This window comes from Meles meles, chromosome 3 (genome assembly GCF_922984935.1).
Source record: "Meles meles chromosome 3, mMelMel3.1 paternal haplotype, whole genome shotgun sequence".
Lineage (NCBI taxonomy): Eukaryota > Metazoa > Chordata > Mammalia > Carnivora > Mustelidae > Meles > Meles meles.
In genome coordinates this window covers 44,519,080-44,640,975 of record NC_060068.1, presented here as the reverse complement: position 1 = coordinate 44,640,975, position 121,896 = coordinate 44,519,080, and the positions used below count along the sequence as shown (strand labels likewise).

Below are 121,896 nucleotides of genomic sequence, written 5' to 3'. Positions count from 1 at the left end.
ACTTGGAAACACACACTATGTCCCATGGAGAAATACACATTTCCAGACTAAGAAACAGGATATGAAAATGCCTGCACAGTTCCCAAGCCAGTGAATGGATTTTTTACACGTGTTCTCTTTCCTCCTTACTACCTTGAAAACAAGAAGACTTTTGCTCAGCCTACCAGTAGTTACTATTACTGTATTTCCGCTGTCCATCCTTGACTCTTCTGAGTCACGGACTACCCAAACAGGGAGACAAAACAAGGAAAGTGAAGTAGCCACCAGCTTTATAACTAGTCAAATGCATTAAGACAGAAAAATGGAAGTCTTCATTAATTCCCTTAGACATTAAGAAACATTTTTTAAGAGAATATACTCTTCTCTATTCATCTGACTCCACTCCTCCAGAAAAACCTGATTTTGTTAAAAGGCTTCTTAAAAAACCATTCATGAAACAACTTGTACAAGGAACTTGTAAAACTTTACTAGAGCCAGATAATAAAATTAAAAAGTTTAAAGAAAAGCAACAATGAAACAAGAGTATTTTGAGGTTACTATAAATATATATGCATGTATAAAACCAGCTGGATAGTTGAAAATAGCTTGTCAAAATACCATGAGGAAAACATCCTTTTCGGTTTTAGAAATCTTATTTTTGACATATTTTTGTTCTAGCCTTGTTTTATTAATAGGTGATTTTAATTAAAATTTGATTTCCTAATAGAATAACATTGACACTGAAGTTTGGTACTTTAAGCAAACTATTTTAAAGTGGAAAGGCACTTCAGGAAAATCAGTCTTATACCCTTGCTTTCTAGGTGAGTTTTATGTGATAAAGCCAAAATCACGTAGCTACGAAGTGACAGAAGACTGTACACATGTATGTTGACTCCAGGTTCAGTTTGTCCCACTGTAACAGGTTTAGTCCTTCTTTATCTGGCTTAAGAAAAAAAAAAAAAGTCAGACCTATACTGAAGACTATGTTATCAGCAATATTAATGCTCTTGTTCTATTTACTGAAGTAAAAGTATTTTAGTCACATGAATGGATGTGGAATTGATAGGTGGAGGTGGGCTGAGTGTTGAAGATACTAAAAAGGTTGGTAACTACCAGAGGATAGTATCATTTACTTGATGTTTCCAACAGACTCCTTTTTTTGGCGGGGGCTGTTAAGAGAAATGAAGTCTGGAACGGGGTTCAGGGTCTGTTACTCTCTTCGGCTTGATCAGGAATGAAAATATTATTTTATTTGGAGATACTGAATATTCTAATGAACATACCACAGAGGAATGGAAGATCTTGATGGGAATAACTAAGTTATTAACCTCCTATGTAAACTGTACCTTTGGAAGTAATGTGAGGGTGGATGCAATCACTGTAGATTTTGCTCGTATTAATGGTACAACAAGAAGATCCTGTGATATAGATTATGATGAACTGCTCATTTCTCAAAAGTTTCTAAGTTATTTGTAACAGAAGCAACAGAAGACCTATTTCTGCTTCAGTTTCTTCTTCTTAAGAGAGCATGTATTATTTTGCATCTTCCAGGATTTTCTTTTCCTGTTCATCAAGTCTTTCTTATTAACATATTATGTGTTAGATACTCTTCTGAGTTCCAGGAAGTCTAAAAATCAGTTATGTCTACAGCAGGGTTCAAACTTCAGCTGTAACAGGTGGAAGTATCCTGAGGACACTCTGATATACGTATCCAGTAAAGTGCTAGAGAGGGCTCAGTTCCACATACCATACTTGACTGAGCTGGGAGATAGAGCTGGTAAACTTAAGAGGGGCATCTTTAAGAACACTCTAAAAAATGAAAACTCTGATGCCAGTCACAAGTTAAAACTTTCCCTAGCATCAAGGATTAGGTAACAGCCATCTGAACAAAGGATACAGAATCACTAAGAAGGGTGCCAGAGACAAATTTCATTTTACTTCAAATGTACTTTACGTTATCCTTGTTTTTTCAACAAATCATGGGGAATTTCAGCATGGTACCATTCTTTGTCAAGTACGACCACAGATGATCCTACCTACTTTAAAATGGAAAACAAAGAAAAGGCAAAGAATAAATCACATACACGCAAAGTCTAGGACTTTGACGATAAGAAATAGAGCAAAATCACAGGACTTGTAACAGAAGCAGAGAAATACATTTTTTTCCTAATTCCTAACCTGGACACTGGTAATAGGGATGGGAGTAAAACAAGCAAACAAAGTATTCATTCTCTCCTTTACTCAAGACAAGAGCATTCCCCAGAGTAGAATCAAAAGATAAATGTTCTTTGGTTTATGATGATTTCAGAAGAGAACTTAACCCTCATTTCATCATTTATAATGAAAGAGTTAGCTTTTTCTGTCAACTAGAAAAACTTAATGGATCACAGCATCACCTATGTACATCTAGAAGCAAAAATTTCTTCCGATTAAAAATGCTTTTAAAAGCTCTCTAACGTATTTACATATCCAAATAATTTGTTACTAATACTTCACAAGGAATATCATTTTATTACTGTAATCACAAAATCATAATTTCTGTACAGGAATGTATAAGTGAACATTAATCAATGCATTGATAATTCACTTCATAAAGAGGGTAACACACTACAGAATGTAAAGAAAAAATATTGTAAAATTTTCTGGCCTTGCAGTGCACTTTTTAGTGCAAGTATTTAAGACACAATAGTGTTCAATTCAGCAAAGTATTGCAGAATGTCATGCCACAGTCCGCTTAATTCCAAGAGGGTCAGGACATGCAGCTTGTAATAAAATGTCAGGGTATATATATATATACATATATATGTATATAAAAAAACCACATGTAATTCATAAAATATAGAGTGGTTTATTTAGATGGTTTTAAATGATTTCACTGCAGAATTCAGCATAACTGGAACAAACATCCAAGATCTTCGTAACAGAAATCTTCTTGCTAGGCAATGGCTTTGGCTTCAGGCAGGAATGCCTCCCAGTATTTTATCAGCTGCGGATCATAACCAAAGATATTCTAATTATCTTTTTGTCACTTACATGCATATATACCATACAGCATTTTTTAAAAAACCAAGTAGCTAACAATGATTAACATTTACTAAAGTCTAGTTGTATGAGGGATCATTTAAATTTCCCATTCTGAAGTCTGTCAATGTAATTCAAGTATAAATTATTTAAAATGTTAATTACTACTGGCTAAATTGTTTTTGATGTAAATGATAAAATTTTTTTAAAAACCTCACAACTTAAGATCTTCTTTATTTATGTAAAACTCTATAAGCAGACTGTTATTGTAAATTAAGTAAGAATACCTTAAATAATAAAACTGCAATGAACTTTTCCAACTTAAAGTGATAACATATTCTAAAATTCAGAGGATATTCACATTTTATGTTACTCTAGCAAAAAACAATGGCAAAAAGGTGGAAGAAAAAAGTATTGGGCAAGAAAGGGACATGTGTTTGAGAGTAAAAGGAATCTGCTGCCAGTTTCTTTCGTAGTTCACAGAATTAATCAAAGTATAAAGTTATATTTAAAACAATTCCTTTAAAAACAAATTCACATAAATGATCTTATGAAGTATTTAAAGACTAAATATAATTTAAAGGTATAATGTCATCTTTCAATTAAAAATCAATTATATATTATATAAGCAACTTCCTAATCCACATATTTTAAAGCTGGATAAAGAAATTCTTCAATTCATGACATCAAATAATCTGATCATTCAAATTTGTATTATCTTGTTACAGATTTTAATTAAAACCTGTGGTCTTCTATTCTCTAGTTAAGGAAACAAATACCATCTGTGGCATACCATCACCACTTACTACACACAAAATAAAATAAAAATCACAACAAAAACCCCGCCCCCAAGCTTTAAAAAAGCCAGCTTTTAAGATTAGGATTATTCCCTGCATATTTTCAGACCACAATGCTCTGAAGCTAGAACTCAATCACAAGAGGAAAGCTGGAAAGAACCCAAATACATGGAGACTAAACAGCATCCTTCTAAAGAATGAATGGGTTAACCAGGAAATTAAAGAAGAATTGAAAAAATTCATGGAAACAAATGATAATGAAAACACAACAGTTCAAAATCTGTGGGACACAGCAAAGGCAGTCCTGAGAGGAAAATATATAGCGGTACAAGCCTTTCTCAAGGAACAAGAAAGGTCCCAAGTACACAACCTAACCCTACGCGTAAAGGAGCTGGAGAAAGAACAAGAAAGAAACCCTAAACCCAGCAGGAGAAGAGAAATCATAAAGATCAGAGCAGAAATCAATGAAATAGAAACCAAAAAAACAATAGAAAAAAATCAATGAAACTAGGAGCTGGTTCTTTGAAAGAATCAATAAGATTGATAAACCCCTGGCCAGACTCATCCAAAAGAAAAGAGAAAGGACCCAAATAAATAAAATCATGAATGAAAGAGGAGAGATCACAACTAACACCAAAGAAATACAGACAATTATAAGAACATACTATGAGCAACTCTACGCCAACAAATTGGACAATCTGGAAGAAATGGATGCATTCCTAGAGACATATAAACTACCACAACTGAACCAGGAAGAAATAGAAAACCTGAACAGGCCCATAACCAGTAAGGAGATTGAAACAGTCATCAAAAATCTCCAAACAAACAAAAGCCCAGGGCCAGACGGCTTCCCAGGGGAATTCTACCAAACATTTAAAGAAGAACTCATTCCTATTCTCCTGAAACTGTTCCAAAAAATAGAAATGGAAGGAAAACTTCCAAACTCATTTTATTTTTTTATTTTTTTTTAAAGATTTTATTTATTTACTTGACAGATAGAGATCACAAATAGGGAGAGAGGCAGGCAGAGAGAGAGAGAGAGGAGGAAGCAGGCTCCCTGCCAAGCAGAGAGCTCGACGCGGGGCTCGATCCCAGGACCCCGGGATCATGACCTGAGCGAAAGGCAGAGGCTTTAACCCACTGAGCCACCCAGGCGCCCCTCCAAACTCATTTTATGAGGCCAGCATCACCTTGATCCCAAAACCAGACAAGGATCCCACCAAAAAAGAGAACTACAGACCAATATCCTTGATGAACACAGACGCAAAAATTCTCGCCAAAATACTAGCCAATAGGATTCAACAGTACATTAAAAGGCTTATTCACCACGATCAAGTGGGATTTATTCCAGGGCTGCAGGGTTGGTTCAACATCCGCAAATCAATCAATGTGATAGAACACATTAATAAAAGAAAGAACAAGAACCATATGATACTCTCAATAGATGCTGAAAAAGCATTTGACAAAGTACAGCATCCCTTCCTGATCAAAACTCTTCAAAGTGTGGGGATAGAGGGCACATACCTCAATATTATCAAAGCCATCTATGAAAAACCCACCGCAAATATCATTCTCAATGGAGAAAAACTGAAAGCTTTTCCGTTAAGGTCAGGAACACGGCAGGGATGTCCATGATCACCACTGCTATTCAACATAGTATTAGAAGTCCTAGCCTCAGCAATCAGACAACAAAAAGAAATTAAAGGCATCCAAATTGGTAAAGAAGAAGTCAAACTATCACTCAAACTATCACTCTTCGCAGATGATATGATACTATATGTGGAAAACCCAAAAGTCTCCACTCCAAAACTGCTAGAACTTGTACAGGAATTCAGTAAAGTGTCAGGATATAAAATCAATGCACAGAAATCAGTTGCATTTCTGTACACCAACAACAAGACTGAAGAAAGAGAAATTAAGGAGTCAATCCCATTTACAATTGTACCCAAAACTATAAGATACCTAGGAATAAACCTAACCAAAGAGACTAAGAATCTATACACAGAAAATTATAAAGTACTCATGAAAGAAATTGAGGAAGACACAAAGAAATGGAAAAATGTTCCATGCTCCTGGATTGGAAGAATAAATATTGTGAAAATGTCTATGCTACCTAAAGCAATCTACACATTTAATGCAATCCCTATCAAAATACCATCCATTTTTTTCAAAGAAATGGAACAAATAATCCGCAAATTTATATGGAACCAGAAAAGACCTCGAATAGCCAAAGGAATATTGAAGAACAAAGCCAAAGTTGGTGGCATCACAATTCCGGACTTCAAGCTCTATTACAAAGCTGTCATCATCAAGACAGCATGGTACTGGCACAAAAACAGACACATAGATCAGTGGAACAGAATAGAGAGCCCAGAAATCGACCCTCAACTCTATGGTCAACTAATCTTCGACAAAGCAGGAAAGAATGTCCAATGGAAAAAAGACAGCCTCTTCAATAAATGGTGCTGGGAAAATTGGACAGCCACATGCAGAAAAATGAAATTGGACCACTTCCTTACACCACACACGAAAATAGACTCCAAATGGATGAAGGACCTCAATGTGAGAAAGGAATCCATCAAAATCCTTGAGAATGCAGGCAGCAACCTCTTCGACCTCAGCCATAGCAACATCTTCCTAGGAACAACGGCAAAGGCAAGGGAAGCAAGGGCAAAAATGAACTATTGGGATTTCATCAAGATCAAAAGCTTTTGCACAGCAAAGGAAACAGTTAACAAAACCAAAAGACAACTGACAGAATGGGAGAAGATATTTGCAAATGACATATCAGATAAACGGCTAGTATCCAAAATCTATAAGGAACTTAGCAAACTCAACACCCAAAGAACAAACAATCCAATCAAGAAATGGGCAGAGGACATGAACAGACATTTCTGCAAAGAAGACATCCAGATGGCCAACAGACACATGAAAAAGTGCTCCACGTCACTCGGCATCAGGGAAATACAAATCAAAACCACGATGAGATATCACCTCACACCAGTCAGAATGGCTAAAATTAACAAGTCAGGAAATGACAGATGCTGGAGAGGATGTGGAGAAAGGGGAACCCTCCTCCACTGTTGGTGGGAATGCAAGCTGGTGCAACCACTCTGGAAAACAACATGGAGGTTCCTCAAAATGTTGAAAATAGAACTACCCTATGACCCAGCAATTGCACTACTGGGTATTTACCCTAAAGATACAAACATAGTGATCCGAAGGGGCACGTGTACCCGAATGTTTATAGCAGCAATGTCTACAATAGCCAGACTATGGAAAGAACCTAGATGTCCATCAACAGATGAATGGATCAAGAAGATGTGGTATATATACACAATGGAATACTATGCAGCCATCAAAAGAAATGAAATCTTGCCATTTGCGACGACGTGGATGGAACTAGAGCGTATCATGCTTAGTGAAATAAGTCAATCGGAGAAAGACAACTATCATATGATCTCCCTGATATGAGGACATGGAGAAGCAACATGGGGGGGTAGGGGGATAGGAGAAGAATAAATGAAACAAGATGGGATTGGGAGGGAGACAAACCATAAATGACTCTTAATCTCACAAAACAAACTGGGGGTTCCTGGGGGGAGGTGGGATTGGGAGAGGGGGAGCGGGCTATGGACATTGGGGAGGGGAGACGAACCATAAGAGACTATGGACTCTGAAAAACAACCTGAGGGTTTTGAAGGGTCAGGGGTGGGAGGTTGGGGCAACCTGAGGGTTTTGAAGGGTCAAGGGTGGGAGGCTGGGGGAACAGGTGGTGGGTAATGGGGAGGGCACGTTTTGCATGGAGCACTGGGTGTTGTGCAAAAAGAATGAATACTGTTACGCTGAAAAAATAAATAAAATGAAAAAAGAAAAATAAAAAAAAAAGCCAGCTTTTAAGTTCTGTTATGGAAGAGAACTTATTATAAGAATTTACTCAAACAGGTGTGATCACCGGGAAAATAAAACTAGGAAGACTGAAAAAGGGAAACGCTGTTCAGCAAGTTTCTCCTCGCCTTAATCTGGGAAAAATGTATCTCAACTGGAGTTTAGGAGTAAAGGCAAAAAGGACCTGAGAGTATCCAATTTAACTACCATGTTTTCCTCTGTGGTCATCAGTTTTTTTCTACTCCGTTTCTTATTCCTCCATTAAATTTAAAAACTCTCTTTCACTGACATTTTTTTTTTTTTTTTTTTTTTAAAGATTTTATTCATTTATTTGACAGAGAGAGATCATAAGTAGGCAGAGAGGCAGACAGAGAGAGTGAGAGGGAAGCAGGCTCACCGCTGAGCAGAGAGCCCGATGTGGGACTCGATCCCAGGACCCTGAGATCATGACCTGAGCCGAAGGCAGCAGCTTAAACCACTGAGCCACCCAGGCGCCCCTCACTGACATCTTTAAAAGGAAAAAGTATACCAAAAGTAAGTTCTAGAAGAAGTCTGTACGTTATAAAATAATTTATAAAAAAAATTAGCTTACCTGTTGTTGTGTTTGTACTAATGATTCTAAGTACTTGATAATAACAGTTTTAAAATCTCTCACCCGTTCTTTCTGTAGTACAATAAAGAAGAAAGTCCATCAGTACAAAACTAAGTTTGATTTTACTACAAAATCATAGCAAACAAGGACGACGTCATTATACTCGCCTCAAATCTTCCCACTTCTTTTCGAATTGTTTTAGAGATCTGTTCAAAATCTCTTTCTCCTTGTTGTACTTTTGCCTCCCACTGATAGAAACAAACAAAAATGCACAGATTTTTAATTCTTGTAAGGAAAATAGTATAGAACTAGATGTCACAATCACTCACTTAATTTAATTTCTGTAAATCCTAAGGAAGCTCCATAATGGCAAAGCCCAATTCAGGATCATTCAAGCTTTTATCTAAATTTTCAATACTAGAAATGCCTATCAGCTTAATTTTCATTAATATTTCACTGTCAGACACATACTCAAGATTAGGATATTCAGTACTTAATGAATTACAGTCCTCACAGCTTAATTAAATACGACTAAGACAGATGAAAAGATTTTTGAATATAAAATTCACTATTAACTTAGCAGTGCTGGGGTAGTTTTATCATTTCTTTCTGATATTATTAATTGTTTCATAATGTATCAACAACATTCTGCCAAGTTCAAGAATACATGTTCACCACAATTTATATGCCTATGGAAATACTTTAAATTAAGAAAACTGTACAACAAACATTTAAAAACAATTTTTATATTAAATGCTCGGATTAAAAAAAAATAGTGGAATTATGGTCTACTGAAGTCCTACTGGTAAACATTAAGTTCAGTACAGAAACAACAAAATATGATTAGTGACCAATGGAGTAGCTAAAATAAAATAACTGAAGACTTAAAGCAATGAAATGATATTTTCCCACTATGTAACCAAAACAGTGGTACATACTCTTCAAAGGGCAGGTACATTTACTTTTAGTAATATAAAGGTTGTCCTACCTCTTCAATTTCCTTATTGAAGCATGGCAAAAAAAGTGTATAAATTATAATAAACTTATATAAATTTACTAAAATACCATATATAGTACATATATATGGGGGATAATGTTGCTTGGAAAGCTAAATGTGGGGTAAGTCTATGCTCTAAAGCTATTCTTAGACAAAAAATAAGTAACTGAAATCAAACTGACCATCTCAAAACAAATTATTAAAGGTTAATTTAATCTTTTCCTGTGTGCTTCTTTATCCAATCCATAATCATGTGGAAATACCAAAGGGCTCTGGAGATTTTAACGATGATCAAAATGTTAAAGTAATTCTAACACAGTTCATAAAATTGTGGAATAATGGCTAGTGTTGAATGGTTCAGAAAAAAATTTATGAAAAATTATGCATATATGAATGACTCATGAAAAATTTGAGTAAAGTGGTAAGTAAAGCATTTTATATTAATCACCTCTCTTATTTCATTTTTAGCTTGCTGTATTTTATCTGGTTTGTTAGCAACCATCATTTTTGCCTCAGTTTCACGTTTTTTGAGCAAAGTAATTTGAGCGTCTTCCCATTTCTGCCAGCACTTCATTCGATGGTCAAACACACCCTGCAAGCGAATGACATAATGTTAGTAAGTGACAGTAACACTGTAATACTTTCAAAATACGAGAACTGCTGTGATACTGAAAACAAACACAAAAAAGCAAGTACTTAACACACTAATCCCAGATATTGGGATAATGAAAATAAACATGCTGATATAAAAGAAACATCCATTTTCATTTGCTTAAAAACAAAAAAATTAAAATAGGCTCCTATGACTGGATGAAACAGAACAGCTCTGAATAAAACAAAAACCACATACAAGGGGCGCCTGGGTGGCTCAGATGGTTGGGCGTCTGCCTTCAGCTCGGGTCATGATCCTGGGGTCCTGGGATCAAGTCGCACACTGGGCTCCTTGTTCTTGGGGAGCCTGCTTTTCCCTCTCCCTTTATTGCTCCCCTTGCTTATTATGCTCTTTCACTCACTCACTCTCAAATAAATAAATAAAATCTTTAAAAACAAAAAACAAAACCCACATACAAGATGCATTTCACTAGCCTTTTGGGTTTTATATTTGACATAATAATAAGATTTCTAACAGAGTTTTATGCTTTCCACAAAGATTTCTTTAATAAGAAAAAGCCAGTATCATACCTACATTCTAAATTTTCCTACTAAGTAATACTAAAAGCAGATTTAAATGTTGGAAATAAGTCATTAGAAATTAGTAAGAAATTATTAAAATGAGAAAAACCTATAAACAACAGGAAGTGAAGACCAACAGCAAATAAAACAAAGGCAAAGTAATTAAAAAGTTAACAGTATAACACAATTCAACAAAAAAAAAAAAAAAGAAAGAAAGAAAAGAAAAAAGGAGAGGTAGTCCTATACAAAATAAATAGGGCAAATGAGCAGGGGTATTTGTGCGTGCCTTTATTGTGTGTACACACACACACACACACACACACACACACACACACACACACCTATCTAGTAGGCAGGACCAAATGAAGAACTGGACAAAAAAACCATAACAGGGGCACCTGGGTGGCTCAGTGGGTTAATTTAAGCCTCTGCCTTCAGCTCGGGTCATGATCTCAGGGTTCTGGGATTGAGCCCTGCATCGGGCTCTCTGCTCAGCGGGGAGCCTGGTTCCCTCCCTTTCCCTGCCTGCCTCTCTGCCTACTTGTGATCTCTCTCTCTGTCAAATAAATAAAATCTTAAAAAAAAAAAAAAAAATACCGTATCAGACCAAGTCAACCAAATCCATAGGTGCTTTCAAGGGGTTAGGCAGAACAAGAGGAAGTTGATGGAAGCCAAGAAATGAATTATGACTATTAGAGTAATTCAAATCTCAGGAGAAAAGGGGATGGACAGGATGGGAGAAACTCAATAGTAATTCCTTTCCTAATTTGATGCTGGGGATACATGTGTGTTCTGTCAGCATTTGCTAACTGAACACATGAAGCAAGTGTTAATAAACTGGGTGAAGCAGAAAACACTACACCAGAGTTATTTTCATTATTCCAAAAAGAACTTTTTCAATCAAAAACAGTAAATAAATACATGTCCTAATAAGAGAAAAGCATGCAGATAATTTATTTTTAAAACGTAGGCTTTTGGGGCACCTGGGTGGCTCCGTAGGTTAAGCAATCTGCCTTTGGCTCGGGTCACGATCTCAGGGTCCTGGGATGCACACATTGGGCTCCCTGCTCAGCAGGGGTTCTGCTTTTCCCTCTCCCTCCCCCAACTCATGCTCTCGCTCTCTCTTCCTTGCTTGCTCACTCTCTCATATAAAACAAATAAAATCTTTAAAGACAATGTAGACTTTGGAACAGATCCAATTTGGATTCAAATCCTGGCTTCGTTACTCTATGAGCATGGATAAATTAATTTCTATAAGCCCCAGTTTTCCCATATAAAAGGAAGAAAATGAGATCTATTATTAGTGGACATGAAATAAAATGAAAAAAATGTAGCACAGTGACTGAACCTAGTGGATGTTTAATAATTAGCAGGTACTATTAGAGATGACTTCTAAACACACACATATCAATTAGAGTTGATTAACTCAAGATTTCTATTAAAAGTACAAATAATAACAGTTTAGTAACATGGAAAAAAAACAGTATCAGACTGCATTTATATCATATTGCATATTTTAAAAATGTAGGCAACCGCACTGAAAACTTCAAATCCACCACAAACAAAAGTATTCTTTTCCAAAGACTGTGCATATTTCATATTAACCATGATAAAAGATATACTGGGCAAACTGATAAATCAAAGCACCTTATCTACCAGTACTTAAATCCACTTTGTTAGTTTTCATTTGTTGTCTCATATAACTTCTCTTCTCACATTACTAAATACATCTTTCTGTCCCCTTTGTCGGTTTTCTTATAGTCATGAGACAGCATTTTCCTCAAGACATTTCTTATTACAAGTTAATTTTGCTTCAGCCAAGTTAATTTGGGACAAAATCACAAATGTAACAAAAACAGCTACCATAACTAGATTCTGAAAGTCACTCGCATTTAGAATAAATTCTCACTCCTCGCCCCTTCCACACACACATATAGAACACCAAAAAATAATTTAAATTCCTAGTCTTTAGGGGAAGAGGGCCGTATCAGTTCCTCATTTATAAAACTCCCCTGTAATAACAATTTGATTACTTAAAATATGTACCAGTACAGGGCAAAAGGTAACCATAATACCCTCTAATTTTAATATTTGCCTAAGTTCTCAATATATATAAACTGGCTTTTTTGGTGATACACTAATTTAAACTGATTTGCTCCTTGTGCAATTTAGTAACTCCTAAGATTCCAGAATCATCACGTGTTTATTACGGCAAAGATGTAGGAGTTATAAAATAAAGATAAAACTACTAAAGTCACCAAAAAAAAAAAAACAACAACAACAACAAAAAAAACTAAAGTCACGTTATTTCAGAAAGAAAAAATTAATCTTAGCTCTGTAAGAAGTAACTTTCTCATTTGTTTTCCTACCCTTGGAACACATAAACACACACACAAAAGAATCAAAAGCATACTTTATCTAAAAATGCTACCTTAAAGATCAATAAAACATAACTGTATTTCAAGATGCTGGTCTGCTCTAAGAGAACCCAGCCACTCCTCTAAGAGGGACAAACTTACACTGAAGACACACTTTGGACCTCCACCCCTCTGCCAATTTATGTTATACATTTGTATACAAACTGGTCTAGCTTAGACAAGGCTGCAGTTGTGAAACATTTTTCCTGGCCTATCAGACACTGCAATTTTTTTAAACATTTTTTTTTTTTAAGATTTTATTTATTTATTTGACAGACAGAAATCACAAGCAGGCAGAGAGGCAGGCAAAGAGAGAGGAAGGGAAGCAGGCTCCCCGCTAAGCAGAGAGCCCGATGCGAGGCTCGATCCCAGGACCCTGAGACCATGACCTGAGCCGAAGGCAGCGGCTCAACCCACTGAGCCACCCAGGCGCCCCTGCAATTTTAATTTTAATTAATATCACACTGCAATTCAGTGAATCTGAAAGTATGTTGCTCAGACTCCTGGAGTCCCGAAAGGATGCTGATTACTTACAGCTGAACAATGAGGTCTTTCAACTCCCTGGGAAACCCATCTACTGGGTTGGTTTAAAAATTTATTTGGTATATTTTATAAATTCAGATTCCCTGCGAGAACTCTTTTTATCAAGAGTTCTAGTGCTAAACACACTGAAAACCATGACTGTCAACCCCTGTCCCTACTCTAGTGATTCACAGAAGGCCAATACATGAGAATGCAGACAACGAGTTTACTATTTAATAGTGCTAGTCAAAAAATGGAGTCCTGGACATGAGAGGCCATGTTCTGTACAAAGAGGAAAATAGGTGTTTCATGGATGTAAGGCCAGGCCTAGGTAATACTGTAAATGGCTAAAATTTATCTTTCTTCAGGGTCCAAATTTCAAAGGGTCTTAGTTCCTTCCCCACTTTGGCCCCATACTCTATTCTCAAAGTACTCTAAGTTTCAAATTTATCATCAGAAAAGTGTTTTTGGATACGTGAGTGATGCAGATAGCTGAGCATCCGACTGGATTTCAGCTCAGTCATCTCCTCAAGGTTGTGAGATCCAGCCTCGCATCAGACTCTAGACTCAATGACTAGTCTGCTTGAGTTTCTCTCCCTCTTCCTCTGCAACCCCCTCCCACCCCATGCTTTGGGCATATGCTTGCTCTTGCAAATAAATATTTTTTTTAAAAAGTAAAGTATGTTTGGTATGATTAAAACAAAGGGCTAAGTAGTATTAAAGAGCTTTTACAAATATGAAGACAAAACACAAGAGAAAACTGGACAAAGGACGTCAAGAGTTCACATACACACACACACACACAAAATACAAATGGCTTACCATCTACACAGATGCTTAAATTCAAACTAACCAAAGAAATTTAAGCACCTTCATCATTGGGTGAGAGAAGAAGGAACATGTATGCTGATGGGAGTAGAAAGAAGTATAATCTCTTTGGACAGTAATATGAGAGTATCTATTGAAATTTAAAATTCATATACCCTTCAGTCAAGTGACTCCACTTCTAGGTATTTTTATGCCCAAAGAGTTATTTTCAAAGAACAGTATTTACAACTAGACTGATTAAATAATGCAGGTACTTTAATATGCTATCTAAAACCAAGGAAACAAAAAGAATTTAACATTTCAACATATCCCAACATGGACACCTCTAAAATGTAACGGATGAAAAAAGTAGGCAAAGAATAGTGCATATAGTATGTTCCTTCTTCAAGAAGGAAGAGATGGAGGGAGGGAGGGAGGAAGAAAGAGAGAGAGAGAAATGGGAAGGAAAAAAGAGCCTTCATACGTGCATAGCTAATTCTGTAAAGACACACAAGCATGTAACAGCATCTGACTAAGGAAAGGGAGACTAGCAGTCTTTGGTGGAGAACTTGACCTTTTTGGGCTGTTGGATTTATTATGTCCACATATCACTTTTTCAAACACAAATGAATCAGTTTAAAACAAAAACCAAACCAAATGTAAAGAGCACAAAAATTCCCTGTCACACTATTCTGCAACTTCTCAACTCCTTGGTGGTGACCTGGGTTGGTGTCAGCAGAAAACACAAAGTCAACATGAAAAGAGCTCAGTCAACCTCAAGGTATAGCTTGAGCACAGCTCTTTAACTTTTTTTAGTCAATGAATCACTAGTTCAGTTCTTTCCAAACTCTGTTCCATGCATGTAAAAAGATATTAAATGGAAAACAACTCCTGTTCGTATGAATTTGGAAGTCTCTGGATTAAACAAAGTTAAATGTTTTATTTTTTACTGAGAGACAGTTCTGAGCATTTTAATGCTCTGTGAATCAGTAAGACAGGGATACTGTACATTATCTCCCCAACTCAGTTGATTGTGGTACCTCTTTTAGTGTCACTGTTACTCTGGGAAACATAAATCCAAGGGTAATTTCAGAAAATGTAAAAATACACAGGAAGATTTAGGCAGCATGAGGCCTGCCCAGGTGGGGGCTCACCACCCAGGACACTAGCAGGCCATTCCCACCAAGGAGTGTCCTCCTAGGTTAGCTCTTCTCAGCCGGCACTTCTCACAGACGCTGCCCAGCTTGCCTCTGTGGACCCAGTTATTTTGAAAGGCACTCGAACTTTTTTACAGCAGCCCTCATGATAGTGCGAATTCTCGAATGAGGCTGAGAGTGGGTAGGAGAGAAGCATGAACCATTATTTGTGAACTGGAGCTGATGATATATAAAAGTACAATCTAGTAACTGTTATCTATATTAACTTCTTCCTTTACAATATTTTATTTACTTGACACAGAGAGAGAAGCACAAGCAGGGGGAGCAACAGAGGGAGAGGGAGAAGCAGGCTCCCCACTAGCCAGATGTGGGACTAGACCCTAGGACCCTGGGATCATGATCTTAGCAGAAGGCAGAGGCTTAACTGACTGAGCCACCCAGGTACCTCTATATTCTTCAAATAACTGAAAAGTTAACCACCAGGAATATAAAGAGTAACATCTAAGAATAAATACAGGCAAAACTGGTAATCTACCAAACCCAAGGTATCACCATTCTGAAGTGCTAAGAACCCTCTAGCAGTAATTGTTACAATTAGCTTGAGAAAAGGATCATAAATAAATATGCAGTGTATCAATGTTCTGACCATAGATGAATACTAACTTGATCACAGACTTTAGCTGAAAAAATTTTGCATAAGAAAGCAAGAACAAGGTCTCATTAACTTTCAATAAAAATTGGTGAATTCCCAATTCCTCCACCCCATGATAACTAATGCTCATAACAATAATTAAAAGATGCAACAAGACCTTAAAGTACCTTCTGAAACACAGAATAAAGTAATACTCGGTTTAACTGTCTGATTGTTGGAGATACTTATAGAGTACAAATTTTTACTAGTTAACTCAATTACTCTCCCAATTACTCAGAAACTGAACTGTTTATTCTTAAACATTACCACTAGAGAACACAATTTATTATCTAATCTAGTCCCACTCCATCTATAAATACACACTAACTACACCCTTTAGTGTACGCACAGATTGTCTGCTTATAGTCCAAATGCATGCTAAAAGCCACCATTAAACATACTTGTGCACCAATCACCTCTGGTTTTGTTTTGCTTCCTATTACACCTTTACTAAAAGCCCACGGCTAGTTTCAGTTCATGCTACAATGAACAATAAATAAATGGTACCACCTAGTTGTAAACTTATATATGTAAATATGAAAGTAAATGTTACCGGTTTTATCTTATTTGGCATTTCTTAGATCTCTTAAAAACATCAATTATATCTACTGTACTGTCCAAGTCATAGTAGAAAACATCTGGCTATGAATCATCATTCTGAACCCATTATATGTACTATAGAATACGGAACTTAAACACTTATATATATGCCTTACAGCTAACCAAATTGTTCCAAACCAAACCACAGGAAGTGAGAAGAACTCAAGGGAAGATTGCAAATAAAGCTTACTTTCACTGCAGCAATTAGACGAATGTAGTCACTAAGTAGTTCTGAAAACATGTAAAAGTCAGCAAAAGCTTGTTCTTGATGTAACTGGTCTATCTTCTCCTCTACCTCTGCAAGCTGAGACAAAGCTCTAGATAAAGCAGTGTGGTCCTCAGAGTTACCTAACATGGCAGCACTTTTCGCAAAGGCAGCTGTGTTGGCTGAAAGTTCTGAAACAAGAAAGTATTCACTTTTAGTGTTCTCTAGTAAAGTTTTTAAATATTGCTATGGTTCTTCCACCTTCCCTCTAAATTTTATCAGCTCCTGTATCATTCAAATAATTATTTTAAAATAATTAATGTAAAACAACCAGTCATTAAAATGCCTTTGGCATAAATGCCAAGTGCTCAGAGCTCTACTGAGAGTTAAGAACTACTGCCTATATTCCCAGGGACGGAACGATGTTTAGTAATTTAATATAACAATCTGCCTCCCCTTTCTTTCTAAAGGGCTCACTGCTTTTATGTATTCTTGCAAAAGACAAGATTTGTTTTTAATATGGAATGCAATCAATTACATAAATTACAATCAATTTATACTACATTTTTTGGCCTTTAAACATTTATTTGAAATTGAAAATGTCTGTAATTTTTAATGAAAATATCATTTAGCTAACAAGACAAAAGCCAGGTAAGTTATACATACAATTCATGGAAATCTTATTCTTTTTTTGTGTACAACAATGCTCAAACAATGCTCAGAAGAAATACTAAAAATTTCTAAAAGATTTTTGAACATTATCATTTCAGGTACTTTGAATAAAGAAAAACAGATGTTTACAGAATACATAATGTCAATGACTAATAATACATTGCTTAGAAACTGACATTGCCTAGAAATTGCTCTGCATTACATAAAATTCTCTAAGAACCATAAAGCAATTCCCTAAGAGACAGATACAAATGGCAAAAGCTGTTATAAACTACTCTCAATAATGAGTGCACTGATGTATTTCTGTAATTGTTTTTACGAAAATGGATTACTGGTAATGGCAGTAAATTACTTATTAAGTATCTTAGAAACCTAACATTAAGATCCTTATATTCTTAAAAAAACAATAAGCATTTCATGGTAGAATTTAAAAAATCACACCTTAAATTTTCTATCAGTTTTTTACAAACTTCCTCTCCCTAGACTTTCCAATATAGTTGTTCAAAAATGAAGAAAATAATTCAGAGTATTCTATGAAATACAGGTACACAAAAAAATTTTAAAGATAAATTTCAAATATCAATTTTTTAATCTGAAATTTTTAATTATATCAGTTACTAATAAGACATCTTCATTAAACTCTAAGTATGTTTAACAGAGTTAATCAAATGAACAACAGTTTTAACCTGAAATTCAAAATATATTTTTACAAGGTCAAGATTTTTCTATTTCTCAACTACAAGTGAGGCTAAAGTAGAACAAAAAAATAAATGAACAAGATTCAAATAGAAAACCTTCTCTTAAACTTCTGCTCTCCCTCTTCTATAGAAACCTTGGAATGTTCATTTTAGTGAAATTTAAATAAAATATCTGAATTAACTCACGGTGTTAAACACATAAAAAAACAAGGCAAACACACCTTTTCTATGACAGACCAAGGCTTCAACACTAGCATGAAGTTTCCTAAGTTGCTGATCCAGATTTTCAAATTGTTGCTGCTTTTCTTCAAACCACTAAGAAAAAAAAATGAAAAATGGAGCTAATTTAGCAAGAACAAACCACTGTAAATTAGGTTACCAATAGCAAGGCACATTCCTTGTTTTAAAGCAACAAATTAACCATGTATAACCATGGTAGTCAACTGATGTGGCTGAGAACTAAACTCAATAAGCAAATTAATATCCTATTTTCTACTTGTACAGCTTTAAAATGCAATTGTTGGGCTCATTAATTCATCTCATTATTCAAGTCGAAAAATCAGCTCTTACTGCATCCGATTCATTCATCTTGATTGTCATTTTGTTGACAGCGTCGGCAGCCTTGTTCACCATCCTCAATATTCCTGCTCCACTCAGAGCCTGTGTGTTAACTGCTCTAGGCAGCTGGAATTGAATGACAAATAAGGGCAAACAAACCGGTTAAAAGCCTGGAGGTTTAACTGGGCACAAAAGGGACTGCACACCCCCACCAAAAAAAAAAAAAAAAAAAAAAAGAAAGAAAAGAAAAAGGAAAAAAGGAGGTTGTATTTTCTTCACTCTCATACATTTCAATAGTAAGATCTAATTTCTCAAATACAAACTTGTACACTCTCAAAGGAAAACTTAAAAAATAGACTTTCCATTTGCTTTTCTTCTGCACGTTTACATTTAGATGGAACAACACTCTGTTTGTCAAAATATATTAAGAAATTGCCAACTACCTTAACATTGGCCACCTGTTTGCTTGCAGAAATAAACTTGTTTATAAGGAAAGAAGAAAGTCTTGAGAAAAATCTACTTAGGCTCAGTTAGGACAGTGTGATTCTGTATTTTTCAAAAATTCTGGGATTCAAATAAATTTTTTTAAATTCAAAGGGTAGTAATTAAAATTCTAAACTGTGACAAGCCCCAAATGTACCAAACATCTCAAATATAAGGGGAAGCACAGTGATAATTTAAGCTCTTTTAAGTCACAAATCTCCATTTCAGAACCTCAATAAGAATATTAGAATGTAGACAAATGAACGCACTCAAATGTCTCTAAAAGAAGGCCCGAATAAACTTATTTCAACTTAATGCCTAAAGCAACAACTTGGGCACTGAGAATTAGACTACTTATAAGTCATTCTTCTTTGAAAAAGAAACTGATTATCCTACAATTATCAATGCAAAGAATATATTTTGGTAGTAATTTAAATAATTAAAGCTAATTAAAATACTAAGCCAAAAAAATCATTTTATTCCATTTACTAATCCAACTATTTACTGGACATATATTTTTACAAAAGTTAATAACAAACACAAATAATGAGAACATTCATATCATATAAAAATTTAAAGTAGAAATAATACCTCTGAACTTTCCAGGAACTGCCTTAAATCAGGATCCTGTAGTAAAGTTGGATGCTTTACTGTTCTTTGAAGATACCTAGATTTAAGAATAAACATAAATAATAATAAAAATCAGTCTGCCTTCAAATTAATTTATTTTTAGACTCTTAAAAGCAATTTAAGGATTAAAAAGCTTTTTATCTTTTCCAAATTCATAATTATGTCAAAAGAGACACAGTAGGTCGTGGAGGTGGGGGACATAGGAGGGTGATTAACTTAAAACTTCACGCTGTGAAGTATTAGAGTTGTAAAAGGGTACATGAATTTGTACCCTTTTAAGGTACAAAAGATAATTTTATCTTTGAGTAGCATCACCATGTTCCCAGCTATTATTTCAGAGTCCCAACACACATATCACTATATATATTTCAATCAACTATTTTTGATTATTCCTATTATTACCAAAACAGAGAAAAGACTACCAGTTTTTTTCTTTGTCAGGAGATTTAAATTATCAAATCAGCTTTGATCCTTTTTTGACAGTGGCTAAATTTTCTTTAAAATTCTACTTTTAAGAGGGTTTTGCTAAAAGTTTGATTCCTTTTTTCTTTTTGACACCACATAAAATAAAAATGGTAAGGGAAACATCATTATTAATCACTATTAGCCCAACTTTAGTAGTTTTCCTATAGTAGAAAATGGAAAAGGCCAAATTTCCATCATCCATAAAAAATTAACATTCTTTCATAAAAAGAAAAAAGGTCCACCATTTAATGATTCTTGATTACTTATCTAATCCCATTTTTCAAAAAAACCCATTCTTTCCTTAATGACTACATTTCAATTACAGTATTTTACTTCATTTAATGTATCTTTTTTCCTGTGGAACAAATGTAAGCAGTAATTTCTTCAATCTCATTATAAGATTATGAAATATGCCTAAAGTTTCTGAAAAACATTGGTAACCTTCTATGAAGTCAAATTCTATACAATGGCTAAGATGAATATTTTATTCTGGCTTACACGTTAACTTCTGTTTTTATATATTTAAACAAATTAAACTTCAAGTCATTAGTCCACACATGAAAACATTACCACAGAAATAGATATTTAATAGATATGTGCAAGACAACTACACTGTGGCTAAAAAAAAACAACTACCTATATTATCAGGCTAAAAATGAGATGCAACAGGAACACTAATTTTGTGTTAAAGAAATGTTGGTATCTTCCCACCGGAACTTTACTTACAATTTTAAGACCCAAGCTCTCTAATACTATTATTTACTTGTGTAGACTGCACACGGCTAAGAGCAGCTTGTGTAAGCTATCTGTCGTAGGAGATAAAGCATGTCATACCCAAACATGGAACATCCCAGTATTTCAAACCTAAATGTAATTACCTAAAATGACTTATATTCTAGAACAGCTTTCCAAAGTGAGTTCTGTGGAATACTAGTCTCATGCAGTATTTCAGGAAAAAGAATGTTTCTACAATTAAGACAGTTTGGAATATACTAAATACATATTCCTCTGAGCTATAATGGACAGTAGCATGTTTTGTTTTGTTTTAAGATTTTATTTATTTATTTGACAGGCAGAGAGAGAGGAAGGGAAGCAGGCTCCCTGCCAAGCAGAGAGCCCGACGCAGGGCTCAATCCCAGGACTCTGGGATCATGACCTAAGCTGAAGGCAGAGGCTTTAAACCCACTGAGCCACCCAGGTGCCCCCGGACAGTAGCATGTTAAGTACTGTGAGAAGTCCTGCAGGAAATAAACCTGGTTTAACTTTGTTAAACCATATGTTAACAAGACTTAATAGTCTACAGTGTTTCCTTTTTTCACCCTACCACATACTAGTATTCTGAGGAATCATTCTGGAAAATAGTATTCTAGAAAAAAGACAGAAAATTTTACTTCTTGAGGGTTACACAGAACAAACAGCAAATAACCATTTCTTTAAAAGTACTAAATTTACATCAAAATTAAGAACAGAAACATAGAAGATTTTTTGTTCCAGAGATAATTACCTTTTAATGTTTTTTTCTAGGAGTGTGAGTATCTACACACACAAACTCAGGTACTTTGATTTTCACAAAAATATTACACTGTTATGCTTGTAGTTGTATATGTACCCTTTAACACAAAACAGTACGTTGTAGGTACCTTTCTTTAGCATTAAATATTGTTCTCTAATGCCATTTTCATTTACCACATGAAATTGTATTATATAAATGTACTATAATGTCATTTTTAAAATATTATTACTTATTTATTTTGACAGAGAGAGAGATTACACGTAGGCAGAGAAACAGGCAGAGAGAGAGAGAGAGGAGGAAGAAGGCTCCCTGCCGAGCAGAGAGCCCGATGCGGTACTCAATCCCAGGACCCTGAGATCATGACCTGAGCTGAAGGCAGAGGCAAAATGTGACAGTAATCACATTCAATGGAACTTTAGTCTTCAAAGTGGTTGTACCTAATGTGTCTACTTTGCTTTCCTCAACTGCAAATTTTAAATGAAAATTCCCTTTTTTAGGGTGCCTCGGTGGCTGAGTCATTAAGCATCTGCCTTCGTCTCAGGTCCTGGGATCGAGTCCCACATTAGGCTCCCTGCTCTGCGGGGAGCCTGCTTCTCCCTCTCCTACTCCCCCTGCTTGTGTTCCCTCCCTTGCTGTGTCTCTCTCTGCCAAATAAATAATAAATAAAATCTTTAAAAAAAAAAAAAAGAAAATTCACTTCTTTAGAAAGTGGTGTGTGTTTTAAAATCTGACAATTAAAGGAAGAGATTTGCATTTTTTTTCTTCCTTAACATCAATCTTAGTATCATTATCAATTTCTGCATTTCTTACAGGCCATGAAACTATCCTTTATCTTCATACTTATGTTCATATATTATGACATATGTGTATTTTTTCACTTATGTGTATCTTTTCACTTTTTTCATTAAGTTAATTCTAATTCCATTATAGTCTACTTACAGTGTTACAATACTTGCAGGTATACAATACAATGATTCGACAATTCTCTACATTACTCAGTGTTCATCATAGTTAAGTGTCCTCTGTAATTTCCATCACCTACTTCATCCATTCCCCTACCTACCAGCTCACTCTGCTAACTATCAGTTAACACAGAGTGCAACAGTCTCAGGTATACAATTCAGTGATTCAGTACTTCCATACTCATCAGGACTAGTGCACTGCCTGATTCCCATCACCTATTTAATCCATCAGCCCACCCACACCCCCTCTGGTATCCATCAGTTTGTTCTCTACAGAGTCTGTTTCTTGGTTTGTTCTCTCTTCTTCCTCCCCTGTTTGTTTCTTAAGTTCCACATAAAGTGAAATCATATGGTATTTGTCTTTCTCTGACTGACTTATTTTGCTTAGCAAAATACTCTCTGGTTCAATCCATATCACTGCAAATGGCAGATTTCATTCTTTTTAATAGCTGAGGATTATTCCATTTTACACACACACACACACACACACATATCCCTTCTTTATCCATTCATCTATCCATGGTTACTTGGGCTAATTCCATAATGTGGCTATTGTAAATAATGCTGCAATAAACATAGGGGTGCATGCATCCCTCTGAATTAGTGTTTTTGTATTCTTTGGGTCAACACCCAACAGTGCAATTCCTAGATCATAGGGTAGTTCTATTTTTAACTCTTTGAGGAAACTCTGTTAACTCTTTTGAGGAAACAGTGTGAAGTTTCCCAGAGTGGTTGTACCAGTTTGCATTCCCACCAACAGTGTAAGAGTGTTCCTTTTTCTTCACATTCTTGTCCACACTTGTTCCTTGTGTTTTTTATTTAAGCCATTCTAACAGGTTTGAGGTGGTATCTCACTATAGTTTTAATCTGCAATTCCCTGATGATGAGTGATACTGCACATCATAAGATACATTTTCAAATTAATGAGTATTTGTAAATACTCGTCAATTCAGTATTAAGGTCAGAGAGGTTACAGATATATAAAGGATGGATGCAGAACAGAGAGAGGAAAATATAGGAAGAACACATGAAAAGAGGCATGGGGTGAAAGAGGAAGAAAGAAATGGAAGACATAAAGGAAATGATGAAACGTTAGTATTACATTCAACAAGAGGTAACCAGTTGTAGTTGTTTTTCATATTTGCTCCAAGGAAAGGTACTGATAAATTTAGAAGAATCACTGAGGGTTTTAAACTCCTATTTACTCACTGAAAATAAGACCAAATAAAGCAGGTTATACAAAATTCAGAGGAAAAAAGTTAAAAATATTTCTCCTGCTTGAAACATGTGCTAACAATGAGAGAACAAAAAGGCAGAAAGAGTCTGATCTTTGACGACATTCATTTGTTCATTCACCAAATATTAAGCATTTACTAAGCATCTACTACATGTCACTTTCTGTTCTGAACACTCAATGTATCAGCAGAAACTATTTTAGTAAGAGAAGACTGATTATAAACTATAAATACAATAAACACATAAATTATATACTATGTGACAAGTTGGCAAATGCTGTGGAAAAAGAAAGGATAGAACAAAAGAGCAAATGTGATCAAGTATACAAGGTATGGTTGGTGGCAAGTGAAAGAGAAGAGGTTAAGAATGGAGCCAATCATCAGAAAAGACTTCACTGCTAAGAGGATACTTGAGCACCTGAACACCTGAACTTAAACGAGATAAGGGAATCAGTCATGCAGATACCTGGAACACAAGTTTTTCTGGCAGTGGGAGAGGCCAGTGAAAAAACTAAAAAGGTGGGAAAATGCCTAGGATCTTTGAGGAGCTGCAAAACATCAGCATGGCCTGGAGCAGAGTGATCAAGGAGGTAACAGAGCGAGCAATGCATGTCACATGTCACGTAAAGTTCTGTAGGCAATTATAAGGACTCTGGCTTTTACAGAATGAAATGGGAAGGGTGATATATTATCTGATTTGTATTTCAAAAGGATGACTCTGACTGCTGTATTAAAAGAATAGAGGTTCAAGGACAGAAACAAAGAGGCCAATTAGGAGCCCACTGAAGTTAATTCCAGCATTTGGACTAGTACCGTATTGGTTGAGAAATGGTTGTAATACAGATAGTGTAAAGAAGCAACAAGACTTCCTGATGAACTGGCTAATACTAAATATTTCCTGATATGAAAGAGTAGACTAATTAACCTATGCTAACTGTTTAAGCCAAGCCAGTTGCATTTTTCCCTGCTTGGAGTGAACACAATCCTGATACATTGTAAGACAAGTAAAAACATATTCAAGTTCAGTAACTTGCCCCAAGTCACAACATAGTGAATAGCGTGTAGTGGAGCACAGACATCAACAAAAAAAGGATTCTACCAACTCTTTCATGCCACTCTATACTTCTCTGCGTGTATCTGTAGAACTGGGTCCTCACGTATGAAATAAACTCAATATGGTCTTAAGGTAAAACGTGAAGCACTCTCAAGAAAACCAAGAGGGATCTCAGGGACACTCTTCCTAGAAGTAGTTTCTGGTAACTTCAGTAAGTCTAACTTTCTTAACCATTCCCCTTCTCTTCCTGTATTTTAATATTAGATGGTCATCCTTTCACTCAAGACAGTCATCTAGATTTTCTGAGTGAAACAAACAAATGAATACGTAAACTGTTATAGAATACACGAAGAGAAATACTTCCCAGACCCACAAGATTCGACTAGGTTGGTATTCCACAGATGAGCCTGTTTTCTAATTTTGAAATTTTAAGAAATGCCACAGAAAACTGCCTTTAGAAGAAGCAATCCAATCCTCTGCTTCTAGACCTTTACACTTGTATTTTAAGTCATAATTTTTAATGCAAAATAAATTTCTCCCTCGTATTACACCGTTCCCGTTATTATTTTTTTTAACCTGCAAAGTCAACTACAGTGGCATTTAACAAGTAACACTTATCACTGAAGAAACTACTCAAATATCCAGCAGGTCAAGTCTCAGTATTTCCTTACGACTCTCCTCAATGTTTCCTACTACATGATGTTATGGTAAGTACTACGCAATGCATTCAAGTCGCAAGAAAGGTGAATGTAGAACCAAATTATATGTCCTTGGTACAATAAATCTTCATTAAGTTCCTTATCAAGCATGCCATCTGAAATATTTCAAATTTACTCATAGAAAAATGGGACTTGAAAGGTTTCTCAAAGGGTCATGGTTACACTTTCAGAAGAACTAAGCAAAATCAAAATGCAACATTATCTACCCTTTACTCTTAAAAACATTCACTCTATCACAACATAAACAATTTTAATGCCTAACCTAAACTTCTCTTGATACAATTTAAGTCCTTTTCCTGAGTAACTGCAATCCTCACAGACATAATCTCATCTTTTAAGTCCTCTCTAATAATAAGTTGCATATTTAGCTTTCTTATTGTAAACTGTTCAAACCTGATTTTTCTGTGGCATTTTCTTAAAATGTATACAAATCATAACTAAAGCCCAGAAATAAGATGCCTTAAAGAGTTGAAAAAATAGTGTGTATCCTGGACATAAATACACTATTCCTTAAAATCTGTCTGACCTTACCACACCCACTGATATTAAGCAGAAAGAGAACATAAAGAATGAGCAAATTCAATTAAGATAAACAAATTCGACTAAAATAAGAAACAAAAAAACCCTGTGAAGTTAGAAAATTTGTATGTCTAGGTGACTACCAACTTATGTTCTAAAAGCTGAGCTTTAAGAGTGTTTCAAATTTATATTCTCAGCATAGTAATTAAGGAGTAAATGTTAAGATTCTGGGTTTAGGTTCCCCCTATTCATTCCTCTTTTTAGTCTGTGACACCCAAGTCTTCAAAACTACAGGAAATGTGCCAAGTACTCTAAAGGAAGGTAGAGCAAATATATCAGATTTTAAGTATACAGTCAACTCAATAGATGACTAATACTACTACGCACTCAAGTCAAACAATTATACAAAATTAAAGGAGGGAGCACAAACCCAGTTTTTCATTGTGTTTAATAATGTTCATGAAGTAATAATTCAAAGGAAAAATTACTTTAGATTACCTATAATTAGCCAAATTATCCAAGGTAGAACTTGAATACAAGCAGAATTTCCTAAGAACCTACTAATACTAAATATTAAAAATCCAAATATCTTATCACTCTTTTCTTCCATTCACAGGTTTCATGGTATCTTTTTACAAGCTTGGCAGTTTCTTACTTCTCATGTGGATGACAACTATAATACGTTAATTCTTTTCTTTCCTTTTTTAAAAAAAGATTCTAAGTAATCGCTACACCCAACATGGGGCTCGAACGGACAATCCCAAAATCAAGAGTTTCGCATTCTACTGAGCCAGCCAGGCATCCCATGATACCTCTATCTCCGACTAACTCATGCATTTATATTACTGCTTAAATCACAGCATACAAAAATAGGTATGATTTTATTAGATAAAACTACTGCTAAATATTAATCCACTATGAGGATTCATAAAAGCAGAGCATAGTATTGTGTTGTTAAAAGAATTTTCTTAAAAGTTTAAAGCACTCTTAGAAAACAGTCATGAAATGGTACTGTGAAAAAAATTAATCATTAAAATACAGTGTGCCATATAATGGAATTAGACTCCTATTATTGAAGAAAAAACATGAGTAATAATGCACAGCTGATCACAATTACCTTTCAAGAGCTGCTCTCCGTTTCTCTACAAATTCAGTGGATGAAGAATCTTCTTTACCCACTTTGACCTTGGTCATGCCTTTGAAAAGAATTGAATGAGACTCATGATAATTTTATATTATTGCAAACATCTTTTATAGTCATTTCGGCATAATTGAAAATATATTTAAAATTTGAACTTGACCAAAAAAATGCTCCTAAATTTATCGCTAATATCCATACTTCAAGGAATTAAAACTCATGATACACTAACATCTCAACTTGGTAAGCACTTACAACACAAAACTAGATAAAGCGGAGGGTGAGCTGTGGCTGCAGTCTTCACACCCCTGGTTTGGGTTCCGCACCTGTCTGTCTGCTACACTCTTGGTAAATTAAAATGTGTTTGCATTTCAGTATGCACAGAGATTCACATTAGCAAATTTAAGTTCAATTAATATTTTTAAAAATATTTTATTTATCTGACAGACACAGAGAGAGCACAAACAGGGGGACAGGCAGAGGTACAGAGAGAAGGCTCCCGCTGAGCAAGGAGCCTTATACGGGGCTCAATCCTGGGATCCCAGAACTCTGAGACCATGATCCGAGCCAAAGGCAGATAGATGCTTAACCAAATGAGCCACCCAGGCATCCCTGTATTAACATCTTCGTTTCTTACAAGCAATAATTAAGGTTCTTTCATTTGGGGACTAGAAAAGTTAAGTGTAATCCATGAATTTGGTAAATGTTACACCAATGCAGAGTCTGAGAACAAGTTGTTAATCACTGCTGGTTCTGTGATACTTGAAAGAACAAATGCTTTCATATTTTAAAAAATAAAAATCATGTTAATCATTTCTGTAATGCAGATTTTTTTTTCCTTGTTTGCTCTTTCAACATCAATTCTGTAGAAATGAAGTACTGACATAGGCTACATGAATGAACCTCAAAATTATGCTAAAATGAGGTGTGCCTGGGTGGCTCAGTCAGCTAAGTGTCTGCCTTCAGCTCAGGTCATGATCTCAGGGTCCTGGGATAAAGCCCTGCGTCTCTCTGCTCAATGGTGTCTCCTCCCTTTCCCTCTGCCCCTCCCTGTGCTCATGCCCTCTCTATTTCAAGTAAATAAAATCTTTAAAAAACGCAAATGACATTATAGGCAAAGGGCTGATATCCAAGATCTATAAAGAACTTCTCAAACTCAACACACACATAACAGATAATTATGTCAAAAAATGGGCAGAAGACATGAACAGACACTTCTCCAAAGAAGACATACAAATGGCTAACAGACCCATGAAAAAAACGTTCATCATCATTAGCCATCAGGGAGATTTCAAATCAAAACCACACTGAGGGGGCGCCTGGGTGGCTCAGTGGGTTAAAGCCTCTGCCTTTGGCTCAGGTCATGATCCCAGGGTCCTGGGATCCAGCATCGGGCTCTCTGCTCAGCGGGGAGCCTGCTTCCTCCTCTCTCCCTCTGCCTGCCTCTCTGCCTACTTGTGATGTCTGTCTGTCAAATAAATAAATAAAAATCTTAAAAAAAAAAAAAAAAGCACACTGAGATACCACCTTACACCAGTCAGAATGGCCAAAATTAACAAGACAGTAAACAACAAGTGTTGGAGAGGATGTGAAGAAAGGGGAACCCTCTTACACTGTGGGTGGGAATGCAAGTTGGTGCTGCCACTTTGGAAAATAGTGTGGAGATTCCTTAAGAAATTAAACATAGAGCTACCCTATGGCCCTGCAATTGCACTACTGGGTACTGATCCCAAAGATACAGATGTAGTGAAAAAGGCCGATTTGCTCCCCAGTGTTCATAGCAGCAATGGCCACAGTCGTGAAACTGTGGAAAGAACCAAGATGCCCTTCAATGGATGAATGGATAAAGATACGGTCCATATACACTATGGAGTATTATGCCTCCATCAGAAAGGATGAATATCCAACTTCTGTATCAACATGGATGGGGCTGGAGGAGATTATGCTGAGTGAAATAAGTCAAGCAGAAAACCAATCATTATATGGTTTCACTTACTTGTGGAGCATAAGGAACAACACAGAGGACACTGGGAGATGGGAAGGAGAAATGAGTTGGGAGAAATTGGAGGGGGAGATGAACCATGAGAGACTATGGACTCTGAGAAACAAACTGAAGGTTTTGGAGGGGAGGGAGTTGGAGGATTGGGTGAGCCTGGTGGTGGGTATGGAGCACTGGTGTGGCACATAAACAATGAATTTTAGAACACTGGGAAAAAATTAAAATTTAAAAAAATCTTTAAAAAATATGCTAAGTGAAAGAAGCTTGTCACAAAGGCCCATTCATTGTCTAATTCCATTTATATGAAATGTTCAGGACAGGCACAACAACAGAGAAAGAAAGTAAATTAGTGATTGCATGGAGCTGGGGGTTTGGGGAAATCAGAGGATGATGGCTAAGAGGTAATAAAAGTATTCTAAAACCAACTGTGGTGGTGTGTACACAGCTCTGAATATACTAAAACCCTTATATATGACACTGAATTATATACACTTTTTTTTTTTTTAAGAAAGCTCTACACCCAACATAGGGCTTAAACTCACAACCCTGAGATAAAGAGTCACATGCTCTACCAACTGAGCCAACCAGATGCCTCGAATTACATACACTGTAAATGAATAAATTATATGGCATATGGATTATATCTCAACAAAGCCATTAAAAATAAGATTATGGGGGCGCCTGGGTGGCTCAGTGGATTAAGCCGCTGCCTTCGGCTCAGGTCATGATCTCAGGGTTCTGGGATCGAGCCCCGCATCGGGCTCTCTGCTCTGCAGGGAGCCTGCTTCCTCCTCTCTCTCTGCCTGCCTCTCTGCCTACTTGTGATCTCTCTGTCAAATAAATAAAAAAAATCTTTAAAAAAAAAATAAGATTATGTATTTTATTCTTATTCAGGCTGGTACATCTGATAAATAAATGTATCAATCAATTATGTTTTGTTTAACATAGTTCTTCTGAAATACAACTTTGAAAAAGAAAATCCAAGCACCTAAAATTATCTACTCTGAATGGACCAAAAGAAGTGGGGCGTTAATTATTACACATATTGTTTCCCTGAAGATATCTTACCACGATACAGTTCTTTGCGTTTTTCCCTTTAAGGATCTTGTGCTCATGGTACTTTTCCCCCAGGTAACCAATACAGGCCAAAGCAGCAAATAAAAAACACTCTAATCAGTTAACTCTTAAAACTTTTCAACTTTGTTGTTGCTCTTTTCTAAAAACTTAGTGAAATGGTGTTTTTTACATTAACTAAACTTATAAAGGGGTAACAACTGAGAGCTAATGAAGAGAGTCCTCTTCCTTTAGGGGTAGTTAAAACTTTTCAGCAACAAAGGCAAGTTACTATTTTACTATTCCTTTTTCACTATCCCACTTTAAATGTTCGTCACCTGAAAACCACATAATCAAAAAGGCCTCCCATGTTTCAACAGTTTCTTAGACAACCTATTCATTTTGATTTAAAAAACAAATCTGATGGTCAGTATAAAAAAAAAGACTGCTTCTCTATTTGGTTGGCTGCCAGGAAGTTCACAAATCAATTTTTTAATCCACGTTTAGTAATTGTTCAGACTGCATACATACACTGAAAAAGGAAATGTTTAACTTGACTTCATCTTATTATTGGATTATGTTTATCTTTCCTGCTAACTTCTTTATTTTGATCTCTTTTTTCTTTTCTTTTTTAAACTGCATTATATGTAGTTGCCTCAAGTCCTTTCTGGAATAAAGTGGTGTATCAAAAATAATTTTCAAACAACTCAATCCACCTTAAATGTACATTAGACAGATCTACAATAACACAGCATTAGATTATTTTTTTAAAATTGGAAAGTTTTCTATTTGGGATAAAAAATAAAAGCAAACCATAACTATATTTTTGAAAATATCAAAATCAGAGGAGGAACAAAATAGTGATTAAAGCTGTTAAGTTCTAGAGTAAGATGGCCTGCATTCAAAGTTCAGGCTCTATCTCTTAGTAGGTGAATGGAATGGGACATGTTATGTAACCTTGATGAATCTTAGCTTCCTGACACCTATTAAATAAAGACAACAATAAGTTAACTTCATAAAGTTGCTATGAGGATTAAATGAGAGAATGCATATAATTATTTAGTATACACCATAGTACAGTAAACTCTCAATAAATGTTAATTATTCCTATAATTTAATTGATAGCCTTACAATGTAATGGGATATCTTGGCCATGTATGTGAGTAATTCAAACAAAATTGTGTGACTGGGCACCTGGGTGGCTCAGTGGGTTAAGCCTCTGCCTTCAGCTCAGGTCATGATCTCAGGGTCCTGGGATCAAGGCCCACATCTGGCTCTCTGCTCGGCGGGGAGCCTGCTTCCCCCTCTCTCTCTGCCTGCCTCTCTGCCTACTTGTGATCTCTCTCTCTCTCTCTGTCAAATAAATAAATAAAATCTTAAAAAAAAACCAAAAAGAATTGTGTGACTGTCCCTATTAAAAAGGACGTGCTTAGGATTTAGTTTCTCACTTCTACTTTAACTTTACACATGCTACTTATTATATTGTAGCAATTTGTGAAAGGTTGACTAAGGCAAAATATTAGTCTGAAATATAATAAACATGGGCATTAAAATTTACTTTTTTCAATTTTCTGTTTTGGGGGGGTGTTCACTGTTTAAGGACTAGGTTAGATTGTTAACAAAATGAGAAAAATATTTCTTCCCTCCCATATATAGAAATAGTTATAAAACTAAAGTCAAAGGAAAAAAGATAATCATTTGTGATACATGAAACTTAAGTTCCCTACACAGACAGAAGGATACCAAAAGATACCACCGTAAAAGTTTAGAAGAGAGGGGGCTCCTGGGTGGCTCAGTGGGTTAAGCCTTTGCCTTCAGCTCAGGTCATGATCTCAGGGTTCTGGGATTGAGCCCCACATTATGCTCTCTGCTCAGCAGGGAGCCTGCTTCTTTCCTCTCTCTGCCTGCCTCTCTGGCCTGCTTGTGATCTCTCTTTCTTTCTCTCTCTGTGTCAAATAAATAAATCTTAAAAAAAAAAAAAAGTTTAGAAGAGAGAAGATTATTAAGTAGGTCAGCAGTTCTCAAAGTACAGTCAGAATACCAGAAAGGTTTCTGCGACCTTTTTTGTACAGGTGTGAGGAAGTGTTCACCAAAGGCTATTTTCAAAATAATATTAAACTACTGTCTTTTATACTCTCTTTCATGAGAACTCAGTGGACATTTACCAACATGTGTACTATATCACAACAGAATGAATGTAGAAACACACATAAGAACATAGCTATTTTCTATCAAGCTGGAAATTAGAGATTTGGAAGACTATAAAAACTAAAACAAAAAGCAAGCCACTCCTATACTTATTTTGTCTTACCAATATTGAGTTTATTATTATTTCACATATTTAAAAAGTTTTTTAAAAATTTAATTAATTTAAGGAAACGACCACCAACGTGGGGCTTGAGGTCACAACTGAGATTGAGTCATATACTCTACCAACTGAGTCAGCCAGTTCCTCTATATAAAGTTTTTGATAATTAAAAAAATAAATCACAGAGAATATAACAAATGCATTTAAATGATCAGCAGAATTCATTTTTATATTTTCTGAATACTCTTACATATAAAGACAAAGTATAGTAAATAAAAACTTGCAACAGAAAACACTGGGAAAGAAACTACAAAATTTTAAGAGATGACAGATGTCTTTTAATGGGACAATGAAAGTCACCCTCTTGTAATTTTCTGCACATTCTTTTTAAAAATTTTAGAAGATTTCTTTCTTTATTTTTAGAGAGAGACTGTGCATGAGCACACATATGCACACACAAGCTTGGGGGAGGGGCAGAAGGAGAGGGAGGGAATCTCAAGCAGACTTCCCAATGAGAACACAGACTGACTAGGGGTTCGTTCCATTTCATGACCTTGAGATCATGACCTGAGTTGAAACCAAGAATAGGAGCTTAAGCGACTGAGCCACCCAGGGGTACCATCACCCAGCACCCTTTTAAAAAATAAGCTCTATACCTAATGTGGGCTTGAACTCACGACCCTGAGATCAAGAATCGCCTGCTCTACCAAATGAGCCAACCAGGTGCTCCCTTCTGCAAATTCTTAACTAAGCCTTTATTACTTGTGCAGGTAGATTTTTTTGTTGTTGTTGAGATTTTCTTTTTTTAGGAATCTTTACACCCAATGTGGGTTCTAACTTACAACCCCAAGGTCAAGAGCTGCATGCTCAAACTGACTGAGCCAGCCAGGCACTGCACAAGTAGAAATGTTTTTAAACATTAAATTAACTATGAAATATACTAACATGATAGGTCTTAGAAGATCCAGACTGGATGGAATCTCCTTTTTGGACAATGAATAGCTGAAAGTCAAATACCTCCAACCCTTGGACATTAATATGGTACTGTCTTTTGAGTGCTACTCAGTAATATGACCCTAAAATGTTAGGGTGTTCAATTGCTTTCAACTTGATAAATTCTGACCCAATATTTAACATCATCAGATTATATAAATCAAATCCTAAATTGATCCTATATAAATCAAAATCCTAAGATGTTAGAAAATAAAACTATTAGTTTACACATTCCTTAGTTGATGAACGATGATCATAAATAGAATATTTATTAAACTCAGTATCGCTAGACATTATGAGTTATCACAATAATGAAAGATCATGATATTCTAATCTGTAGAGTTAAACTATAGTAAAACTTGAACTAAGTAACAAGTTTTTTTTAGTCATTCATACTTACCTACTATACTCTTTTCTGGAGCTGGTGGCACAATATAACCAACATGTAAATACTTGCTTGCTAACTTGCTATGCAAACCAAGAAAGTCACTGAATCTTCTTTTCACTGAAAATTCACTCTTACTGAACATGGAAAGAGAGGTCTACAAGTGAAGAAGAGGTATTTCAGATTCTGAATACTAAGTCATTTTTTAGAAGTTAATATCACACATAACCGTGAACATACATATATATACACACACACACACACTCTGGTTTACTTTGCAAAAGAATGCACAGTAGCTCACTAATGTGGTTGATATATTTCTAACTGAAAAATACCTGCATTACCCATGGTTTTTTTTTTTTTTTTAAACAGAAGCTTAAAAGGACAAAATGTTTGCTTGATTCTATCCTTGACTCTCTCATCAACTCTAATTACATTTATGTTAATGACTCTTAAATCTTTTCCTCTGGTCCAGATCTCCTCTGGACTTTAGTCCAAGTTATCAAAATGCCCAAGGTACACTTGCACTTAAATCTTGCTGCCACCTCAAACTCAACCACATCTCTTGCTGGAACATAACCTCCAGGCAGGAAAGGCACTTGTCTACACTGCTTCCTACTAAGCCTTGGTGCTTGGAACAGAGCTGGACCCCATGGTTAAGTGTTTAATAATTATCTGTTCAATGAATTAACAAATCTCATGTCCATCCAAACTGTGCTGCTTTATCTCTGAGATCCCTCTGACAACCACAGAGATCCTCTAATCAGTGACTCAGGCATCTCTGCTCCACTCCTTACATCCAAGCCCTACTGATTCTACCTCCTCCTACACAACTCAAGAAGCCATTATTCATTCATTCCTCAGTATAAAACATTACTTCTCGCAGCTTGGACTGCTGTAGATCACTCTCTTGCTTTAAGATCTAAGTCCTACAATCTTTTAGGAATTGCAAAGGAATTACATGGAAATCCTGACCTCTAATTTGCATTCCCAACTTAGTAGTCAGAAAGATCTCTTTAAAACAAAAATCCAATTGTGCCACACTCTTGTTTGAATCTCCTCAAACACTCTCCATTATATTTAGGATAAAGCCCAAATTCCTTAATGTGGCTATTCATAATACAGAGGCTACCGCCAAACAATTTTTAGTAGGCACCACTTCCTGCAGATCCTAGAAAGCACAATGATTTCTTGACTCCTGGCCTTTGAAAAAGCAAACCCCTTTGCCTGGAAGTAGCATTCTTCTCCTTTCTCCATGTCCCACCCCTCATGACTTTCACCCACCTTTGTCTGTATTTAGTCCCTTCCTGCATACAGTCACAGAACACTTTACCTCTACTTTAGAGAATATTACTGTAACTGACCGTAACTACTTATGTGAAATCTCACTGGATGGTAACCTTTGTAAAGATAGGAAATCCTTAAACCTTAATCACTATTGTAAGCTCATACTACACACAGTGAGGGCCCACTATTTTTTTAAAGGAGCAAAGACTCACCTTTGTTGTTACTCTATACGCCATGTAAGCATTCATGCCATCACCTATAAGAAAAGTCAAACAATACTACTAAAAATAATAAGCTTAACCACACACTCAAAAAGGTGACTATGTGAAGTAATATGCTGACTGACTTGTGGTTATCAATTCATAATGTGTACATATATTAAATCATCACACTGTGCATCTTACATATATAAAATTATTTAATTATAAACTCAATAAAAGAAAACAAAAGAAAATGAGAAGCAAAAAAGCCCCACACGCTTGAAAACAGAAGTACTATTTCAATATTTAACACTGCACTTGATAAAGAAAAACAGTATACTAACCAACAAGGTACTTATCAAAAAGAAGCAAATTTAAAATACAGTAAATATTGACCCACCAACTTTCTCTGGATCTGATACACCAATTTCTATATCAAAAACATCTCCATTTGCTTCTTCTTCAATCTAGAAAAGGTAATTTTTTTATGTTAAAGATTCCAATTTACATAATTGTTATAACACTAATAATTTTAATTTTACCACCTATCTTTTATTAGGGTCGCTGTCATAACAATTTAAAAAGACACTCAGCACTCGGTTTCTGAAAAACAATAAAGCTTCCGTATTTCCTTGACAATATTTAAACAAAACAAAACACACACAGACAGAGACAACAGGAAAAGGATCATCTGGAGAAGTTACAGAAAATCTTGTGTTCTCACAACTCCTCAGATTTAGTTTTCTGTAGGAATATTGAGGATTTTTTCTGTTGTTGCTACTGTTCTCTAAACTGAGTCTTCATATTCAGATCATTAAACTAACACCTCAATTAATTTTAATATTAACATTTCAAAATTGTATCTCTACTCTTTAATGACCAGGAAGTAGCCATTATTTTTGCTGGTAGAACCCTATATATCTGTAGAAATAACTACGCTTAGGATCTTTAGCACCATGAGTTCTCCAATAACCTAATAAACACATGCTGTTTTTTGAAGCCAATGAAAGCATTATAAAGTTCACTGAAAAAAGCAGTAAGAAGAAAAAATGATAATCCTATGAGACTGCAGAGAAGCACTTTTTAATGCCATTATAAATAAGCAATCCTAGGAGCAGCTCTGCAGGAAAGTCTTGTTATTGTCAAGAAGAGAGCACAGAAATTGTTAGAACTTGGAACTATTTTAGCGTAATATTAATAGCCTAGGACTGTCTAAAAGAAAATGAGTTTTTCCAACCATAATCTTTTCTTTGTAAATAATCTTTTTCTTGTATGGATTTTTAAGAAACTAAACCATATTTGAATTATAACATAAACTATATAAATCCTAAGTACACAGCTTAGTAACTTTCACAAACACCATCATTATTCACAGGAAGGCCCTCTTGTGCTGCCTCTCCGTTCACAACCCATCCTATACGCTGCCAACATAACCACTAATATTTACTGCATGATTCATCAAAAAAAAATTATTCAAAATGTCACTTTATTAAAGTTTTTAAGGCACTTTCATACGTTTTTCTCATTTGACTAACAGAAATATTGAGAATCATAAATAAGCATCATGAGATCACAAATGATAAAATCCTCGATTTAAGGAGAAAAGTAATGTGCTGAAGTCACTGAGTTAAAATGTGATGAAGATAAAATTAGAAACCAAATAAGCTGACTTCTTAGTCCAATACCTTTCCCCCAAGTGTCTAAAGGCTTTGATTAGAGATGACTAATAGGAGAGTGATGCTGGGTGGGGGAACAAAACGCTTACTATTTACATATCAATTTAGAACAAACATTTTCCCATACCTCCTCCCTGGATCTATCGAAGATAACAGGAGCAGACATACTCTTGGATTCAATTCTGGGAGCAATGATTGTGGTAGGGGTCACAGGTGTGACTGCAGGAGAAGGTTCTGAAGACAGGATAGGATCCCTTTCTGGACTATCCAGAGAAACTTCTTCTGTGGCTTCTAGATACAAATTAAACAAGTTAGTTAAGGGTACTGATAACAAACCCCAATAGTCTACCTGCAGTTAATGAGTTATGAAAAATATTTTTAGACTGCCCACAAAAAATATCAAAATAATGTTATTTAAAAATAGTTGTTATAAATAATTTAATGAATCCTTCCTTAGTTGTTCATCAATACTTTAAAACCAACAGTGAGGACTATTGATTTTAGGAAGAATTATAGAAAGTCAGCTTAATTATCTATACTAGTTGTCACGATAAAGCTAGTAGGAAGGCAATGATGTGGGTAATTCCACATTCATTTGTGCTGGGTTTGTAATATATCTTATGCTTGGGGTAACTTACCTTTCAGAATTGTTTATTCAGGCTAATATTTTGATTATTTTATACATACAAACACAAATTTTATGGCAATAGGCTGTCCAGAACTATCCCAGTTGGGATTAAAAATCTGTTATGGAAAATCCACAAAGTTAGTAATCTAAAGCAATTAACTGCTAAAGATTACTTTATATTAGTTGAATACAGGAGTATGACACAAAGCAAATAGCTGCTTAAGTTTTAATTTAAAATGCTCATCCACTTAAAAATTTAGTATTTAACATATTTAAAACAAAATCAAATCAATAAACTGTCTACAAGCTATGTAACATTGTGCTAAATGCAATGGAGAAACACAAAGAAACAAAATATCATACCTGCCCTCAGGGAGTTTATAATCTAGTTGGGAAAATAAGACACAAGCATGTGGAATGTTAAATAATAATAAAAGACAAATAATAGCCAAGAGAACAATAAAAAGAAATGTTACAAGACATTTAACTGCTTTATGAACTACAGAACAAACAGTACAATTTGAGATGGGAGACAATACTCTGGGCTGGGGGAAATCAGCAATATTTTATGAAACTGATCTGAGAGGATCTGAATAGGTAGACAAAAAATGGAGGAAGAATTCTAGAAAAATGAAACAAGGGCACAAACAAAAAGCAAAACCAGAAAAATAAAAATTACATTCAGTGGCCATAAAGAAAACCACAGTTCTGCAGGATTATAAAACCGATAACAGGAAAAGAAAGGCAGGGCTATAAGGGAAACAGAATCAGACCAGTGGTTTCTAACCTGAGGTTCTTAGATTCCCAGAGGTTTGGGAAGGTAGTAATGGCAGTCAGTGATCCATATTAATACCTCAAAAAGTATAGCAGTAACAACATATTTACCTGAAATAAGGTAAATAATGTTAACATTTACATTTAAATGTAAACAGGTCAACATTTTATCAATCTACGCTCTTACTGGTTTTCTCATGATAATGAGATCTCCTTACTTGACATAGGTCTCTTTATATTTTTATATTAAACCAGAAATCTTTCCAACTGTGGTAACCAGAGAAGAAAAACAGGTGATAGATATAAAATAGACAATTACACAATAAATGACCCTAATATAAAAAACTAAAAGCTTTCAGGCTGTTAAGATGGCTAGTATTTATTTGTTTTTTAAAGAAATGGCATTAATGAGCAACATAAAATAAGAAAGAGGCCTATTGGAGCTAGGAGGTATGAGAGCTATTATCTACAAACAAGCAAAACAACAAGGAGCAAACACAAAGGAATCTAAAGTCCTCTAAAAGAGGTACGGTTACTGGCAACAGACCCAGAGACAAAGGGAAAGGCATATTAACTTGATTGATGTTTCAGGACAGATAACGTAACTTTTAAGTTTTCAATGCCATTTTACTTCAGATACCAGATTTTGTGTTCTTTGCGAGGACTCTGATAGGCTGTTTCATAAATAGTAGGAAACCTCAAAATAAGAAAAGCTAAATATGAACTAAGCTACTCTGGAGAAAAAAACGAAAATGGATATTAAGATTTAGCATACTAATATACAGTCTGCCTTAAAGTCTTCTCATAACTTTTAGTTAAGTAAACATACTACAGATTCAGAAATCTTAATTTAAACCAGACCTGAAAGTTCCAGGAGATGCCCCACAGGTTTAAGTATAAAGATGAACTTTTCCTGGGAAAAGATACTTGGAGGACAAGTATAAATTGATGATGTCAATGCCAGGGAAGAAATATTTCACTCATAACATAGATACCAAAGAATTTTTTTTAAACAAAGGACTATTCATTAAACTTACTTTGCATTGTTTGCTGAAATGTGTAAGTGAAATAAGCTAAGGACCTGGCAGAAACAAGTTTAAAAGTACAGAACAATTTCAACACTGGCAATCTACTCACCCTCACTTATTCTTCTATGATCGTTTCTTGGTGTTCGGTAAAGCCTGGTGTGAAGGATGTAACAAATAGTGGAGGGGCTGTGTAGTCAAGCTTATGTGGTGAAGGCTCTCCAAGTAAACTACTAACAGTAACATGTCACACGCCAACTCTTTCTGATAATGATGCCTGGCAGAAGAGTTCTGAAATGCTACCCAAAATGTACCATCTCTTGATGGTTTTAAAATCAAAATGGCTCGATTCTTAGAGCAATATTGATTTTCTCCCCTCTAATACAGGGGAAATAAATTAGGTAAACGTTCTCATTACCTAAAAAAAATAGTCCTCACCATCCTGATAACATATGCTACTCTTTATTATGGTTTCTAAGAATCCTACTCCTCCACAGGAGGATGAATGATAACCTGCTTAAAGGCATTAAAATAAGAGGCAAGTGTAGTATTAATCCATTCACATACAAGTGACCAGATTAGGTCTTAGAACTACTACAGATGTCATTTTGAAATGCACCTGAGTTTAAGATAAAAGATGAAGCATAAAAGGTGCTTGGGTAGCTCAGTCGGTTAAGCATCTGACTCTTGATTTCAGCTCAGGTCATGATCTCAGGGTTGTAAGATGGAGTCCTCCCTCCACCCAACAAGTTTCTTTGTTTGTAGACAGCAAAGGAAACTGAAACAGATGACTATGTTTATTTTTTAATAATTTTACTTTTTTCTCTTGTTTTTTTAAAGATTTTATTTATTTGTGAGAGAGAGAACGTGAACTTGAGTGGGAGGAACAGCAGAGAGAGGGAGAAAATCTTCAAGCAGACTGCCCGCTGAGTGTAGAGTCTGATGCGGGGTTCAATCTCATGACCCTGAAATCATGACCATGACCTGAATCAAAACCAAGAGCTTGATGCTTAACTGACTGAGTCACCCAGGCAAACCCCCACCTTTTTTTTTAGATTTTATTTATTTATTGGACAGACAGAGATCACAAGCAGGCAGAGAGGCAGACAGAGTGAGAGGGGGAAGCAGGCTCCTCGCTGAGCAGAGAGCCCAATGTGGGACTTGATCCCAGAACCCTGGGATCATGACCTGAGCCAAAGGCAGAGGCTTTAAGCCACTGAGCCACCCAGGCGCACCACCCCCCCCCCAACTTTTTTTTTTTTCTTTTTTACAGATTGAGAGAGAGAGATTACAAGTAGGCAGAGCAGCAGCCAGAGAGGGGAGGAAGCAGGCTCCCTGCCAAGCAGAGAGCCCGATACGGGGCTCGATCCCAGGACCCTGAGATCATGACCTGAGCTGACCCACTGAGCCACCCAGGCGCCCCCCCCCCCCAACTTTTTAAAGCAAATACTAACACTGGTGACCACAACTGAATGACAGTATTTAGTATAGATTGCTAGGTAGAGTAAAACATGAAGACTTTTCTAATCAAGCCAAGTAGGCAAGTATCTTTGTTTAGTACTCACTTGGCAAACCGAACACTTGTGCATGCTACTAAAAACAACAACAAAACACTCACAACATTCTGTTGTTAGCTTCAGGATACTCCTTATGTATTAATTCTGAGACTTCAAGGTAAGAGGGTCTTTTATGAAATGGATAATCTGAAACTTCTATGTATGACTCTATACTATTATAGGATTGTACACAATTTTAGATTAGTACCCACTCAGGAGAGAAAGGACTCAGGTCGTCTTTTAGTTTAACACATAAATGCCATAAAAAAACTTTTAAGGGCTGCCTGGGAAAAAGTCCATAAAAGAAAACAAAAATGAATTTTATAACTTTGGTTAAACTATAAGTCGTTAGGTAACTACTAACTAAAAAATAAATGGGAAATACAATTAGTATTTGTATGGTATTTTAATTTTTCTGACAAGGTGAAATACATGAATTCATCTGAAGTAAAAACTTCTCATAAAACGAATCAAGCAGGAACTCACATGGACCTCTGTGATAGAGAATCGTTACCTTCAAACACATTTATACAAAAAATAGAGAATGGTTCAAATATGCAACTACCATAAAAGCTGAGGACGCATTACTGAATTTTAACGCAGTGAAAACCAGTTCCGGTAAATTAAGTTGTTAAGCAGACAAAGATTTACTACTTTAATTTATTGAGTCATTAATTCTAAAAAGATTTGTTTCAATACCCAAACACTAACTTTTACCTACGTTTTAATGTTAAAGTAGATGTAATTGTCTTGAAGAGAATGCTTTTTTAAAAAAGGTAGGACTACACCAAGTCCTTCCCAGGAAAATAAATTCCTCAACCATCAATTTACTCACACAAAAGTAAGTCAAATACAACAGGTCGTAAATACTGAAGTATTTTATTAAAACAAAGACATTTTAACTGATTTTAAAATCCAGAGCTTAATTTTGCTTGTGATACCTGTAAGGAATAAGATTACAATCATTCAAAGTATGAATGCCACCACCGCTAGTTTTTTGAATGTAAGTACTGATCAAAACAGGGAATTATAATATGTGATTTATTTTCAAATGCTTAAAACCAGAAAGGATCACGGTTTTCCTTCTTTCAACGGTTTATATTTTTCACAGTGATCTACCTGGAAATCTCCTGCCTTCCAAGTTGCTAAGAAGAGCTACCACTCACACCTTACGCAAAATTTCAGTTTTGCTTTAGAAAATATCCTGAAACAGGATAGAGTGGACTATTCCTAAAAAAATAAAGATATTCACAATTACCTGCAAAAAGGTCTTCTCTGTCGTCATCTAGTACCACTGCTGCAGGTTTCGGGCCATTAGAGTTGGTACTAACATCTTCTGCATTAAGACTGGCTGGTTCTGGAGATGATGGACTCGACTGTTAAAAAAACAATAACAGATGATGGATTAGTATGTTTAACTATTATAATTACATAATTATACATAATTTCTATACATTATAGAAATAGAACATTCTCTTAATAAAAAGGGAAAGAAGAACAAGAACAGCCAGCCACTCATAGTACCTCCTCTAAGGGTAAGAATAAACCAAAACCACATTTTTATTCATTTTCCTTCTTAACAAAAGTCACTTAAGAGTAAAAAATCTTTTTCAGTCATCTCTTTAAAGATAATAATTTGTCATGTTATTATAATTAACAAAAATTTAATGCTTTACAGCCATATAAAAGAACACTGATTATTTTATAAAAGTAAAAAAAAAAATCAGATCTTGAAAACATGTTGCAGGTATAAGAAGTTCAGAGTATTCCTTTACTGTAACTGAAAAGTTTAACAGTAGTTGAATTAAGACTACAACTATTATAAAATTTCCATGGTTTAAAACTAAAAAAAGTGCCCTTCTCCCTGATATTTACATTTCAACTAAACTTACGGGCTGTTTTTTGTACTTCTTAACCTTAAAGTGTAATAACCAACGTAAGAGAACAAGACTATGAATCTTTTAGCTTTATTACAGTTTTCTTTTAATAGTTAAAACCAGTGCTTAAAAAAAAAAAATCACATAAAAATGACAGTGTGTATGTCAAAAGCATACAGCTAGGGATTTTTCGGAAACCAAACATGCCTGTGTAACCAGCATCCAGATCCAGAAAAAATATTATCATCAACCCCAGAAACTCTACTCTAATTCCTTATCCTCTCTCCACCGAAGCTTCTATCAGCATGCATCAGTTTTCCCTGTTTTTGTTCTTCATAAAAGTAGAATCACACAGAATATATTTTGTTTTTGTTCTTAATGTTATATTTTCAAGATACTTCCATACTGTTGTGTGTAGTAATGTATCACGTATTCTTGTGGCTGCATAATATTCCATTGTGTAAATATACTTCAATCGATCCATTCTATTATTGATGGCTATGTGAGTTTCGTACCACTATCAACAACACTGTATACACTTCCCACTATATGTATCTTTTAATAAGCATGTGAACAAATTTGTGTTTGGTATGTATGAGCAGAAAAACTAGATGACAGGGCAGGTGAACATTTTTGCTTTAGAAGCTATCACTAAACAATCTTCTAAAGTGGCTGCATATTTACACTCCTACCAGCAACATATGAAAATACCACATCCTTGTCAAAATTTTGATAATATTCCATCTTTTCCATTTCAGACATTATGGAGGTATACTTCAGAGTATCTAGTGGTTTCAATCTGTATTTCCCTGCCAAACAATGATGCTCAGCAATTTCTCATGGTAAATGGCCGAAAGATTAACTACCCCTTTTTAAAAAAAGGTTTTATTAATTTATTTAGAGAGAGATCACACACGCAATATAGATAGAGGGAGCAAGGGAGAGAGGATCTCAAGCAGACTCCACGCAGCACAGAGCCTGATGCAGGGCTCAATGCCACAGCCCTGAGATCACGAACTGAGCCAAAACTAAAAGTCAGACACTTCACCAGCTGAGTCACCCAGGCACCCCTTGATAAGCCTCTTTTGTGAAAAGTCTGATCAAGTATTTTGCCCATTTTGCTATAGTTCTCAGTGACTTGTACAAATTATTTATGTATTCTGGAGACAAGTTCTTTGCCAGATATGTAATTTCTCCCAATCAGTGGCTTGTGTTTCAACTTTTTTTTTTTTATTTATTTGACAGAGAAAGAGAGATCACAAGTAGGTGGAGAGGCAGGCAGAGAGAGAGAGGAGGAAGCAGGCTCCCTGCCGAACAGAGAGTCCGATGTGGTACTTGATCCCAGGATCCTGGGATCATGACCTGAGCAGAAGGCACAGGCTTTATTTAACCCACCGAGCCACCCAGGTGCCCCTCAACTTTTTTTTTTTAAATTAAAACTTTTATTTTTAAGTAATCTCTACGCCCAATGTGGGGCTTGAATCTACAATCCTGAGATTAAGAGTCCCATGCTCCACTCACTAAGGCAGCCAACTGCCCACCCCCAACCCACTGTCTTAATAGTGGACTTAGATGAACAGAAATTCTTAATTTTACTAAAGATAAATAATCAATTTTTCTTCTTATGATTAGTAAACTTTTTGCAGGATACTCTTTTGAAGTCATTCCTAATTCTTAAGATTTTCTCATTAGCTTTTTTTTTTTTTAAAGATTTTATTTATTTATTTGAGAGAGAGAGAGAAAGATGACAAGTAGGCAGGGAGGCATGCAGAGAGAGAGGAAGAAGTAGGTTCCCCGTTGAGCAGAGTGCCCAATGCGGGGCTCGGTCCCAGGACCCTGAGATAATGACCTGAGCTGAAGGCAGAGGCTTAACCCACCGAGCCGCCCAGGTGCCCCCATAAGGACATTTCTTTTTTTTCTTTTTTTTTTTCAAAGATTTTATTTATTTATTTGACAGAGAGAGATCACAAGTAGGCAGAGAGGCAGGCAGAGAGAGTGAGAGGGAAACAGGCTCCCTTCAGAGCAGAGAGCCCGATGTGGGACTCGATCCCAGGACCCTGAGATCATGACCCGAGCCGAAGGCAGCGGCTTAAACCACTGAGCCACCCAGGCGCCCCTAGGACATTTCTTAATAGTTCTCTCTCTCTTTTTAAAAAGATTTTATTTATTTATTTGACAGGCAGGGGGAGTGGGAGCTGGAGAAGCGGGCTTCCCGGCAAGCAGGGTGCCCAATGCAGGGCTCAATCCCAGGACATCATAACCTGAGCTGAAGGCAGACGCTTAACCCACTAAAACACCCAGGTGCCCCTCTCAACACCTTTCAAAAAGTTTCAATTCTTTTTTTTTTTTTTTTAATAAAAAGATTTTATCTATTTATTTGGGAGAGAGATAAGAGTATGAGTGGGAGAGAGAATTTGAAGCAGATTTCACACTGAGCACAGAGCCCAATGTGGGGCTCAATCCCACAATTGGGAGATCACACCCGAGCTGAAACCAAGTCCAACGCTCAACCACCTGAGTCACCCAAGCACCCCCAGTTTCAATTCTTTATAGAATTTAAAGGGAAGGTGTTTGTTTTTTCTCTTTGGAGCTTCATTCTTACAGTCTCCAACTCTCACAAAGGTGGGCCTCCTAATTTACTGTAGCAATTTCACTTGAAGGAATTTAAAAATAACTAAGCTTATACATTTTTCTTCTGGAGAATCTTCCTGACAACCTCAACCTCAACTCTAGCTGAGTCTGGTTAGGGGAATGGCCTACATGCTTCCACAGAATAGCTACTTCCCCTATCATAATTTCTCTTACCACACTATAATTATTAACTGTTTATAAACTATAAACTCTATAAGGAAAGGAGACTATCTTCTTTTGTTTACTAATTTTTCACTCCGTTCTGGGCCACAAACGTTCCATGACTATCTGTTCACTGAATTCCAAGAAAATAATTATGAATATGCCTAAGAACTGTTCCCAAGTTTGTCAATGAGATTATCTATAATACTGAAAAATTTGAAATAGCCTACAACACATCTACATAAAAATGGAGCAAAGGAGTTTCAACAACCATGCATGATAAAAACTCTAACGAAACTAAAAATACAGGGGAACTTTATCAAGTTAAGAAAGAATAGCTATAAAAACCTCTATCAACTTTTTTTTTTTTCTAAGTATGCTCCACAGGATGTCTGGGTGGCTCAGTGGGTTAAGTGACTGCCTTTGGCTCAGGTCATGATCCCAGAGTCCTCAGGCTGAGTCCTGCATCAGGCTCCTTACTCAGCAGGGAGCCTGCCACCTCCCCTGCTTGTGTGTACATGATCTCTCTCTCTGATAAAGAAAGAAATATATCTCTGGGGAAAAAAAAAAAAAAGTTCCATGCTCAGTGTGGGGCCTGAACTCACAACCCTGAGATCAAGAGTCACATGCTCTATGTACTGAACCAGTCAGGCATCCCCTACATCAAAGTTAATGGTTAGAAACTAGAAGCTTTCCCACTAAGATCAGGAATAAAACAGGGACATCAACCCTCACCACTGCTTTTCAACACTGTACTGAAGTTCTACCCAATGTGGTAAGACAAGAAATGGAAAATAAAGGTATACAAATTGGGAAGGAAAAAATAAAACTGCCTTTGTTCAGAAATTACATCAGTGTCTAAGTAGAAAATCCAAACAAAAAACCTCCCAGAACTACTAAGCACTTAAAGCAATGTAGGAGCATACAAGGTTAGTACATAGAAGTTAATCACTTTCCTACACAGCATCAATGAAAATAGAATTTCAAGTTTGAAACAGTAACATTTACACGCACTCCCAAAAATGAAATACTTAGGTATAATCTAAGAAAATATATACAATATCTACATGAGAAAAAATCCAAAACTCTGATGAATGAACTCAATGAGCTAAATAAATGGAGAGATACTGCATGTTCACAAATAGAAAGACTAAATACTTTCAAGATGTCAGTTCTTCCCAACTTGATATAGAGATCTGATGCATCTGATGATGGAATTTTGATAATTCCAGAAAATTATTTTGTGGATATCAATAAAATTCTAAAGTTTATGCAGAGAGGCAAAAGACCCAGAACAGCCAAAAGAATACTGAGGAAAAAGAATAAAATTGGAGGGTGCCTGGGTGGCTCAGTGGGTTAAGCCGCTGCCTTCGGCTCAGGTCATGATCTCGGGGTCCTGGGATCGAGTCCCGCATCGGGCTCTCTGCTCAGCAGCAAGCCTGCTTCCCTCTCTCTGCCTGCCTCTCTGTCTGCTTGTGATCTCTCTCTGTCAAGTAAATAAATAAAATCTTTAAAAAAAAAAAAAAAAAAAAAAAAAAGAATAAAATTGGAGGACTGAAGCTACTTGACTTCAGGCTTACAGTAATCAACATAATGTGGTACTGGTGAAAATATAGATGAATGGAACACAAAAGCCCCCAAAAAGACCCATATAAATACAGTCAACAGATCTCTGACAAATAAACAAAGAGCACAATAGAGAAAAAGTGTCTCTTCAGCAAAAAGTGTTGGCCTAACTAGACATTTACATGCAAAAATATGAATCTGCACAGAGACTTTATATCCTTCACAGAAATCAACTCAAAATGGATTACATACCTAAAAATTGAACACAAAAGTATAAAATCCCTAGATGGTAACAGGAGAAAAATCTAGATGACCCTGGATTTGGTAGTTTTTAGATACATTAACAAAGGCACACTCCATTGAAGAAAGAATTGATAAACTTCATTAAAATTAAAATTTTCTGTGAAAAATACTGTCAAGAAAATAAAAAAGCCACAGACTGGAAGAAAAGTGAAAAGATGCCCCACAGCATTTATCATCAGGGAAAATGCAAATTAAAAAGCTTCCACAACACCTCATGATGTATATCTATACACCTAATAGAACGCTCAAATATCCCTTATTGCCAACTTCCTCCACCTGAGTTACGGTATGGTACATTTGTTACAATATATGAATCTACAATGACATATTGTAATTACCGAAGTTTATAGTACATGGTGTTTTACGCGCTGTGGGTTTGGACACGTGTGTAATAACATGATGTGTATCCACCCTCATGCTATTACACAGGGTAATTTCACTGTCCAGAAATCATGTGTGCTCTGCTAACTCATCCCTCCTTCCCTTCTAACTTATTGAATTTTTTTACTGTCTTCACAGTTTTGCATTTTCCCGAATATCATATAGTTGGAATCATATGATAAGTAATCTTTTTAGACTGGGTGCTTTAACAAGTAATACGCATTTGAGTTTTCTCTGTGTCTTTTCATGGCTAGATAACACATTTCATTTTTTAGTGCTGAATAACATTCCACTGACTCGAAGCACTGGTTTACTTACCCATTAACCTACTGAAGGACATCTTGGTTGCTTCCAAGTTTTGGTAGTTATGAATAAAGCTGCTGTAAACATCGTGTGCTGTTTTTTGTGTGTACATGAAATTTCAGCTTCTCTGGATAAATACTAAAGAGAGTTAGTGATTACCAGACTATGTAAGAGTAAGTTATAAGGAACTGCCGATCTGTCTGCCAAACTAGCTGTACCATTTTGCATTCCCACCAGCAGTGAATGAGAGTTCCTTCTGCCAGCATTTGGTAGTGGTGTAAAAATACCTTTCTCTCCCACTGATTAGCACTAAAAGCTCTGAACAGAATACAAAAAACAAAGACTTAAATTAAATAACAGCAGATAGATTGTGTAAGGAGACAAAATGTGAGGGTTAATTTTATGATGTTCCCCCCTTCTTTAATCTCTTTTAACGTTTCCTGAGAATGGCTCCAATTGTAGAACTATATTAGTAGTGTGTGCAGCAATCACTCTGAGAAAAATCTTTATCTTTTAATTATAACACAGGGCCCCTGCTACCAAGAGAATGTTAGTGGAAAAATTTCTTTTCTTCCTCTTTCTACCCCATTTTCTTTCCTGGCTCTGCCCTGAGGCCAAATTCAGTGGCTAGATGCATGAAACCTGCAATGATGACAGCACTGACAGCTAAAATCCCCACCAGGAAAAGAGGACCTACAAATGTGAAGAAGGGGGACAGAAATCCTCATTAGTATTTTCTCTCCTTTCTTTCACTGCTTTTCCCTAAGAGTGACCTCAAGCTGAGCAAAAGTATGTGCCCGGTGCAGGTAGCTACAACTCTGAGAGAAGGCCACGTTTCTAGGAAATAGCCTTAGAAAACAGAGGTCAATGTCTCTTTCCCAAAGACTGGATTTGTTGGGTGTCCATTCTAACACAATGTTTCCTCTGGAGCAAAGAATAGGCACACTTATTGCCTCTTATAATGATCTGGATTCCTTAAACTCAGATTCTACAGCTGTGACACAAACCAAAGGCAGATGCAGTATTAATCTCCCCCCTCTAACTCTCATCACACCACCCCATCAAGAGAGAGATAGGGGAAATTATCACAAACACGATACTCATGCTGCTTGCTATGTTTTGAGTAAAAGTGCTTAATCAAGTCTTCCAAGTTAATTTGTTAGCTTAGAAGGAACATACAATTTCAGACTCTTTACAATTCCTGACAGAAAAAGTCAGTGAACTTGAAGAAAAATCATTAGAAAATATCCAATCTGAATATTGAAAAATATTCCAATAAATGATAGCTAAAAGTCCCTTGGGCGCCTGGGTGCCTGGTTAACCCTCTGCCTTCAGCTCAGGTTATGATCCAGGGGTCCTGGGATCTAGCCCTGCATCCCATTGAGCCCTGGAGCCCTGCATCCCATCAGGCTCTCTGCTCAGCAGGAAGCCTGCTTCTCCCTCGCTGTCTGACTGCCCCTCGGCCCATTTGTGATCTCTCTGTTAAATAAAATTTTAAACAAGTCCCAAATTTGTTGAAACACCTAAATTTACAGATTTGAGACAACTTCAAAGAAAATTCTATCCAGCCACATCATAAAAAGCAGCTGAAAAAACAAAGAGTAAAAATAAAAACCTTAAAGTAGCTAAAAAAACAACAACAACAACATTACATTCAGGGAAACAATTACAAAGACTGCATATTTCTCATGAGAAATTAGAGATGACAACAGTGGCACAATATCTCTACAATGTTTAACAAAAAAAAAAAAGTCAACATAATTCCCATACCCAGCAAAAATATCTTCCAGGAACAAAGATGGAATAAAGATATTCTCAAATGAAAGAATACTACAGGAAGCTATCATCACTAGGCTAGTTCTTTAAAAACAAATAAACAAACAAAAAGTGTAGGGGGGACCAAAAGCAATCTTAGCCTGAAGACACATGATAAGAGTTAACATAAATGTGGATCTTCAGGAATACTGCATTTTATTGGTAGAGTATAATTTTAACTCTAATTAGATGGCAAATTATTAGGTATGAATTTTATAATCCCTACAGCAACCACATACATATATAAATATACATTAAAATATAGTTTTATGTTATAAACAAAGATACGTAAGTATATATATATTTACAAGAGGAAGGTAAGATAAAGCAAAAAATCCAGTAGATAAATTAAAATTAAATACTTACAGACATTAATACAAAAGAAGGAAGAAAAGGGGAAACAGGAAAAACAGAAAACAAATAAAATGGTAGATCTAATCCAGTTACACCAATAACTACATTAAACACACCAATTAGAAGGCAGAGGTAGCTAGACTTGATATAAAGATAGCAATACAGAACAGTATGCTGCCTACAAAATACACACTTTAAACACAGATAGTTAACAGTAAAAGAACGGAAAAACTATGTCATGTAATCAAATAAGAGATGGAGTGCTACAAAAATATCAGATAAACTTCCAATAATGACTATTATCAGCAATGAAGAGAGACGTCATATGATAAAAGCATCACCAATTTATGAAGAAATCATAACAATGTTAAGTCTGTGTCTAACAGAGCTTCAATATGAAGATGAAACTGAACTGAAAGTATAAATAACAAATTAAAAATAAACAATTATATTTGGAGACTTCATCACTCTTCTCTCAGTAATTGATAGAATAGACAGGTAACGGGATGCCTGGGTGGCTCAGTCGGTTAAGCCACTGTCTTAGGCTCAGATCATGATTCCAGAGTCCTGGGATTGAATCCCACATTGGGCTCCTTGCTTGGCAGGGAGCCTGCTTCTCTCTCTGCCTCTGCCTGCCACCCTGCCTGCTTGTGTGTTCTCTCTCTCAATCTGACAAATAAATAAAATCTTAAAAAAAAAAAAAAAAAAAAAAAGAATAGACAGGTAGCAAGGCAAGATAGAGCAGACCTGGAAAAACTTTTAACCAACTTGACTTAACATTTATACAACACTTCAAAAATAACAACAGATTATATACATTCATTTCAAGCACATACAAAATATTCACCATAAGAGACCATATTTTGGGCCATGAGACAAATGTTAACACATTTAAAAGTACTAAAATCACAAAACATTTTCTAACCATAATCAAATTAAAGTAGAAATAACAGAGATATATTGAGAAAATCCCCAAATTTTGGAAATTAACACATTTCTAAATAACCCACAAGTCAAACAGTACGTCAGAAGGGAAACTAGAGTGTACTTTAAATTGAATGAAAACAAAATACAGCATTAAAATTTGTGGGATACAGCAGCTAACGCTGTGCTTACAAAGAAAAATATAGCTAATATTCAAAAACAAAACAAAAACAAGCAAACAAAAAACCAAGTTTCAAATCAATGATTTAAGCCTCCATGAACAAGAGAAAAAAATCAAGCAAAAGCTTGATTCTTTGAAAAGATTCCAAGATATTCTCTAGAGAGACTAAAATAAACGAATAAATAAGTAAACAGAAGACATAAATTGTCAATGCCAGGAGTGAAAAGGCAGGGGCAACACCTACAGACCCCACAGGTCACAGGATAAAAAAGAGTATTATGAAAAACTTTATGCCCATAAATTTCACAACTTAGAATGAATGGGCAAATTACTTGAAAAACCCATACTACAGAAGTTCAACAAGAAATCACCTTGTTATCTACTAAAGATAATGAATTTGAAGTTAAAAGTCTTCCAAAAACAAAACTACATGCTCGGATGATTTCACTAGTGAGTCCTATCAACCCTTAAAGAAGGCAGTAAGACTAATTCCATTCAACCTCTTCCAGAACACAGAAGAGGAATGAACACTCTCCAATTCCCTTAATGAAACCAGCATTTCCAGTACCAAAATCAAAGATATTACACATAAAAGAAAATACTACACAAATATCTACTGTAACAGACATAGCAGCCTAAACAAAATACTATCAAACTGAATGCATCAACATATAAAAATGAAATAAGTACATTTATGACTGTGATGGGCTTATCCCAGAAAGGCAAGGTTTATTTAGTGCTTTCAAATCAAGCAATATAATCCATGTTATCATTAACCTAAGAAGAAAACTACGCAATCATCTTAATAAACAGAAAAAGAACCTACTATCTACCAGCCTCCATTCATGAATACCAAAAACCAGAAAACTAAGAATAGAACTTTCTTAACCTGGTAGAGGACATCTACAAAAACAAAAACAAAAACAAAACCCAAACCAAACCAAACCAAAAAAACCTAAGGGATACCTTGCTGTCTCACAGTCAGTAGAACATGCGACAGTGAATCTTGGAGTTTTGAGTTCAAGTTCCATGTTGGGTGGAGAGATTATTTAAAAATAAAACCTTTAAAAATAAAAAAAAACTTAGCAGATAACATCGTATGTAGAGAGAAAGAACATTTCCCTAAGTTCTCAAAAAAAGGAAAATGGAACCACTTCTACCACTCCTATCCAATATTATATTGATGGTCTTAGCTACTACATTAAGGCATACAGACTAGAAACAAAGAAATAAAACTCCAATTCACAAACAGGAGGATTGTAATATATATTTTTTTTATTTTTTTAAATTTATTTGGCAGAGAGAGATCAGAAGTAGGCCGAGAGGCAGGCAGAGAGAGAGAGAGTAGGAAGCAGGCTCCCTGCTGAGCAAGAGAGCCCCATGCGGGACTTGATCCCAGGACCCTGAGATCATGACCTGAGCTGGAGGCAGAGGCTTAACCCACTGAGCCACCCAGGTGCCCCAATAGGAGGATTATATACAAGAAAATCCCATGGACTCTCCAAAAAACCTACTAGAACTAATGAGTGTTTAGTACAATTGCTGGATAGAGGGTCAATATACCACCAACAAACAAATACAAAAAAGAAACCATGAAGTAAGTATGAACTAAGTATGTGCTAGATTGGTATGCTGAAACACCAATGAAAAAAATCAAGTAAACAAGAAAAAAATGGAAACCAATAGTAAACCTATGGCTTAGGGGCACCTGGGTGGCTCAGTTGTTAGGCCTGTGCCTTCGGCTCAGGTCATGATCCGAGTGGGGTCGAACCCTGCATCAGGCTCCCTGCTCTGTGGGATACCTGCTTCTCTCTCTCCCTCTGCCCCCTGCTTGTGTTCCCTCTCTGGCTGTGTGTCTCCCTCTGTCAAATAAAAAAAAATTTTTTTTTTAAAATAGTAAACCTATGACGTAAAGGCTCAATACTGTTAATATGTTATTTCTCCACAGACTAATCTATGGACTCATCACAATACCAAATCAAAATCTGAGGTGGAAGTTTTGGTAGAAATCAATAAACTGATTCTAGACTTATATGGAAAGGCAAAAGAAGTAGAAATGGGAAAGCAATTTTGAAAAGAAAAAAAGTGAATGGACTCACTACTAATTTCAAGATTCAGTTACAGTAAGATAGCATACAAATGGTAAAGAGTCAGTAGATCAGTGAAATAGAATGGAATCCAGAAACAGATGTATACACATACATATGCTCAACTGATCTTTAAAAAAGATCAAAACCTTTAAAAAAGTTTCAAAGACAACTCATCAAGAAACTTTTCAAGTCTAGTGTAACTTGGCATAAAGCATATGAAATTCATTGACAATACTGTAAAAATTGAAAAATACAACCAAACAACTTGAAATAACATTTACAGAACACTCCACCCATCCACATCTGACTCTATATAACCTTCTGAAGTGCAAACATAATATTTACCACAAAGACCAGATTTTGATCCATAAAACAAACCTTATCGGGTGATTATTTTTCAATAATTGGGCTGGAACAACTGGATATCTATATGCAAAAAAACCCGTAACTTGAATGTGCATGTAAATTAACTGAATCCTAGGCCTAAATGTAAAAGCTAAAATTAATAAAACTTCTATAAGAAAACATAAAACCTCTGTAACCTTGGGTTAACATTAAGAAAGAATTTCGCAAGTGAAATCTAATATACGATCAACAACAACAAAAGCGTAACTTGCACTTCATCTAGTAACAAACTTTCGGTCTGTAAAAGGTAATGTTAACAGCATAAAAAGACAAGCCACAGTTTGGGTAAGCATACCTGCAAAACATACATCTGGCAAAGGATCTGTACTGAGAATACATGAGGAATTCTCAAAACTCAGTAAGAAGATCCAGCTTTCTAAATAGGCAATAGATGTGAAAAGACATCACCAAAGATGATTTTCAGACAGTGAATATGCACATGAAGACCTCAACATCACTAATCATTACAGAACATATATTAAAACTATAATGAGTTAACACTACAAACCTATGAGAGGGCTAAAAATCATGGGTGTGCTGGTAAATGTTCAGCAACCACGTCTTTGAGAGAGAAGACTTCATCAACGTTATTTACTTAGAGAGTGTGAGCCAGTGAGTGAAGGGAGGGGCAGAAGCAGAGAGAATCCTGAAGTCGACTCCCCACTGAGTTCAGAGCCTGACACTGAGCTTGATCCAGGACCCTGGATATCTCGACCTGAGCCAAAATCAAGAATCAGCTGTTTAACTAACTGAGCCACTCAGGCGACCCACCTTCATTTTTAATATAATTCATTTAAATATGTTTGTGGAACTTAATTTTAACAACAGCTGTGTTTAATAACCGGTTCCAAATTCTTGACAATTTAATAATCACTTCTTTCAAGACAATATAATCCCCCCTAAAGCTTACCACGACCTAAAATCAAAACTGACACTAACAAGTGCAGACAGGATGTCAAACAACTAGTATTCTCATTCATTGCTATGAGAATGTAATAATACATCTGATTTGGAAGAGTCTGGCAGTTTCTTTCTTTGCTTTCTTCCCCTTCCTTCCTTTGGATCTTTTATAATTTCATTAGATTTCAAAGATGGAATGGATAGAAACCTGACCAGAGACTAAAACAAATCTAGCTGCACAAAAGGTTCCCTGGGACGAGCTTTCAATATTCAAACATTCAATAATACAGACCAAGTGTGACTCTGAATGAAGGTAAAATTTCTGTATTAAAATAACTTTTACGATACCAGGAAACAGAGTGACATGCTTTTGTATTGAAGCATCATACTTTCTAGAAAATAAAACCATAGATTAACGATTCTCAGACTTGGACAAGTGTCCTAATGGATATGTTCTTGAGTCGTATTATTACTACAGCCATTAACTCATGGGACTAAAAGCAAGCAACTTCACCTCTTGCAAATCATTCTGGCACAAGTACAGCAGTTTCTTACAATTTCAAACATACTTACCATACAACCCAACAATCCAACTTCCAAGTATTCACCCACAAGAAATGAAAACTGTGTTCATACAAAAACCTGCACATAATGTTTATACTGGCTTTACTCATTAATGCTTGAAGCTGGAAACAACAGGAACAGTCTTTCAACAACAAACAACTGTGATACAGACTTACAATGGAATACTAAACTCAGCAATAAAAAGTAATGAACTAGGGGGGCACCTGGGTAGCTCAGTGGGTTAAGCCTCTGCCTTCGACTCAGGTCATGATCTCAGGATCGAGTCCTGCATCGGGCTCCCTGCTCCGTGGGGAGACTGCTTCCCCCCCTCTCTCTGCCTACTTGTGATCTGTCTCTCTGTCAAATAAATAAATAAAATCTTAAAAAAAAAAAAAAAAGTAATGAACTACGATAATAGGAAACATCAGCTGAGTCTCAGATACTTTACCCTAAATTAAAGAAGCTAGACTCAAAAAAGTTCACACTGTATGATTCCATCAAACTGAACAGTGGTTGCCAGGGATTAGGAACGGGAAGTGTTAACTATGTGAGAGAATTTTTTTAGGTGATGAAAGTATTTTGTATCTTGATTAAGGTGGTAGTAAATTTTACTAAATTGAGGTTAATTTTGCCCCAAGTAAAAACTACCATCACAGGGGCACCTGGGTGGCAAAGTGGGTTAAAGCCTCTGCCTTCAGCTCAGGTCATGATCTCAGGGTCCTGGGATACAGTCCCACATCAGGCTCTCTGCTCAGCACGGAGCCTGCTTCCTCCTCTCTCTCTGCCTGCCTCTCTGCCTACTTGTGATCTCTGTCTGTCAAATAAATAAATAAAATCTTAAAAAAAAAAAACTACCATCACAGAAGGGAAAAAAACAAAAAACAAAACCAAAAAACACAATTCCATTTCGTAGGAAAGTGGGTACTTGTAAAATTACACTAAAGGCCAATTTTATTCTTTTTAAGAAAAAAGTCTGCAGAAAAGTAACTCTATCTCAAACAACTTCATTTAATAACATTTTTTAGAGGCACAAAATTAGTTCATTCTAAAATCCTCAAATTTAATGGTTTTTAAGGGGAAGTGGTCAACTAGAGTGCTACTGCTTCAAAAAATTTTTAGTAATTTTCAGTGCTCACCTCCTTTAAACACTTGATCATAAAATGTTTCTCTGAAACGAAGGTAACTCACATTGGAATTTTCAGAAAAATTAGTACATTTAAAGTTGGAGGCCTACCCAGAGATCAGAAAACAGAATTAAGAAAACAACTTATACACTATTACTACCTGTTGCAAAAGCACAACACATACTAATTTAGTAGCTTTTCATCAACAGTCCCTTGTCTTACTCTACTTATTCTCTCCTCATAATTTCACCCACTTTCAGGATATCAAAGATCGTTTCTATGTAATTAAGTCACTCCAGTCTTCCATACCATCTCTGTGACATGTGCGCATTTCAATTACACATGTATCACCTGGTATTGCAGGTGTCTGTTCACACAGCTATGTTTATTATACTGACTCCTTTCCTATACTCCGTAGGGCAGGGACTAGATGTCCACAATCTGATTTAATGTAATCATCCAACAAATTTATGAGATTCCTAAATCAACATTTCTAGCCCACCCAGAATTTCTAACTGCTTGGCGTTCTCCTCACTGGTTTAATATATAACTCTCCGTGAAATGAAACTTAAAACTCCTTTGTCTAAGAATCGCCTCAAGAGAGGGAGACATAAATGATGTCTTTAGATGTCTAACTTTTTAGCTACTGTTTCATCAATTTCCTTTTCTCCTTTATTATTTGTGCTTTCCTTATTGAGGTCTTTAACTTCAGGTTTAAAATAGCCTCCAACTCACCAACCTACCAGTAATACCTTCCACTCAAATTCACCTCTCAGACTGCTAGCACATTTATCTTCCCAGGTGATCATGTCAACAGCCATCAAAATCGTTCATAGATCTCACCCACATACGTAACAAATTCCAAAGCCCTTCACAATCTCACTCATAGTAAACAGATAATGTCCCATATTCAGCCACTCACACAATTTTTTATGGTTTCCTAGAAAATGGACTGACCCTCGAGTGAGACTTGCTATTCTCCCACTTTGAAACTACATCACCCCTTCAAAGACTCTCTTAAATACTACCTCTTCAGTGAGCTTCTCCCAGCCAAGAGATGCATTTACTGTTCATCTACTATGTATCAGGAACACTGAAAAGAATTAGAATCTCCCCAATGTTTCACTGGTACTTCCACTGAAAACAAATGCATTTTCAGACCATATAATCACAACCTGTATGAGTTTTCCGTACACCTCTTTCTTCTCCACTGGAGATTTTTTTGTCCTCCAAGATTTGCAATAGTTCACTGATATTTGCACTACAATTATCATCTAAATGGTACCGCAGAGGGTAAATAAATACCAAAGTATTTGCTAGAGTCAATGAAGTAAGATGTCTTCTGAGCATAGGGATAGAGAAAAGGAATTTTAAGACCATCTAGATATTGAATATGAAATGCTCTATAATTTCTATCATATGATACAATTGACCAAACTATGGTCCTCATCTTAACTTCAGCTGACCCTTGTATGTGAGGTTAGTACGAGAACCAGGTATCAACATCATTGGTAAAGCAATTTTCAACAATGGTGCCAAAACCACTTAAATGGGGAAAGGATAGTTTTTTCAACAAATGGTGCTCAGACAACTGAACTGCCATGTGCAAAAGAATAAAGGTGGACCCTACTTCATGCCATACACAAAAACTAACTCAAATGATCAAAGACCCAAAAGTAAGAGCCAAAAATCAAAAAATTCTTATTAGAAAACATACACGTAAATCTTCATGACCTTGGATTTGGCAGGGGATTCTTAGACATGACAGTGAAAGCATGAGAAATAAAATTTTAAAAATAATCTGGACCTTGCTAAATGATTTTTAAAATTGTTAAGGGCACCATCAAGAACATGAAAAGACAACCCAGAGAATGGGAGAAAATATCTACGAATCATGCATGTAGTAAGGAACTTGTATCTAGAATATATAAAGAATTCTTGTAACTCAGTAATAAACCACTCAAGTAAAAAATGAACAAAGAATCTGAATAGACATACCTCCAAAGAAGATATACAAATGGCCAAAAAGCATATGAAAAGACGTGCATATATATCTTTAGTTACCAAGAAAATGCAATCAAGACTACACTAAGATACCATTTCATATTCATTAAGATGAACAGAACCCAAAAAAGTCGTATTAACAAGTGTTGGTGAGGGTATGAAGAAACTGGTACCCTCACACATGGCTGGGGGAAATGTAAAATGGTGTGGCCACTTCTTTGGGAAACAGTCTGTCTGGCTATTATTCAAATGATTAAATGTAGTACAGTTACCATAGGACCCAGTAATTCTAACTATACACAAACGTTTACTGCAGCATTACTCACAGCAGCCAAAACGTAGAAACAATCCACATGTCCATCAACTGACGAACTGATAACAAAATGTGGTACAGCCACACGATGAAATATTATTCCATCCCATTCTATAAAAAGGACTTTGAAAACATTATGCTAAGTGAAAGAAGCCAGTCATGAAAAACCACATATATGATTTCATTCATACAAAGTCCAGAACGGGGAAGTCCACAGAGACATAAGTTAGTTGGTGGTTGTTGAAGGTTGGAGACAGAGAGGCTTGGGGAATGGGGACAGGGGGTCATAGTTAAAAAGTACGGGGTTTCGGGGCACCTGGGTGGCTCAGTGGGTTAAAGCCTCTGCCTTCGGCTCAGGTCACGATCCCAGGATCCTGGGATCGAGCCCCACGTCAGGCTCTCTGCTCAGCGGGGAGCCTGCTTCCTCCTCTCTCTCTGCCTGCTTCTCTGCCTACTTGTGATCTCTGTCAAATAAATAAATAAATAAAATCTTAAAAAAAAGTATGGGGTTTCATTTTGAGGTGACGAAAATGTTCTAAAACTAACTGTAGTGATGGGTGCATGTATCTGTGACTGTACTAGAAAACCATTAAATTGTACACATTAAATGAATGAGTTGCATGGTATGTAGATTATAGCTCAATAAAGCTGTTTAAGTTAGAGAACAAGGCATATCATATAAATTTCCCAACTTTATTTTTTTATTAAAGATTTTATTTATTTGAGAGAGCACGCATGAGAAAGAATGTGCATGCTCTAGGAGGGGAGGAAGTGCAGAGGGAGAGACAGACTCCCCGCTGAGCAGGGCTACCCAGGACCCAAGACCTGAGCCAAAGGAAGACACTTAAGTAACTGAGCCACCCAGGCACCCCTTTATTATTTTCTTTAGGGTGTGATCTTACTATTCCATACTGCTCTAGGGCAAGCACCTTTTAAGCTTAGGGCTGTATCACTTAAGGAAAAAGCAGTATTCTTAAACATTTAAAGCCTTGCCTCTCAGGTACCAAAAAGAACAAGTTTCACTAGATTCTTTCTCCTTCTCTTTCTCTTCCCCCTATGTCAGCTGCTGCCTATTTCTTGTTTCATAGTGACAACAATAACAAACACTAAGAGTTTTAAATATGCTTCATTCACTGAATTTGGCTTTATGTGGCTGCTCTTAATTATGAAATGAAAGAAGTCTAATATTATGTTAAAAATATACACTAAGTTGTACAGTCATTACAAGCCTAACAATGATGACACTGAAAATGTCTATTATCTTATTTCACCTATACGGATTTCAATTGATTTTTTTCCTCCACATGCCCTCAAAGGAAAAAGTTTCTACATAAATGTGTAATTTTTAAAACTCGTACTTTTTCTTTAATTAAAGACATTAATTTATATGTCTTTCAATTTACAGCTTAGATAATAACTATCAAAGCAGATGATCTACATCAGAATTATCTGGGGCTTGGGAACTTATTATTGTCTGTGGACCAGAAGCAATGTCATGAGGAGTCTGTTAGAAATGCATAACAGACTTTTCCCAGCCCTACAGAATCATAATTTGCACTTTAACAAGATCCCTAGGTAACTTATGTATAAACTCTGAAAAGCACTGATCTAGGGGTATCTGCATTTCAAACAAGAATCCCCTGCTTTCTCCAACACAGGAGGTTTGAGAAGCACTTCTAAAACGAAAGTGGAGTTACTGAAAAAGAAAATTCCCTTACAGCACTTTTGGTATACTAAAAAAACACTGCTATATATCCTTCCTGTAAGAGTTTGGAAAGCAAAAAACATTCTGAATTTATAATTCTCAGTTATACTACCTTAAAGTTAATAACCTGAATGAATCTGTAACAAAAAGGGTTTAGATAAACAATCAAAATCAACTTTATTTACAACTTTCACCGTGTACTAACCAAGATAAATTGATTCATACTCAAAAGTTCTGTAGACTTTTATTGGGAAAAAAAGGGCAAAGACCCTATTAAAAAGACCCAACCAGATTATAATATAACCAGATTATAAATATATATATATTTATATATAAATATAATATAACCAGATTATAATTCCTTTTACTCAACTCCTAAAAGCCTCAATTAAACAGAATGCTTAGTGTTCAGTGTCAAGTTTACTCTAGGTCAATAGTTTGTTTTGATCCTAGCTGGTGGAAAACCTCTGCAGCCCTCAAGAAAATACAGGTCTTAGAATCCTACACAGACACTAACTCTCATTACATTTTAAGATAGTTATACAATAAGTATAAAGGGCTAAAAAGATACTAAACCCAAAAGGTTAATCTGTTACGCAAGACAATTTTTACTAATTGTTAAGAGATGATGTTTTGACAATGAATCCAGCAAACATTTACCAAATGGAAATATTCAGGACTGGAAGGAACACAAAGATGATCAAGGCACTATCCCCAGCCCCAAGAAGCATATAATCTGAGGGGAGGTGGGGTTTGACTGAGAATCTGTATACACAATTTGCAGTGTATGGTCACTGTGGAAAGCGGTTCCCGGAAGTTCCCAGTAAATGACTTTCAAATAAAAGGTCTTTTACTGTAATTTCCAACTGATTCGGTGTCTAGCTGCACAAGCCCCCCCCCCCCCAAAAAAGCATACTAAAAAGCACTTTATAAGGAAATACAGCCCAAGGTAAACAATCTTCTGGGCAATTTGCATACATTTTAATATACATACATGCATAAAACTGGGCTATGAGGTGCGGGCGCCCTCACCAAATGCAAAGCAATTCAAACCCGAAATAGATCTAGGAGGCCAATACAGTTAACAGTGTTTCCTTTGACAAAAACAGGAACACTCAACTTCAGAGACCGCTGACCAAGCGAGAAAAGAGGAAAAAGGGAGTGAGGATCTGTTTTTACTTCTCCGAGATAACTTTAACACAAAATAAAACAAACAAAAACCCAACAACCAACCAGCACTTTCCTGGACTACACCCTCCCTTCAACTTAATATTTTATAAACACTCATTCTTTTTTTTTTTTTTTCTTTTTTAAACACTCTCATTCTTAAAAAGTCTAGCAACTAAAGAAGGCAAACCGGTTAAATGCATTTAACAGTCAAATGCTGAGGCACCTCCCTCAAGGGGAACCGGCAGTCCATGAAGGGTCATAACTGGGAAAAGTGCATCCACACGCTCCCTGGACAGCCAGGGCCACTCAACACCCAGTTCACTGCTCTCTCCTTTCAGGGGCACACCCTCCCTTGGGAAGGAAAAAGCAAGCACCTCTTCAAAGCGGGTGCGGAGATCGTCGGGAGGGTGGTGAGGTTTACGAGGACTCAGGGCAAGCCCTTTTCTGGTCTGAAGAAGAGATGCAAGTGACACAGAGGAAGGCCAGCTGAGCCGGCAAAGGGCGCTGAGATGCTCGGGCCGGTCCCTGCCCCCCCAGAGAGGATCAGGTCAGCCCCCGGCCCGAGGGCTGGTCTCCCGAGGAAGCCTAGCCGTCCAGGCCAAGCTCCAGCCCGCTGACAGGTACCTGAGGTGGGACTCGCGTCACAGGTGTCGCCCCGAGCAGGTCCCTGCAAACCCGGGGGGGTGGGGAGGGACAAGTCCCGGCAGGGGAAAGGCACCTAAAGGTGAGACGCGCGGCAGTAGCGGAGCGCAGCACCCACGGCGACGCGGTCTCACCTCGAGGGTGGACACAGTGCTGGTGAACAGGTCTTCTCCGTCCTCCAGCTCCTCAAAGTCAGTGGGCTTCGCGTCCCCCAGAGGAGGAGGCTCCCTCTCGGCCGCCATCTTCGCTCGTCCAGACGACTGCGCGAGCGGGGCCTCGCGGACCTGTCACGTGAGCACGCACGGCAGTGCTGGCGCGCCGGCCGCCCTGCTCCCCTCTCCACCCACGGGCCCGCCTCTCGTGGTCCCGCCCCCGGCCTCGTGACGGCGCCCCCCCCCCCCCCCCCAGCGCGCTGCGCTCGGCTCCGCCCCTTTGCCTCTCCTTCCTCTTCTACGTCTGGGTGGGTTGTCTTTCACCGCCCATTTGCTGGCCGGACTTGGGTGGAAGGCTTTGGGGCTTTTATTTCCCGTTCCTTCGTAGCGCGTCTAGGTCAAACGATTTCTCGGTGTTACCAGTTGTAAAACTGGGAATACCACTTTGCAAATCTGCTGTAGGAAGTGGAAGAGTTTGGGCTTGGATTATGCACACACTGAGGGCAAGACTGAGGATTGGTGAGAGACACCTTTAGGTTGTCCAACAGAACTCTCCGACGTGATGGAAGTGTTCTGTATCAGTAGAGTAACCGCTGGCCAAGTGTAACCACTGACCCCTTCACGTGACTACGAGAAGCTGAGTTTTAAATTTAATTTAAATCTAAATGGCCGCATGCGGCTAGAGGCTACCTACTGGCCAGAGCAGCTCTAGATAACAAAAATGCCCTGAATAATTTGTTGTGTGAGGTTTACTCCAGTTTCATCATGAGCCACAACATATTTTTTCCTGCATAAAAGAAGAAAGGCTGAGCAAATACCAGGAAAATCAGATGATTGGCAAGAGCGTGATACTCAAGTCCCTCTGCCAATTACTAGTGCTTCATCATGGGAAGATCTCTTGAAGACTTAGAGCTTCAACTTCCCCAGCAGCAAAACGGAAATGTTACTAATTCTCCACTCACACTTCACTGCCCAGGATTATTCTGAGGATCATATGAAAAAATATGTTAAAATATTCTGAAAGCTAAAAAGTGCTATGTTAATGCAAAGTATGCCCATGGAAAATTAAAAGAGGGCATCACAAATAGCAACCTGAGGTTATAATTTTGCCAAAGGAATAAAAAGCTTCGATGGGATTCTTTACAAATTAAGCACAAATTCTCAGCCCTCACTGGCCTGGGAATTACATCTGGCTTCTACCGGCTATCCCCAAAACTTACTTAGCATTGCTGGCCTTATTTTTAAAACTGCATTACAACAGTTTTTTTCTGCTTGGCTAAGAATTCTTTCGCTCCTGCATTTCTAAATTTCCATGATGATTATCAAGAAGCATTAGCCCAAACCATGATTTATTTAAGTAAGTATACCAAGGCTCCAAAGTTGCTTGCGTCATTTTACTACCATAATCACTGCTTTACCTAGAACCATTGCTGTGTCCCTTTCTGGAAGAATCATGCTGTTGAGGCATATTCCTTGGCCTGCACTCCACCAACCTACAGGCAGTCTAGAGTTTGTCACTGATCAGACCCTTCAACCTCTCCTGAAAGGTCACAGCCCGGAGTGAGGTGATGCTTCTCTGCACCCCTACTTTTTGCCTCTGCCTCTGTTTATTGCTTACTACTTTCTGTTTTCTGCTATGGTCATTTCTATTCCCAGCTTATTTTTTCTACTGCATATCTGAATTACTTGAAGTATAGGCCCAGCCACTTGTGACAGAGAACCACATCAAAAGTGGTGGTTTTGTAAAAGGAAGGTATATGCAGAACAATCTGCAAAGGCTGAAGGGGCCATAAGACCAAATAAAAAGGCCGGACAAGTCCAGCTTACAAGAAATGGTTTTTTATTAAGGGGACTTACAGACAGAAGCGTGTCTTCGTGTCTTCTGTGGCAGCAAGGCCTGTAGATCTCCGCAACCCCACCTCCCAGAAGACTGCTTTTATAGCCTTAGAGGCTGGGAAATACTTGCTGGGGGACTACCCAGGAGGAGAATGTTTGAAAATTGTCATGTGTCATATTCATATCTCCGAAGCCGATCAGGGACATATGCCCTGAGGGTATACTTAAGGGTGTGGCTAAACAAAAAGAAAGAATGTGTTGGGGGTGGGTGTTCGTGGGGCTGTGCTCAAGGAGGCTTCAGGTCACAGAGGGGTCATCATGGCAGATCTATCCAAGATGGCATTAGTCTGGTTCACATAGCAGCTTCAAAAATGTAGCTTAGGGGCGCCTGGGTGGCTCAGTGGGTTAAAGCCTCTGCCTTCAGCTCAGGTCATGATCTCAGGGTCCTGGAATCGAGCCCCACATCCGCCTCTCTGCTCAGCAGGGAGCCTGCTTCCTCATCTCTCTCTGCCTGCCTCTCTGCCTGCTTGTGATCTCTGTCAAAAAAATAAATAAAATCTTTTAAAAAAAATGTAGCTTAATTGTCCCTCATATAGGACCATGAAGGCTCCATGATATCATCCAGGGATTATAGCTTCATTCTGTTGTCCTGTCCTCCCTAGGATGTAATCTCTTCCTCCTGGTCCAAGTTGGCTCACCACAACCACTTTCCAGCTGGCGGAAGAGGAATAAAAGGGAAATGGAACGCTATCCCCTTCCCTTTAAGGGCCGAGTCCAGAAGCTGTATACATACTTCTGTCCACATCCCTTTGAGCAGCGAGTTGTTACATGGCTATCCCTAGCCACAGGAGGAAAGGCAGTTGTTACTCCACTTTCTAAAAACTAGAGGTTCTCATACTCTGGAAGAAATGGAAATTTTGGTAGGGAACCAGGAGTCTCTGTTATAAAACATTGATTCAATCTTCATGGTAGCATAACAGCATTTCCTTCTGGTAACCATTCCTTTCCCACACTCTGCTGGAAGTCTCCTCCAACTCCAAAATGGAGGGCGTGACCCGGGCTTAAACCCATTAGCACTCACTCCCTTAGTCCTAGGGATTGGTAGGAGGTCAGAATCGGCTGTGTTTCCCACAGACTCTCAGCAGCTTTGATTGTCTCTCTTTCCTTATTCAACCTGAATTCCATGAGCCAGAACTCTAAGAATTGTCTGTTTTTCTCAGCTGTTTCTCTTCATTGGCTTTTTGGCTCTTCTGTATAATCTTCTCTGAAGTCCCAAATTCAACCACCAGCCTCTCTAGTCTTATTGCTAAGACCATTTGATACATAAACCCAATCTTTTTTTTTTTAAAGATTTTATTTATTTATTTATTTGACAGAGATCACAGGTAGGCAAAGAGGCAGACAGAGAGAGAGAGGAGGAAGCAGGCTCGCTGCTGAGCAGAGAGCCCGATGCGGGGCTCGATCCCAGGACTGGTGATCATGACCCCGGCTGAAGGCAGAGGCTTTAACCCACTGAGCCACCCAGGCGCCCCCATAAACCCAATCTTGACGGAAGGTCCTGAAGTCCATGATCTTCGACCCCAACTCCACACTGCCTGGATACCATTATTTGTTTCTTTGTCAAATCCTTCAACAATTCTTCCCAGAAGAGGTTCTAAACCTTTCCTTTCTCTAAGTGTCCTATCATCTTTTTTCCTCATTTTTATCAGATCGCTTAACATCCTCATTCAGGGACAAAGTAGGATCTGCCAAGGGAATCCTTTAGTATCAAGCACAATTAAAATTCTCTGTGTTCTGCCACCACTCGCTGTGTATGTTTCTTTAAAAATTTAGTTGATTTATTTAAGGGGAGTTAGGGGCAAAGGGAGAGAGAGAGAGAGTCATTAACAGACTCCACACTGAGCATGGAGCCCAATCTCCATGCTCAATCTCACAACCCTGAGATCATGACCTGAACCAAAACCAGGAATCAGACATGTAACCCACTGCACCACCCAGGCATCCTGCGGTGTATATTTCTATAACATCTAGCATGTTGTACTGTGATCGTGACCTCTTTTCTATCACCCTTAATAGTCTAGAGGATTATTGCATCTAGGGGCTATATCTGAATTGACTTTGGACACTGGGTAGCCCTGTATTAGGTATCTACCCCTGTAAAACAAATTACACCAAACTTAACAACTTAAAAACACAGATGTATATTTTCTCACAATTTCTGTGGGTCAGAAATCCAAGTGCATCTCAGCCAAGTGCCTCTGACTTTGGGTGTCTCACAAGTCTGCGATAAAGGCAACTACCAGAGCTGTGTGCAAGCACCTCAACACTCAACTGGAAGAGGATCTCTTTCCAAGCTCCCTTTCCAGGCCTCCCTTGGCAGGCCTCAAGTTCTTACTGGCTGTTGCCTGGACATGTGAATTCACTGTCACACAAGCCCCTCTGTAAGGCCTCCTACACTGGATATCTCAACATCCTTCCCCCAGAGCAAGGACTCTAGGAAAGAGAGTGGGGAAGCACCAAGAAAGGCAAGGGTGGGCAAGCGAGTCAGAAGCCAGAGTCTATTTATAACCGAATCTCAGAAATGGCATCTCCTTGCTTTTGCTGTATTCTGTTTATTGCGAGTTCACACTTAAGGGGAGGGGCGAAACAAGGGTGTGAATAACAGGATGGAGGGATCTTGGCGGCCATTTTAGAGGTTGCCATAAACCGCCATAGTGTTTAGTACCCAAAATAGATAACTCCGATGAATAAATGAATGAGCATGTGACTCAAAACAGAGAGCTAAGTGGAAGATATAACATATAGTAGGTAAAGCAACTAGCATGGCAAGGATCCAGACAGTCAGGGCAGCACAACCCTAAAGATCATTTAAGAAGCAAGCAAAGGAAGAAGCGCTATGAAGAAAACAGGAAAGCAGTAGTCTAGGATTACAGTCTAGGAGAAAGGGTTACAAAGGAAGTAAAAGAACAAAAAGTGTGTGGTTGTATCAAATGCCTTCAGTATATTAATAAGGTGTTAACTGAAAAGAGTGAATCATTGCTGAGTAAAAAAAAAAAGGGATATAGCAAGTTGTGATGGTTAATTTTATGTGTCAACTTGCCCAGACCATGGGTACCCAGATACTTGGTCAAACATTCTTCTGGGTTTTCCCCAGATGTAGTTGGGATGAATTTAACATTTAAATCACTAGACTGTCAGTAAAGCAGATTATCCTGTATAATATGGGTGGGCCTCATCCAATCAGTTGAAGGCTTAGCAGAACAAAGACTGACCTCCCTAAGCAAGAAGGAATTCTGCCACTAGACCGTCTTTGAACTTGAACTGCAACTTTTCCCTGGGTCTCCAGCTTGCTGGTCTACCCATTTTATATGTATATATATATATATATATATACACACACACACACACACACACACACGTGTGTGTGTATTTCTTTTTGGACTTACCAAGTCTTCACAATTGCATGAGTCAATTCCTTAAAATAAATCTCTTTCTGTATATATAGTACATCCTGTTGGTTATGTTTCTCTGGAGAACCCAGACAACTATACAAGGATAGACTATTCTTTCAAGACATATAAATAGAAGGAATGCCAGAATAGGTCAGTAACTTGCTGAAGATACAGGTTTACTTTTTCATACGTGTTTGTTTTATTTTAGAGAGATTTATACATGCTTACATATTAGGGAAAGTGAGAGCAGAGCAAGAGGTTCACAATATGGAGAGAGACAATCAGAAAGGAAGAGATCTGAAAGTATAGGGGCAGGAATGAGATAAACAGCAAGAAGTAGAATTTGCCTTAAAAAAGGAAGGTATAGGGGCGCCTGGGTGGCTCAGTGGTTAAAGCCTCTGCCTTCGGCTCAGGTCATGATCTCAGGGTCCTGAGATCGAGCCCCGCATCAGGCTCTCTGCTCAGCGGGGAGCCTGCTTCCTCCCTTCTCTCTCTCTGCCTGCCTCTCTGCCTACTTGTGATCTGTCAAATAAATAAATAAAATCTTAAAAAAAAAAAAAGAAGGTATACTTCTTCCTCTGAGAACAGAGAAAGGTGGGGTCAGAGTTTGTATTTGCTATTGTGCATCATAAACCACTCAAAACTTGGTCAATGAAAACAAACCCATTTATTATTTCTTTTTTTTGTAAAAGATTTTATTTATTTATTTGACAGAGAGAGACCTCAAGTAGGCAGAGCGGCAGGCGGAGAGAAAGGGGGAAGCAGGCTCCCTGCTGAGCAGAGAGCCTACTGTGGGGCTCGATCCCAGAACCCTGAGATCATGACCTGAGCTGAAGGCAGAGGCTTAACCCACTGAGCCCATTTATTATTTCTAATAATAGTGCCCCCCAGGAGCCCCCCCCACTTATTATTTCTAATGGGTCTGCAGGTCCACAAGGTGGTTCTGCTGACGAGATTTGGCAAATCTCGTCAAAGGGGTTGTTTGTATTTTATCTGCGGTCGGCTGAGGGCTTGGCAAGGGGCTGACAGCACAAGGCTGGTCCTGACTAGGACATTACAGTTCTGTTGCATGTCCCCTCAGCCTTCTAGACTGGTCAACTTTTCACGGCTGTGTGGCAGGCTTCCAAAAAATAGAAGGTGGAGACACACAAGAACTTCTTCAATCCTTCGCAGAAGTCCCACAGCCAAGCCCAGGGTCACAGTGGGAAGGGACTACAAAGTTGCAGGGCAAAGGGTGTGGAAAAGAGAGGCCATTAATTTGGGCCATTGATGCAATCAGTGTACCACAAGGTGGATACATTCATAGACTTATTTGTAAATGCTACAGGAGCAGGAAATGGAAAAAGTCCACACCCAAGAGCAATATCTTTTTCCTCCCTATGGGGAAAGAGAGGTTAATTTCTAAGAGAAAAGAGGTCAGTATCAGCACAGGTGGCATGAGGAAATGGAAGAGTATTTTCAGGAGATCTGGGAAGATTCGGAGAGAACATTCACCAGGGACATATCAGGAACTGGCAAACATTACTGGAAGCATAAATGAGGTGGAGACCATATGTTTCTGGTGGCAATAATCCCAACATTTGTGTTATTTTCTCCTGTAGTCTAGCATTGGAGGTGTAGGAGTGGAGATGGATGGTTGGATTGATTCAAGGCTAGACATTTTTAGAATGAGCTTGGTTGAGGGCTAAGGCAGCTAAGGATTTTGAGGCCTCTGAAAAGAAAGGGGTGTCCTTGGGGCACCTGAGTAGCTCAGTCGTTAAGCATCTGCCTTCAGCTCAGACCATGATCCCTGGGTCCTGGGATGGGGAGCCCCATATCACTCAGTAGGGAGCCTGTTTCTCCCTCTCCCTCTGCCTGCTGCTCCCCCTGCTTGTGCTTTCTCTGTGTGTCAAATAAATAAAATATTTTTAAAAATAAAGAAGGAAGGACTTTTCCCAAGGGTACTAAAAAGTGGTAGCACAAAAGTCATATTTAGAACCCAATATGGGCTATACTTTGGGTGAAAAGTGACCTATTACTCAAGGCAAGGAGGTCAAAGGAATTTTCTGGGAAGCAATCGATGTTGTGAGAACACTTGTTTGCATGGAAATTGCGGCTGTAGGAACACAGTGCAAAGAGCGAAATGGAAGTCAGGTGCGGATGGAAGGGTGTAAAGAGGGAGGTCAACAGATCAACAAGACTCTGGAGAGACCATACCCTTGAATCAAACTTCTAGCGAGTGCGGTGACATAAGCAGCTAGGAACACGTAAGATCCATTATGATCTTCTTTGCAATTATATTAGGACAAATAATCCTTTGGTTGCTTAACTTGAACAATTGTTCAGTGAAAATATTTAAGCTCCTTACTGAACGATAATGAAGGACTTCATATTTGCCGGAGGAAGGAAGGAAGTTGGTCAGCCGAGCATGGTGTTCTTTCTTACAGATCATAAATGCAAACAAGCTACCATTACTCAAAGTGTCAGTGATCCCTTAACCTGTGACTTGACTAATAGCAATGAAATGGATATACGGTTGTAACCTCCTGTGTCTCAGTCCATGAATGGCACCAGAGTCCTAGAGACTAAACCATTCTCTCAGAATAACTTTATTTCGTCACTTGTATCTCTTGAACACCGTAAAGGGTAATAAGCAGGTCCTTTCACTTACACAAAACCCCATTATCCCTTCCTCTCCATTTTTTCCCTCATACCAACTGCCCCTGTGCTTCTCTCACCCCACAATACCCCTGTAAAACCACTCCCCTTCTGTTTCTGGGTGGTATTTTCCCTGTCACTCCCCTGGCCACTGCTGCGTCACGGTCAACTTTGCAGTCATGAGACGTGTGCAGTCACACTATACGTTGCACTCAGAAGTGCCCCACTCTTAGCTGAATGCTTTGCAGTTGCTGGCTGCGAATTCTTAGCACTTTTGAACAAGGGGTCCTGTAGGTTCATTTTGCAATGGATCTTGCAAATGTTATAGCCAGTTCTGATTCCAGTCTGCCAGTTAGTACAGCATCAGAGAACGCAGTGGGATTGGGTATCTGCTGTCCCCCAGGGCAGAGGGAGACTAGCTTGTGTTCCACTCTCAATGCTTTTCCTAAGAGGATTGATTCAGTGGCTTTGGTGGCTTTACCCTGGGCTCTCAACTTTCTCCTTCTGGCAGAAGCAAAGTGAATACAGTAGACACTTAAATATTGATAATTCTTGTCCCAACAATACATTCTTTGGAGGACACAGTCAAGTTCAGAGATGCATGTTTATAAGGTTAGCTTTCCAAGGACTGGTGCAGGTGAAGAAAGACTTAAGGCAATTTCTTAGAAAAACAATATTGAGAACAGAAAAATAAGAGAATATTTGATATTTCCAAGAGGTGTATTTATGAATACAGAATTCTGGGGACAAAGTTATTTACTTGGGTGAGCTAAAATGGGGATGGAAACCATTAAACATGAAGGAAAGACCCAGGGAAACAAGATGGAGGTCAGGTAAGGAAATTGGGCTGAAATGAAAACAAAATAAAACTAAAACCCAGTTACTGAAACTTCTTCTTCTTCTTTTTTTAAAATGTTTTTTCCAATTCTTGTCATAAAACCTGTCTCCTACATCAGAGACTTTCCTGTTCCAGAGAAAGATTATATCTTTTTGTCCTTCATGGCCCTTGATGTGGTACCTTACACATCATCCTCTCTCAATATTTGCTGTTTAATTGAAAATAAATCTAAAAAAGAAACAAAGCCAATTCTTTCAGATCAAAGAAAGTGAACTGTCAGCTTGTAGGCTTGACACAGACGGGTTTTATTTGGACTACACTGGTTTTTTGTTTTTTGTTTTTTACATTTTAATGTACTGGCAATATTTAAAAATCAGGAATTTCACATAAAAATCCAGATTTCTGGCTTCTCTTAAAAAAAACAAAACAAAACAAAACAAAACTGAAAGATCTGGCTATGTATGGCCCAGATCTCTATGGGTATATGCTCTCCAGCTCTCTGAAGTCCCCAGTTCACTCCACTGTCCTCCCAGCATGAAGGCATTCCCAAGGCCCCATACCTCTTTCCCTCTACCAGATGGCTTGATCCCCCAAATCCAGGCCTGTCCCATTGTTCCTTAGTAGTAGCATCAGGTTTCAGGGGGCATCACGGCAACCCACAATAAAGAAAAATTTTCCTCCTTCCTTAGATCCAGGGGTGGCCATGTGACTAAATTCTTGTCATCTCATTTGATGCCGAATTATTTAATGTCAACGGAGTTTTATGCACAACTTCTGGGAAATGTCTTTAAAAGAATGAGACATGCCCTCCCCCCACTATCTCCTTCAGCAGGCTGGAATTCAAACGTAATTGCTGGCACCCTGACAGACATCCCGGACCATGAAGAAAACTTAGGACCGGGATAGCAATGCAGTAGAGGGGGCATGGGTCCCGGGCTCTGAGAATCTGCTTGGCCAGCCCGGACATGCCTGCCTCCCAGCTTTTACATCAGACAGAAACAAACCTCTCTCTTATTGTGGGGGGAATTTCTGTTACCTAGAGCCAAACTGAATCTTAAAGAATACAACTACAAATTATCTCTGATAAGCAGGAGTTTTCTACAGTCCTACTCTTATGAAAAGTTAAATACCCTGAAAACTCACAGTCTTGGGAAAGAAGGACTATTACAGCCGAGCCTGATCATTTCAGAATGGTGGGTGTACATTTCATGAATACAAATTGACAGGTCCATCTGCTAAAACTACATTGCGGTGGTAAAGCTTGGAGGCTTTGCAGTTTCTGATTCTTCTTTTCCTTCAACTTCTTCATCTGTAAGATGAAGGTAATAAAAAAGATTAGATGAGAGGAATGCATATAACCAAAGCAGTTTCATTCCTTAAATTCTAGGCAGATGAAGCAGAATGGTGGCCCAGAGCTGGTAAGGCATATGGAACAAAAGAGAGGCACTTTTTATTTTCTGCTTACTCTGCTCTTCCCACATTAACAAGTATTACAAAGGGTGGGAGGGAGAGTGCAAAATTTTCAGCAGCCCATGAAAGAGCTATGTTGTTAACTCCAGCCAACGTGTACACGATATCTTGAAAGTTAAGACGGATGAGGGAATCTCAAATCCTACCATTTTTATATCACACTTATATCATCCCTAAAAGCAGTACATCTGATGTACCGACATTTGAATGGGAATTATATTTTCTTTCAAAGCATCATTATTAGACCACTAACTTCTCCAAAGAGCCCCGAGTTTACTGAGAAACTTAATTCCCCCTGTTGGAGTGAGCTCCTGGTCAGAATCCCTTTCACGAAAAAGAAACATTGTACATAGAGAACGTAGACATTTGTTCTTCTGTTATAGAACAATTTCTATATATTTGTGTAACACCTTTTTGGGGGGGGTGGAGACCAATATGCCAGCAAATAAGAATCGGAAGAAATTCCATATATTTGGTAGTTTTCTATAACATTTAAAAATTTTCTTTATGCCAGTTTCTAACCCCTTTCTAAAAGAATCTCTAGTGAAGTCTAAAACCTTAAAAATATCTTTAGTTGAAAGTAAATATAGGACTTAGAAAAAGTAAAGAAGATGGTGTTATTTTAAGGAAGTCATTTAAAAATGGTTTTATCTTGGCAAACAGAGCGTAAATGGAAAATATTTGCATAGACAGAAAGAAGAATATTATACATACAGTCAATATGTTATTTACAGAGCTAGATTGTGACATTGTTGTTCATTACTCAGTCGCCATAATGAGAATGTCTTGTTTTCCAGTATTTTTATATTAAAGCTATCATTTTACCAATGAAGAAAGCAGGCTTCATGTATCATTCCCTGTTCACATATCATTCCCCTGCCTTCCACATTTAAAGGAATATTCTAATTAAATAAACAACCTAAGCCTGCTTTATATTTAATATTGATATGATGTTCCACGAATAAAGTATACAAAATGGCCCTCAAAATCTGAGAAATAATTGGTAGAGACTATACTAACAATTTTTTTCTCACAGTTTTTTAAACTCCATGAAGATGTGACTGTGGGGACATTCTTTTGTGACAGTTGTCTATTTTTGTGGGGCTAAGGTCCTCCAGGTAAATAGCAATTATTATTATTATTTTTTTTTTTTAGAGAGAGTGTGCACACACAGAAGTGAGCAGGGGCAGAGGGACAAGGAGAGGGAATCTGACGCAGACTCCATGCTGAGCTCAGGGCCCAACTCAGGGCTTTATCTCACCACCCTGAGATCATGACCTGAATTGCAACTGAGAGTCAGGCACCTACCCGACTGAGCCTCTCAGTTGCCCTGGTAAATAGCAATTACAATGAGCCTTTCGGTCTTTGTCGCTAGACTCTCAAAGTATTTGAAGCCTTTAGATATAAAACAGTCTGATAAAACTAGATTAAATATAGCAATTTAAGTTTGGCTACCAATGATCTTTTTTAAAATGTTAGTGGGTTACTGACTTTTTAGTCTCCCTTTGTCCCTGATTCTGCTTTCTGCAGTTACCTGAAGACAAACGTGGGTCTGAAGGCAGATGATACTCCTTCTAACATATTGTTAGAAGGTCGATAGGAGCCTAATGCTCCATCCCAGTGCCTATGCCATTCCCATCCTTTATCTCATCATGTGGGCATTTTATCATCTTACATCACCACAAGAGGAAGCCTGAGTGCAGAAAAAGAAGATATTTTGAGAAAGGAACCAAATTCACATTACTTTCATTGTATAATATTTCATACAACATTATATTGTTACAATTGTCCTATTTTATTATTAGTTATTGCTGTTAATCTCTTATTAGCTTAATTTATAAATTAAAATATAACCTAGGTATGTACATATGTATAGGATAAATGTAGATTATATATAGGTTTCAGATCTTTTGGCAGTTTTGGGCATCTACTGGGTTTCTTGGAACTTATCCCACCCACAGATAAGGGAGACTGATGTATATGTTTTAAATGAATTGGGGGGGACATCTTGGGTGGCACAGTCGGTTAAGCAACCGACTCTTGGTTTTAGCTCAGGTCATGATCTAAGGGTTGTGAGACTGAGACCCAAAACAGGCTCTGTATCCACTGCTGAGTCTGCTTGAGGATTCTGTCTCTCCTTACGCCTGTATTCCCCCTCTCATGCCTTTATGCTCTCTTTCTCTCAAATAAATAAGTTATTTATAAATAAATAAGAGGGAGAGAGAGAGAGCAGAGGGAGCGGCAGAGAGAGAGAGAGGGAGAAGCAGACTCCCAGCTGAGCAGGGAGCCTGATGGGGGGCTCGATCCCAGGACCCTGAGACCATGACCGGAGCTGAAGGCAGACACTTAACTGACTGAGCCACCCAGGTGCCTCAATAAATAAATCTTTAAAAAAGTAAATAAATAAAAGAATTGGAGCATGCTGTTTGCCTGGCAGCCTCTTGCCTGAATGAATGCCCATCCCCCATTGATGTGACTGGGAACTCCTGCCCCTGTCAGTAAGAGGACTAGGTCCAGCCAGCCCGCCGCGAGGAAGGGTCCAATGACCATCCCTGTTGGACAGCATAATGCATTAGAACTCACACCCAGTTCATGCTGTTGGTGTCGCAGCCACCACCAGTTCATGTTGACCTTGTATGTTGGGGCAAAGGTCAAACTCAATTTTTCCTGAAGAGTTGTTGACTACATGAATGTCTTCAACCACCCGTGTCCTCCACCTGCCTATGGGGCCTGGAGAAATGAACCCTCAGCTGCATTTTGGCTGAATGGTCCTTTCCTTTCTCCCTCACTTGGTCATGAGAGCATGGGAGATGACAATCACTTTGTTTATTCTTGTTTCACTCTCTGTGGGACTATGTCTTTGTGCAAAAGTCAACTTATGGACAATTGTGATTCTCAAGCTTGAGTGTGCACCAGAGTCTCCTGGAGGGCTTGACCAAACACAGATTTCTGGGCTCTATGCCCAGGCTTTCTGATTCAAATGGTCTCAGGTGGGGCCAAGAATATGCTTTTCTAAAAACACCTCCATAATATTGATGCATTTGTTTAGAATATCACATTTTGAGAACCACTGCTCTAGAAGAAAAAAGCCCATTTTGGCTCTACTTTTGGAACTAGAAAGTTACGTCTTTAATCAGCTGATAAGTAGTTTTATGCCTTTGAGGTCTTTGGGTATTTAAGTCTCATTCTGTTTGCTGTCATACTTTACATCAAATGGATTCCTTTGTTTTTTTTCAAATAAGTGCTCTTTGATCATGTTCAAAGCCTAAGGCTTTGGATACACACCTGGGTTTCTGTGTACTGGGAGCAAAGAGCCCCTCTCAATCATTTGTCTCTCTTCATTGGCTTCCCATTTGGTTGTTGGCCAATAGAGTGTAAACTGAAATTTCTACAGTCACTTTCTACTTTATTTGTTTATAAAGACTTATTTATTTATTTTAGAGAGAGAGAGAACAGTGAGAGGGAAAGAGAGAAAAATCCTCAAGCAGACTTCCCACTGAGTGTGGAGCTTGACATGGGGAGCCACATGGGGATCCATATGGGGGTCCATTCCAGGACCCTGAGATCATGACCTGAGCTGAAATCAAGAGTTGGGCACTTAATCAACTGAGCCACCCAGGTGCCCCACCACTTTATACTTTAAATAATGAAGGCCAGAGCATTGCCTCCAGAAAGATAAGGTTAAAAAGGAAGAAAGAAGAAAAGGAAGAAGGAGGGGATAGAAGAAAGGAAGGAAAGAAAGAGGAGTGAAAGAAGAAGGAGAAAGAAAGAAGGAAGGAAGGAGGGAGAGGGAGGAAAGGAAGAAAGAAAACTAATGATATTTAAAAACATGCTCTTAAAATGATGCATTTAGAGAACCACCTATATCAACTTAATAATAATTAAAATAATATATATTATCTGAAATACTATATAATTATATATAATATAGAATAATATATATTATAATATGTATTATAATATATAACAGTTATAATAATAATTACAAAAATATCCAGTACATTTTAAATATTAAATAATATATAATGTATACAATGTATACATATATAATATGCTATATATTAATATACATTATAACATACATATAAATTGCATATAATATATATTTAAAATATTATATAATCATATAAAATTATATATTATATATAATATATAAATTAAAATAACTAAAATAATAAAATACTAACACTCCCCCCAATTGTGTTCCCTCTCTCACTGTGTCTCTGTCAAATAAATAAATCTTTTAAAAAATAATTAAAATACTACTAATAATTTTTTGTTCAGATTGTATTTATTTATTTGTCAGAGAGAGAGAGTGAGAATGCAAACAGGCAGAGTAGCAGAGAGAGGCAGAGGGAGAAGCAGGCTCCCCACTGGGCAGGGAGCCCATTGCAGAGCTTGAACCAGGACGCCGTGATCATGACCCAAGCTAACGACAGCCGCCCAACTGACTGAACCACCCAGACATCCATATAACAACTAGTTTTTACTGACTGCTTACTTGTGCCAGCTAACTACTAATTATTTTACATGTTATACTGCTAATCTTCACAAAAATCCTGTGAAGTTAAGTACTATGAACTACTATTTTCTCTGATGTAAATGTTTTTCGTGATGTTGAATCCCATTTAGAACCAGTATTTGATGGAAAACTTTGAATGTGTTAAATCAATGGGCAGGAGTGTTTACGTTTCATAGAAGCTGGGTACCCAGAACAATAACGCTCAACGAACAGCTTATTTTCCCTGATCTTGTTTTTCTATTCCTGCACGTGTGCTTCTGCTTTGAATGTCTTTTGTTTCTTTCCTGCCTTGCTAAAATTGGGTCCTCTCTTCTAGTCCAACTCAAAAGACACCTCCTCCATGTTTTCTGTCCTTACCTCATCTTCTTTTGTTTTTTAAAGACTTTATTTATTTGAGAGAGAGAGAGAGAGTGCATGTGACTGGGGGAGGGGAAAGGGAGAGAATATCCAGCCGACTCCCCACTGAGTGTGGAGCCCAAGGTGGAGGGGTTCGACCTCATGACCCTGAGATTATGACCTGAGCCAAACACCAGGAGTCAGTCCTTTAACCCACTGAGCCTCTCAGGCATCCCACCTCATCTTTTGAACAATCACTTTATAATGAAAAGATGAACGTTGTTTGGATAGTGGGTAGCAGGGCATCATTCTCATTTCTGCTGAGAAATGAGAATTTACTGGAGTAAAATATTAAAAAATAGGGAAATACTAATTTCCCATATTAGCCATGGGACTTTGGGCAATTAATGCCTCTGTTTCTCTGCTTGAAAAAAATGGGACCAAGAATGCACTCGTAAACTGAGCTGTTTTGATCTTACGGATCTTATGAATTAGTAATTAAATGAGGTTCCTTTGAAACTCTTCTAGAAAGTTCAGAGATTAATTGGCAGTTTCCATCTAGAAAATGTACTTGGATCCTAAGGATATCTTCCCTGTACTACTCATTCTCCCATTGTACCATTTCCCCGAGACATCTATGAAAATAATAACTTAAAAAATTAATTTACAAACACAACTGAACTCTGTGCATACAAATTGGAAAATATAGGACCCCCCCCAACATACACACTCACCCACAGAGGAATATCTTTCCAATCGATGGTGTTTGGAAAAATTGAGCAGCTACATGCAGAAGAATGAAAGTGGACCAGTGTCTTACACCATGCACAAAAATACATTCAAAATGGATAAAGACTTAAATATAAGACCTAGAACTATAAAATTCCTAGAAGAAAACAAAGGCAGAAAGCTCTTTGACATTGGTCTCAACAATATTTTTTGGGACCGGTATCCTCCAGCAAGGGCAACAGAAGCTAAAGTAAACAATTGGGACTACAACAAGATAAAAAGCTTCTGCACAGGGAAGGAAACCATAACAAAATGAAGAGCCAACCTACTGAATGTGAGAAGATGCTTGCATATCATACACCCAATAGGCAGTTAATAGCCAAAATATATAAAGAACTTTCACAACATTGGTGGGAATGTACACTGGTGCAGTCACTATGGAAAACAGGGTGATGATTCCTCAAAAAATTAGAAACAGAAACACCATACAATCCAGTAATGCCGCTTCTGGGTATTTCTCCAAACAAAATGAAAACATCAGTTTGAAGAGACACATGCATTTGCTCATTGTAGCTTTTACTCACAAACGCCAGGGTATGGAAGCAACTCTAAGAGTCAATAGATGAATGGATAAAGATTTTGTGTTGAGATACACACACACACACACACACACACACACACACACACACACACAGGTATATTTCGCAGCCACAAAAAAAGATGAGGTCTTGCCAGTTGTGAAAACATGGATGGACCCAGAGGGTATTATGCCAAGTGAAAAGAGTCAGACATAGAAAGACAAATACCGTCTGATTCCACTTACATGCAGAACCTAAAAAATAAAACAAGTGAACAAACAAAACAAAATAAAAACAGATATAGGAAACAAATTGTCGGTTACAAGAGTAGGGAGGTGGGAGAGGGCAGATTAAGGGGATTAACAGATAAAAATCGTCAGTTATAGAATAAGTCATGGGGATGTAATGTACAACATAGGAAATATAGTCAGTAATATTATCATAACTGTATGGTGACAGATGGTACCTAGACTTGTCACGGGGATCATTTTGTAATGTATAAAATTACTGAATCACTATGACATACACCTGAAACTAATAAGATATTGTATGTGAATTTTGCTCCAGTAAATTCGTGTAAAGTCCTACTGAGTGGACCCTTTTACTTAGGTAAGCTCTTGTATGAGAATTACCAGTTCTCTGTCCTACTTCTAACTCCATCCTATCTGTTTGCTCCAAGAACCCCGTCATTTGTTGATTGCTCCATCCCTCTCCAATTAACAGGGCTTACTAGGGATTAGACTTCTCCCTGCTCACAGTGACTCTGAAAAATTGCTTGAGTTTCTACTCCATAGAGTTTAGAAGCCCTGGGCCCAGTGGCTGTACTATCCTTGCCTGTCAGTCATGTTGTCAGGCCTTTTAATTACTTCTGGGGTGATGGCAGGAGGATTGCTTGACCTCCTTGTGTCTGGGTCTCTAGGCTTCCTGTTCTTCCTTGCCCATTCACCCAAGGAGAAAGTCACCTTTAATCCTTGCTAGCCAGCTTTCTGCGATATTCTTGCCATCCATTTCCTGGGGAATGGGTTCTGATCTACCTCTTCTACATAGTGCATTTTTTCCTCTGACTTCCCCGGCTCTGTGTGAGTGTCCAGCATCCCCATTGCAAACCCCGAAGGTGCACCTCTTATCTGATCTTACATCACATCCTCTGCTCCCTACCCTACCATTATCTTCCCTACTACCTACCTGCTCTCCAACCACTCCCAAACTACAAAGACATTTTGGTAAATGGATCATTAGGGTGTGCCTAAAGTGCCCACCCAATACCCAAGGGGAAAATTTGAAAGTACAAAAAAGAGCAAAAATAGGGGTGCCTGATAGGCTCAGTCAGTAGTGTATATGATTCTTGATCTTGGGGTTGGAAATTGGAGCCCCACAGTGGGGGGTAGAGATTACTCAAAAAAAAAAAAAAAAAAGAGAGAAGAGCAAAAACACGAGACAAATCAGATCAGTGAAGTTCCCACAATCAATAAAAGCCATTGGGTGGTTATGATCAGTTTTTGACAAGAGAATCTATTCAGAAGTATAGAGAACAGTGCAGTAATGTATGAAACACAGTGTTCCCCAGTTGCATTAGAGATGAAGATTAAAATGCTTTCATTAATGCAAGATTTAGTCTATTCAAGTTAATGTTTAAATGACAAAGGGAAATTTCCAGCTGAGTGAGGAAAGTCTACAGTAACAAAATGTACTCACCTTCTGTTTCTATAACATCCTGTGTTCTAGATAAATTCTTTCTGTAGATAGCAATCTACATTGCTTGCTTATTTGACTTTGCAACTACTAGTTCTCAAGTGTAAACATGTGAGATAAATAGTCACATGGTTAAAAGATCCCAACAATAAAATTGCCTGATGCCATTAGTTCATCAGGTGTTACAATAAAAAATAAACATCAACTAAGAGATATGGATGCAAAGGTAGAACCAGTTTCCGTTTATATATGCTAGTCCCTAACTAAATAAGCTTATTTATTTCCAAACAAAAGGTTTATTTTTGACAGGTGGAAATGAGGAAAGTATCACAATAAATCATTATATTTACATGTAAATAATTTAAAATTATACAGATGTGATCAATTAAATATAGAAGACTACTATGTATGGTGGGTACTTGGGATAAGCCAATAAATATACTCTGGTTCTTGACCTCAAGAAATTTACAGGGGCACCCAGCTGGCTCAGTGGGAAGACCCATGACCTTGAGCTCATGAGTTGCGCTCCATGTTGGATGTAGAGACAATAAAAAAGGTAATTAAACTTATTTTTTTTTTTTAAAAGAAATTCACAAAGTGAAATTTGCAACATGTGGAGACTTAAACATTTAGAAATGCTAGGAAGTCAGCTTACTGAGATTGTTCAGGGAGGGCTTGTTTAGGGAGGTTTTGGGTGAAGAAATGATGGTGAGGGGTGTCAAGGAAGAGTCAGCAAAGGCTTTAAGTGTGACCGAGGGCAATATTGGACATAAACTCCCATGTAAGCACTAAAAGGTACTCAATAAGCCTGCAAAAGTAAGTTAATATGTATTCATCTGAGAGTCATAAGACCCAGGAGTTTATACCTAGGTGATAATGGGAATTTTGAAAGAGCCCAAAGGTCAACTTGCAAGACCAAAGAAGGAGCAGGGCCTTTCTGTGGCATTTTCTAGTACCCAGAAAGTATGTTTCGTCTCTAACAATGTTACTACTTAATTAAGTCCTGTAACCAATAAGATGTTAGAAGTAGAAGTGACTGATAAGATTATTCAATTAGAACTTTATATTGGTTACGTTGATGGTATAATTTTGGAGTTAAAAAAAAAAGGAAGTACAAATTATACTTCCCTTCCCAGGTGGAACTGGGAGTTTGACTCTAACTCACGTTTCTGCTGTTCCTCAAGATCAAGAAGAGGATGTTGGAAACATGCACCCCAATTCTCTATCTTAATATTTGGCAGCCCCCCCTTTTCTCACTCTTTCAGTGTCAGCATCAGGGAGAAGGATCCCATATGTGAAGAGTTTGCAATTTTCTTCACCTTGTCCTTGTCAGATAAAAATCCGACCTCTTAAGTTGGCAAGGTCAGTATGCACCTCCAGCATCATCCGGGAAGGGGAGGACCATAAGCCGAAGGCATCCAGATATTTGCCAATCTCAGCCTTGCAGCGACACACCTCATTTCCACTGGTCAGAACCAGTCACACAGTCCCACTTCAGTTCAAGGAGCCTTGGAAATGAGGTGCTTGGAGAAATGAAACGTGCACATCCATCCTCTCACATTCTGGGAGCATCCTGGGGAACCTCTCCTCAAAATACCATGAAGTTGTAGGCAAAACTGGATATCATGAAAATTTTATTTGGCCCACGTGATACTGGCCAAGACAATATTGAAGCTTTCCCAGTTAGTGGTCAGTATTTAAAAACAGGGATTTTGGGGTGCCTGGGTGGCTCAGTGGGTTAAAGCCTCTGTCTCTGGATCAGGTCATGATCTCAGGGTCCTGGGATCGAGCCCTGCATCCGGCTCTCTGCTCAGCAGGGAGCCTGCCTCCCCTTCTCTGCCTACTTGTGATCTCTGTCTGTCAAATAAATAAATAAAATCTTAAAAAAAAAACCCAGGGATTTTTATATTTGAAAAAAATCCACATTTTGGGTTTCTCTTAAAAAAGTCAAATTACCTGGCAGTGTTAGGCCTGTATTTCTGTGTGGTACCAACCAGCTAGATCTGGATGCTGTCTGCTTTCCCCTGTGCCTCAATCTCATGTAACTACCCTAGGTAGTCCTTCCAGCTAGACTCACTGCTTTGGGTTACCTGCTGGCATTTGAATCTGTGATTCTGGAGCACAAAACCCAAATGATGGCCTCTTTTGGCTGGACATGGAACAAAGCTTATTGTTTAGCCATACCTGTTTGTTAGCACTGCCATAATGAAGTACCACAGACTGGGTAACTCAAACATCAGAGATTTATTGTCTCAGTTCCAGAAGCTTAAAAGTCTCCAATCAAGGTATGGGCAGGACTGGTTCTTTCTGAGGGCGGGGAGGGAAAATCTGTTCCAGGCCTTTCTCACTGGCTTGTAGATGGCCATCTTCATGTTCATGTGGCATTCTCTGAGGGTGTGTGTCCTTGTATCCATATCTTCCCTTATTGTAAGAAAACCAGGCATACTGAATTAGGGCCTAGCTTAATGAACTTGCTTTAACCTCTGTAAAGACCCTATCACCAAATAAGGTCACATTCTAAGGAACTGGGAGTTAGGACTTCAGCATATGAATCTTGAGGGCACGCAATTCAATTTTAACACCATATTTACGTATTTACCGTCAAATGCACAATTACATAAAGATATGAAAAAAAAAAAAAACCAAACCCTAAAAATGTTCTTAAGCAGAAAGCTGCTCATCCTACCATAGTGTTGCAAAAAAAGGTGGGGGGGAGTGGGGATTTTTCACAGGATAGTTGAGATGCACTATCAAAAGGAAATTCCTGGGGCGCCTGGGTGGCTCAGTGGGTTAAGCCGCTGCCTTCGGCTCGGGTCACGATCTCAGGGTCCTGGGATCGAGCCCCGCATCAGGCTCTCTGCTCAGCAGGGAGCCTGTTTCCCTCTCTCTCTCTGCCTGCCTCTCTGCCTACTTGTGATCTCTCTCTGCCGAATAAATGAATAAAATCTTAAAAAAAAAAATTAAAAAAAAAAAAAAAAGGAAATTCCTTTCTATGTAACGAGTGCCACGTTCTAGATTTTTACCCTTTAGTTGAAATGGTCTATACAGAGGCACAGAAGAATCTCTCTGTTCCATGGGGAAAGGCTTTTTTGCATGAGAAGAGTTGAGAAGATGCTGTGCTCCTTGACAAAAGAAGAGAGCAAACTTATTATGACAGCTCTGCTCAACCTTGCATGGACTTTTCTTCTCTCTTGGGCACAAAAACATGTTCCTCTTCATGTCGTTGTCTACCCGGGGCCCCTGAGTGGCTCAGGTGGTTAAGCATGTCGTTGTCTACCCACATCTCCTCTCTCCAAAGTGGTTGTGAAGCAACACTTTCAGTGGACTGGCCAAGTCTGTCAGTAACAGGAATCCCCCCACAGAGCAAGGTACACAATGGCACCAAAGTTGAAGTTGTGGTAAGTCTAACTGTTCACTGAAGTTAAGTGGAACAGTTCCTAACTGCCAGTCACATTTTTTCAACTTCTCTTACAGAAGTGTTCTGTGACTTCTCCTTCTGGGTCAGGACAACTTGCCAGGCAGAGGCAGGACAGGCCATGGTGGTTTGACCAAAAGCACTTCCAGTGGCCAGGGCACAATGTCATGAAGCGCTACACACCCTTCCTCGTATGCATCCCTTCACTCATAACACATCGGGGCAAAGGTGAAACTGGAAGGAAGTAGAGTAAACCGGTTCTCAAAACTGTCTCTATATACTTTAGGGCTCAAAGAGCCAAACCCTAGTGGCCTGATTTAGATACAGAGGGCTAATCATCATTAAAAGTGAGAAATAAGACCCAATTTTTGCATCTTTGTTATGGTGGGTAGCCGCTCTAAAGAGATCGGTTATTTGGGGACTCATGATCATATTCCCATATAAAACACTATTTTTAAATCGTAAGTTGAATCAGAAGGTTATGAGGATAAACAACAATCCTCATGAAAAAATTAGCAGAATGTTCTGTTTACTTAGATCAAAATTCAAAAATCCTTGGAGTTTCTGAGACAAATCAAGAGCACTTGGTGTCAGAGCAGTCAAATGATTCATCTCCTCCCTCATGACATGAGAGGCCGATACCTTCTTTCATGAGGGTTGGTTCAAAAAGAGGATCTGGGAAGCCTTCTCTGGCTGCTGAGGTGCTGAGTAGTTGAATGCAATGGAGAATTCTGTAACTCAGCAACATGAGATACTCTACAACTTGGTCTTCTTAGGAACAATGTAGGAAAGGACCCATCTTTTTGTCTCCTGAGTAGAGCTTTCTTTAAAAAGCAGGTGGCTACATCCTCCTTTGGCCCAAGCCTCTGCTGCCAGGGCCTTCCTAGCCTTCTGTCCTTCTGGAGTTGCCCTTTCTTTTAATAGCCAAATAACATGGCCCAAGCCCCTAGTTCTGGTAGCCTAGAAGCCCCCCTGGGGGAGAAGCTTCTGGGGTGCTTCTGCATCTGCTCCCACTGCTGTCTGTGCCCGCAGAGCCTCCTGGTTCCTTACATCACTCTTGGTTATCCTACTCATCCTATTTCTGGGCTTCAAGTGTAAGACTATCAGACCTCTGCAGGGAGGCAAGAGAGAGTAATTATAGCTCAGGATATTAGCCATTCCCGTCCTAAAAGTCCTCAGCGACCTTCATCATATAAACACTCTTGTATAGCATTCCTTCCAGCCTCTGCCTGCCGCCATAATGCTTGGGCCCCTCTCTCTTCTAGGTTATCCCAAACCTCCCACTTTGGCTGCCACTAAGTCTCCAACCGCCAATCTTCTTGTTATAGGACCCATAAAAGTGGGCTTAGCTCGCTACTCATGGTGAGGAGAAGAGTTGTTCTGGGTGTCTCTGGTTCTAGACTTCAAACCCTGGCCTAAGTCTCTTGTTGGGATGCAACTTCATCTGGACGAAAATATATATTCTTGAATTTGCTCTCGAAAGCAAATCCTAAAGTACGTTTCTTTGCATAACAAAGTTTCTTTAGTGGTAGGTGTATTTTTACCTCTGGGGAGATTTGGAATTAAATGTAGAAATGGTGAAGTCGATAATTCATATTATTAAAATTTTTATTATGGAATACTTTTAATTAACTAATTAATTAAAGATTGATTATTTATTTAGAGAGCATGAGTGGGAGGCAGAGTAGAGGGAGAGAGAAAATCTCAAGCAGATTCCCCACTGAGCATATAGCCTGATGCAGGGCTCAATTTCATGACCCTGAGATCCTGATCTGAGCTAAAATCAAGAGTGGGACGCTTAACTGAGCCACCCAGGTGCCCCAGGAATAATCTATATTTAGATATTTATAATGTTTCAGATAATTTGGTCTGTTAGGAGGGCCCTGTGATTCTAATTTAACATAAGTGAATAACTGTTTTATATTTGTGATTTTAAGCAAGAATCTTACTGAGTTTGTAAAGAGTACAGTTAGAGGGGCACCTGGGTGGCTCAGTGGGTTAAAGCCTCTGCCTTCGGCTTGGGTCATGATCCCAGGGTCCTGGGATAGAGCACCATTTCGGGCTCTCTGCTCTGCTCAGTGGGGAGCCTGCTCCCCACCCCACTCTCCCCACCTGCCTTTCTGCCTACTTGTGATCTCTGTCTGTCAAAGAAAAAAAGAAAGAAAGAAAGAAGAGGACAGTTAGAAAAATTAAGAGAATTTAAGATTTATCTACATATTTAACTCATTTGATTTATAATACTCTCTTGATTAAGGAATGTGGGGTTTCTTCGGGGTGATGCAAATATGTAATTATTGATTATAATGATGGTTGCACAACTCTGAATAAAATAATGTCACTGAATTATATGCTTTCATATACGTGTATTTTTTTAAGTAGGCTCCATGGGCATGCAGCCCAATGTGGGGCTGGCACTCATGACCCTGAGATCAAGACCTGAGCTGAGATCAAGACGCTTAACCTACTGAGCCACCCAGGTGCCCCTGAATTATATACTTTCAACTGAGCCCTTTAAATGGGAGAATGATTTGAGTTATTGGGGAAGTTTGTTGTGAGTCAACTCTTAACAGTGAAAAAATGAAATAACATAAATACAGCACAGAAAATTTCATTGTAAGAATATTTAAGAGAATTACGTTAAATTGTAAAAGCCACCCTTAAAAATATTGTTTGTTCTTATTTTTAAAACTAGAGATTCAATTACAAGCCTTGTGAAAATAAATCTGAACACAAGAAATTCACATGTATGCACTGTTTTTGTTGTTTAACCAAATTAACAGCTAGCTTATCCATGGAAACAGTTTCCAAATATGTTCAGAAGAAGAGATACAGTGGAGCCCCAGTACCCTTCACTCCAACAAAATGTGCCAGCAACTCACATGTCTAAAATGGCCATAAACAGTGACTTCAAGTTCAAGTACCATTAGCACAGGTCATTTGATTCATGACCACAGTGATAAATAAATGAGTTTTGGGGCATCTGGGTGGCTCAAAGGGTTAAGCCTCTGCCTTTGGCTCAGGTCATGATCTCAGGGTCCTGAGATCAAGCCCTGCATCGGGCTCTCTGCTCCACAGGGAGCCTGCTTCCCCCCCACCTCTCTGCCTACGTCTCTGCCTACTTGTGATCTCTGTCTGTCAAATAAATAAATAACATCTTTTTAAAAAAGTAAGTAAGTAAGTAAATAAATAAATAAATAAACAAGTTTTCAGTAAACACTATGGTCAGGCCCTGTGCTGATGTGTTCATGTATATCTTTTCCATGTTTTTCTTAAAATCACGATGGCATGTGATTTCTCTGAGAGCTCTCTCTCTCAGAATCCCCTTCTCTGGATTGTTCCAAGGTAGAGACAGACAAAGAAGAGCCTCATGGGAAATTTTCGGATACCGTGATGGGCACAAAAAGGTCCTAGCCTGTCCTCATTGTCCTCCAGGATATGTTCCTGCTGCCCAGGTGTGGCCCCAGGCTCGCCCCACGATGTGTAGCTGTGGACTAATAGCCCATGTCTCTGCTGGGAGAGTATTTTCCCTTCTGGCATGACCTCACTCACCAATCACATTCCCCAAAGGTAGGGGGTGGGGATCCAGTGTAGTCTGGATTACTCACCTGCCTGTGAGCACCTAGATGGTTCCACAAAGGGCACTGTGCATTGGGAAATGGGTGACTTCTTGAAAAGAAAAGTAGACTTTGGGTAGGGCAAACGACAGGGGTTCCAGCCTTCCAAACTTCCCTGCCCCGGCTTCGGACAGGTGGCTGATGCTTCCTGCACAGTTCTGCCCAGCTACCTTCTGACTGCAGATGCGTGAGCGATTCCGAGCGAGAGCAGAAGCAGAAGTGCCTCACTGACCCTAGTTAGGCCAAAGGATTATGTCCAGACTGTTAAATTTTGGAGTGGTCTGGAGCAACAGAGAAGCGAAACATCCAAGTGCAATGGCGGTTGTCTTCTGGATAGAAGTCCTCCTGCGCCCCACCCTTGAGCACCTGCTTCTCAGGCCTGGATGGAAATACATCAAAGTGGGCGGGGGTATTTTTCACCCAGTCTATCTGAATGCAAGTCTCTAACCGCTCACTGTGCTGCTTACTGCCTCAGCTAATGCTTCCCCCTTAATTTTGTATTCTTTGCCTGGGGGCTTCGAGTCATTCAGAACCATGCCCACTTTTCTGAGTCTCTGTCTTCGCGTTTCCAGATGACCAGATGACCGTGTCTTGAATTTTAGACTGCTCTTTTTCTTGCACGGAACTGTCAATATTTCACTGGTAGCAGCTAATATTTAGTATAATATTTAGTATTACTATATTTCCAGTTTTCTTCAAGATATATTATTTTCTCTCTGTATAATTATGTTCTTTTCCAAGAGACTCTTTTGGAGAAGATAGTTTCTGGCAGTTAATTTGCCTTCTTGATACAGTTCTGTTTATCCATTTGTATTTTCCCCCAAGTTTGGGGGTCTAAGTCATTGACTTTTTGCCATATTCAAATTTAACTGCCAATTCATGCTTTTAACTGCCCATGTTTGTAGACGTAATAGCATCAGTGCTTAGAAGACCAGACTGAGTCAGGCTATTTTGGATTGGATTCAGGGTGAACCCTGTACTAGTTAGATATACTCTTGGTAGTGTGTATCTTGGCCAAGATACCTACCTTCCATCAAATCCATTTTATAGCCTGGGGAGAACACAGAATAGCAATGCCTAACCTACGGGGACACTGAAAGTCTTAACTAAAAAAACACACATGGAATGCTTAGCGCATCAGCTGTAACACGGGGGTGCTTGATGAATGGTTGATGGTATTATAGCAAAACCTTAAAATCAGGGTTGATGACTTTAGCTACCACCCCTTGTTATTTATCAAGTCAGTGCATGTTCATAAATGAAACCTAGAAAACAGGGGGAAATAAAAAAAACCTCATTTGAAATTATGTCACTTAGAGAAAACTACAGTTAACATTTTTATGTTATTCATCTTTATGTGTAACAAAACACTATTGTAATTTCTGTGCTACTTTGTGGCCTGTTTTTTCATTTAGTGTCATATCCTGAACACTTTTTTTAATTTAAACTTTTTTTTTTTAAGATTTTACTTATTTATTTAACAGAGATCACAAGTAGGCAGAAAGGCAGGCAGAAAGAGGAGGAAGCAGGCTCCCTGCTGAGCAGAGAGCCGGATGCAGGGCTCCATCCCAGGACCCAGAGATCATGACCTGAGCCGAAGACAGAGGCTTTAACTCATTGAGCCACCCAGGCACCCCTCCTGAACATTTTTACAAAGAAATAAATAGAATTCCACACAAGGATGTCTAATGACGACACAATATTGTAATAATAACCAGCATAATTCCTTTCTTTTTTCCTTTTCTTTTGCAAATGTGAATTTATGTTTTGTTTAAAGTGTCTTTAAAGCATACTAATTGTTTCAGGACCAAATTTACTTTTTTTTTCATATTTTAATTCCAGTATAGTTAACATGTACAATATAGTGATTCAACAACTGTATATATTACTCAGAAGTCATCATGATAACCATGATCATTTTTCACGATTAACGATATAACACCCAGTAATTCTCTCTTAACCAGGTCCCTGGGGCTCCTGGTGGCTCAGTCGGTTAAGCATCTGCCTTTGGCTCAGATCATGATCCCCGGGTCCTGGGATCAGTCCCACATTGGGCTCCCTGCTCATCAGGGAGTAAGCTTCTCTGCCCCTCCCTGACTAGAGTATTTTCTCTCTCTGTCTCTGGCTCACTCTCTCTCAAATAAATTAATAAAATCTTAACAACAACAACAACAAAAAAACAAGTAGGTCCCCGATTTTGGATATATAGGCTATATTCAATTTTCCCCTCCTAGAGGTTATTGTGAATATCCACTTAATGAGTGTGTTTGCTCCTACATCTCATTATTTTTTCAGGATAAATTCAGGGAAACTCAATTGCTCTAAGACTATCAAAAACTCATGTTACATATTTTTAAGTTGTTATCTATCGTTAAAATGTCTGTTATATGAGGTATATCTTACTTGTAATAGCACTTAAGTTCCCTGTGGACAGGAATTTTGGTCTGTACTCCTCACAATTGTATCCTAGCTGTATGGAACAGTGTGAATGTAAAAAAAATGGTTTTCAGTAAAGGAAACAAAAATAGTTTGAGTACACTTCAGTTTGAACTGATATGAGGGAGATGATTTTGAAGACCTCTGCTTACAATACAGCACTTGATTGAGAAAGAAAAGGAAAGGATATGGCTGTTGGAAGGCAGCCAAGAGTATCTGCTACACAAATAAAAACACAGCTTTCCTTTTTTAAAAAATTAAATTCAATTAATTAACATTTAATATGTGTTAGTTTTAGAGGTAGCAGTCATCAGTCTTATATAACACCCAGAACACGTGCTCTCCTTAGTGTCCATTACCGCACTACCCCATCCCCCTAACCCCTCCGAGTCTCCAGTGACCCTCAGTTTAAAACATAGCTTTCTTATCTCGAGTTATAAGGCACAAGTTACCTCCAATTAAATTTGTAGCAATATTCTTGATTGCTCTATTAGAATGTTGGAGGACACTTGTTTCTGATATAAAGATGCTGTTTTTTCTTAAAACACACACACACACACACACACACACAAAATTCTGACCCTTGAGACTTGAGGAGAAGCTTGTTATGTGTGTAATGGGTGAATTCTGGGAAATTCTTCCTTGATCTTAAAAAGAGACTCAGGGAAGAAAAGGAACTTGGCGTTGTTTTTCCTGTCTCTGAACATTGTATTCATTTCTCAAATTAACCACAGTCTGACGATGAGGCTGATGTGCAGAGGAGGCAAAACAGAGAGATGGAAAAAATCTGCATCTCTGGAAATGTCACTGAGCTGCCAACCTCACCAGTCTTGAACCTACCTTATCTCCTGACGGCTTATCACGTGAGAATCAATTTTCCTGTTGTTTCAGAGGATTAAGACAAGGCTTTCTAGTCCTAGAGCTGAAAGCGTTCGAATTAATAAAACACACCACAGACATTATTCCACATGTTTAGGAGTAAGCCGTGTGTGTAGGGCACTTGTAGTCATTTGATAATTCTTAGCACATAGCTTCCAATGATGGGAGAGGTATATGTAGCTACGTATTTAGCATATATGGTATATACATGGTTAAAACATTTCTAAAACACTTACGCTATGCCAGCCTTTAGCTTCAACGCTGGGAACCCAAAGGTCAATAAAACAGGGCCCTTACCCTCTGGGAGAAAAACATGATTGCTTCACAGTAATTTTTGCTTTTATCATGTTTCCAGGAATGAAAAAATGAGCTCTGTTTAATATATGCTTATATGATTTCTTTCTTACTTTAAGATCTTCAAAGGATCATACAGAAATTATGCTATTTTAAAATCCTAGTACGAGAACTAAGAACATATGTGGAAGGCTCACGGACAAAATTCTCACTTATGAAAATTGCCATATTTATATGTATTTTCTGTAGTTCTGTACAAGAACACTGCTTTTGAAGAGACCAAAGGAAGCACGCTGCTTGGGATTCATAGCACATTTCACTGGAAAGGTAAATTTGTATATTAATGTCCTAATAAATTTTTAGCACATATTTTATGAGGAAGGTGAAATATTATAATATTTTCGACAGCTAATCAATAAGGTAGGCATTTAGTTTTACTACTTTCTGGGTTATTAGGCTGTTGAGTGAAAGCAATATAGCTAGTTAAAGGAAGTATCCATTTAACAAAAGGCATGTAAAATGCTAATTGGTCTTTAAGATATATGCCATGTTCCGAGTGGCCCTCTCCGATTTCCTTAGCTTGACATTTAAAAAATTAAGTTCCAAAGTTCTCAGGGACCTTTCTCCTTTCTTCATTGATCTTTCCTTATACCTGTCACCGACCAACATCTAAATGCCACACATAAATCATGCACATGAAGTTATAAGCCTCAAAGAGTGATGTAACAAGTAATAAGATAAAGCTGTAAGACCCTGCTTAACACTGTCTCGCTCTAAGGAGGGTGTTTTCCAGGGTCCGGTGCTGCACTGGGGGGCCCCGTCCATGGATTCATACCCCTTCGTATTGCACCACCAGGCACGCAGCTGAGGGGGGGAGGGTGTAATTCTTGTGCGTGTTCATGGCGCCATTTCTGTGGCTCCCATCTAGGGGACTGGGCTGGCCCAGCATATCAGCATACCAACCAATCTACGGTATTTCAGAAGCCCGTTCAGGACCTTCCTCTTGCATTTTTCTCCTGATTTCACAAAAGACTTAGTGAAAGATCCTTGCCTTTCAGACTGGTTCCTGGTTTTTGAGAGAGACTCTCAGGGTTCACTGGGGTCATCGCAGTCCAACTGTCATTCCTCTCACTGGTCTGACAGGGATCTACCTGACATTCTGTGTGACTGTTTTGAGATCAGTTAGTAGACCTTGTGCATTGTGTCTATACAATGTAATTAGTAATTCATCTGTGAAAGGTGCTCTGGGGAATACAAAGGAGATTGAGTGACCCTGTTCCTGCTTTCACTGGGAGTGCCATTCTAGGTTCATTACCCAGCTTGAGGTCTGTCTTAGGAAGCGGACCAGTAGAGATTCCATCAAGGAGGTCCTGTGGTTCCTGGCTTCTGGTTGGGGTCATCTGATGAGGGTTGTTGTGACAAGAAATTAGAAGAGGGAAAGAGAATGAGGTCAGGCTCTGTATGATCCTGGTCACCTCCCTGGGAGGTCACTTTACAAGTTGGCCATCACAGAAAGTCTTGGCTCATCTCAAGGAGATCCACTGGCCACAGCTCTCCCTCCTTCTGGTAACCACTTCCTCTCTTTGTGCCTAAGGACGTGACAGCACTCCTTAGCTAGCCCAGATTCACAGATTCTCTCTTGGGGATCTACCTCCTTCCACAGCCCTGGAACAAGTTCATCATGAATTATCCCAATGTGTGTGTGCTATTGTAGCTTATCTGCTGCTTACTTGTAGCTTATCTGTAGCTCACTTCATTTATATGGGGCAGTGGCCAGGCCTGCAACCTCCCTACCTTCTTCCCCTGCCTGTGCTTCCACTTCTCTGATTCCTAGGCCAGCTGGATGCTTAGTTCTAGAATGGAGGGGGCCAGCCAGGTCCTTTGATTGTGAAGTCACGAACACCAGCAAGTTGGAGGCCATGAGAACTGATACGGGTTCCAGTGTGTCCTGCAGGATTCCAGCTTCTCCCGGCCTTTCCCAGTTTTAAATTAATCCTTCTTCCCTATTCTGAGCGGTGGACTTTGAGCTCCAACATCAGATGTGAAGAAAACAGCCTTATATCTAAGTCTGCTAGTCTTACTTGTCATATTACTTCAACGAGTGCTACAAAGATGATAAGAAAATCTAAGGGCTGAAAGCAAGCCCAACCTTCAGTGTTATCATTCCCCATTGGGTTCCTCAAGAGTTCACACAAACATGGCATGGACTGTAACAACAAAAACCATTCCCTTCATCTCAATAGATATCATGCAAAAGATCAAAAGGCAATAGGTATATATTATGGCAAAACAACTATTGTCAGCTACAAGGAAAAACTTTCGACAGGGTGATTGATATCAGGATTGTTATAAAGCATTGCTAGAAAATCTAAAGTTCCAAGATTTTTTAACATAAAGTAGATACTATTGGTCTAATAGAGTTAGCATTCAAATCTATCCTCAGTATTTTCTAGCCCCATGACTCTTCACATGTAGTTAGTTATATGGTACCAAAATAACTGGTTGATTCAATGCAAATAAATCAAATTACTCATTTTATCATATACATCTACAATCTTTAAAAAGGAAAGAAAATAGCCTCACAGAGACAGCTAATGAGCTCTCACAATTGCATAAAGTCAATCTTCTTAACAAATCTTTCTCATTCTGTCTATATAAAATCAATTTATCTATCTATCTATCTATTTCCATATGATTCTGCTTCTTTGATTAAATTGTGTCTGGAACAGAAGGCCTAACTTAGAAGGTGGTATCTTAGCAAAGATCCAAAGGTGATGAGGGAGCAGGTATGCAGATGGATATCTGGCAAAAGAGCATGTCAGGTAGAGAGAATAGCAAAGGCCCTGAATCAGGAGCATGACTGTTGTGGTTGAGGAGCAGCAGGGAAGCCATTGAGGTGAGATTTCAGTAGGGTCAGGGAGTAGAGCTGGAGGGCAGTTCAGAGAGGGAAAGGTTAGGGGACGGGGACAATGTTAGACTGGGTAGGGCTCTACAGGTCACTGAATGTGTTGGCTTTTACTCTGAGTGAGATAGGGACCTACTGGATGGTTTTGGAACAGAGGAGCAATATGATTTGGCCGAAACCTTAGCAGGATGCGTCCGGGCAGCTGTGTACACAATCAGCTGTAGGAGAAAAAGAGTGGAGGCAGGGGGCCCAATTATATTATAAGGCTATTGCAAAATTCGGGCAAGAAATAATGATGGTTGGGCTCCATGTTGAGCATTCATGGTGATAAGAAGTGTGGGATTCTGGATAATGATTTGGAGGTAGAATCAATAAGACATTCTGGTAGATTACACGAAGAAAAGCAAGATGAAGGGGAAAATGAAGGGCAATTCTAGGGGCTAAGATCTGAGCAGCTAAGTGAATATAAGAGGGGGGGGAATGGTCATGGAGGAAGGCTTGGGGGAGAAAATTGAGGAATTGAGGACTCCAGTCTAGATAAAATTTTGAGACATCTGTATTACATTCAAGCAGATGGTCTGGAGTTCAGCTGAGGAAAGATCCAGGCTGGAGAAAGAAATTTGTAAGATGTTGCAATGGAATTGAAACCATGGGGCAGACCGAGAAGCTGGTGACCTTGACAAGGACTGTTTCAGTGGTGTTATGGGGACCAAAGCTTACTGGGCATCTATCCAAGAGAAAATGGGACAAGAGAAATGGAAGACAGCAAGTCTACAGAATGCTCTTGAGGAGTTTTCCTATCATCAATATCGATTTATAACCACAGTCAAAGTATACTTAACACACTACCAATCATTAGCATCTTATAGGCCTTTCATTAGAGAATCAATGATGACATTTTATTTAATTTTTGTTCATATCTGTGCCTTTCCCACTAGCTAACCAGTTCTAAGACAAGAGAATTTGTGTTTTCCCCCTATTTCTATTCTTACCAAGCCCAATGAATAAAGTAGACATTGACTGAATTATGACCTCTCATTAATTGTTGCTCTGAGTTAAATGCTTTGTCCAACGTTGCAGTTCTTGGGCATATTAAATGTTCAACTGGGCATGGTTTTCATACGGTCACAGCAGTCCAAGAAGACATTAGCATCTAGGGATTTAGTGGAAAGTCTGTTCATTTTTAAAATAAATGTTGCTAGTCACAGATGGAAAGTAGGTAATGGCTCTTTTTATTTTTTTTAAAAGAATTATATGCTTTTTTAGATCAGAGTAAGGGAGCAGAGGAATAGTCACAGTTGAATTCAAAAAGGGATGCTAGTCTGTATAATCTTTTTTCAAAGTCAATTTTTGGAATTCCCATAATTATATATTTCACCTATTTTAATCTTGATCGAGTACAGGAAAATAAGTATTACATTTCTGAGAGCTTACTGACTTAATCTAAGGCTTAAAGTTGCTAGAGGCAGAAAGTTAGCTAAATAATCGAGCAATCTGATGAACCTAGAAAAACCAGTAATTATTAGAGGAGAGATCCACATGAGGGTCTGTGAGTGAGATGGACAGAGAACACTTAAAAAAACACAAAAACTGAATGAGGGGAGCATGAAGACATTATAGGGCCAGAGAAATAGAATTAGTGTTGTTGTAATTGACACAGATTTGTCCAACATAGAAAATATCTGTTGTAACTGTGAGTACTTCACTGCCAGGTACTGGGGAAGCTGTGCGCTAATTGTGTCCTCTTAAATGTATATGTTGAATCCCTAAACCCTACTGTGACTGTATTTTTAGAGAGAGACCTTTGAGAGGGCCTTTCAGTAAGGTTAAATGAGGTCATAAAGGTAGGTTCCTTATCTGCTGGGAATGGTGTTCTTACAAAAAGAGGACAATACACTAGACAACTGTAAGGACACAGCAAGAAGATGGCTCTCTGTAAACCAGGAAAGAGTTTTCACTAGAAACTGGCTCATGCTGGCACCTTGATCTTTTTCCAGCCTCCAGAGCTGGGAGAAGACTGATTCCTGTCGTTTAAGCTGACTACCCAGCGTATGGTATTTTGTTATGGCAGCCCAAGCCAACTAAGACAGGGAACAATGGTTAAAAATGGAAAGAAATACGGTATTATTTTTAAAAAGATTTTATTTCTTTATTTGAGAGAGAGAGAGTACAAGCTGGGGAAGCGGCAGAAGGAGAGGGAGAAGCAGGCTGCCCGCTGCGCAGGGAGCCTGATGTGGGGTTTGATCCCAGGACCCTGGGATCCTGACCTGAGCTGAAGGTAGACGCTTCACTGACTGAGCCACCCAGGTGCCCAGAAATACAGTATGATTTTATTACTAGATGGAAAAATACCTAGAAACCTGAGGAAAGAATGGGTCCTTTATGCCAGGTACATTTGGTTTCATCTAATGCTCAGAAATATTCTTTGAGATAGGTATCGTGATTCCCATTTTAGTGAGACTGGAGAAATTAAGTCATTTATTCAATGCATACAGCCAGTACGTGGAGGAGTCAGGCTTCATATTTGCCTTCATTTAATATCAAAGGCCAACCATTTTACTCATTCTTCAAATGGTACTTAAATTTCTACTATGTGGCAGGAGCTAAAATGGGTATAGACATGATTCTGACCCACTCCCTGTCCCCAAGGGGCTTGCAACTTGAGGAGCTAGGGTCTGGACCTGAATACTCTACCTGATGTCCTGAAAGACTGGGCCAGAAATGGGAAGGGAATGTCTTAGAGATGAAAACCTCTAGTGGTTAAGATTTGAAGGGAAAGGTTAGATTAAGAGTCTGAAGATTAAGAGTCTGAAGCATTCTGAGTCTAGAGCCATACTTCTCAAAGCACACGGTGGATACAGATCACCTGGGCAGTGGGTTCAAATACAGTTTCTCGGAAGTCCCCGTGGCTCAGCCAGTAAAGCATCTGACTGTTGATTTCCGTTCAGTTCATGATCTCCAGGTCTTGGGATCAAGCCCCACCCCTTTTGGGCTCTGCTCAGTGGGGAGTCTGCTTGAGATTCTCCCTCTCTTAACTCAAGCTCTCTCTCTTTAAAATAAATAAGTCAATCTTAAAACAACAAAAAAGAACAAAAATGCAGTTTCCGATGCAGGCAGTATGGGCTGGAGCCTGAAAGTCTGGATATCTTACAAGCTCCCAGTTGCTATGAAAGGGGTTGATCCAGGGACTACGCTGGGTCGGAGATAGGGAACAGGCACGGTACTTGTTTCGTGCGGTGCCGCCACCATTTAGCCCAGCAAGAACCTGAAAAAAGACACTGGTCCTGCATGAGAACACGCATTCGATCTCACTGTTAGGTTAGTAACAGAGCCTCTTTCCTGAGAAAATGGGCATTCCTTTCAAGAATTATTCCTTATTGAACTCCGTGTTGTAATTAAATCATGTTTTATGGTTCTCTATAACCCCAAGTGATCAGTTTGACAGAATTTTACATCTTACAACTAATGAGTTTCACTTTTTTCACAGAAGTCCATGTTTTGGTCCTTTGTTTGAAATCAGTGTGATATCCTATGTAAAGGGTGTAGAAGGAAATGAAGCAAATTCCCCTAAAGAAAGCATTGTATACACAATGAGGTACTTTTCGTATGTTCTGAGCAGTTGGTCATGTAACTAACTGTATTTCAGTTATGGAAACGGAACCTTACTACTGTTCTCTTTCCCCACCTCCCCCCAGCTTCACTGAGATACAGTTGACGACCTTTCCTCTTTCTTAACCACCATCTCCAACGACGAGCCATGTCCAAGGCTGACCAACGAGATGATTCCTTTTCTGAGCCATAAATAGCAAGGCAGCTCCAATCTATTTTGGGATAAAATACAACCTTTTAGTAGAAAGGTTTTGATAAAACCATTTCTGTGGTGATTTCACAGTGAGTCTTCCCTGTTCCTTGGACAATGCTTTATTCTTCCTCAGGAATTTATGGTTTTCAAATTGCTGATATTTCTATCCAGGAAAGGCCAGAGCAGCTAGAAATGTTTGAAACAACCTTCTAAAATCCTATACTGAGCCTTTTCCTTCAAGTCACATACAAATACTTTTTATTTATTTTTTATTTTTATTTATTTCTAAGTACGCTTCAGGCCCAGGTTGGAACCCATTGCAGGGCTTGAACTCATGACCTTGAGATCAAGACCTGAGCTGAGATCAAGAGTTGGACACTTAATGGACTGAGCCACCCAGGCGCCCTGACAAATACTTTTTAAATATGAGGATTAAAAATAGTTAAAAGAAATTCATGTCTTTCTCAGTCTTCTTTCGTGACACCTAATTTATCTTCATGATAATTATCATTTGGTATTTCCACAGTGGCTTCCCCAAGTTTCTCAATACCGATCAACACTTAAAATATTGTCCCAATACCCCCGATGAGAGATACAGATTGAAAGGAAGAGTAAAAGCAACTACTATCCTCCTGCCCTGATAACACCCTTGAAAACAAATCTTAAACTGCAAACAGAACAAAAACTTTTATGACGGTTAGGGAAATTTGAGCGAAATGATAAGCAATGTACTTGAAGGCAAAAGTAAAACATCATCCCAAGGAGGGAAGTGACACAGGAAAGAGTGGTGATTGGACAGGAAGCAAGTGCGGATTCATGTAGGATGTGGCCCCCGACCAGCGCAAGCTTTTTCCTTCCTTTCTGGTCTGTGACTTCCCTAGAAGAAACCATGATCATCACAAAGTGCAGGCGTTTGCCCTGACTCCAAATTGATATCCCTGTCCCTTCCCCTACCTTCCCCTGCATCCGGGTCTATCTTCTCCCCGCCCCACACTTCAAGATCATGGAAATGCAGAACCACAAATGCAGACCCATCATCGTCCCCCTCTCAGCTAAAAATCGTGCGGTCTCTCTTTGGGTACCTCCAGGTCATGCTAGCTACTGTCACTAACCCCAAACTTCTAGTGGCTCAAAAATATGGAGATTTTTCAAACGTATTCAGAATGAGTTTCCCTAAATCCATTTGCCAGTGTCAACAATTTTCAACTTTTTGGCCAATCTTATTTCATCTGTCCCCCAACTTTTTGTTACTTTTGTTGAACTACTTTAAAACAAATCCCAGACACCGTAGCATTTCAAATACTTCCACATGTACTCATAAGAAATAAGGGCATTAAGTACATCCACTCAGGATGCCATTATCTTAATAAGGAGTCTTTACTATCATCTCATACCCAGTCTTTGAAATTTTTAAAACGGTGGAAAAGGAGTCTTTTTATAGTTGATATGCTTGAATCATTAATTTCATTTGGTTGTTACATCTCTTAGATCTCTTCTGTAACTATTCCTCCAGACCACTGGCTAGCTGATGAAATCCGATCTTGCTCTTTATATTGTCCCACATTCTGGAATTAACTATGTCCCTCTTGAATTAATTTGTGCCTCTATCCATTCTTCCCCTCTCCCTTATTTTCCCCAAATTGGTAGGTAGACCTAGATGTTCGATTAGATTCTGGAATGGTTTTATGGGAGAGAGGGCAAGAATACTTCATAGGATTGCTTCCCATTTGTGGTAGTTGACCTCCAAGATGGCCCCCAATGACCCCTGCTTTCTCATATTCACGCCCTGTGTCATCTCACCTCCTTCCCCAGGGAAGAGCAGGACTGACTTATGAAACAATAGGATGTAGCCAAAATGATGATATATAGGATATATGTATATGATTTATAAGGCTAAGTCATAAAAGACCTTAGAGCTGCTTTCTCTTTCTTGGGTCGCTCAGTCTTGGGGAAGCCAGATGTCATGGCAGGTACAAAGTCAGTGGCCCTGTGGAGAAGACCTCTGGTCCAAGCCATCTTGTATGTGGATACTCCAGTGGATCCAGTGGACTCCAGTATCCAGTGGATACTCCAGTGGAGTGAGCCATCTTGGATGTGGATACTCCAGTCCAGGCAAGCCCTCAGATACCTATACTCATAGCTGACATCTTGACTGCAGCTTCAAAATTCCTTGAGCTAGCATTTCCCAGATAAATCACTCCTGAATTCCTGAGCAGAGAAGTTGTGTGAGGTGATAAATGTTTGGTGTTGTTTTGAGCCACTAAAATTTGGAGTTATATATTATGCAGCAATTGAAAAAATTTATCAGCGTATCACATCCTGTTTACCTGACATACTTTTAATGATTGATCAATAGGTTCAGGTGTTGTCAGCCTGACCCTTTCATTATAAAGTCCTCTCGTTTATTTTTTTTCCAAAGATTTTATCTTTTAAGTAATCTCTATCCTCAACGTGGGGCTCGAACTCATGACCCTGAGCTCAAGAGGCTTTACTGACTCAATTGGCCAGGTGCCCCCATCATAAAGTTCTCCATGAATATTTTGCCTAATAGTGTTAACCAGCCATTGGTGCTCACTTACTAGATTTACTCTTTTATTGGGGGTTCCATACATACACCTTTCATGTTTATTAATGTGGATTTTTCTGTAAAGAAGGACATTCTCTTACCAACTACATGGAAGCACTAAAATACTCTTTGGACAGGAAAAGCATGATAAATACCCTATTTAGAAGGTTTCTTTTTTTTTCTTTTTAAGATTATATTTATTTATTTGACAGAGAGAGAGAGAGAGATCACAAGTAGGCAGAGAGGCAGACAGAGAGAGTGGGGGACGCAGGCTCCCCGCCGAGCAGAGAGCCCGATATGGGACTCCATACCAGGACCCTGAGATCATGACCTGAGTCAAAGGAAGAGGCATAACCCACTGAGCCACCCAGGCACCCCTAGAAGGTTTCTAATGAGAAATGTAGAAAAGTCACTAAAAAAGGAACTGATATTCAAAAGTGCCCTGGGGCGCCTGGGTGGTTCAGTCTGTTAAGTCAGTTAAGCATCTGCCTTCAGCTCAGGTCATGGTCCCAGAGTCCCTGGACTGAGCTGGAATCAGTCTCCTTGCTCAGCTGGGAGTCTGCTTCTCCCTTGGATCCTCCCTGCTCCCCCTCCACCCCCCCTCATGCTTTCTCTCAAATAAATAAAATCTTAAAAAAAAAAAAGTGCTCAAAAACTTAGAAGTTTTATGTTGGTTAAGTTAAGTGACACTTCAAAGGTTTAATTTATTGGGCACCTGAGTGGCACAGATGGTTAAGCAATTGCCTTCAGCTCAGGTCATGGTCCTGGCTGGAACCCTGGGATCGAGGCCCACACTGGGGTCCCTGCTTCTTGGGGAAGCCTGCTTCTCCCTCTGCCTCTCCCCTTGTTGTGCTCTCTCTCTCTCTCTCTCTCATGAGTAAGTAAGTAAATATGAAAATTTAAAACAATTTTAAGATCTCTACACCCAACACAACCCGGAGATCAAGAGTCACATGCTCTACTGACTGAGTCAGTCAGGTGCCGCTAAAATTTTTCATTTTCATGTTGTTTTTAACATCTTCTTCACTGATTGGCTTAAGCAAATTAAGTATTAGTGTCTTCAAATCAGAACATTTTAAATATAACTGTTATGGGGGTGAGGTGAGGAAGCATTGATGACATGGTACTAAATGACTAGTCTGTTCTGTTTTTCAAGAATGTAACTGGATGCGTTGGGGGTCAGGTGGTAAGTGAGATGGGAAATTTGAAGAAAATGGCGCTGAGTTTTGGTTGCCAGGGAGTACTGACTTTAACTGGAGGAACAGGTCTAATATGACTACCAGTGTTTTCTGTTCCATTCAGCTTTAAAGAGTCTCCTGGGCTAAGTATTTTGCAAAGCAGCAAACATTACTGCCTCTGTAGTTCTTATTATAATCACTTTAACACGATTTTATGTACTCACTTCTGGGCTATAAAGCGGGGCAATTCCCAATGCTGTAAGGTCATCTGAAATTATGGCTTAAAATATATACAATAATTGTCCACGATTCCAGAAATTATTCCCCAGCCAGATCTGGTTATGAGGATGGATTTCTCCCTCCTCTTTTCAAATACATCACCTGCCACATATTATATTTTCTAAATAGTGAATCTGTTCAACTATTTTATTTCTTAGGAGCAGGAATAGTTAAATGCCAGTATTTTGCTTTAAAGGGTTTTCAACCATTTCCTCAGGGAAAGCTTTTATATACATTAAGATTTTATTTCACGTTTTGTGAAAACCCACTGTTTGGGGACAGGAAGCTTCGAGTTCTCACATTTTAAACGTTCATGTTAGAAGTGTGTATCCTTAACTCGTGATTAGCTTTGATCCGTCACCCCTGTCATTAACTTACCTTTGAAGTTTTGCCTTCCATTCAATTAAGTTCCACTTTCCAAACATTTATTGAATGTTTATGCTCGCAAGGCATGAACTATTAGGGTTACAAAGGTGAACAAGTGAGGATATAGTGCCTAGTATTCATCGAAAATGCCTACAGAGTTTCATTTTATGAGCAATTTTGATTATTAGACACTTCTGGGAATGCTATATGGGGAAGTCTGTGGCCACATGGGTCATATGGGCAAGAATGCCAACATCAAAGTGGCCTAGAGAGGGGACTTTGTGGTAAAATGCAAATGTTAACCTAAAAATTGTGAGAAAATTTAGGAGGAAGAATCATTATATCTCAATTGCTTTATAGAGAAAGTAGCTATGCATTAGGCCACGGAGAAGGAAAATGTATTTATTTATTTATTTAAAAGATTTTATTTATTTATTTGATAGACAGAGATCACAGGTAGGCAGAGAGGCAGGCAGAGAGGGAGGGGGAAGCAGGCTCCCTGCAGAGCAGAGAGCCCGATGCGGGGCTTGATCCCAGGACCCTGAGATCATAACCTGAGCCGAAAGCCGAGGCTTAATCCACTGAGCCACTCAGGCGCCCCAAGAAGGAGAATTAGAGAAGAACAAGGAGGGGAAATAAACTTCCAGGCATTAGGAATCTGGAGCATCAAAATACATAAGTGAGCAATCTAGAACAGCAGATACGTGAGGCTGGAGCAAAGTTTGCATGAATAAAAATGCAAGACTGGAAAGGAGAGTGATTTAGAGAGGAACAAAATCAGTATCTCATTAGGTATCAAAGTGATCGAACTTGATATTTTTTTACTTTGTATATCAGATCATGGTGTCTGTGAGACTAAATGACTCTATTTCTTACTTTAAAAGATATAAGCAAAACTCAAAATGTATTTTCCTAACGTAACAGTATTATTATAGTGGACACTTCCTGTTGCCCAACATACATTCCCATTCTTTCCATTAAATTTCCATGGAAACCATTCCTCTCTGCTCAGCTATTGTTTGTAAACTGGAGTGAAGGTTTCCCTTATTTCGGGGGGAAACTAATTAGTATATCCAATCTTCTGATCAACTAATGGTGATAGGCATCTAACCCAATCAGACCCAAGGAGACACGAGAAGATGCTGGCAAGACTTCTGAGAAAGCAGAGTATTCAGGGGCGCCTGGGTGGCTCAGTGGGTTAAAGCCTCTGCCTTCGGCTCAGGTCATGATCCCAGGGTCCTGGGATCGAGCCCCACATCAGGCTCTAGGCCCAGTAGGGAGCCTGCTTCCTCCTTTCCCTCTGCCTGCTTCTCTGCCTACTTGTGATTTCCGTCTGTCAAATTAAAAAAAAAAAAATCTAAAAAAAAAAGAAGAGTATTCACACCTCCACAGAATTTGGTGACGGAAGGATGAAAGACATGATGCTGCTACAGCTGTCTTGGTTCTGAAAAGGGAGTCTCAAGGTGAAGCCAACACACAGGGGAGGACAGAATTGAGATTTGGAGATGAACTGAGCGCACAGAACATTGCATAAGCCCCTAGATCAGGTTATGCCTGAAGCTTGAGTAATCCTTGAGACTGAAGATAGAGGAATAGATGAACCAAACAAATTCCTTTCATTAATTAAGCAAGTTTGAGTTGGATTTTCCATCATTTGCACCAGAGAGATTCCTAGCATATAGACTCTTAAATCGTCACAATTTTCAGTTCTCTTTGGAGTCCAGCAAAAGTTCTTTGTGTGGTTTACATGTGCCCTTGTTAATTTGCTCCTAAGATGATACTGATGGGTAGCCTCCAGGGAAACAGAGAATGGCTACTCCCCTCTGATCAGGGACCCTGACGCAAGGCTCAATTCAGGGACTCTGGGATCAGGACATGAGCATGACACAGTGACTTTTCCATCTTTGTATATTGATGGGTTTCTGTAAGTGTTCTTGGAATGCTGGTTCATTTTTTCCTTTCTTCATGTAGCCTGGTTTCAAACCTTCTCTTTGTTTGATTTCTGATGGACACAGTGTCAATTTACCCTCATTTAGTCAAACTGCAGTCAGAGCACAAAAATTTCAACTATGATCCAGTTTACAGGGAGATAAGTTCATGTTTCCTCCTATGTGAGCAATATTTATAATCATTTGAAGACTACGTTTATCTTTTTAAGAAATAGCCCCATGTAAACACATTGCATTTCACCTGCCATCTCTTCTGACTCTTACTCCAACTTCTGGCAGTATTGCAAGGATAAGAAGGTGTGAGTCAAATTGCTCATTGTATCCTGAAGTTGACTATGGTTCTACTGGCTCTGTATTTGAGTTGGTGGGCTACAGAGCATTCGAAACTGCTCTCTCTGGTTTCACTAAGGAGAAATTGACTTTCTTTACATCATGCAAATACCATGGGTCTTTAAAAACCCTAAGAGATGGTCTCAACAAGTGAGGAGAAACAAAGGGAAATTATTTTATTGTTCAATTGTCACTTTATTTTGAACATTTTTGGGAAAGGCTTACATGAAAATTTCTTTCAAAGAATTTCAATGGTTTCAGCTCTGTTCTGAAAAATTTAACTCCTCTGGTACTACAATGACCATTAAAGAGTATTTTTTAAGCTGAAAAAACAGCTTTATTATAAAACTTAATCACTAAATATAATTATCTTCAGGACAACTATTTCACTGCCACGAATTCAAAAGGGTATTTATGTACAGCTCCACTGAAGAAACATATTTAAACATAAAAAGGTAAATCTATAAGGCATCTTCAAAGAGTTTAGAAAAAGGCCTAGGCTTTCATAAAAATGTTCAATCACCTATGAAGGAGCCATTCATTTTTCTCTTACATCCTTTTTTTTTTTTTTAGAGAGTGTGTCTATGTGAGCTCGAGGGGAGGCGCAGAGAGAGAGGGAGAGAATCACCACAGAACAGTGACTATTTTATTTTTTTTATTTTTTTTTTTTAAAGATTTTATTTATTTATTTGACAGAGAGAGATCACAAGTAGACAGGCAGGCAGAGAGAGAGAGAGGGAAAGAGGCTCGCCGCCGAGCAGAGAGCCCGATGCGGGACTCGATCCCACGACCCTGAGATCATGACCTGAGCCGAAGGCAGCGGCCCAACCCACTGAGCCACCGAGGCGCCCCCTATTTTAAAAGTTAATAGTGCATATGAGAGGCGGTGCCTGGGTGGCTCAGACATTTAAGCATCTGGCTCTTGATTTCAGGTCATGATCTCAGGGTTGTCAGATCAAGCCCCACAGTGGGCTCCATGATCAGCACAGAGTCTGCTGGAGATTCTCTCTCCCTCTGCCCCTTCCCCCTTTAAATATATAAATAAAATCTTAAAATCAATAAACAAAATAAAACAGTCACTGTTTTGGAGAAATGGTATGTTTGGATCTAGATGTATTGGCCTTGAAGTGGTGATGTATGTATGAACCTCTCCCTGGAAAAAGAAGGAGAAGTTGTGGTTGATCATGTCCTCACTGAGAATGAGGACAGAGAAAAGGCCACACTGAGTTTGGCACAAGGAGGATAGCAGATGCTGAGAGTGAAAGGAAGGGAAGTAATGTCCAGCAAGTCCGGAGAAGGAAAATGCTGGCAAAATTTTGGCAGTGGAGGTGTTTGATAATTCTCCCAGGGAAAAATGTAATGCCAGGGCCAAGTGATTGAACTTTTTAGACAGTTGGACTGATTATTTAATTACTCTACGCCTTCATTTTCTTGTTCCATTTACCTATCACCGAGTGACAAAGTAGCCCAAAATGTAAAGGCTTAAAGCAACAATAATTCATTTTGCTGACACATACATGCAATTTGGGAAAGGCTCTGTATTAGTTTCCCATTGCTGCTACAGCAAATGACCACCAGTTCAGAGATTCAAAAAAACACAAGTGGACTCTCCTCCAGTTTTGTAGATTAGACAGCAAACACAGTTCTTTCTCACTGGGCTGAAATCAAGGTATGGGCAGGGCTGCATCCCTTTCTGGAAGCTCTAGTCAGGAATCTGCTTCCTTGCCGTTTCTAGCTTCGAGAGGCTGTCTGCATTCCTTGGCCTTTTTGATCTTCAAAATGAGCCAACAGGAGGTCAGATCATTCTTCCACATATTCATTCTGACTTCTGCTGCCTCTCTTCTTCTTCTTCTTCTTTTTAAAGATTTTATTTATTTATTCAACAGACAGAGATCACAAGTAGGCAGAGAGGCAGGCAGAGAGAGAGGGGGAAGCAGGCTCCCTGCTGAGCAGAGAGCCCGAGGCAGGGCTTGATCCCAGGACCCCACCTAGATAACCCAGGATAAGTCTCTCTAGTTCAAGGTCAGCTGGTTAGCAATCTTAATTCCCTTTGCCATGTAATGTAACACAGTCATGGGTTCTGGGGCTTAGGGTGCATGCCCCTTCCTATTACTGTGCCTACCACAGGCTTAGGGAAGATGGTGGCTCGTCTCAAGTCCACACAGCCTGGCAGCTGGACTGGGTCTGGAGGATTCAGTTCCTCTCTAGGTGGGCATCTCCATGGGGCAGCTGTGGCTTTCTCACAGTATGATGCTAGTTTTTGGGGGAGCTATTATTCCAAAGGACAGGAAGTGGAGGATGCCTGTCTCCAATGGCCTGGGTCTGGAAATTGACACAGGGTCACTTCCATCACATTCAATTGGCCCAGATTGGTCCAAATTGTCACTGCCCATCTAGATTCAAGAGGAAAGAGGCATAGACTCTGAGGTCGCAATGAGAGGAGTGTCACAGAATTTGGAACCATCTTTAACTCTCCATATTTCTCACTGATAAAGTGGGGATAATCTTCACTTGCACTATTGCTGTAATAGAAACGATACGCCTAACGTGGCTAACAACAATCCTACTACACGTGCAACACTAAGTGGAGGAAAAACAGCTCTCAGAGATGTCTGTTGAATATTTGGGTATACATGAACACATGAACGCTGTGGTTCTGAGTATTTGTGGGTGCAAATTTGTATCAAGATCTCTCTGCAGACCTGAAGAAGGTTGTGATCCCTTTTCCCAGAAAAATATGCAGAGGCTCTTACGAATACCCTGGAAGACCACTTCAAGGGATTTTCAGATTCGGTGAAGATCCTAAGCACGGAGACAGAGAGTAACAGATAAAAATACTGCAGGCTGGAGCGCCATGTGATGTGGGACATAATTGGATCTATTTCCTTTTTAAAGCTAGGGCCAGAGAGAGTTTTGGCATTTGCTTCCAAGACAGCCGGCTTTGCTTCTTGCATTAAGTCAGAGATGAGAAGAAAAGATGTTCCACTGAAAGTATTAAAAGTTCCTTCCTGTGTTCTATTTTTTTTTTCCTGCTCTCATAAAGGAAACGCTATTAGATAGAAATCCTCTAAGAAAGGAAGGGCTGAGTATTTCCATCATTCTTCCATTGCATTTTTTTCCCCACTTCCACTCTGGAACCATGTGTATGGGAATCATTGAACATTGATGCAATTAATCATTAATAGTTTCAATAGTATCTTTATTTTAAAAAGCAGTACATTTTCTGATGAATCAAAGTCACAGATACTCCTGAGAATTTAAACAAGACAGAGGGAGAGGTCTTTATATATTTTATATAAGGTGTAGACATAACCATGGCTAATGGTCTGAAAGACCTCTTTCCGGTTATGATCATGTTTATATAAAACAAAAATGGGACCATATTGTAGATACTATGCAGCTATTTTCTTTGTTCCCTTAATATAGCAGACATATCTTTCTTTTTTTTTTTTTTAAGATCTTATGGACTTATTTATTTTAGGTAGAAGGGACGTTGTGCATGCACACACAAGTGGGGGGAGGGGCAGTGGGGAAGGGAAAGGGACAAGCAGACTCCCTGCTCTCCAACATCCTTTCCCCCTTCCCAATTTGTCGTCATGCTAGTTTCACTGGAAGATGCCGCTAGGAAATGCCCCCTTGTCGTTTATTTCTTTTTACCCTGCCATAGTTTCAACAGGCTTGCTGCTGTGGAGAGAGCTCTGAGGGGGCCCCAGCTGGCTTGATGCGTAGAGCGCGTGATTCCTGCTCCTGGGGTTGTGGGTTTGAGTTGCATGTTGGGTGCAGAGTTTATTTAGAAAGGAAGAAAGAAAGGAAGAAAGACAGTGAGCTCTTGAGAGCCCAGAGATTCAGGATTGAGTCTAAATCTGCCACTCAGTGTATAACTGGGTGGTTTCCTGCTGCTCAGGGCCACACTTCCCTCATGTGGAAAGAGAGAAATAGGTAAGACGGCCCCTGCAGCTCTCTCATCTGTATTTGGAGTCCTCAAATCTACTGTTTGCTGAGGCCCGCACCAGGGGCTTTCCAGGCTGTCCTTACACCAAGTATGAAGTACGTAACAGAATCCTCATTTCTGACACAGAGAGGGTGAGGGTAGGGAAATATAAGACCTCTGTAAAATAACAAAAAGACAACTGAGGAAATTTTGAAGATCTAATTGGGCAGCATCCCACCTAGCAAGTAGAGGGGAGCTCCAAAGGGAGAGAGGGAAAGGAAAAACGGAAATTATTAGCAAAGAATCCATTGTTTTCGGCGAGGTCTCCGGCCCAAGGGGAACGGAAGGAGTCTATCAGTACATTTCCTAGTGCTGACCAGGAAATTCCCACTCCAACTGGCTAAAGTTCATGGTGGGGGGACTTGAAAGGAGTTAGGTTAGGTATGAAGTCTTGGTTTACTGACTTGGGGCCTTAACCTAACTGTCGCCATTTTGGGCCCATGGTCTTCTTTTCAACCACGGAAAGTCAAGATGGGAGCCTGGCATTATCAGAATGGGGCTGAGCTGGAACAAGGGCTGGAGATTCTGAGCTCTAGAAGCAGGCTTTACCTAAACTGAAAGGCTGGAGTTCACCAGGGCTTGACAGTTTGCGGCACCAGTTCACATGTGTTTCTTCACTTCCGCTTCCCTAATGCCTGTGTTTAGGTGGAACAGATTTTTTTTTTTTTTTAAATATTTTATTTATTTGACAGAGAGAAATCACAAGCAGGCAGAGAGGCAGGCAGAGAGAGAGGAGGAAGCAGGCTCCCCATGGAGCAGAGAGCCCAATGTGGGGCTTGATCCCAGGACTCTGGGATCATGACCCGAGCCGAAGGCAGAGGCTTTAGCCCACTGAGCCACCCAGGTGCCCCTGGAACAGATTTTTACTTTCACTTGAAGCTGATAAAACAGAGAGGTTAAGTGGCTTTCACAAGGTCGTACAGAGAGGAAGTGGTATTAGAATTAATTGCTGGTTAGCAAAAAACAAAACTAGGCCTTCTGACCTAATTATGGTGATCGTCTTCATTATTCATACTGCATTACTTAAGTTCACTGTGCCAATTTCCCAGTTACCATATGGAAAAGGACCTCGAAACTTAGAAATAAGAAGCATACATTGGGAAGAAAGTACTTTCAGAAACCAATATGCAATATTTGCATAGACTGTTCCATTTTACATCCTTAAAATAAGAAAGGAATCTTTTACCAATACAGTGAATATTTAGTTGTTTTTTTTTAAAGATTTTATTTGTTTATTTGACAGACAGAGATCACAAGTAGGCAGAGAGGCAGACAGAGAGAGAGGAGGAAGCAGGCTCCCTGCTGAGCAGAGAGCCCCGATGCGGGGCTGCATCCCAGGACCCTGGGATCATGAACCTAGCCGGAAGGCAGAGGCTTTAACCCACTGAGCCACCCAGGCACTCCTGAATATTTAGTTTTGATTCGACTTGTCCTCCTCATCTTGGAGGGCTCCCATTTTGATCCATGCATATTTAAGATAGATACAAATTACATGATCTAAACAAAGTCTCTAGTTAAGTAGAACTTAACGTTTATGTTGCAGGACTTTTAAAAGCCGCCTCTCACCTTAATTTCATTTCCATCCTCACATGTCAGAAGAAAGCTTCCCCACCATATAAAGCACATAGGAATGTCCCATCTAATAGAACTATCAAATGGGATTGTGCTTCCTCATCATCCCCAAGTGTCCCTTTTGGGCATTATAGTGAATCTTGGTTAGAAGCAGGCAAGAGATCTCTGAAGTCTCCGAGGACCAATATTCCATCTTTCTGTATCAACACTATGCCTTGGTTTTATGATCTCACTTTTTAAACTTGTACTTCTGTCCCAACCAGTTCTGGTTTCAGTTACACATTTGGCTCAGCTCCCTTAATCAGCTCTCAGCAAGGCTCCTGTAGAGTCCCAGCCCTGCACCTCTCCCCTCCCTCCCCTCCCCTGGGGGCCCTCACCCTTCCCTTAACCACCACTAGTCATTTCAGAAGCTCTTTGCTTGCCCTGGGCAGCACACTATTTCCTCTAATCTTATCTTGTACTCTTGCTTCCAAGTAAGTTCCCCCCCTCCCACCTCGCTGCTCTTCTCATACCAGAATTTTTTTTTTAACTTTTTGCCTCCTTAAACAAAGGGAGGATCTGCTGTTTAATTCTATTTAATTTTTAAAAAGATATTTATTTGAGAGAGAAAGTGCACATAAGCGGGGATGGGGACAGAAAGGGAGGGAGCAGGCAGAGAGCTCATGCAGGGCTCAATCCCGGACCCTGAGATCATGACCTGAGCTGATGGCAGAAGCTTAACCCACTGAGACACCCAGGCGCCCCTGCCTATGTAATTCTATTTTAAAATTCCAGCTTGATTGAGATATAATTGACATGATACTGTATAAGTTTAAAATTTACAATATAATGATTACAAATATATGTGTGTGTATATATATATAAAATCAAAGATATATATTCATACATATATAAAATATATATTACTTATTAAAATAAATTTTTTTTAAAATATTTTATTTATTTGACAGAAATCACAACTAGGCAGAGAGGCAGGCAGGGAGAGAGGAGGAAGCAGGCTCCCTGTGGAGCAGAGAGCCCGATGCGGGGCTCGATCCCAGGACCCTGGGATCATGACCTGAGCCGAAGGCAGCGGCTTAATCCACTGAGCCACCCAGGCGCCCCTAAAATAAAATTTATATAGATAGAAAATCAAAATGTTTACCACAGTGCTCGCTTCGGGAGCACATATACTAAAATGTTTACCACAATAAGGTTAACACACCCTTCACCTTACATAAGTATTATTTAAATCAAATATATATATGAATGTATATTATTTATTAAAAGAAAATTTATATCATTCTATTTCTATGAGTTTAATAATTTTAGATTCCACATATAAGTGAGATCTTACAGTATTTGTCTTCTCTGTCTTATTTCCCTTAGGATAATGACCTCATAGTCCATCCGCATTGTTGCAAAGAGCGGGATGTCTTTTCTTTATGGCTGAGTTATATTCTACCATGTGTGTATGTGTGTGTGTGTGTGTGTGTGTGTATCACATATTCTTTATCTATTCATCTACTGATGGACGCTGAGATTGCTTCCTGCCTTGGCTATCATACGTAATGCTACAATGGACATGAGAGTGCAGGTATCTCTTCCAGACTGTGGTTCCATTTCCTTGGACATATACTCAGAGGTGGGATTGCTGAATCCAATGGTAGTTCTACTTGTAATTTTTTTGAGGAAACTTCATACCATTTTCCACAGTGGCTGTACCAATTTACATTCCCACAACAGTGCACGAGAGTTCCCTTCTCTCCACATCCACTCCAACACTCGTTATCACTTATCTTTTTGAATAGCCATTCTGACAGGTATAGGTGATATCTCATTGTGGTTTTGATTTACATTTCCCTCATGATTAGTGATGTTTTCAGGTACTTGGCCACTTGTATGTCTTCTTTGGAAAAATGTCTACTCAGATCCTCTGCCCATGTTAAAATCAGATTATTATTATTATTATTATTTGCTATGGAGTTGTATGGCTTCTTTATATATATTGGATATTAACCCCTTATGGAGTAAATAGTTTGCAAATATTTTCTCCCATTCTGTAGGTTGCCTTCTCCTACTGTTGATTGTTTCTTTTGCCATATAGAAGCTGCTTAGCTTGATGTAGTCCCACTGGCTGGTGTTTGCTTTTGTAGCTTTGTGCTTTTGGTGTTAGAGAAAAAAAATTATTGCTAGGATCACTGTCAAGGTGTTTTCCCCTATGCATTCTTCTAGGAGTTTATGGTTTTAGGTCTTATGTTTAGATGCTTACTGCATTTCAAGTTAATTTTTTTGGGAGATGCAAGACTGGGGTCCAATTTCACCCTTTTGCATATGCATGTCTAGTTTTCTCAACATCTTTTATTGAAGAGAATATTGTTTCCCATTGACTATTCTTGGCTCCTTTGTCATATATTAGTTGACCATATATGTGTGGGTTTATTCCTGTGCTCTTCATTATTGGTCTATGTGTCATTTTATATTGGCATTATACTGTTATGATACCTATAACTGTGATACAGTTTAGAATCAGGAAGTGTGATGCCTCCAGCTTTGTTGTTTCTTAAGATTGTTTTGGCTATTCAGGGTCTTTTGTGGTTCCATGTGAATTTTAGGATTGCTTTTTCTGTCTCTGTGAAAAATGCCATTGGAATTTTGATAGGCATTATATCAAACCTTTAGATGGTTTTGGGTAGTATGGACTTCTTAGTTTTAATTCATCCAATCCATGAACTTGGAATATATTTCCATTTATTTGTATATTCTCCAATTTCTTTCCTTAGAGTTTTATAGTTTTCAGCACACGCATCTTTCACCTCCTTGGTTAAATTTATTCCTAAGCATTTTATTATTTTTGGTGCTATTGTAATGGTGTTGTTTTATTTCTCTCTTTTTCAGATAGCTCATTGCTAGTGTGTAAAAGCACAACTGATTTTCCTTTCTCATGTTGCATCTTGGGTGAGCTGACCATACCTAATATGGCAGCTCTATGATGTCAAGAACAGTTCCCTTCTATTTTGTTGCCTTTAATGTGTGACTTCTATAACATGTGACTTCCATATTTTTGTCCAAGATGCCTTCTCTAGCCCTTGGTACAATGTCCATGTCCTAGCTATGGGAAAGAAAAAAAGGGGAGTTGGAGAACATGACCCACTTCAACCAGGGAGTTATAAATGTCACTTTTACTTGGCCAGAATTTGCTTATACTGTCGCGCCTAGATTTAAAGGAGCTTGGAAAATCTGGCTTTACTCTGGGTGGCTTGGTACCCCGCTAAAATTTTGGGACTCAACCAATTAAGAAGAGGGGAATGAATACTGGAAAAGCTAGCAGTGTTTGCCACATTACTTGAATCTAAATCATACTTCTGTAAAAAGTCTGATGTCTGTAACCCTCCTGTAATGAGTTATGTTGGCTCCTCAGTTTTCTTCAGTGGGTCTGAAATATTTTATCCCCCCAAACCAGCTAGTGTTTTGGAACTCTGAATGTTGAAAATGATCTCTTAAAAAGAGGGCTTTTGTTACTTTCTACCAAGAATCACATCATCCAATATTTTGTTGAAATGGTAGATGGAATCCTTCAGTCTCCAAGGAAACTTTATTTCTTGATGTATGAGGAACCATAATAATAAGGAAGCCAGAAGTTAGCCAGGAAAATTACAACCAAGTTTGCTTCAGCCAAAGTTTAAAGTGGTCCTGTAAGACTGGAAAAAAAAAAATTCTTTTTTTTGTCAGATAACTTTTTGGCAAGTACTCTGTACAACTCAGGGTTCTCCAGAGACACAGAATCAATAGGAGATTATATATATATATATATTTTTTATTATAATTAACTGGCTCATGCAATTGTAGAGGTAGAAGAGTCCTCACAATCTGTCCTCTGCAAGTTGGAGAACCAAGAAGCTGGTGGTGGTATTCAGTCCAATCTGGAGGCCTGAGAACCAGGATCATGGATATCTGAGGGCTGGACAAGATGGATGTGTCTTAAGCAAAGAGAACAAAGTCATACTTCCTCTGACTTTTTGTTCTGTGTGAGCCCTCCATGGATTGGTTGGTGCCCACTCACACTAGTGAAAATGAGCTTTTTTACTCAGACTACTGATTCAAATGCTAACCTCTTCCAGAAACACCCTCACAGACATGTTCAGAAAGGATGCTTTTCCATTTACCTGGTCATCCCTTTGCCAAGTCAAGTTGACACATAAAATTAACCATTACAGTCTTCAAGTATTACAATTGGAAAGAGACTTAAATATAAGAAAAAGCCTAGGACTGACAGTAGAGTCGGAAACAGTCTGATGAACTCGTTCCCTTTCCATGCAAACAGAAAAAGGTTATTTGGAGAAGTAGCTGATTCTAGGGCTAGAGCAGGCAAAGTACAAGGTCAGCTTGATCATCCTGTGGTGCCAGAAGGTAAGGAAGTGGTCAAAAAAGTGATGCGTAGTAACAGAAAAAGGACAAAGGAGCCAACAAGAAGGAGTACCCAACAGCCAAATCTGGGTCAACTGAGCAAAAATCAATTTTTTAAGTGATTAATTATAACCCATAAGATAAAATAAATGTTCATGAGGCCATACAAATATAAATAAGTAATCAAATAACCAAATGGGAGACAATGTCCTCAAAATAAAATTTCAAGTAATAAAGGTAGAAGCAATGAGGGAAGTAGAGAATCGTCATATAACAAACACTTTGTAACAATTACTAAGGGCAAGAAACATTAATGGATGCTAATACCAGAAAGTTTCTTGAGAAACAGGATATGACAGAGGCTCAAAATGTCTCTCCATAAAACACTTACTGGTTATAGTAAGGAACTGATACAGTGGGAGAATTTGGTAGACTTGACCTTAACCAAAAGTTCAAAGTGAACATCATTAGTCATGAGACATAGTATATTATGTTCCTATAGATAAGAATCACTGACAAGGTCACAGCATAACTCTGTGATATTCTTTTTTTTTTTTTTTAAGATTTTTATTTATTTATTTTACAGACAGAGATCACAAGTAGGCAGAGAGGCAGGCAGAGAGAGAGGAGGAAGCAGGCTTCCTGCAGAGCAGAGAGCCTGATGCGGGGCTCGATCCCAGGACCCTGAGATCATGACCCGAGCCGAAGGCAGCGGCTTAATCCACTGAGCCACCCAGGCACCCCAACTCTGTGATATTCTTGCCAAAAGTGCATAACCTGAATTTAATCATGAGGAAAGAGACAAGCCAAAATTAAGAGACATGATATAAATAACTAGCCAGTACGCTTAAAAAATGTCAAGATCAAGAAAGACAAGGAACAGCTCCATAAATACCTGGACAGGAGGAGACAAATGAGATACAATTACCAAACACAACATGAGATCCTGGATTGGACCCTGGACCAGAAAATCAGCCTTAGTGGGACAGCTAGTGAAATTTGGTTAAGTACTGTAGAATAGGTAATAATGTAAATCAATGTTAATTTCCTGATTTTGATAATTATACTATGATTATATAATACATTAACATTTGGGGAAGCTGGTGGAGGGTATGATCACAAGTAGGCAGAGGCAGGCGGAGTGGGGGTGGGGAGCAGGCTCCCCACTGAGCAGAGAGCCTGTAGGGCTTGATCCCAGGACCCTGGGATCATGACCTGAGCTGAAGGCAAAGGCTTAACCCACTGAGCCACCCAGGTGCTCCTAAAATTTTTAAAAGGAAGCAAATGGGGGACACCTGGGTGGCTCAGTTGGTTAATTGACCGACTGTTGATTCGGGCTCAGGTCATGATCTCACGGTTGTGAGATCCATACTGGGCATGGAGCCTGCTTAAGATTCTCTCTCTCCCTCTGCCCCTCCTCCTTCTCCCTTCTCTCTAAAAAAGATAGATAGATGATAGATAGATAGATAGATAAGTAAAATAAAAGGAAACAAATGGTAATAAGTCTTGGGAGGTGATAATAGGCATTGGGTAGGTTCTCTTTCCCTTCTGGGGTCACTGAGTTGAACCTCGAAAGTATTCTAATATGCATCCTTTTAAAGTTTTAAAGAAACTTCAAAGTTTTCTCAGAGACAGCTTGGATTATCTCTTCGCCCTACCCCTGAACCCTTTGGATTATCCCAATTTGCGTGAATTTTCCTTTTGCGTTTTCATTCCCTACTTTTCTTATCATTGCCAGAATCTTAGGATTCCCATACAGTGCAGGAACTATTTGACTCTGGCATGTCACACATTGTTGGACCTTTGTGACCAATGCTGGGATGGCTCCATTGGCAGCTTATTTGTATGGATGCTGACAATCTTTCCTGGAAAAAAACTTATGGGTGTGTGTCATCTCTAAAATAATCATGTAGAGGATGCCTGGGTGGTTCAAGGGGTTAAGCTTCTGCCTTTGGCTCAAGTCATGATCCCAGAGTTCTGGGATCAAGTCCTGAATGGGGCTCCCCACTCAGCAGGGTGTCTGCTTCTCCCTCTCCCTCTGCCTTCCCCTCCCCCTTCTTGTGCTCTCTCTCAAATAAATAAATAAAAAATTTTTTTAGATTTTATTTATTTATTTGACAGACAGAGACCACAAGTAGGCAGAGAGGCAGGCAGAGAGAGAGGAAGGTAGGCAGTCTCCCCGATGAGCAGAGAGCCCGATGCGGGGCTCGATCCCAGGACCCTGGGATCATGACCTGAGCTGAAGGCAGAGGCTTTAACCCACTGAGCCACCCAGGTGCCCCAAATAAATTTTTTTTAAGAAAATAAAATAACCATGTAGGATTAGGACCTCCTGTAGATTATTTATCATTTGATTAATATCTCTTCCTTTAAAACAATCAGTGAATGAGAACTGTCTTCCTATCACCATCATGGGTTTTTCTGTTACCTCCTTTTCTCCATTCACTGTAGGAGAGTGCTACTACATCTATACATTTTATAAATATTATCTCTAATCTTTGGAGGCACTAGCATATTTCTCTTTCAGATGAGAAAAATGAGGTTCAAAGATTACATAATAGCCAGAAAAACATCACTTTGAACTTCATCTACAAAATTTAAAGGTTATGATTATCTTGGAATGTTACAATCCCCAAATCTTCAGGTAACCCCAGGAATCTCTGACATATTCTAGTTGGCTTTTACTCTCTGACACATTTAAGCAACATAAATATCTACTTCTGGCAAATTACATAGGAGTTCTGCTCCTTCTGGGATCAGATTTCTTTGAAAACCAATCAGAAGAAAAAAGCCCCACCATTTTTTAAAAAAGGATAATTGATTAATTTCCATTAGGTCTATGGCTTAATTCTTGGTCAGGTCTTTTGGAATCACTGGACCTTGAGTACAAGCTGATTTTCATATCTCTTAAAAAGTTCTATAGAGCTACTTCTAGATCTCAACATCCTTACTGGCATCCAAAAAATTGTATTTTTTTCAGTCTCTCTATAGTACCTGGAAATGGCAAAACTTCCATCTATGAGAAACCAAACTTCAAAATGGTTACTTAGATTATAAACTAACAAATTTTACTTCCCCCACATCTCATTTTAATTTTTTTAAATTTTTTTTTAATATTTTATTTATTTGACAGAGAGATATCACAACTAGGCAGAGAGGCAGGCAGAGAGAGAGGAGGAAGCAGGCTCCCGCGGAGCAGAGAGCCCGATGCGGGGCTCGATCCCAGGACCCTGAGATCATGACCTGAGCTGAAGGCAGAGGCTCTAACCCACTGAGTCACCCAGGCACCCCCCACCCCACATCTCATTTTAAAAGAAGTTCTGGCTTGATAATGTAAGCATGATAATTAAAGAATTAGGGACTTAAGTAAGTTACATCTGTAGGGGTAAAGTATTTTTTATCTACAAACAGTGCTTCCCGTTCTTGTATTTTAAATTACTGTCATACAAATATAAATATTTATGGACTTATAGTTGGTTAAATAATCATTTCTTCTACTTTTTGTATACTATCTTTTTGTTTATTCAAGCTCAGTGAATCCCATGAGGGTATTTTTTTTTTTTTAAATAGCATTTGAGGTAAAGAAGGATCTCAGAATAATTTGAGACAGAAGCTGATTCTTGGGGCACCTGGCTAGCTCAGCCAATAGAGCATTTGAATCTTGATCTCAGGGTCATGAGTTCAAGCCCCACATTAAGCATGGAACCTACTTAATTAAAAAGAAAGGAAAAAAGAGAACTGATTCTTGTTTAGAAGTTCAGTTACTAGGTATGTAAATGACTGTTTTACATTTTAAGCAATACCGTATGAACATATAATAGAGAGCCTACTTATACTTTTTTTTTCAAAATGTGTATTTTCTCTGTTCTTCTTTTATAACCTATGGTAAGAGGCTGGAAATATATTTCCTCCAAGGAAGGAAGTGCCGAACACTGCTTAGAGTCACATAAGAAGCAAACAATATTCATACAGTAGCAAATTCAAAATTTCTCATAGTTATAGCGCTGACCCTAGAAATTCAGATATTTTGTTTTTATTTAAGTAAATTTGCTTTTATTGGTTGGTAATCTATAAGAAAAGAAGGTACTGTTAACTAGTACTACCATACATCTTCACCATATACTTGGCTCTTTCTGCCTTTGCTTGGTTTCTGACATTTGCCAAAACCAAAAATATTATAATACAATCTGACTGGATCTTTAGAAGCTGGAGGTATAGTACTTAGGAGTGCAAGTATCTTGGGCTTTTGTGGGAAAATATACTACGGAACACTTTCTCCGTGCTCTATTTTTTATGTACAGCTACAGCATAAACTAGGAGATATAAAGAGATTATCCAAAGCAGAACATACCAAAAAGAGACAGAGTCCCAAAGAAAGAGACACCTTAAAAATTGCCTATTTCCTTTTAGGAGTTCATCATTTTTTTATTACTTAGATGATTTCAGCCACTGTTTAGAGAAACAGGTATTAACTATTGGAGGAAAAAAAACAATTTTCTCTTCTCATATTTTTATTGCTAGAGTTATTAAGGCAATCCGTTTATTGTTAGAGATTGATCAGGAGCCATGGTCCTTGGGAAGTTAAGAAGAACAAGACTGTGATGTTATACAGAGTTGGGCTTTTATTTATATATACAGGGCTAACCTTTTTGGATCAATGTTTTTTAATGATCCATTAGACAGAAATGATAGTGCTTTGCTGGTTTGATTACAATCAATCCTATTATCATCATTTTGTTATTTATGGAAATTTTAGACCCCAGTGCTACAACAAAGGTCTTATATTCATTTTTGGTCTGTAATAAAATCTTAGAATTGGAAAATATTTTAAAGATTATCACACCTTCCTTATTAGTATAGAATTTTTACTATGGTGTCCTAAGTAGATTAGCATTGATGATTTCTCTGAATACCTCTTAAAACGGGCGCCTGGGTGGCTCCATGGTTAAAGCCTCTGCCCTCGGCTCAGGTCATGATCCCAGGGTCCTGGGATTGGAGCTCTCTTCTCAGCGGTGAGCCTGCTTCCTCCTCTCTCTGCCTGCCTCTTTTTTGTAGAAACTCCTTACCATTCCTAGAGAGCTCTAGCTGTTGCAGACTTCCACAGCTCTCAAATACACAAAGAACACAACTCTTTTTCATGTCTACCTGTTAATTTTCTTTCTGTCTTCCAGTCTGGAGGATTTGTGGTGAACTCCAGTCAACATTAATAATACAGTCTAAAGTTACACAGAAAAATCCAAGAGATTCTACCCCAAAATTGCTAGAACTCATACAGGAATTTAGCAACATGGAAGGATATACAATCAATGCACAGAAATCAGTTTCATTGTTATACACTAACAGTGAGTCAGAAGAAAGAGAAATTAAGGAGTTGATCCCATTTATAATTGCACCTAAAACTGCAAGATACCTAGGAATAAACCTAACCAAAGAGACAAAGGATCTGTACTCAGAAAACTATAGAACACTCATGAAAGAAATTCAGGAAGACATAAAGAAATAAAAAAATATTCCATAGAAAAACATTCCATGCTCATGGATTGGAAGAAAAATATTGTTAAAATGTATATGCTACCTAGACTAATCTATACATCCAATGCAAGGCTTATCAAAATATCATCAACTTTTTTTTCACAGAGCTGGAACAAATAACCTTAAAATTTTATGGAACCAGAAAAGACCCCAAATAGCCAAAGGAATGTTGAAAAGGAAAAACTAAAGCTAGTGGCATCACAATGCCAGCTTTCAAGCTATATTGCAAAGCTGTAATCATCAAAATAATATGGTACTGGCACAAAAACAGACACAAAGATCAATGGAACAGAACAGAGAACCCAGAAATGGACCCTCAACTCTATGGTCAACAAATCTTTGACAAAGCAGGATAGAATGTCCAATGGAAAGAAGACAGTCTCTTTGACAAATGGTGTTGGGAAAACTGGACAGCCACATACAGAAAAATGAAACTGGACCATTTCCTTACACCACACACAAAAATAGACTCGAAATGGATGAAAGAGCTAAATGTGAGACAGAAATCCATCAAAATCCTAGCGAATACAGGCAGCAACCTCTTTGACTTTGGCTGCAGCAAATTCTTGGTAGACACACCTCCAAAGGCAAGGGAAACAAAGGCAAAAATGAACTATCTCATCAAGATAAAAAGCTTTTGCGCAGCAAAGGAAACAGTTGACAAAACCAAAAGAAAACCTACAGAATGGGAGCAGATATTTGCAAATGTCTTATCAGATAAAGGGTAGTATTCAAAATCTATAAAGAACTTCTCAAACTCACAACCAAAGAACAAATAATCCAATCAAGAAATGGGCAGAAGACATGGACAGACATTTCTGAAAGAAGACATCCAGATGGCCAACAGACACATGAAAAAGTGCTCCACATCACTCGGCATCAGGGAAACACAAATCAAAATCACAATGAGATACCACCTCACACCATTCAGAATGTCTAAAATTAACAAGTCAGAAAATGACAGATGTTGGCAAGGATGTGGAGAGAGGGGAACCCTCCTACACTGTTGGTGGGAATGCAAGCTGGTGCAGCCACTCTGGAAAACAGTATGGAGATTCCTCAAGAAGTTGAAAATAGAGGGACCCTATGAGCCAGCAATTGTAGTACTAGGTATTTACCCCAAAGATACAAATGTAGTGATCCGAAGGGGCACCTGCACCCCAATGTTTATAGCAGTCATGTCCACAATAGCTAAACTATGGAAAGAGCCCAGATGTCTACTGACAGATGAATGGATAAAGAAGATGCGGTATATAAATACACTGGAATATTGCGCAGCCATCAAAAAAAGAAAGAAGAAATCTTGCCATTTGCAATGATGTAGATGGAACTAGAGAGTATTATACTAAGTGAAATAAGTCAATCAGAGA

General features: G+C 38.5%; 1 protein-coding gene and 1 long non-coding RNA gene across 3 annotated transcripts; one reads left to right on the top strand and one right to left on the bottom strand.

Annotated features, from left to right (window-relative positions):
- Nucleotides 1-2,470: 2,470 nt before the first annotated feature.
- On the bottom strand, nucleotides 2,471-63,091 carry SNX2 (sorting nexin 2). Of its 2 annotated transcripts, XM_045999601.1 has the most exons (16): nucleotides 62,925-63,091; nucleotides 42,635-42,752; nucleotides 37,521-37,684; nucleotides 36,118-36,184; nucleotides 35,730-35,773; nucleotides 34,246-34,387; nucleotides 27,472-27,550; nucleotides 19,849-19,924; nucleotides 18,787-18,900; nucleotides 18,438-18,531; nucleotides 16,832-17,037; nucleotides 9,723-9,866; nucleotides 9,266-9,277; nucleotides 8,445-8,525; nucleotides 8,278-8,349; nucleotides 2,471-2,965 (listed from the first exon to the last, which is right to left on the bottom strand). In XM_045999601.1, exons 1-16 carry the CDS (start codon nucleotides 63,030-63,032, stop codon nucleotides 2,915-2,917), a joined length of 1,572 nt encoding a protein of 523 aa, XP_045855557.1. In that variant the 5' UTR covers nucleotides 63,033-63,091; the 3' UTR covers nucleotides 2,471-2,914. The 2 variants fall into 2 exon arrangements, with proteins under 2 accessions (XP_045855557.1, XP_045855558.1); XM_045999602.1 differs by lacking the exon at nucleotides 9,266-9,277 and having other exon boundaries at nucleotides 62,925-63,089.
- Nucleotides 62,455-91,994, top strand: LOC123938301. The gene is made up of 3 exons (XR_006817709.1): nucleotides 62,455-62,768; nucleotides 91,232-91,360; nucleotides 91,920-91,994. It is a non-coding gene; the product is annotated as an uncharacterized LOC123938301 (long non-coding RNA).
- Nucleotides 91,995-121,896: the final 29,902 nt, after the last annotated feature.

Coding starts and splice junctions, on each gene's coding strand:
- SNX2 (XM_045999601.1), bottom strand. CDS start 63,032: ATGGCGGCCGAGAGGGAGCCTCCTCCTCTGGGGGACGCGAAGCCCACT. Junction 36,185..37,520: donor TCGATAGATCCAGGGAGGAG/GTATGGGAAAAT, acceptor TACCTTTTCTAG/ATTGAAGAAGAAGCAAATGG. Junction 2,966..8,277: donor TAGTACAAACACAACAACAG/GTAAGCTAATTT, acceptor TATGATCCGCAG/CTGATAAAATACTGGGAGGC.